The sequence below is a fragment of the Lissotriton helveticus genome, chromosome 5_1, assembly GCF_964261635.1.
Source record: "Lissotriton helveticus chromosome 5_1, aLisHel1.1, whole genome shotgun sequence".
Taxonomy (NCBI): Eukaryota; Metazoa; Chordata; class Amphibia; order Caudata; family Salamandridae; genus Lissotriton; species Lissotriton helveticus.
In genome coordinates, this window is record NC_136065.1 from 1814872503 (window position 1) to 1815016681 (window position 144179).

Consider the following 144179-nt stretch of genomic DNA (forward strand, 5'->3'; position numbering starts at 1 on the left):
ATGCTTTTAAAAGCATTTTTCTAAGTTTTTGCTATTTACCGAGAGGTCTGACCTCTCGGTAAATAGCGGCCCAAATTTGCAAAATCGCAATTTTTGAAAGTGTCATGAATAGCATTTAAGGAATCTCTAATAGAGATTCCTTAAATGCTAATCCTCGCATATTAGCTAATTCTTCATTAGCGATTTTTGCATTTGGGATTGTGAATCCCAAATGCCAAAATTGCACTCGCAAAAGGCAAGATTCTGAGAATCTTGCCCTTTGCGAGTGCAATTTAGCTTCATGAATCAGGCTGCATGTGATTTGCCCAGAATCACAGGATGTTCCGCGTCATTGCAGAGACTTGAACCCAGTTCCCCAGATTCGAGGTCGACCGCCCTGGCCGTTAGGCCAACTCCTCTCCCCAAATATCATGAAACCTCTATTAGTTCATGCTCTGACCAATCCATTAACATGACAGACCGTCCTAGGCACTGGCACCCACATGTGCAGACTGCACATGCATCCCTATGCAACGGTGACTGTGCAGGTTTTGCTGCAGAGTTCTGATGCTAGCCACCAGCATCCATCTTGCAGGACACTGAACTCCACCAGAGACAAACTGTCAAAAGAGCCGGGCCAGCCCTCGATTACTTGGGGTAGAGTTGGAGGCTGTGAGATGCATGTACACAGGGTCTCTGATGAAGGAGTTTCTGGTCACCGCATGTGAAAGGGGAAATGAAACAGCTCTTTATCCGCAGGGGCCTGTCCTGGAGGCTTTGAAGCCACCTAGTAGTGACACTGAACTAGTGACAATGTGGGGTTATGACCCTGAGATCCCCTGAAAATCATTTCTGTAGTCAGAATAAAAAATAATGTGGATGGGGGAGTGCAAGCATCGAGAGGGGTTTTGGGCTGGGCTTGAGGTTCAGGGGCAGCAAGCAATAAGGGGGAGGACAACAGTCTAAACATTTGTAATGTACCTCTAACGTACCCAAGCATTCAGGGCTCTTTGCCTAAAGATAGCTTGAGAAAATCTGATCGCATCAAAGGCAAACTGTGACACTTTCTGATAACAGCCTCCATTCCCGATAGGAGGGCAGCTAAGGAGGTTGAGAGTCTGCTGCAGTGATTGGTTTATAACCTACGTGCCATAGATAGATATGAATATGGTAATTTGGTGGGCTTTTGAACCTGCTATCACATACAAGGTAAAGAGACACCTGCAGTTCCCATTCTCCGACCCCAGTGGGTTAGATCATCAGGGTCGGTGTTTTCTTCAGTGATCTGTTTGCAATGTGCCTGTCTCGGGCTCCAAAGCCAGTACGCTAGTTTGAAGGGTTGATGCACCTGCTGCAGAGGGAGAAGGGGAGGGGGAGAATGTGAGCAATAGACTGCATGTGAGCCTGGATTAGTGCAAGGAAGTGTGGAGTGGTTGGAATCTTTATTGCATGTTTAGTAGTTGATATAGTCTAACTCCCTGGGTCAACAGGGGGGATTAGAGAACATTTATATAACATCAAGAGCACCCTACGTTGAGGTGCTTTAGCAAGAACCGAATTGTGTGCATGGAGTCTGTGAAAACGGTGCAAGGACTAGTAGTTAGTGGGGTATTACTGGGTTGTGCACTCATGTACAGTTCATTTTTATATTTTTAATTTTTGTTATGACGCACACAGTCTGAGACCAGGGAGAGAGTCGTTTTAGAGCAGAATTGCACCTGCTAAAACCAGAATATAACCAAGGTTTGCGGGTTCCAAGACTGAAAGGAGTACATTTCACTATGCTACTCCAGAGTGCAGGGTGTCTCTTGCAGATTCTGCATGCCTTCTGTGCGGCCCACAGAAAGAACATTCTGTGTCAGGTGAGTGTTAGGGGAAATTACCCGATTTTCAATGCAATAACATGAATTACACCAATTCCGTTTTAGCTCGTAAATAGACACAATTATCACAAATGACTTTAGAGCACTAGTTGGAAACATTTTTTTTGTAGCCTTCTGGAAGAAAGCAGACAGTGTTCCTCCGAACACGCAACAGGTAATGTGTACAAGGGGGAGGGTGCCAGGCGTCCTCTGATCGGACTGATGTGGTTTGAACAATACAAGTCAAAGAGGCAGCACTCTCGATCCTCACGAACCTAGCAATTATTTCAAAATGTAGTTGGACAGACACATGTTCTGAAAAATAGCAGGAAAGAGAGAATGAAACCTCAGCCCGTGAGAGAAAAATAAGGCGAGGGAGAGTGAATGAGACCGATAGTGTTAACTCATGTCACAGTGTGTGCAATGTGAGGTGCACACTCTATTAGCTCACCAATTAACGAGTTTCTGAGATATGGGACTGATTCAGGACAATGGAATTTCAAAAGCTTTTCGTCTTTACATATATTATGTAACAGAATACAGCGGCTCACTGTTCGCCACCTCAATTCTCATCCAGGCAAAAAGTAGCAGACTTCGATCAGGCACTTTACAGGTAACAGATAGCAGCTTCTGTCCCTAAAGGAAATTAATATAAATCACCCATCTGCCCTTTCACTTTTAAAATCCACCAGCTGTTACGGGCAGTACGAGATAAAACAAACATCTTGCTCATTTGCTTTAATGCTACTGTGTGGTGTAGCTGAGATACTGATCACGGGAATGTGAAATGTTTACAACCCGGTACAATTCTTTAACGTCACATTTAGTATAAATGAGTCGTTGCATAGCAGAGCTCCACTTGCAGAACAGTCCGCTCCAAACCCCAAGTTAGCGCGCTCTGTTTTCTCTCGTGGAATCTGAACTGAGCACTAGCATAATGCATTATTTTAACTGCAATCTGTTGAGCTCTCAGGAGAATCTTTGCATTTCTTCGCGAGCAGAGAGGAACAAGCATTTACAATGCAATGGTTTTGCCTTTGTTAAAGTTAGAGCTATTGGCATTGCTCTTGACATTATTTTTATTTATGTTTTTTTAACATAAATAAATGGCATTGTCATTTACAATGCCAATAGCTTAATCTCTCGCAAATGCCACACACAAACACCCACACAGAGCCCTCCACACACACACCCACAGAGCCCCCCACACACACAGCCACACAGAGCCCCCCCAGACACACTGCGAGCCCCCTCCACACACTGCGAGCCCCCCCCCGCACACTGCGAGCCCCCCCGCACACTGCGAGCCCCCCCGCACACTGCGAGCCCCCCCCGCACACTGCGAGCCCCCCTCCCCGCACACTGCGAGCCCCCCCCCCCCCACAGGAATGACTGGAGAAGGCCAGGCGGTGCGGCAAGTAAGGATGGTGGGGAGGGGCTTTTCTGCGTGGCCAGAGTCCAGTGGCAGTACATTTCTGGTCATGGGCCATTGAGCACAGCTCCCAGGGATCCAGCGACCGGACAGTCTCCACTGTGTAGGTAGGCAACAAGGCGCAGAGCAGGCACCAGGAAGGGCAGTCGGAAATAGCCAGTGCCCGCTTTGTCTGAGAAGGCCGCCTAGGAGCAAGATAGCAACGCAGCCCACGGCCAGCAGAGCAGGTAGGCCCCAGCAGAGCTGTAGGGGTCTCCCCCTAGACTACAGGGTTTCACTAGGATCACATCAGAAAAAAAATATTTAGGTGGTATTTCTTTCTGTTAAAATTGCTGAACTCTGGGACGTGCTTTCTGCAAAAAATCATTGAAAAGAATAGTGCTGGTGGGCCCCATCTGTAAGCACAGGGTACGAGTAGTGCAGCACCAGGCCACCCAAACTCAGCTGAAAGAAAAATAGGCATAGCATATTGTACGAAAACTGCACGATCACGGGTCAAAATGAAATTCTCCAAATATCTTTCCTGGAATGTTTGAAGTAGCCTGAACAAAACAAAAAGATCTTTGCACTTAATGTGGACCATCTGGAATACGTCACTACACTAAATCAAAACCCAAAACATCCCCTCAATACTTCAGCCTGCATTTTCGGGAAGCGACGTTCTGAACAAAACGCAACTTACAAGGCCGAGGAAGTCTATGGCGCCAGGTAAACTAGACATTTTACGACCCGCTTTGCTGATTGTTGCATGACGTTATAGTTTAAGGTACAGGCGAGTTCCTTCATTACGTTATTAACCCACTTCTGTATGAACGGAGAGACCTGTTCCTGGCTCAGTGCAAAGACCCCCGCTCATTCCTAATCATTGAAAAGAATAGTGCTGGTGGGGGCCGGAACAGGCCGCAGCCGGGGCCTCGAGTAGAGCAGGCAAAACCTAAAAAGGAGGGCGTGCTCTCCCTCTTGCAGGAACCTGAGTGCAATCTGCACGTCAATAGTTATAATTTATGCAAGCCAGTTGGTGATTTAGTGAATATACAGGCTGCAGAGTTCTGCCCGTAGGTCGCAGGCTCTCATTTACAGAAAACCTTAAATCAGTGCACATACTGGAGATGGACATTCGTGCTAAACATCACAGGCCACACTGTCTTGGTGAGGTCGCTAGCTCCCTACTAGAAGGAAAAAGCTATGGTAAAAAAACAATTTTCAAGCATTTACTCGTAAAAATACATTAAAGTCGAACCCAAATGCCTCAACTTACAAATCAATGTAAAGTCTCGATTTCTATTCCACATAAGGCCCACAAACCAATCCCTCTATCAATCGTGCCTCCAGCCTTCGGCCTTGTTAGTGACCGATTCCCGCGCATCCCGTACCTCGTCCCTTCTTATGGGGAAACTCACCCTTGGTGGTGAAGGGATGGCTCTCCGAGTCGCTGGAGAGAGTTGTTGAGATCTTTTTGCAGGCGATGGTGAACATTTTGGAGAAAGCTGTTGGGATTTTGGAGAAATTGGGCACTTTCGAGAAAGTTGCTGGGATCTTCTGGAAGGTGTAGGGGGGTAGCTAGAAGCGAGCGGCTGGGGTCTTGCGGAAGGCGGAGGAGTGGACTTTCGAGTGAGAGCTTGGGGTTTTGGAGAGGGGGCTTGGGGTTTTGGAGAACGGCACTGTGGAGAGAGGGCGTGAAACTTTGGAGAACGGCACTGTGGAGACTGGGGTAGGGATTTTGGAGAACGGCACTGTAGAGAAAGTGTTTTAGATTTTGGAGAAGTGCACTGTGTAGAGAGGGCGTGAAACTTTGGAGAACGGCACTGTGGAGACTGGGGTAGGGGTTTTGGAGAACGGCACTGTAGAGACTGGGGTAGGGGTTTTGGAAAAAGCCACTGTAGAGCTAGAGTTTGGGATTTTGGAGAAGGGCACTGTGGAGAGAGGGCGTGAAACTTTGGAGAACGGCGCTGTAGAGACAGCGCTTGGGATTTTGGAGAAGGGCACTGTAGAGAGGTGGCTTGGGATTTTGGAGAAGGGCACTGTAGCGAGAAGGCTTGGGATTTTGGAGAAGGGCACTTTGGAGAGCTTTGTTGGGATCGTTTGGAAGGAAGGGACTTCCAAGAGAGTTGTTGGCATCTCCTTGAACTTGAAGGAAGGCATTTAGGGGGGCTCGTGGAAGGCGGAGGGAAACACTTAGCAGCGAGTTGTTGGGATGCCATGGAGAAGGACACGGAACGTTTAAGCGGAAGTAACTGCACTCCATTGGAAGGTGGAGGTGGGCACCTTAGAGAGGGGCTTCGTTGTATATTGGAAGGCATGGCCGGTCCTTAAGAGAGGAATCCGAGTTAGTATAATTTCCCCGGAGAACACTGCTGTGGGAGCTTCCTTTACGAGGCGCCGGGACGCGATCTCTGTTTTTGTTTCTATAATAAGCTACTTGCGAAAGCGGGACGCCTACTACAGCGAGGACTACACTAGAGTTTGTCACTACGCATCAGTTTGGCGGGTCCTCGAGTAGGCCACTCTGCCGCTTCCCCGCCTCCCTCCCGGGGTGCCGTTCTTACCTGCTGGACGGGGGTGTTGGGCCCCGGAAACCTGCTGGAGCCGTTTCGGTAGGGTGAGGGGGCCAGGAGCCGGAGCCGGAGCCGGAGCCGGGTCCGGGTGGAGTGCGGCCGCCGCGCTGTGTCTGTGTCCGGGCTCCGGGGGCGGGGAAGGAGTGGGGAGGAGCCGTAGGAGGAGTGGAAGGCGGGCACCCCCGACAGAGCCACCCCCAGCCGCGCCACCCACGGGGCGGGAAGGGGTAGAATCGGCAGGGGCGGGAGGGGGCGGGAAGGGGTAGAATCGGCTGCGTGGAGGAGGGGGCGGCAGGGGAATTCGGAGGAGGGGAGTGAGTGGGTGTGAAGAGGAGTGGAGGGGAGGGATAATTATTCCCGTCCGAGCCTGAGGGAAGAAACTGAGAAGGTCAGAAAGGCGGGTGCCGGCTCAATGCCGGACCAGATTCGGGGGCGTTCCCGGCTTTCGGCTGACGTCGCGTGACGTCGGCAAAAGCCAAAGAATCTCGGGAACGCCCCCGAATCTGGTCCGGCATTGAAGGACAGGCCCCTCGTCCAATGGCTAGGCTCCATTTATGGAGCCAGCCAAGGAATGACGAGGGCCGACCCAAAGCCACACTACAGAACTCATCAGGATTTCGCCTGCGCGAAAAAGATGCGCAGAGCGCATCTTTTCGCCAGGCAAAACCTAAAAAGTTAACTGTACTCTTACGCCCCGCCCCCTGGTGCCGCAAGCTCACTTGGCAAGTGATAACATTAATGCCACCCTTTCTCCTCACCTCGGTCTCGGGTCGCGCCACCAGCACCAAGATATTTTTGCTACCCTCGTGTGTTAAAATTGAGACAGCTTCCTCGTGGTTCTGCACGCCCACCCCATTGAGCCTGAGAAAGCGAGACACCCGATTGCTGAGACTACCGCTTTCTGTAACTGACGTTTCGGTCCCCCAGCCATGGGCTGCTAGCCAATCACAGGCCTTAAAATCGTCTCGGCTTTCTGGCAGCCTTTCTGATTGGCTGCGAGTCCCAGAGTGCCCACAGCCTGTATTATGTATGCGGTTTAATGTCTACTTGTCCATCGGACAAAATTGACATTAAATCTTCTTGCCCGTGGTAAAAATCAACATGGCTTGGGCGTCGGGCGATATGATTCCCCCACCCCTGCGTGTTGCTTCGTACCCATCAAACCTATTGGCCAGGCGCTGCCGGATGGGAGCGTCATCCCTGTGCCTACGTTCTTTTTTTTTTTTTTTTTTTTTTTTTTTAAAACCTTTATTGTGCACAAAAAAGAGAACAAATACGGGCCTACAACCAGCAGGCCGGCCACGAAACGTCAAGCACAGGTGCAAGCAATGCGGCTCCACAGCGGTATCAGACAAGATAGCAGCAATTAGTAGCAGTTACACTGAATGGAGTCATGTCGCCAAGGAGAAGGAATATTAAAGGTTACATTTTTTAAAGTTTTGAAGAAATATAAATCAGCGAAGAATAAAATCAAGAAGAACTGAGTCCGGACATTAGCTTCACAACATGAGCAGGCAGCATCAATTAGAACAACATTAGTAAGAACTCCCCGTTAATATGGCAGTACCATACAAAACAATAAGAGCTGCAGTCCACATTTACGTACTACCCTCAGCGCCACCCACTCCCTACTAACCCCTAATGCAGACCCAGAACTGAAACCAGAACAAGAAAGCGCAGAAATCAGAAAAATAAGGCCCATAGAAACTAAAAAGGAAAAATAAATCTACCCCCCCACCCTACAACAATCCGGAGGCTACGGCCTACCCCCCCCCGGCAAAGTGCCTGTCGCCCAGTAAAGAAACCCGAAATACAGAGGAAGAATAGAAAAGAGAGAAGAAAAGAGAAGAAAAGAAAGTTGTCACACTTGAAGCATCGGGAGGAAGAAAAGAACAAGCTAGTCTACCACTCCCGAAAAAGAAAGGAAACGGGGGAGGAGCCCTAACACTAACAAAACTCCCGGTCCCCCAGCCATGTATAGCCCCCTGCACCGAGTGAAGCAATAATATCAAAAGTACACCACCAAATGAAGAGTCGAATCAGATGCACCCGGGACCCCGAGCCAATACTTGAATGATCACCCCGTCCATATGGGCAATAGGAGGATACACCCAGTTCTACCCCACGTGCGAAATCGCCAGGATGAGCAACAGTAGCAGAACAGATGTGGGGAGCTACGACCACTACATTCTCCAGAGAGGCGGCACAGTCCAAAACATAACAGCTAGTCCAACAAGAGTGAAGCCCCGGAGACCTCCAGCTCTAATCAGGTCGCGAGCGACCACTATACCATGACACCCAGCAAAAGCCCTCCCCGGTCAGGACAAAGGGACAAGATGGCCGCCGTAATGAGAATGCAGACAAAGGAGAGCAAGATGGACGCTACCCTAAACAAATAACCCCCATGTCACAGTAAGTTTCCAGGACCAGCAAAAAGGAACCAAAGAGAACGTGGCGGAGCCGATAGCCAGCAATTAATCAGGGTAGCCAGTGTATGAAGCCGACTGTGCCATTGACAAAGGTCGCAACACCCGAAGGATGCCTTGATTGGAAAGCAAAACAACCATTAGCTATAATAGGGACAGACGGGTGAAAACAATCTACATCGTAAATATGAGCCATGCAGCCAGTACGTACCACATTCTAACCCCAATCCCCACCCGGCAAGACAGTGACACAACCAGGAACCCGCCCAACCCTGTCCCGATCACAGGAGCCCACCCGATCCCAGCCCTCGATCAACTAGCAGCGGTCGATGAAACTGGACATAAAAAGAATCCCAAACCCGGCCCAACCAGCCAAGAAGCAAATACTAAGGAAATCTGCCTAGCCCTGACCCAAACGTGGATAAACCCTCGGACATGCTCCCCGAAAGAAGCCCGCCCACTGTAGAACAAAGAAGCAACATGGCGAGAGAAAAAACGAAAATGAAGTGAGACCACAAAATGGCCGTCGAAAGTCACCAGGAATTTCGTCGACTGTAGCATGGAGATCCGCCACGGCATCAGGAGAGTATGAGTTTTCAGGCAACAGAGTCAAAAAACACAACACAGGGGCAATCGATAATGTCGTAGATAGGTCCCGGAGCGCCCCTGATCGTAAGTCCAACAACAATGTAGCGCTCTCCATGAAAGGGGGAAACAAAGTATCCCGGGCGGAGTCGTCAGGCGGGTGGTATTGAACACCAAGAAGGTCGGAAGCGGGCACAGGTGACCAGCAGGCAGGTGGGAGCGCTGTATCTTCGTGGGACGTGGGTGGAAACAAGTGGCAACCCCGCGGGATCCGCGCGGCATACTCCCGCCGTAGCGCAGACGCCATGTCGTCCAGTTTGTCTCCCAATCTTCCGTAGCTATGGCACATCTCCGCACGGAGATCACACAGGGCGGACAGAACGGTGTCAAGGGAAAGCGCGGGCTGCAGCCCCTGCCTCTCGCCGCCCTGGGTCCCCGGAAACTCGGATCCCACCCCAGGCGGGGCAGCACGGGTCACAGGCGGGATCGGGCGCTCACCTCCACCACACAAAGCACCAAACAAAGCCATTATAGCGGGGCTCCGGAGTAATACCAGGGTAGTCGAGATACCAAAGTTTGTCCAGTCAATGGTGGAGGAACACTGTATACCGCGCCAGTGAGGCACACAACACAGGTCAGGCGCTCCGCGGCAGACCCGGGCGGAGAGGCATAGGGCAGGCAATCCTGGTCAAACAAATATGGCCGAGCAAGCCTCTCCCCGCACCGTCCGCCGCCAACAAAGGAGCCGGTCCGGAGGGGTGCTGCAGCGTAGGAAACGCTCTCTCCTCCCCGCCCGTTTCAAGTCGCGTCAGGTGGCCTGTAGCTGGGGGCGCATCGCGGGGACCTCACCAATGGTCCAGCAGCCGGCGCTGACCGGGTACTCCGGCCGTCAGCGGCTCTCCAGGGCACGGCAGGAAGGGATCGCACAGGCGGGGTCCAGGGCTACAGGCTGCTCCGCGGCTATCTCCGGTCGCCGGGCAGGTCGGGAGTCCGGGGAAACATCGCCGAGGTCAGCGCGGTGCCGTACGCAATCTGCCACCCATCTCCGTCAGGATCCGTTTCAGGATGTCGGTGCGGCGCTAAAAGGCTGGCGGAGCCGGGAGCCTACAGGTCTGCTCCGGTCGCCATCTTGGCTCCTCCCCCTACGTTCTTTATCCTGTGGATGGGGCAGGCCAAGGTCCCTAGTCGGCCTCCCCTCCATGGGAGCGTGAGGCCAAATCTTCCCCGTTCGGATGTTTTCAGGTAACACAGGACCCTCATCTATCCAATGGCCGTACCCTTTACAGTACTGATCTGTTTGGAGGGCTCCCGTACGTTGAGGGCTGGAGGGGGTAGACTGGTGTGCCCTCGGAGGGGGTTGGGGTTGAGGTCTGAAAATCCTGCGGGCATCGGGACCTCAGGGAGGGTAAGCCTGCTGCAGAAGTGCCTTAGTCTTAAGATCCCTAACCTTCTTACTTTCCTGGTCTCTATCTTCATTTTCCCTATTTTCGTGATATTGTGCCATAGCCAAGATACCAGTCATAGTTTGGGCAGACCACGTACTTTCAACTTTCTTAAGCCTGGCGAAAATCTCAGGGAGCAAGTTGCTGACAAATTTATCGACAAACACTGGGCCTGAACCTGGGGTTCGGGGATCCAAACCACTATGTCCCTTGTATTCTGTCTCAAAACGGGTAAAGAAGTCAGACACATTCTCATCTTTTCGCTGCCTACAGGCGTTTATTTTATCCCAGTTAATGACAGTTTTCGGGCAAAAGTGTTTTCATAAACGTCATTATTTTACAGGGCAAGGTCAGGATGGCAGCTTCTGGTTTAGTCCCTCCTACCCTTGCTTCTTCCATAACCTCTAGATCAGCCCATTTACCTCCCAACGCTACTTCATGGTCAGTATGTCGAATTTAGTCCCAAATTTCAGTGGGGACAACTGTACCAAAAAGTAAATCTATATTCTCAAGAACGAGAGTACCTGCAGATATGATCTGACCTAATTCTCTCTAAAAGGCCGCCGGATTCTTCCGGGGATCTGGTAATTGTCCTTTTAACTGCATTACTTCTGACCTTTTCCAAGGAACATGAATCCAAAGCCTGCACCAGTGTGTCTCAACAGCCCCTCTGCCATTATTTTGGGCATCGGTAAGTGCGTTAACAAAGACAGGGGCCGCATCTCTCATTGGCATATCTGTTTCTAGAGGGGTGTTGGGAAAAGCGGTCATATCACGGTAAGCCATTAAAGCAGACATAGTGACAAACATCCCCTCTCCCTGAACATCGCCTCTTTTTATTTGCGACCTAAGGTCCATTATTCAAGTGGGTTTCTGCATAAGTGCATTTTTAAATATTTGCATGACCAGTAGACACAAGTATTCAGCCCAGGTGGTCTGTTCCATAATCGTCCACTGGGAAAAGGTGAACCATATTTCTTTAAAGGCTTAAATATTCCCGTTATTTATCCAACATTCACACTGTTGCCTATGTAGGTCATTTTCTCCAAGGGACGAAAAGCTGACTGCAATCAATCAATCAATCATAGCACTTGTATAGCGCACTACTCACCCGGGAGGGTCTCAAGGCGCTTGGGGGGAGGGAGGTGCTACTGCTCGAACAGCCAGGTCTTGAGTTGTCTCCTGAAGGCGAGGTGGTCCTGGGTCAGCCGAAGGTGGATGGGGAGGGAGTTCCATGTCTTGGCAGCTAGGTAGGAGAAGGATCTTCCTCCGGCGGTGGCTCTTTGGATGCGTGGTACGGTGGCGAGGGCGAGGCTGGTGGACTGTAGTTGGCGGGTGGGCGTGTAGAAGGTCAGGCGGTCGTTGAGGTACTTGGGGCCCAGGTCGTGGAGAGATTTGTGTGCGTGGGTGAGGAGGCGGAACGTGATCCTCTTGTTGACGGGGAGCCAGTGCAGGTCTTTCAGGTGGCCGGAGATGGCCTGCAGAGCGCAAGGAGGCCAGTCGGGGGGAATTCAACAATTTATATAAATCCTGCTTAACTGTAGACCACGGGGAAGTAGGAAAAGGGCGTGTAGGGGTAAAGCCGCAGGGGTTGGGCGGATGGAGACTTGTTGTCATTCCCGTCAGAGGGGCAGTGGGGGCAGGAGTGGGCTGTGGCGGGGGACATGCAGGGTGTGAGGTGTCAGGGAAGGGTACATTGGGACATATGCAGGAGGACTTTCTAGCATGGTATCAAGCAAGGAATCACCTTTTTCTCCCCCTTCCATATGGCCCTTTCCTTTCTCCTCACGAGCTGGATAACATTTTTGTACCCGGGCCCTATGCTCCCTATCAGCTATTTCTACTGATTTTGTCATTTGATTTTCTTAATTTTCTTTGGCGTGGTCGGCCATTGACATACGTTCTTGTTTTCTTTCTTGAGCCTTCTGCTTTCTAGCTCTCTGCTCTATCTCTTTCCTCCAAAATCGGACAGATTCAAACATAGACGGGAGCGTTTTTCTTTTCATCAATTGTTTCTCTAAGTTGGCGATAACTTGGGAATTAAAGGAGCCATAAAGTGGCCACTGTAATTCCTCGTTACTTTGTTTCGTATATTTTACCCAGAATGAGGAAAACATTATGGCAGAAGGGACATGTTTAACATACATCGTATGGCCAGGGGTCCCTTCTGGAGGAAGCGGACAAGCCGCCTCCAGCTGGGAGCCTTGCGTACACATACAACAACATAATCTCTTGAACTTACTACTGACTGGCATGCCTTATAACAGATAACAGACACCAGCGGGTTTTTAAAACTCACCTCGCTTGCTTGGCTTTTGCAAAAGTCAATAACAGCAGAATCATACAGAACAGCCACCAGCGGGTTTTAAAAACTCACCTCGCTTGCTTGGCTTTGGCAAAAGTCAATAACCGCTTGGCTTTTGCGAAAGTCAATAACAGAATTATACAGACTTGGTGGGTGATCAGTCCACCCTTACCTTACAGGGGTAGTTCTCTTCTGCAGACGTAGGGCTGTGTCCTGCTCCAGAAATTATTTGCTAGCGTACTCCAGCAAGAACGCGGTCATGTCGCCCAGGTGGGGAGGAACAGCGGGTGAGTCGTTCGGCTTACCGGATTGCAAGAATCCCTCGGGTAGGGTACCTCCATCGGAGTCTCTCCGTGCACCTCCTCACATCCACCAGGCCTGACCTTCGTGCTCATGGAGTCCCTGTTCAGGCACCATTTGAAGAACCGGTTTAACCCACTTACTGGGTCTCGGAGGCGGGGGAACCGCCCAAGCCTTCCATACCCTTCATACGTAGTAAAAGGTGACACAGGAGTTATGTCTGCAGGAGGAACCCAGATTTATTCAAACAAGACAGAGGAGGCTGCTGCTTTACTCCGCAGCATACAAGCCTTTTATACTTTTTCATCTCAGTCTTTTGGCTGTTAGTTCATTGTTCAATCAGGGCAGTGTTTGCAGTTGATAACCAGATCCAGACGACTTTTGTAGATGGTGACCTGGTCAAGGCTTGGTACACAAATCATTGTTCACTCTGCTTGATCAAGGCTCAGCCTTTCAGGTCATTGTTTAATCACCTTAATCAAAGCCCGGTCTTTCAGGTCATTGTTTAATCATCCTGAACAAGGCCCAGCAGTCAGACCATTGTCCAGATAACCTGATCACGGTGTCAAGGATGTTTACCAGGCTGGGAGCAGGAGATGAAAAACAAATCATTTACCCAGGGTGTGAGTGTCTCATGGCTTTCTGTTGAACTGCAAGAACAGGGGGGGTTGGGTGTGCGACAGTTCCTGGGCTGAAATGCAGGCTGCAAAATTACTGTTGTCGTGTTGGTTAGATTTTCCTCAGGCATCAGCAGAAACGACCAGGTGGGTCGTGTGGAAGTGTTTGACACGAGATGACAATGAAAAAGCAATGGAGTCTCGGTACAAATGATGCAGATCAGAAGAACACTTTTCCTCAAGAGAGATCAGTATTCAGACATATCCCTAAAGTCTCTGCCTGGCTTTGGGAGGGAGGTGACCAGTGCTTGCATTGTGGTGGGGGGGAGAGAACCTGTGTCTAGTGCTGCCTTATATAATCGTTCTAGGTGGGAGAGTAGTGCTGACACATAGGTGTCCTAAAACTCCACTGGGAAACCGTCCAGTCCCGGGGTTTTGTCAAGAGGGAGCTCTCTAATTGCTGCTATAATTTCATGCTTTGAGATAGGGTCTACTAGTTCTTTTTGGTGAGCTTTCAGTAATTGGGGGAATTCAAGATGGTCTAAGAATTCTTCAGGCGCGTCCTCTCCTAGTTCTCCAGGTGTTGCATAAAGTATTTCGTAATTATCCCTAAATGTTCTATTTATATCAGATTGAGTTTTTGCTATTGGGCCCTTAATCGTGGTTTCTTCCTGTATAGGTGTGGGGAAGAGTTCATCCTTCAGGATCCTGGCTAAAAGAGTGCCTGGCTTATCCGGCAGCTTTGTATTGTTTGTGCGTATATTTTTGGTAGTCTATGCAGTTCTAAGAGCTCGGCGTACATTATACGTGCTTCTTGCAAGCCCGCCTCTTTAGTGGAATCGGTAACTGCTGATTGCTCTAACCTACTCAATTTATCTTCTATTGCTTGTAACTCTATTAATTGTCTGTCGGGCCCCCACTATTGTGCTAATGGACACCCCCCTCATCACTGTTGTGAATGCCTCCCACTCCGTTTGATGTGAGGATGTGGTGTCAGCATTTTCAGCAAAGTAATTGGAAATAGTCGTGGCCAGAGTATCCCGAAATACAGAATATTCAAGTAATTATGGTTGCAACCTCCATGTTGGAATTGGGGTAGGGATTTTCCCCAGGAGAGCGTGACCTCCAAGGAGTTATGGTCAGACAATGTTTTCCCCAGATATGTGGTATGAACTATTTGTGCTACAAGGGAAGGGGAACAGAATATCCTGTCTATACGTGTATGCAGTTTGTAAGGGGGAGAGTATAACGAATATTAACGGCAACCCAGGTTCTTAGTGCGCCAACCATTAATTAGTGCCCAGCCAGTTTCCAACCCTGGAGCTTGGCCGCCTGCTTCCTGGCACCCGCTCCCTGCAGCGGTGGATGTGAGCGATCGAGGTCTATATTCCGGACTGTGTTGTAGTCTCCACCTAGGAGCCAGGGATAGTCTGCCCAGTCAGCCAACACTGTGTTAAGGGTAACCAAGAATTTATCCTGTTCCGAGTTGGCGGAATAGATACTACCAATTACTATAAGCGTGCCGTGGATGAGTACATATCTATCTACCGTTAACATATTTTTTTTTATCTTAAGCCACGAAATGCGTCCTGTTTCGAACCCATATGTCCGCCCCCCATCGTAGATGCGGAGTATGATATGTGAAATATTTGTCCCCTCCATTTTTTGCGCAGCTTTGCAGCTTTTGACGTGGTGAGGTGGTTCTCCTGCATTAATACAATGTGGGACTTTCTTCTATTCAATTGAGTGTATATCCTATGCTGCTTGTGCACTGATCCCATGCCCCTAACATTCCAGGTTGTTATTATGTATTTGCCTGTCATGGCCATACCTTTGTGTAACGTGTCTTATGTCCTGCCCTGATGTGATAGCCAGGATCTCTGGAGGATATATCTAGGAGTGAGTCAAATGGATAACTTCCCTCTATACAACCCAATACGAGGTTCACCCAAAAAACTATGGTAGACCAAACCATTAAACAATGTTTGCAACAATTTAACTTAAACCTTGGTGCAGTCGCTATGGGGGAGTTAGGTAGTGTGCATGGCATTACTTAGGATTACCAAAGTTGTATACATCTGCCCGGGCCATATATCCAATAATGGCCTAAGATTCATATAGATTATGCTTGATCTACTACAGGGTAACTTAAATTCTGTGTTAATCTCAACCCATAGTTCTTAGCCCAAGTAGACGTTTACAAGTTGCGGGGTGATGGAGGGAAAGAGAGCAAGACTGTTCTCTGAGTCCGAGTGGAAGTTGGTATCTTCAGAGGAGTCCGATGAGGACAGTGGATCTCGATCTTCAAGAGCCGCCACTGCCATGAGCGCAGATTGTTGGCTTTCCTTAACTGGTTCTGGAGATGGGCTTGTTCTCTATGCTATTTGTTTTTCTTCTGCACGTTTTCTCTTTTCGAAGCTTTTGCGACTTTTGCTTAGTGGTTTGTGTAGATATTTACGAGGTGTCAGGAGAGAGCGTGACTTCAATCCATTCCGCGGCCTCCTCCGGGTCCTCAAAGAAGTGCGACTTCTGTTCATGTATAACTTTTAATCGGGCTGGAAATAACAACCGGCTGCTTAAATGAACTTCAGCTGTTCGTTGCTGAATGGAGTCAGGAAAGAGGTGCTGTTTCTGGGATCCACCCACAGAGTTTGCTATATTGACGCCATTCTTCAACTTCCCGACTTGTTTGTCAATATCACTGTATTTATCATCAAAGCGAAACATTTGGCAGTAATTTGGGACAGCAAACTTACCTTTGGGAGACATACCAGGAGCATTGTATGTTCTGCTTTCTTTTGCCTGAGGCAGTTGAAGCAACTTCTTGGATCACACCTCTTAGAAAGGAATTGTTAGAGCTAAGATTTATAGGAAATTTGACTCTGCAAAAGCAGTGGTGGGAACAGGGGGCTTCTCAAGTTCTAAATCAAATGTTTTCAACAGATACAAAATTCTGTGGTGTGTCTGTTTCTTAAACTCAGAAAGTATGATAGGGTCCTTGGGCAGGGCTGGCAGACATCACTGCCCTGGCTGCCAGGAGGCGAATGGATTATCTTCAAATCCCTGTGCTTTTTGTAATACGTGGCTGGAAGGGCCCCATCATATCTTCGGGAAACAATCACCTTTTATAATTCCAAAAAGGGGTCATCGATTAGTCTGCAGTATTCGGCTCTTGTCTGTACAATCCCATATTCTTTGATTTTAGATAACTCTTCAGTTTCCAGACTAAAATTAAAACTTTATTTTGGAAGGGATCCCGTCCTGCTACCCAAGCTTTTGCATAGTTTGAAATATTTTCCCTTTCAATATGCTTCTAGTTATTTTTTAGTACAGCACCAAGAGATATTTTTATTTGATAGAACTGTACATAAATAATATATCTATATATATATATATATGTATATATATATATATATATATATATATATATATATATATATATATATATGGAGCTTCGCCACCAACAGTTGCCTTCCAAAGACAAAAACAAATGACGATGAGCGTACCCAAGGTTCCTGGTGCCAATCAAAGTGCTTTTATTATGCCCAGCAAATCCGCCATAACGCGTTTCACTTCTCAACGAAGTTTGATCACATGACCATATATATATATATATATATATATATATATAAATGTTCCATAGTTATCATAGCTGATATGTAGAGTTATAGGGACCTGGGGATGAAAAATGCAACAGTAGTTTCAAATCTGAAGTCATCTATATTTGATTTAGCACCTCTGGAGTGGGAGAGTGGCTTTTATTTTCGATAGGTCAGGATTTACAATGTAGTAAAGGCAAGTTGGAAATAGATTATTAACAGGCTAGGGTATATTCAGTTACTGCAAAAACAACAATGATGGACAGAATGTGGATCAATGTCACACATTCACCCCAGTCAAAAGATCTGGGCCCAAATCCATCGTTTTTCCACTCCACACCACCCTGGGTTAGACAATGGCGATATGCAAATCAGCGCTGACCCTGTGCCCCATGGGAACAGTCCAGTCCGAACTACAAAAGCCATGTCCTTCCCAGAACGGAAACAAGCATCCGAGGACCGGCCCGGTTTCGAGGTAACACCTCTCATCAGCCCGGCTAGCTTGCTTCCAGTGGTGTGGAGTGCCTGGGACTCACGTCTGAGCATCCCCAGTACACTTAGAGCGGTTACTGCAAAAACAACAATGATGGACAGAATGTGGATCAATGTCACACATTCACCCCAGTCAAAAGATCTGGGCCCAAATCCATCGTTTTTCCACTCCACACCACCCTAGGTTAGACAATGGCGATATGCAAATCAGCGCTGACCCTGTGCCCCATGGGAACAGTCCAGTCCGAACTACAAAAGCCATGTCCTTCCCAGAACGGAAACAAGCATCCGAGGACCGGCCCGGTTTCGAGGTAACACCTCTCATCAGCCCGGCTAGCTTGCTTCCAGTGGTGTGGAGTGCCTGGGACTCACGTCTGAGCATCCCCAGTACACTTAGAGCGGTTACTGCAAAAACAACAATGATGGACAGAATGTGGATCAATGTCACACATTCACCCCAGTCAAAAGATCTGGGCCCAAATCCATCGTTTTTCCACTCCACACCACCCTGGGTTAGACAATGGCGATATGCAAATCAGCGCTGACCCTGTGCCCCATGGGAACAGTCCAGTCCGAACTACAAAAGCCATGTCCTTCCCAGAACGGAAACAAGCATCCGAGGACCGGCCCGGTTTCGAGGTAACACCTCTCATCAGCCCGGCTAGCTTGCTTCCAGTGGTGTGGAGTGCCTGGGACTCACGTCTGAGCATCCCCAGTACACTTAGAGCGGTTACTGCAAAAACAACAATGATGGACAGAATGTGGATCAATGTCACACATTCACCCCAGTCAAAAGATCTGGGCCCAAATCCATCGTTTTTCCACTCCACACCACCCTGGGTTAGACAATGGCGATATGCAAATCAGCGCTGACCCTGTGCCCCATGGGAACAGTCCAGTCCGAACTACAAAAGCCATGTCCTTCCCAGAACGGAAACAAGCATCCGAGGACCGGCCCGGTTTCGAGGTAACACCTCTCATCAGCCCGGCTAGCTTGCTTCCAGTGGTGTGGAGTGCCTGGGACTCACGTCTGAGCATCCCCAGTACACTTAGAGCGGTTACTGCAAAAACAACAATGATGGACAGAATGTGGATCAATGTCACACATTCACCCCAGTCAAAAGATCTGGGCCCAAATCCATCGTTTTTCCACTCCACACCACCCTGGGTTAGACAATGGCGATATGCAAATCAGCGCTGACCCTGTGCCCCATGGGAACAGTCCAGTCCGAACTACAAAAGCCATGTCCTTCCCAGAACGGAAACAAGCATCCGAGGACCGGCCCGGTTTCGAGGTAACACCTCTCATCAGCCCGGCTAGCTTGCTTCCAGTGGTGTGGAGTGCCTGGGACTCACGTCTGAGCATCCCCAGTACACTTAGAGCGGTTACTGCAAAAACAACAATGATGGACAGAATGTGGATCAATGTCACACATTCACCCCAGTCAAAAGATCTGGGCCCAAATCCATCGTTTTTCCACTCCACACCACCCTGGGTTAGACAATGGCGATATGCAAATCAGCGCTGACCCTGTGCCCCATGGGAACAGTCCAGTCCGAACTACAAAAGCCATGTCCTTCCCAGAATGGAAACAAGCATCCGAGGACCGGCCCGGTTTCGAGGTAACACCTCTCATCAGCCCGGCTAGCTTGCTTCCAGTGGTGTGGAGTGCCTGGGACTCACGTCTGAGCATCCCCAGTACACTTAGAGCGGTTACTGCAAAAACAACAATGATGGACAGAATGTGGATCAATGTCACACATTCACCCCAGTCAAAAGATCTGGGCCCAAATCCATCGTTTTTCCACTCCACACCACCCTGGGTTAGACAATGGCGATATGCAAATCAGCGCTGACCCTGTGCCCCATGGGAACAGTCCAGTCCGAACTACAAAAGCCATGTCCTTCCCAGAACGGAAACAAGCATCCGAGGACCGGCCCGGTTTCGAGGTAACACCTCTCATCAGCCCGGCTAGCTTGCTTCCAGTGGTGTGGAGTGCCTGGGACTCACGTCTGAGCATCCCCAGTACACTTAGAGCGGTTACTGCAAAAACAACAATGATGGACAGAATGTGGATCAATGTCACACATTCACCCCAGTCAAAAGATCTGGGCCCAAATCCATCGTTTTTCCACTCCACACCACTCTGGGTTAGACAATGGCGATATGCAAATCAGCGCTGACCCTGTGCCCCATGGGAACAGTCCAGTCCGAACTACAAAAGCCATGTCCTTCCCAGAATGGAAACAAGCATCCGAGGACCGGCCCGGTTTCGAGGTAACACCTCTCATCAGCCCGGCTAGCTTGCTTCCAGTGGTGTGGAGTGCCTGGGACTCACGTCTGAGCATCCCCAGTACACTTAGAGCGGTTACTGCAAAAACAACAATGATGGACAGAATGTGGATCAATGTCACACATTCACCCCAGTCAAAAGATCTGGGCCCAAATCCATCGTTTTTCCACTCCACACCACCCTGGGTTAGACAATGGCGATATGCAAATCAGCGCTGACCCTGTGCCCCATGGGAACAGTCCAGTCCGAACTACAAAAGCCATGTCCTTCCCAGAACGGAAACAAGCATCCGAGGACCGGCCCGGTTTCGAGGTAACACCTCTCATCAGCCCGGCTAGCTTGCTTCCAGTGGTGTGGAGTGCCTGGGACTCACGTCTGAGCATCCCCAGTACACTTAGAGCGGTTACTGCAAAAACAACAATGATGGACAGAATGTGGATCAATGTCACACATTCACCCCAGTCAAAAGATCTGGGCCCAAATCCATCGTTTTTCCACTCCACACCACCCTGGGTTAGACAATGGCGATATGCAAATCAGCGCTGACCCTGTGCCCCATGGGAACAGTCCAGTCCGAACTACAAAAGCCATGTCCTTCCCAGAACGGAAACAAGCATCCGAGGACCGGCCCGGTTTCGAGGTAACACCTCTCATCAGCCCGGCTAGCTTGCTTCCAGTGGTGTGGAGTGCCTGGGACTCACGTCTGAGCATCCCCAGTACACTTAGAGCGGTTACTGCAAAAACAACAATGATGGACAGAATGTGGATCAATGTCACACATTCACCCCAGTCAAAAGATCTGGGCCCAAATCCATCGTTTTTCCACTCCACACCACCCTGGGTTAGACAATGGCGATATGCAAATCAGCGCTGACCCTGTGCCCCATGGGAACAGTCCAGTCCGAACTACAAAAGCCATGTCCTTCCCAGAACGGAAACAAGCATCCGAGGACCGGCCCGGTTTCGAGGTAACACCTCTCATCAGCCCGGCTAGCTTGCTTCCAGTGGTGTGGAGTGCCTGGGACTCACGTCTGAGCATCCCCAGTACACTTAGAGCGGTTACTGCAAAAACAACAATGATGGACAGAATGTGGATCAATGTCACACATTCACCCCAGTCAAAAGATCTGGGCCCAAATCCATCGTTTTTCCACTCCACACCACCCTGGGTTAGACAATGGCGATATGCAAATCAGCGCTGACCCTGTGCCCCATGGGAACAGTTCAGTCCGAACTACAAAAGCCATGTCCTTCCCAGAACGGAAACAAGCATCCGAGGACCGGCCCGGTTTCGAGGTAACACCTCTCATCAGCCCGGCTAGCTTACTTCCAGTGGTGTGGAGTGCCTGGGACTCACGTCTGAGCATCCCCAGTACACTTAGAGCGGTTACTGCAAAAACAACAATGATGGACAGAATGTGGATCAATGTCACACATTCACCCCAGTCAAAATATCTGGGCCCAAATCCATCGTTTTTCCACTCCACACCACCCTGGGTTAGACAATGGCGATATGCAAATCAGCGCTGACCCTGTGCCCCATGGGAACAGTCCAGTCCGAACTACAAAAGCCATGTCCTTCCCAGAACGGGAGTGGAAAAACGATGGATTTGGGCCCAGATCTTTGGACTGGGGTGAATGTGTGACATTGATCCACATTCTGTCCATCATTGTTGTGTTGAGTGGAAAAACGATGGATTTGGGCCCAGATCTTTGGACTGGGGTGAATGTGTGACATTGATCCACATTCTGTCCATCATTGTTGTGTTTGCAGGGTATATTCAGTGGCATACCTGCTAGCACAATAATAACCCTGGCTGAAGCTCTGCAGTTCAGAACCAACTAGAAACAAGAGAAGGAAGGTGAGTTGCCTTCTGCAGTTAGGCAAGGTACTACAAACAATGGTAGCGTGGCAGGCACCTTGGATATGCTTGTGGAGCGGCAGCCAGCTATCTCCAGGCAACTGACTTCGCCCATCTTTGCTAAAAAGAAATTACAATATTAATAGTTCCCAAAGGTGAGATCCAGGCGCGGTGCGTCCATAGGGGCGTGGGGGCGTAGCCCCCCCCGCCCGCAGACGCCCGCAGCCGCCCGCAGGAGACACCGAGGGAGAACTGACAATGCATGCCAGTCAGCATGACGTCGGGAGGCGTCATGTTGATTGGCATGATTGTCACCAGGCAGGCAGCAACACGAGTGCGCATGCGTGGGGACGGAGAGTGAATTTTTTACCCGTGCCCACGCATGCGCACTTGTGTTCGTGCTTTTTTGCGCATGCCCATTAGGAGCCCTTCCGTCTCCTAATGGGCGTGCTCTGGGCGTAGAGTAACCTGTGCCCCTGCAGCGCCAGGATTGTCTGAAATATGGAAACAATTAGTGCGGACATGGCAGCCTGTTGACACGAGCTGTGCAAAATAGTGACTACACGCAAGTAAGGAGGAAAAAAGTGTTTTGACGTGTTTTATTTGTTTAAGATGCCCGACAGCACTGCAGTGCTGAAAGAAGAAAAGCGTGCAGTCTTAAGTAAAGAGTGCACCCTGTACGGATGTGTGCAATGTGGCTATTAATCAACCGTAGACAGTGTGAAAAAAGTTCAGTGGAGATGTAAATCACAAATTTATAGCCAGTTTCTCGCAGACTCCTGTGAGGTCAGTTTTCCTCCAAAGAGACCACGGATGTTTACAGTAAGGGTAAAATGAATGTGAATATATTAGATGGTGGAGTTGGGGGACCCAGCTTAAACGTGATTGGCCAGTTTCTAAGAGCCGCCGCAAAGGAAATTGAACAGGGAGAGTGGGTGCATGGATGGATGCATGCATGATGGGTGGATGGATGCATGAATGATGGATGCAGGTTGGATGGGTGGGTGGATGGATGGATGGGTGGATGCATGAATGAATGATGTATGGATGCAGGATGGGTGGGTGGATGGATGGGTGGATGCATGAATGATGTATGGATCGATGCATGGATGCATGCATGATGGGTGGATGCATGATGGATGGATGGGTGGATGCATGAATGAATGATGTATGGATGCAGGATGGATGGATGGGTGGATGCATGAATGAATGATGTATGGATACAGGATGGGTGGGTGGATGGATGGGTGGATCCATGAATGATGTATGGATGGATGCATGGATGCATGCATGATGGGTGGGTGCATGATGGATGGATGGGTGGATGCATGAATGAATGATGTATGGATGCAGGATGGATGGATGGGTGGATGCATGAATGAATGATGTATGGATGCAGGATGGGTGGGTGGGTGGATGGGTGAATGCATGAATGATGTATGGATGGATGCATGGATGCATGCATGATGGGTGGATGCATGATGGATGGATGGGTGGATGCATGAATGAATGATGTATGGATGCAGGATGGATGGATGGGTGGATGCATGAATGAATGATGTATGGATGCAGGATGGGTGGGTGGGTGGGTGGATGCATGAATGATGTATGGATGGATGCGTGGATGCATGCATGATGGGTGGATGCATGATGGATGTATGGGTGGATGCATGAATGAATGATGTATGGATGAAGGATGGATGGATGAGTGGATGCATGAATGAATGATGTATGGATGCAGGATGGGTGGGTGGGTGGATGGGTGGATGCATGAATGCATGCATGATGGGTGGATGCATGATGGATGGATGGGTGGATGCATGAATGAATTATGTATGGATGCAGGATGGATGGATGGGTGGATGCATTAATGAATGATGTATGGATACAGGATGGATGGTTGGGTGGATGCATGAATGAATGATGTATGGATGCAGGATGCAGGATGGGTGGGTGGGTGGATGCATGAATGATGTATGGATGGATGCAAGGTGGTTCGGGCTCGCTCGCTGCGCTCGCTCGCTGCGGTGCAATATGCAAATTGGTTTACGCCCCACCACTTTCAAATGTCACCAGCCACCCCTGGTGAGATCACTGGCCGTAGGCAATGCGCCTGCATGGGCACAGCTGACATCCACATTGTGATCGTTGTCTGCATACACATTTCTTGACAATAATGCCAAGCAATGGATAACAACGGTAATTGAAGTAAGAGGTACAATTCCCACCAAGCCTGCATTTTTTCCATTAATGAAGTAAACATGGACTACCTTCTCTGGCCTAAAGACCTCAGCTTAGAACGAGCTGCGGAAGGACGTTTATGGCTGCCTCGTTAAGAGGACAAATTTGGATGCAGACATCAGACCACTCCTCTATTTAGAGCGGATGGTCTTTTATATTTTCTGTTTGGGACCGCCAGGGTACATCTGGTCATTAGTATTTTTTTTAAAACAAACTCCCACTCTGAGTTTGTGTTTGAAAAACAAAAATGTTTGGTGAGGGCCCCCTGAAACATGGCGGCTGCTGACCTAACTTTCTGTGCCTTCACAGGAGCCGTCGCGGCAGTGGCTGTTGTGAAGGTACAGGGATCACCACAGCCAAAAAATTGACAATAATCTGTCAGGATTGCAGATTTAATGTCCTCCACCAATCTGACAGACAGCGGACTACCCACCCAACCTTATATCAGTTCCATGGTCTTCGTATCAACCAGCTTAAGCATTGCTGTGAGTAGACTGCTGATGGTGATTGATGGTGGAGAGGAAAAGGGAAGTAACTCTTTCCCTCACTTTCTACTTTACCAGGAAAAAGATGCCTCAGTGAAAGAGTAAAACTCACTTCCAGCCTGGCAAGAACAACAGAAGGGTTGCAAGTGAGTGTTGGTAAGTTTCCTGAATTGTTTCCCCTCCAATTTGGACTCGCACACTGGGGTATCCAGAGCAGTGGCGCTGCAGACATCATGCCTGTCAAAAGTAAAATATGCAGGCTTTAGTATAAAGTGAATGTTACCCGAGCACCTACCCTAGACTGTGTTTTTGCCCACAGTATAAGCCACGTTTCGTACTTTCTATTCAAGAATTATCGTATGTCGTTGTTGCACTTGTATTGTTCCCTTGACTTAGTAATATGGTCTCTAAGTGAGTCCAAGGGACCACTTTACAGTTTTGACATGTAGGTAGAGGGAGAGGATGTGATGTAACGGCCAGAGCAGGCAACTTTAGAACAGGGGAACCAGGTTCGAGTCTCGGCGTCGGCTCAAACATCTTGTGATTCTGGGCAAATCATTTAATCTCCCTGTACATTCCAAAAAAATGAATGTGTCCTTGTGCAATATAACTGGTGCTCATATAAAGCGCTCCAATACCTATGGGTCGAGTTTGTGCTATATCAAACTGCAGAACAGAAAAGTAAAATCAGGTATTAAAGTGTAGTTGTCCTAATTGCTGGACCTGGAGAAGCTTGAGCCCATTAGTAGCACCTCGGTTTCATAACCGTCAAAGATACAAAACAACCAATTAATTCATTTAGCAAATTTCACTACATTTAGTATCCTTTATACTAAAATATAATATTATAAAAGCATTAAAAAAATACAAATGTCATAAAACTTAATCCCGGCAGACTTCATGCAATTTGAAATTTCATTGCAGTTGTTGTTGTCGGTATATATCAAGATACTCCCCCAAATTGATAATCCTAACTCAGCAATGCCTACGTTATCAGTTAAAATCGGCCCAAGTTAATAGATGCATGAAACTCATGCTGTCCTATAAAGTGCAATGATTGCTAAAGTGCTGTTAGGAAGGATTGGCCAATAAATGACAACTATATATACACATTCTTGTAAATAAGTAAATAATGCATAAATACTTAAAATAGTTTCCATAGGACAACCCACACACTAAATGCTCAAAAATGTACAATAATTTCAGAAACTTCTCTCGCTTTGTCCAGATGTTGACCAAGAACCTACTCACAGAGAAAACAACCGGGCCAGTTGTGTCAGTCATCAATATTCGTTTCACCTCTCTACAATGAGGTACCCCCATAGGCAAACAGATCCGGCGCAACCATTTCATATACCTTTCAAAGACAGGGGTAGGTTTGAATGCTCGGTAAGATGACCCAGAATGCCCTTAGTTATTATCTCTTGTCTCACTAGTGACCAGTAGGTCGATTTTAAGACCTGCTTGTTCGCCTTACAAAGTAATTTAGGTGAGTCCCACAGTTCGGTCAAGTCCAATTTTTTGCACCAGTCTTGAACAAACCTAAATCAGGATACCTCCAAGCATGCTCCATATCTCTTACATCTCTCAAGGAATCTCTATGTTCAACTAATTCCGAAGTTTTCCAGATACAAATTCAAAATAATAGTGGTTTTAAGTGCCTCAGATTAGATACTCTTTTTATCTTTTTATCTTTTGATCATAAATCATATTAAGCAGGAAACATATATTGGTGATGTAATTTCTTTGCAGCCAGATGGCACTCGCTTCATGACGTATATGGAAGCTAGTGATCGTGCATACTGATAACTTTTATGACATTACTGTCTCCACTGTTGACTGAGGCCTGAATCTCAAAGACTGCTGTAGCCAGAGGGATATGCCTCCCTGCTGAACTTGTAATGTTTGTGTATCCTAGTTTTTATGTTCATGTTCAAACTATTGATATCACGGGTCTACATATAATCAACAATTGGTGACCATGATTAAGCAGCAAATTGTTTCTTACATCTGAGCCTGAAAAAGTACCTAACCTGTCTGGGTGAGATCTTTTTACTATCCGATCTGCTTCCCGTTAGATTCTTAGTCAAATAATAATAGAATCAGCTTTGAAGGTGCATAATTAGAAACTGAAAGGCTGGAAGGGTAAAAGTGAAGGAAGGAAAATGGCTAACAAGTTTTTCTGACCTCCCTATAAAACCTATGACATTTTAGCAGAGCCACTAGAATTATGCAGCAAAAGAAGGCCAAAATATTTAGCACGGTTGAGTAAATTATGTGGCAAGAAAAAGCAAATTATGCAGCATACATTGGCATAGTATTACTTACTTATTTTGTACTTTTTACACTTATTAACACTGTCTGGGCATTGGGTGTACCTCATTGGCACCAGTTTAATACCCAAATATAGCAATATGCAGCAGAAAGGTGACCAGTCAACCTTTGTAAAAAGGAATTCCACTGCGCAGCAACAGGGGGCAAAACTGAACTGAAATTTCGGGGCCACACTGTGCAGCTATACCAAGATCTGTCCCCAACAACAAGAATGTAAGCCAGTCACTGAAAAACGTTGTGAGTTGGGGGTTCGATATCAGTGGGGTCACCCCTTTGCCCTCCGGAATTTTATGGGAGGGTAGACACCGATCACTGATATCGCTTACGGAGGTGAAACACCTGGTGGGTCTCCCTGATGCCAGTTGCAACCGTGCTGACCCTCCGAACCGAGACCCTCCTGAAACTGATCTCCGACCGGCTTGGGCCATGGTTAAACCACACCGCCCTGATAAACACCAAGCAGCGGCATCCACGCAGGAAAGAAAACAGGATATCATCCACCACCTCCAAAGCCTGGGGGGGATCTCCCCCTACACAATCTACTACAAGCTCCCTTTAAACCAAGCCCCTCTCTCCACTTGTCTTGGCTGTTATGCATTGACTGACCCAGTCTAGTGGACTCATTTGATTCTTCCTGGCGGCGCTGAGCCGTGGGCCCCGAGAGAGATGCATCACCCAGGCTTCGCAGGGACATCTGCCCCCTCCCTTGGAGGGCCACCCTCGACGACCATTCCTCCAGGAGGGTGACTCCTCCAGTGGAACCAGAGTACTTCGTGCTGGCTACCACAATGAGTAGAGGTCACTCTTTGGCCCTGTTGGCCCGTTGTTAATTGTGGTTGCAATATGTTTTACTTTCCAGGTCTGCCCACATCACGGGTGGGCTTTCCCCAGACTGGATAGGGTTCTGCTCAATAACAGGAGAGACAGGAGGCATAGGTGCATGCCTACTGCTTCCCCCCTATACTGCCCTCCCCCAGGGGACCCTTTTTGTTTGTGGTTAGGCGGGAGTTCCCTTAGGTTTGCTCTTCTCTGGGGGTGGGAGGGTTAGCATCGCCCTCTCCTTCCTTATAGACACAGTGCGCTCCCTAGAGCTATCCCCCTTCTTGATGTAGTACCCTTTCCATGCACCACCGGCAATCATGCCAATGGCGGGTAGTATTAAATTGATATCTCTAAATGTGCGGGGTCTAAACTCTCCCAATAAGCGCAAACAAATCTGATGATACATATGGCACCACGATCCCAACGTTATCCTCCTACAGGAGACCTACCTGCTGAAAGCGGAATGTCATTGCATGGCTCACCGAAGGTACCCGAGACATCACTGGGCGTACATGAGCACGAAAAAACTCAGAGTATTCAGCCTTAGCGCGCCCATACCGCCAAGGTACACGCTACACGGTCCTGACAAATGCCCACGTAATGCTTACACTTAGATAGGGCAGAAACATGTTGACCCCACTTTAAGTGGAAACTCCCATCATAATTTGTGGTAGTTATTCCACACATACTCTTTTTTAACCATGTCTAAACTGACCAGTAAATAAATCATTGTGATTGGTACAGCTTTAGACTTTTTTAACATCACTTTTCACACCACTGTCACAAAATCCAGCTCCGCAGTAATCTGGCGTTGTAGCACACCAGGGAGGCACTCGGCTTCTCCTGGTGGGCCCGATGATGAAGCATGTCACCAACCAGGTTGGTGAGTGAGGGCTTCCTATAAAACCCTTCAAGGTTTCCAATGTGTCAATAAGAGGGTATCTTTCTATAGTCCTTTTCACAGTCTTTGCCGCTGTGTCTCTACATAGACACTTTTGCATATGACACTCTTCTTTTATTTTGCATACGTAACCGGGGGAACAAGAGTGCCTTACACCCTCTCTCTCTCTGATTGTTTCATACTACTCTACTCTATGCCAGTGCATTCTATACCACTCTGCCACAGTATGCCACTGAACTATATGCCAATGCACTCTACTCTGTACCACTGAATTCTATGCCACTGCTTTCTACACCAATCCACAGTATGCCACTCTAATCTGCTCTGCACCACTGCACTGTATGCTACTGCACTCTATACCACTTTACTTCATTAGAATCTACGCCACTGCAGTCTACCCTGCACCACTCCACTCTATGCCACTTCACTCTACTCTGAAAACAATATACTCTATGCCACTGCAGTATATGCCGCTACATTTTACGCAACTCTACTCCATTCTGCGCCACTCCACTCTAGGCCACTGCACTCTATGCCACTCTACTCTAAACCACTGCACTCTACGCCATTGCACTCTATGAAACTGCACTCTATGCCACTGCACTCTACACCATTGCACTCTACTGTGCACCACTGCTCTCTATGCCACTGCACTCTATGCCAATGCACTCTATGCCACTGAACTCTACTCTGCATTCTATGCCACTCTAGTCTGCATCACTGCACTCTACACCACTGCATTCTGCATGACTCCACTTTATGCCATTCCACTTTGCAGCACTCTACTCTGCGCCACTGTGCTCTGCGCCACTGCACTCTGCGCCACTGCACTCTATGCCACTCTACTCTGCACCACTCTAAGCCACTCTACTCTGCACCACTGCACTCTGTGCCGCTGCGCTCTACTATGCACCACACTAATCTATGTCGCTGCATTCTATGTTGCTGCATTGTACACTGCTGAATTCTATGCCACTGCACTTGGCACCATTATACTCTGCAACACTGTACGCCAATGCACTCTACAGCAGTCTACTCTACGCTACTCCATGCCACTGTTCGCCACTCTATGCCACTGCACTCTACTCTGCTCCTCTCTACTCTACACCACTGCACTCTACTCAGCAACAGTGCACACTACGCCACTGCACTCCATGCCACTCTACTCAACAACACTCTACTCTGCGACACTGCATTCTATGGCAATGCACTCAACACCACTTTACACCACTGCACTGTATGCCACTCTACTCTGCACTACTGCATTCTGTGTGCATTCTGTGCCAGTGCACTTTACGCCACTCTACTCTACACCACTTCACTCTGCGCCATTGCAGTCCATGCCATTGCACTCTATGGCACTATACTCTACTCTTCAGCACTGTATGCCACTTCACTATGCCACTCTATGCCACTGCACTCTACACCACTCTACTCTGTACCACTCCACTCTGCAACAATTTGCACGGCAATGTAATACTCTAATCTACACCACTGCATTCTACGAGACTGCATTGTACGTCGCTGAATTAAATGCTGCTGTGCTCTACACCACCTCACTCTATGCCACTTTACTCTGTAACACGCTGCATCAATGCTGTACACACTAGTCCACTCTACTCTACACCACTCCACTGTACCCCTCCATGCGACTCTACTCTATGCCTTTCCAATACATGACACTCTATGCCACTCTAATCTACAACACTTTACTCCACTCTTTCTCATTTCACTATGACACTCCATGCCTCTCTCTTCTACGCCACTAACTTTTAGCCAAGTTGAACAGCAGGCACGCTGGTCTACAACATGGCAAAAAACATATTGGCAAATCCAATATCTCTTGCATAAGAGAGACCTATTGACTTTACCAATGCTTGTTACTACATGAAAGCTAATACAGGGTTTTAATATGTACATTTATATTTGTCCAAGCAAATGTGTCTCTGGTGGCTGCATTGGCAGGCTCTGCTTCTGAATTTCACTAAAGTTCCATTCGCGAATTCATCCATTTTGAGTATCGTTTTGGGCCTCTGATTGATTCTGATTCGGTCTTTCGGGCATGAAGGCAGCACGTTCTGTTCATTCTAAATGCACATCTATCAATGAGATGGGACAATGGCCACACATCCAAATTCTCTTCTACAAAGTTGCACTCAACAGTGGGTGGGATGTGGGACGTTTGGTTCACCATTCTTGAAGGGCTAATGTCTTTTTTTAACTGTTATTTTGAGTTTCATTTTTAACAAAGTGGCATTTTAAGGCATGGGCAAAGTGGGCTCTGGCCCAGGGCCCCAGCCTTTCCGGGGGCCCTCTGATAGAGTCAGCTCTGTTCTGCAGAGCCTTGCCCTGGTGACCTTGAATCATTCTTAAAAAGATTGTTTTAAATACCATTTTGCTTTACTTTATGTTCAATGTGGTAGATGTGTGAAAGTATAGATCAAAACAGTACCTCACGTATGAAAAGGGGAGGGTGTCAAAGAGGTTATTTGCAGTAATAGTTGCGAGCTGCTGCTGTGTTACAGTATTTAAAACACACATCGTTATGCCTGAATATTAGATTTAAACATATTTAGAATTTGGGCGAGTGTGCCTGTGCATTGTCAGTGACCTTGCCAAAGAGGGCATGAAAGAGCTGAAATTGGATCATAAATCAAAACTGTTAAGAAAAGGGGCCACCAAAATCCTTTTGGCCCAGGGCCCCCAAAATTCTTAAGATGTCCCAGTGTAGGACAAATATGGTATTCACAAGACATTTAGCATCTTATTGTATACAAGTCAGGTGATGTACAACATGCAGCCCAAAGGTAAAGCACCATCATGAGTATTATTCAGTGTAATACTTACTTAAATAACACAGCTGGCACAGAGGTTTACAATTGGCCTTATTGAGGTTAGTTTAGCATATTATTATGTTACAAGTCTAGCAAGGTACCCAGGTACGCATTGGTACCCATATGTCACGCGGGCAGGCGTGTCATTTGGAGCACTACACCTCCAGGAGGCAGCCAGACTGTGACGCAGCATGCTGGCAGGCGTGTAGCAGGCTCTGTTTATGAACTTTAATAGTATAAGCCAGGATTTCCCATTAGGCGAGACATCTTTAATTTGCTGACACAGTACAGCCTTTGCGAGTCCAATGTTGTTTGCCCCAAGCCCAGTTTCCGCGTACCCCTTATAAATAGCTCATTGCAGTGTGCAATTGTGCATTCGTGTGTGTTATCAGACGAGCTGAGCTCGGGTTCGTGATGAGTGAGTGAGTAAGGCCTACTCTGGACGCCCATCAGGCAGAGAAGGGAATATCTCCCTCGTAGAGCGGCGCAGCTGCTGATAGATTAGCGTGTCCATCAGTGTGGAGGGGGTTCCGCCTAGGAATTCTGGGTATGATGTGAATTTGCTTTCCAAAAATAAACTCCCCAGTGTTAATAGCCCACCTTTCCGCAAACATTCGATCATTCCAGGCTTGGGTGTTAGTGGCAGTTTGGGAAGATGCAGCAGAGGGATGTGTTGTGCTTATAGTTCCTTGATGTTTGCTAATGACGCTAGTTGAGCCCCTGCCCCCTTGGTGCACTCCACTGTATGTATTTCAGCAGTTGGGCTCTGCGCGTGGGCTAGCAGAGCAGGGGAGTAAATCCCCACCTTTAGATCTAGATGTGGGGGCCGTCTTGTGGAATGAAGTGATGTGCGAATTCAAGTAGCTTCAGCTGAAAGACAGGTTAGTCCAATTGACTTGAGGAACTCGCCAATGGAATCTTCAGGGGTATCTATTGGTGAATGATACAACATACTACAATATACGAGAAATGCATATTTAAATCAGATTGGGTAGAAGCCTTCTTGCCAGAAGGTAAATGTATATGGAAATGAATAGCAAGTCATTTGGACTAGCCAAGTGTGCAAGCAGACGACCAGATTTATCCCTTTGTTATGTGTCCTAGCTCAATAGGAGAAATAGATATGGAATCTCGATGTTTCTAATCTGTCAAAATAAGTAAATCTCAAGGAACGTATGCTTTCGGCCATGTCTGGGTTCATAGAAGGGAGCTGTTCAGCGTCATGCATAACAGATTCAAGTCTTACAAGGTCTTAAGTGAGCATCTATTTAACACCCACTGTGGTCTTGAAACATAAAAACCCTGGAATCCATCTTAAAAGCTTCCCATTCCATTACGGCTGAGGAAAGGGCCCGCTCATCCTCATGAAATAACACATCTATATGTTCTTTAAGCGTTTGACATGACGGAATAAAGGTTAACACTGATCACATGTTCATGACCATATGTAATGAGCTATAGTCACATATTGTTCTAGAGTACTAGGAAATAGAAGCCATTTGTGTGTGGATCCCAGAAGTGTAGACAAATCTCTCCCTGGCCCAAATCAAGCAGAGGTGCATGAAGAGGGGCGTGGGTAACCGTGCAGAGAAGGAGGACCAGCATGCTTGAATATAAATGTAATGGGGATTGGGCCCAGTAGTGGTGAGGAAATGGAGAGAAACAGTGACAACATCTATGTGGTAACTAAGTCCTACTAATACAACAAACAATTGGGGACACCCTACAGATGGAAAACTTAGTGAATGAGGAACTACAGACCTGTATAGTAGAACCTTTGAGCTATATGGTTTGCACAACGTTGCAAGCACATCAATCATATTGACATCTAGAAAATATTAAGGCACAGATTACGTTAAAAAAAGGGAAAGCTTAAAAGTAAATCATCAAAAAAATTGTGCTGTTATCATGGGGTTCTTAGTGGTATCTAAGACTGCCAAGTCAGAAGACAATTTGTTGTCAGAAACGCTGGATTCGGTGGAAGCAAATTTGGAGTGGGGGAGTACTGTCACCACCTCACGTATCTCCTGCCAGACACGAAAGTTGTAGGGCCTCTATGCCGAGGTCCCTGACAATGTACTCTCAGGACTGTTGCTGAGACATGATCAATTTGTGGGGCAGAAGAGGAGTGAGTAGGGGAGGCAATGCAAGTGTTACCATCAAATGCCTCCACCCAGTCCCAGACTTGTTCAGATTCTGTAGAAAAATGTGAGCAATGACTGTCTATGGTTTGCAGTCTTGTCTGGAAGAGTTGTGCATATTTAAGACCCATGGATCGTAGTCTCTCTTTTTTTTTTTTTTTAAATTTGTTTTTATTGCAGATTTAAGAACAACACATCAATGCAGTACAACCTCTATCCCCCCTCAGTATAAGGTATTATGTTGTCTCCAGATCGTACACGGCCCTTCAGCCCACATCCCGGAGGCCAAGCGGCGCAGCAGCGAATTTCTGCATAAAATCGTCAAGAGTGTTACAGAAGGGTTTCCGGCCATCAGTACAACGAAGTATCTGCTTTTTTATTCACCCCCCAACAACTCCCTATCTCCTCCCCAACCATCCCCAAATGGGATCGTCCCCCCCCTGATGGCCACTCTCGGACCCAATGAATCTATGCAGAATGTCTTCGCTAGTATCCTCCCAGGATGGCCACCCATCAGCCCTCATCACTCAGTTCCCCCAGGAAGTCCCCACTCAGTGACCTCGTCCCTCTCTTGCGGGCGCCAACTACGTCCCTCGTCGACGGGTCCTAGACCATCCCTATCAGGGAGATATAAGAACACCCTTATGTTCCTCCCCCCTCCGCCCGCTGTTGCTGATGTGGGTTGCAACTGTGGTTCACGACAGGATGGCCCGCCATCAGTAAGTATGAAGCCTACATGTTCCTGATTTCATGGACCCCCTTGTGCAAGAAGTCTTTCATCCTCATCTTCCGTCAAACAGTCACGCAACGCCTGTACAATCATCTCCCATGCTCTAGCACTCTCTAGGCTCTTCACATTACCCGTTCTGGTGGCTTGTCGCATTCTCAGCACACTTTCGCACGTAGACCATTTCAACAACTCGTTCGTCCATCTCCTGAGAGAAGGGCCCTCCTTGGATTTCCAGCGCCATGTAATCTCTCTCTGGGCCAGCATGAGCCCCAGATCGATAAACTTGCTCGTGATTTTCGTTTTCGCCGTGTGGGGAAACCAAAGCAGCAGGCATGCCGCCATATCAAACTCCACTTCTCTATCCGTGATCTCATTCAGAAGCTCACCCACCTCCGGCCAGTATGTGCCCAGCCGTGAGCAATCCCACAACATATGGTCCAGCTCAACTCCAGGCGTCGAGCACCTTGGACATGCCGCATCCTGCACCTGAAAATGTCGTCGGATTTTCCCCGGGGTCAGATAGGCTCTATGCAGTATGAAAAAGTGCACCTGCTGGAACCTGGCGTTTCTACTACCCTTCCACGTCCGCTCCAGTATGTGGCCCGAGTCCGTATCTGGAATGGGCCTGCCTACACTGTCCTCCCATTTTGCCTTCAGCAGCGAGAGTGGTTCTAGCCCCTCATTCAGCATCCGCGATTGGAGACAAGTGACCGCCTTAATCGTGCCCGCCGCCATCACCACATACTGGCACGCCATAGCCGTGGCCGGCTCCGTTAGTCCAACCTTCCAGTGTTTTTGCATTGCAGCAGAGATCGCCGCGTGCAGGAGATAGCCCCCGTCCGAGAGACCAAAGTTTTCCTGCAACACCCCAAATGGGACCATCTGCCCTTCCGCATAAAGATCTCCTACCACCTGCAAACCCAACTCCTCCCACTCCAACAGCGGTGACCAGTCGCCTCCATGAGGCAGGGCTGTCAGCATCCCCAGGGGGATCTCCGGAGCGTAAGGTCGCGTCACCCGCGCCCTCTTCAGGCTCCTATGCCAGCACGACCGGAGGGTTCTCTCCTCCAAGGTGAGCTCTCGCAAGCCCAGTTTCTGTTGCATAATGATATATGACAAGACGTGTCTTCGGATACCCCTCCCCCGGTCCTGGTCTGGGCCTCTGAATTCACGCGCGACGTTTTGAGTCAGAACCTGGAGCTGGGCCGCCAGGTAATACAATTCGAAGTCGGGCACCGCCATCCCCCCCTCGGGTTTGGGCCTGGTCATATTATGCAACGCCACCCTGCGTCTGCCATGTCCCCAAAGAAAATCAATGATCATTGATCTCAGGTCTCTAAAGGTCCGCTGAGGGATCCAGATCGGCAACGTTCTAAAATAATATAGCAGTCGCGGTAGAGCGACCATTTTTAACAAGGCCACCCGACCCTGGACCGATAGAGGGAGGGAGGCCCAAAAGGACATGCATCCCCTCAATCCCCTGATGCAGCGACCTATGTTACCTTCCAGGAGACTCGCGGCATCATGATAAATTCTGACTCCTAGGTACGTAAAACACCTGTCTTCCCAGGCCACTTCTACCGTCAGAGGGGGGTAAAGCACATCTGTTCGTAGTGGAAAAACACATGTCTTAGCCAGGTTCACCTTAAGTCCCGACAGGCCGCCGAAAGCTGATAACATCTCCATGGCTCCACTAAGAGCCGCCCCTGTGTCCTCCAGATACAACAGCACATCATCCGCATATAACGAGATGTGGTGAATATCCTCATTACAACTAATCCCTTTAAATGAAGCTCCCACTCTAGCCCGAGCCGCCAGTGGTTCCATCGCAAGAGCGAACAGAAGAGGGGACAGCGAGCATCCCTGCCTCGTACCCCTGCGTACCGGGTAAGCAGGCGATATGACCGACCCCAATCTTACCCTAGCGGTGGCAGCCGAGTACAGAACTTTCGTCCAGCGCCCAAAGCCTCCACCGCGCCCGAACTTCTCTAAAACCCCATCTAGATAACACCATTCAAGGCTGTCGAAAGCTTTCTCAATATCCACCGAGAGTACGGCCGAAGCATGGTCCGTACTCAAGGCGCCATCCAGAACGCGGATCAGCCGGCGGGTGTTAATGGTCGTGTTCCTGGTAGGAATGAACCCCGCTTGATCTTCATGCACCAGCACGGTCATGTGTGGCAGCAGCCTGGTGGCCAGGATACGGCTCAAGATCTTATAATCAACAGTCAGCATTGAGAGGGGTCTATACGACGTCACATCCAGCGCATCCCTACCAGGCTTCAACAGTGGCACCATCAGTGCCTCCCTCATGGAGCCAGGAAGGCGCCCCAGAGTCTCAGCCTCCGAATACACCGCCAACAGCCTGGGTGCCAACACATCCATATACTTCACATAAAACTCAATGGGGAGGCCGTCCACCCCCGGCGTCTTATTCCTAGCCATCCTTGTGATAGCCCCTCGAATCTCCGTTATAGTGACCGGACCGCCCAAGGCCTTCGCCGTTTCGTCATCTAGCACCGGTAGCTGCACAGTGCGTAAATATTCGCCTATTAATGCAGACTCCGCTTCCAACTGGGTATCATAAAGGCCCATATAGTATCTCTGAAAGCGCGTCAATATGGCCGCTTGTGAGTGGACCACCTCCCCGTCTCAGTTCTGATACCCATAATTGGGTGCGCCCTAGGTTCCGGGTTAGCTAGTTTCGCAAGCAGCGTGCCCACTTTATCTCTCTCCGCATGCGCCTTAGTGATGTACAGCTTGTAGTCATAGCATCTCAAGCGCTCTGTTTCTCTCGCCACCAGTTCTTTCGCTTTCAGCAGCTGACCCTGTAGGTCCGGCCTTTCAGGCCTACGTCGTTCAAGTTCTCTCAGCACACACTCCGCCTTCTCCAGATCCGCCAGGACCGTTGTCCTCACATTCGAGAAGCTACCCATACAGACCCCCCTCACCACCACTTTCATCGCATCCCATTCTACCGATCTCGTGGCTGCTGACCCCCCATTCTCATCGAAGTAAAGCGTCACGCCCTGGAGGATCCCGTCACTAAACACTGGGTCTTCGAGCGTATCAGGCCTGAGCCTCCAAGTCGGGATCGCCGACCTCGTCTCCTGCCACCGCATCGCTATCAATAAGGGGTTGTGGTCTGAGATGGTCCTAGCAAGGTACTCAGTGCGCGAGACCATGGTAGCCAGGGAGCCGCTACACAAGACGGAGTCAATTCTGACGTGCAGAGCGTGCAGTGCTGAGAAAAAGGAGTAATCCCTAACATTAGGATGCTGTGCCCTCCATACATCTATCAGGCCCCACCTCTCCTGCCAGTCCTTCCTGTGCGCTGCTAGCCTACGCACCGGGGAGTCTGCCAAAGGCGGGTGCGATCTATCCCACGCCACATCAGTGATCGAGTTAAAATCCCCTCCCAGTACAATGGGGCCTGTCAGGAAGTGGGCCAGCGAGCCTGTAAGAGCATCAAAAAATCGGGCCTGGTCGACATTGGGGGCATAAACACTACATAGGACCACCTCCCTACCATAGAGCCTCCCTTCCACCACCACAAACCTACCCTCTGGGTCCACCAATTGACTCGTGACTTGGAATGGGATCCCCGCTCTGACCCATATCAGCACCCCTCTCGCAAACGCCGAGTAGGAGGTGCCAAACACTTGTCCCCTCCATCTCCTTTGCAGTGCACCACATTCCAGTTTGGTCAAATGAGTTTCCTGCAGCAGTGCTATTTGGATGCCCCTCCTCACCAGATAAGCTTGCACCTTGTACCTCTTTGACATTGTCCTGAGTTCATGAACATTCCATGTGAGGCACTTCAGATCAGGTAACGACCCCATCGCAGCCACCCCCTCCCCACTTCAATAGCATAACATTACTCCCCACACCAGCACAGCAGTACCCCAACCCCAAAACACCCCAACAAACGAACCCAACCCCACTCCCCAGGACAGGACCTAACAACACTGCTGTCGCCCCCATCCAAACCTTTAACTTATCGCACTACGCACTAACCTGTGGTAGTCACCACAGAAAGCCTTAAGGGCAATGGGGGTGTGTCCCCGAGCCGACCTGGGGCACGCCCAGCCCTCACTCCACGCCCTTGATCCCACATAACAGTTACAACAGAGTACCTGCTAGTCGCCAAGCCTCAGGAATTGCCTGCCCCAATAGAGAGCCAGTACAACGTCCCAAAACTATTCATTGAACAAGCCATCCGCTGTCTGTGGTGTGGCCGCCGGCCCCGCAGAGCTGTCAACCTCCGAAAGTTCTCCCCCGGACCTCTTCTCTCCATCCTCCGAGCCCGACCCCTCCGACAACGTCTCCTGTTGCGACCCCGTGATAATTGCCGTTGCCGCCAGAGCTCCCTTGCGGTCAGCAGCCATCAGGTCCGCTTCCAGTGTCCTCTTCAGTTGGTTGCATTTGCGGATGCGTTGAGACTTTCGAACCCGGACTGGTCTCTGCTTCTCCTTTCCTCCCCTTGTCTGGCGGTCCGTGCCCGCTCGGTATAGCTCCAGCCAGGACCATGCTTCATCCGGGGAGTGGAAAAATTGGGTCGTGCCATCAATGATCACCCTTAGTCGAGCCGGAAAGAGCAGTGAATACTGTATCCCCTCTTCTCGGAGCTCCTTCTTCACCGCCAGGAAGGTTGCTCTGCTCCTTTGGACTTCCTGGGTGTAATCCGGGAAAATCGTCACCGAGCTATTATCCACCTTGAAGGGCCCCGTAGCCCGTGCTCTTTGTATCAACAGGTCACGGTCTTTGAAATGCAGGAGCCTAACTACCATCGGTCTGGGGGGTCGGCCCTGCATGGGCGGGCGGGCCGGGACCCTATGTGCCCTTTCAATCGAAAAGAACTGAGATAGCCCGTCCGGGGCAACCACCGATTTGAACCATCTTATCTTATCTTATGCTGTATTTATAGAGCGCACTGACACCAAAGGTTTCCTGGCGCTATTGTTCCATATATGCCACTGCATCGTCCCCTTCGACTTTTTCCGGCAGGCCTACCACCCGTACGTTGTTCCGGCGGTTCCGGCCTTCGGAATCTTCCGCCCGTTTCTCCAGCGTCGCCAGTCGGGCGAGTATATCGGACAATGTATGCTCCGCAGTGACCACCGCTGGTTTTAACTCTTGGAGCAGCTGTTCGTTCTCCTTCACCCTATCAGAAAGTTTGGCATGGTCTGCCTTCAGGAGGCCCAGTCCCGTAGCCACCTGAGCGATATCCTGATGCAGAGTTTCTTTGGTCGCGGTAATCGCTTCCAATATGCTGTCCAGGCGTGTGTTCAGTCTACGTTCCTGTGCAGATGTATCTGGGCTCTCCTGGGGCGTGCCATCCACGGCCGACACCGTCGACCGGTCCTGTTGCCGCTCTGCTCCCGCTGCGCCCCCGATGGCGGCCATCTCGGACACCAGGCGTGGCGTCCTAGTAGGTCTCCAGGCGTGTTAATCGATTGTAACACCCAATCGCCAGGTAGAGACAGTTTCTGGGCCCTCTGGATCACCAACACGGGTTCCCCGGGCCGCTGCCCCTTACTCCGGCGTGCTGTCTGCTCACAGCTGGGGGGCTCAGCGCCAGAGTCCAAAATGGCCGGCCTCCTTCTATTCCCGTCGATAATGGCCCACCCAGCTCCGCCTGTTCCCGGGGGCCCCCCCCTGGCGTCCCGCACCGCTCCGTCCCAGGGTCGGTCTGCCCGTCTCCCCGCGGTAGGCGCCTGGCTGTCTCCTCCTCGGTGTGTGTTCGGCAGTAGGGCAAGGAGCGGGGAGAACAAGCTCGGGGTCCCCTTGAGACCGGTGAGAAGCCGCCTCCAACCAATCCCCTACGCCGTGCAGAGGTCCTCAATCACCCATTGCTGCGGTCGCTAATGCCAGCCGGGTTTTCCCATCCCGTGCGCAGCGCTATGGCATCCTCGCTCCGGCACAGCCTGCAATCGCCGGTTGTCGTAGGGACTGGTGGCGCCCGCCGGGGCTCCCCCTGCGCCACTGCTTCTAAGCTCTCCTGGTCCCTGGGGCTCCACACCGGTCCGCGCCAGTCCCCAGCGCAGCCCCTCCAGGAGCGTAGTCGCGGCCACCAGCGCCCAGGCGCCGCCTCCAACCCCGCATGCAAAGCCGCCGGGCAGCTCCACTCACAGAGAGCCTCTGTAGTCTGCGGTAGGGGGGGATAGGCTTCCCGGTCTCCGATCCACAGCACGGACGAGAGCCCTCACTTCCTCCTCCGCCGTCGGCCGCTTCCAGGGATCCGGCTCGTTCACCGCGGGTACCGTCAAGCAGCCGTCCCTGCCTCACAGCAGCCTTCCATCGCCGCGCTCTTCCGAGCCGCCTCCACCAGTCCGGGTAGCCGCCATCTTTGCTCTTTGTCCTCGGCTCCACGGGACCACTGCGTCGGCTCCCTGTTTAACCGCGGGCCATCTGCTCGCCCCCCGGAGTGCTCCGAGGTCGGACCGGTGATCTGTCAAGTTTTCGCCGACCCTGGAGCGAGGAATCACAGGAGAAATACGGGATCCGGCACGGAGCTACAGGCTCACGTCGCCATCCCTGTCGGCGCCCAAGCCACGCCCCCCCCATGGATCGTAGTCTCTTCCTCACCTGCATAAAAGAGGAACGTTTCCACTGCACTGCCGAGGTATAATCAGGAAAAAATATCACTGTAAGATTGTCCAGTTTAATTAGCCCTTCTTCTGGGCTTCCAGCAGGATAGTGTCTCGATGTTAGTAGTTGAGAATTTTAGCTAGCATGAGTCGGGACTGTGAACCTGGGGATAGGAGGGAGAGCTGTGCTGGAACTCTGTGTGCTCATTCCACGACAAAGTACACAGTCAAAGACTCCAGAGCAATCTCATTCTTCAGCCGGGCCTCAAAAAAACAGATGCAGTCAGTACCCTCGAACAAGTCAACAATGCGAATATTATTACAGCATGAGCGGAACTCCACCTCCTCAAGCCTGTTCTCCACACTACGTAGACATTCGGTGAGCAGCTGGATGCACTGGGAGAGATCCATTGTACGAGGGCTCAACTCTTTGATTGCAGTAGCATTTGCAGTGGCCTTCTCTGTTATTTGAGGTTGGTTCTCCCACAGTAAGGCAAAGTCGATAGTTAAGGCATCAACTTTAGCCTCCAAAACTGAACGAGTCTCTGCTATTGTGCAAAAATCATCTCAAGCTTATTGGGAGTGCCCCCCCACTCCCTGAGTCGTCATTTGGGCGAGCCACAATCAGTGAATCGGGAGGAGGGGGGTCCATAGCAATAGGTTATGTGTGACAGACCACCTGAGCTTTTTTTTAGATGGGCAAACTTGCAGGCACAAAATAGTTCAGCTAAAATGTACAGGAGTGGGGTAGTAGATGTTAGGCCCACTTCACTCAGAGTGGTATAATGACCAGGGACAGTCACACCAGTCAGACCTCCTAGGGGCAGCTGCTGTATATGAGAATTGAACTATAGAAATATCATGGAGGCAGCAGCAAAAGTCAGTCCCTTTGGGGTAATATCACAGGCATGAGAGCGTTATAGGTGGTCATCCCTATCTTATGGCAGAGATGAGGGAGCAGATCTAGATGGGGCCCAGTGGAAATACCAGTGTCTGGCACCAAAATGTTCTCTTATGCTTGCCTACAGCATTGCAATACGTTGTATCCTTAAGGGCCAAAACCAACTGATGCAATAGGACCAGGACCCCAATGAGGACCGGCAATTGTCTCATGGCAAGTGAACCCCAATAGACAGAAGCATTATACAGCTGCTAAAGATTATTAGCAGCTTGTGGCCCAGGTAGGCCAAGTCTGTCCTCTTCGGACTGCACCAAATCCCCCAACAACCTGAGCTGGCATGGTGCGAATATGGCACGTTAGTCTGCATGCGTTTACAATGAATGCCATGACAATGCAGTTGTTACAACGACCGCGTTGTTACATTGCATTACTTTACAATGCCAGTCGGAACAACGACTTGCTGTATGAGGCGCTGGATATTGGAATAGTATAATTTACTATTCCAACTCCAATCTGTGCAACAGTAGGGAAGGTGCTGGATTTGAAATCCAACACCTTCTGGTCCCTACAACGCAAGTCGTTGTTCAGACTTGCGTTGTAATGGTATGCGATGTAACGACCGCGTTGTAATGGCATGCTTTGTCTCGCATGCGTGGTGAATGCTGTTTACCACATGGTGCAATCTCTCTGTCTCAGGGGCTCCAAATCCAGTCTGCAGATTTGAGTCCCCACAAAGATCAGGAAACCAAAACACAGTGGGGCTTATTTATGAGCCCTTAAAAGTGACGCACCAGCTGAGTAAAATATTTACCTTGTTGCACCATATTTACAAAGTGACGCATCTAGGTAGATGCGTCACTTTGTAAACCCCTGCGCCACATTATACATGCGCCAGGTCTAATGTATGCAGAGGGGGCGTTCACCCGCAAAAAGCCTCGTAATAGTGACGCAGTGAAATCTATGAGATTTCACTGCGTCACTTTTAGGACTCTGTTGCGTCAAAATCTTGTGCCTGCCTCACAGCAGGCGTAAGACTGACGCAGGCCCTTTCACATTGGGCTTTCCCCATGTGAAAGGACGAATTGGTGGAGTTGCGTCACTTTTATGACACACTCCAGCAATGCGTCACTTTTGCGCTTACAGATACGTCAGAAATACTGACGTATCTGTAACTCCTTGCGCAATGATGCGTCATACTGTAAATAGGACGCATCATTGGTGGTGCAAGGAGGGCGCAGTGAAAAGTGGCGCATCGCTGTTTTCACGCAGCGATGCATCACTTTTCATAAATGAGGCCCTGTATCTGAGGGCGTGCCAGAGGAACTCATGGGCAGCAGTCCACTTCAAGAGAAGGCAACAGTCGGGAGCAAGCATTTATATAGTACGTCTCCAGCCCCAGTCGGACCCTCGCTGAGATGCATAAACAGGATCACAGGGCTCGAGTGCACCCTATAAATATCCCCCTGGGCCACAGGCCTCCAAGCTGCTACCCCGACCTAGAGAAGATGACCGATGGAAGGATCGGCTCAGCCCGGTCCTAGTACAAGTGCGGGCAACTTCAGGCCTGATTTCTTTTGATCACCGTGTCTCCCCAAAAGGCACCGGAATGAGACATGGCAAATGGGCTCCAGTGCAGATGTTGAGGGATGGCGCGGGCCAAGCAGAGCCTCTCTAGGTCACAGCTACACTGTCAGGTGGTCAAGCCACGCCCCCCTCCACTTCATACAAGTAACAAGACGAGTAATGGAATTACCAATAAGTAATTGTAACATTTCTTGGCATACAAAACAAAGTGTTCTTTTTCTTGCTTTCCCATTCCGCATGCCTCTCTCCAGACTGGATAAAAGTGACTGTAAAATTATTTATCTCTACATTAACACATCGAAAAATGATAAAATTGTCCTCTTTAATTCTAGTTACCACGCACATCGAAATTATCATTTTTTTGTAGTCGTTGCTTCCCCTCCCCGACCCCCGGCAAATGTTCACAGATACATTTCTAAATATGTATACATATAAAAATGCAATATATGAACCGCACCCTCAGGGTCGGTATTTTCTGGGTAGAGTGAATACCCCTGCTGTCAGTGTTTACAAGATGCAGTGCTACCCGACCCGCTTCCGGTGCATTCCTAATGGAGGCCCGAGTCTCCCCCTCCGTGGCCACTGAAAGGGCTGAGAGGTGTGACATATGCTCTTCCGTTATTTTTCTCTGCATCACGCTCAGCCGAAGGCCCAGGGCCGTAACACATGCCCACGTGCTGGGGGCCTCTAGCTCCAAGGGGCCCCCTCAGCACTGCACTGTGGCCGGAGAGCTCCTGATTGAGCCTGGAGGGGGCCCCTCTAAGTACCGTGCAGGGAGGCCCCCTCACTTTTCGTTACGCCAGTGCGAATGCCCTCATTGAAAGTGGCCTGGTAATTGATGTGACATTTATTGCACCTAAGTAAAACGCGGATTAATAAATCAAGTGCGATATAGACAGCCCATCATATGAGTTTTTAGTTAATAACATGCGGATGTTGGTGCTTTCCATGCCAAAATCCGGGGCTCCCTTAAATATGGACATTTGTCCCGTTATAAATGCTGACAGGCTTGACCTGCCGATATTTATAAAAACTCATAATTGCGATGTAGGAGGAAATATGAGTTACCGCACATATCCCAGGCACCCGGGCTGCCCCTAATTTTGCCGGTCTCATCCGCTGATACCTGCGCTGTGCAGCCCTCTACCATCAACACCGCGCTTGGCGCCGTTGCTGTCTCTGTTTACTAAACGACTTAAAGATCACCTATTATCAAGAGCATTTCCTTTACTTTGATCTGTTGCATGTTCGCTTCGCGTCATTTTTTGACTGTAATTATCGTGGACTTTGAACAGTTTTTGAACTATATTCAACGCTTTGAGTATTCTCTTTGAAAAAAAAAAAATGTATTCAAACATGAATAAAAAGACCAAGGGGCGCTTGGCAGCACAGCGCGCTCCGTTGTACTTTTTGGGGCCCTTTTTTCAGCAACAAAGTACTCTCTTGTCTCCCGAAAGTGATTGAAACGGGACCATAAGCTTAGTTTTCATTCAAGGCAGCGACAACCAATCCGAAAGGCTTGTTTTGGGTTCCAGAAATCAGCGAGCAGCTCGAAACGTCCCTTGCCTCTACTCAAGTATGAGGCAAGGAAAATCACTTTCATCTCCTCATTTACTAGAAGGCTCAAGTGAGTGTTCCAATAAGATTTATTGCCGTTTTAACATCCAAGTATGAACTATAATTTTCTATACCATAAGTTTTTGAGGTGGATTACTTGCCCGTTTGAGAAATATGTCATGGATTTTCAGTTTCTTCAATTCTGTGCATACTCAGGTTCTCTTCTGCTCAGCCTGGAAAAAGCCCTGTTGAAGACTCCGAGGGCCCGATTTAGGGTTTGGAAGAGTGGGTACTCTTCGCGCATGTGAGGGAGTATCCTCTCCGCCAATCTTATAGTAAGGGGCCTCAGAGCACTGGCTATGTGTCCGCCCGCATGATTTAGAGTGGCCCAAAACTTGGCCAGTTTTCCCTTTTACAAACTGCTATTAACCCCTTCCGTGCTCGTGACGAAGTGGTTCCGTCATGAACCACGGACGCGCTGTGCTGGTGACGGAGAGGGTTCCATCATGGCGCGGCCGCCCCGTCCACGCTGCAGGAATTCCGCGCCTGCACGGCCGTTCTAATGAGCAGGCGGGGCCGTGACGGAACCACTCCATCACAAGCACAGCGCCCCCGTGGCTCGTGACAGAGTGGTTCCGTCACGAGCTTGGCGGCGCGGCCCCCTCTCCCCCCCAGCACCACGGCGGAATTACCGCCGCGGCCAAGTGGTTAAAAATGTGACAGTATGTAAAAGTAAAACTTTCAATGACCTCCTCACCATTGGAGAAAACTCTCATGGCGGAGGGGTCAATTGCTTTTTTTATTTAAAAAAAAAAAAAAAAATCCCCCCAAAATCCCGCTTTGGGATTCTTTTTTTGAAAATAGAAGAAGAAAATGAAAGAGTGCAGTGCTGCTTCGTCATGTTGACGGAGCCGTAAGGCACAATTTCAATGCATTTACAGGAACCGCTGTGACTGTGGTTGCTGTAAATGCAAGAGATGTTTGCTGGGCCATCTCTAAATTTGGTAGGCACCATGGCGCCAGTACTAACACCATCCACCAAAGTAAAAATCAAAGCCCAATGGCCTGATTTAAAGTCTGGCGGGCGGGTTAATTCTTCACAAACATGACAGATATCCTGTCAGGCATATTACAAGTCTATTATATCCAATGGCACTTGTAATACGGTGGATGTGATATCCACCACATTTGTGACAGAGTAATCCGCCCGCTAAACTCTAAACCAGGCCCCAAGGCTTTATCCTCAAAAGAATTACTTAATTTGATAAAACCTGTTCATTTGCGTTTTGTTGTTCTTGAACAGTTTTCTGCATTACATCAACTGGAGCTCCACCATGTCTAACCACTCTCCCAAAGCAACCCCATAAGTCAATCAAACGCCCATTTTTACAAGTATTTGATTTTATAATAAATCAAGTTTGAATATATGTGTGTAAATTATATCTTTTATATTAAATGTACTTGTATTTTAAAGTCATAGTACATTTAACCATTTTCTTCTACTCTTTCGAAGAAAGCCTTCTACCCTACCTGGCTACCAGACAAAGCCATCTTTGCAAGTTCATATTTCTTTTAATTATGCTATTTTAGAGGGTTTCTTGATACTGACTTGATTGGTCCTTGATCCTTGAGTTACAACAAAGTCTTCGGAAGAGCCTTGACCAGGCCACATCATTTGACCTGGACTTTGTCTATCCACCAGCACAATATACTAGGCTCCATCTTAAAAATTACATTTATCAAACAGTTCCATCTCCACAACAGTTACTGATAATCGTTCTTCAATTGATTAATACTCCAAGACTTACCATATACAAACGCGATTGGCCCGACCTTCCTGTGCCTTTCTACAGGAGGCTCTTTTTTGGGGGTCAACCATTCTGTTGGTATGTTCATGCCCTCTAACACTGGTGGTCTAGTCTATCTGGTACTATTTTCTTGATTGTATTTTTAGGTCTTGCATACATACAGCTTTCAACGGTCTGTTGTCAAAGACTTATTGTGTACAACACCAATTCTTAAAGTGGATTTTGGGTCAGTCAACCTATTGCTTACCATTGAATGGCTTTCTTGTTAATCTAATTGTATTGCTCCTGATTTTATGGCTTTCCATTCCTCTTATTGTATTTGTCCCTTCCCTGCATCATAGCCCTTTTGAATGAATGACTTGAATCTTTCCACAGTTTACAACGGGGAACAACTTTTTTCTTTTGCTTTGAGGACTTCATACAAGTGCTATTTTTAAGCCGCAACATGCTTTTTTTCTTGCTCTCTCCTCCATGTGCTATTTCCAAATTACAAGTCTACCTCTACGCTCTCTGTTCTGACCCCCACCCCTCTCAGCTCTTTTATAGAAGCACAGCAACAGGTATATTTACTCTAGGTTGGACTAAAGAGCAGACTTTATTCGGTTGGTTTTCTTCTATCTCCTGTATGTTGCATTTTGCATAAATACCCAGGCCGGGGCACGCAAAGGCAGCATTTATAACCCTGTGGGAGGCGTTGTGGCAGAAGTTGGACTTAGTGTGATCTTCTCCAGTGAGTAGTTTGCGAGTTACTGATAGCTATCCAGCAACCTGTAAGTAGCTCTCCTGTGTGCAATCCTGCCTACTAGATTAGAAGCTTTCACTTGGCTGAATTATTATATGTATACCAAAATTTAGAGTGTGTGTTAAGATGAAAAAGTGTGCCTTTTCAAAAACTCATAAGCTGATGCTTGGAGAAAACTGGCTCAGCTTCCAACATATAGTTAAATATGATATGTGAGTTATAAATCATGTGGAGTTAGGATGACGTATTACTAGTATCATAACCTTGGTCCCAGGGGGAATGCGGCTATGGCTGTTTTGTATCACCCAGGTAGAGGTATTTGAAATTGATAACGCCTTTTTAATTGCTGGTAACCATGCCTGGTACACTGAGGTGATCACTGCTGACAATTTTGCTTAGGGGGCCACTAATTGTGTCTGATATGTCACTCTAACAACAAATTTATTAGTAGTAGCTCGGAATGGTTTTCTTTGAACATAAGTAGCTCTTATTACATAAAAGTGCCAAGACCCCTTACTTACAGTGACTGAAAGGATGCTTCTTCTTCACTAGCTCATTAATCTGCTCCATGAATTGCTGCAGAGCACTGAATAGACCATGTTACAACGCATGCAATACATCGCTTGCCATTACAACACGATCATTTCAGCGACTGCGTTGTTACATCGCATACCATTACAACGCAAGTTGTTACAACAACTTGGTGTAGAGGGGATGCTGGATTTTTTATTTACTATTCCAACTCCAGTCTGTGCAACAGTAGGAAAGGTGTTGGATTTTAGATCCAACACCTTCTGCCCCCTACAGCAAGTCGTTGTAACGACTTACGTTGTAATGGTATGCGATGTAACGTATGCATTGTAAACAATGTTTCCCCAGAGCACCTGATGGCGGAGCATTTGTTCCAGTTCTGAATCATATGGAAAATAAATGGCAGGCATTTTCCTTTAAATTATGTCACTGCATCAGACAACTGTTAGGTTCTTTTAAGTACATGCAACTATTCATTTATGGTATTTTTAGGCAGCAACAGGCTGTTTAAATTGTTTATGATCAGAGTTTCCTGCGTGAAATTTGAAAAATAAACCATGCTGGTTATAAATCCTGAGTTCAGTGTATATTTTTTAGACATCTTAAAATATGTGTTTGCTTTTCGTCCAGAATTTTGAAATGTTTTGCTTTTACTTCTTTGAACCATGCTGTAAGAAAAACAATAGCTTAGCACCTGCGTTATAAGAGTGAGATCTATTAGCTTTGCCAGTGTTTGTTGGAGAATGCTAATCAGGTTTTTTTTAGCTACAGTATCACAAAGTGATTCTGCTGGGGGTCTAGTTACACAAAATATTTTTTCTTTTTTGGTCACGAGGACCCAGAAGACCGTGAAAATGACCAAGCGCATGTCGGAAACTACCGAGCACTGAACGAGCGAGGAGAGGACAACTAGCGAGGAAGGGGCGATGAAATAGGGAACAAGACAACAACCCAACGGCAGAGACCCGACGAGCCAAGATGGCGACCGCCAAATGAACAAAGAGGTCTCAGAGCCACCAGAGTCATCGAAGACTGAAAAAAAGCACCCGAGAGGGGTCTTGAACCGAGCCAAAGCAGCCAAAAACAGGCAGACCCGCCACACCTCCTAAATCCGTGAGCAAGCACTACTTGTACCTCAGGAGGGGACCGAGCCCAAGCGCGATATCGAAACCGATACCATAATGGGGGCCGCCGTCTTGGATTAGGCGGGGCCCCAAAGTAAACATTCATGTCGGAAAGAGGCGCATCGAGGGAGGCACGGAGTTTACAAACGGAGCAAGGTCTGCATGCTTCTTAGGGGGAAGACGCAGTAAACCGTAAATATACCCCCAACCGACAACCTCAAATCAAGACTGCGACTCCTCACTGACGGAGGTCAGTCACAGGCACCTCGAAACCAAGGAACACGACGGCTTGAAGGCAAGGGCAGCAGGGCGCTCACACTGGTGAATGCACCCGCGAAACAGCGCGCTGCCCACAAACTAGTGCATATCAACAAAGCCAACACAGCGGCCAGTGCAAGGTCCACAGACACCGAGCAAGATGCCGAAAACGAAACCAACAGCGGGGGCCGCCATCTTGGAAGCAGAACAGAGGACCACAACAGCTTAAAGGCAAGGGAGGCAGGGAGCTCCCACTGGTGAGTGCCTCAGCGAACAGCGCTCTGACCGCAAACTAGTGCTCACCAACAAGGCCAACATAACGGCCAGTGCGAGGTCCACGCACACCGAGCAAATTACCGAAAACGAAACCAACCGCGGGGGCGCCATTTTGAAATCAGAACGAGGAACACAGCGCCTTGAAGGAAAGGGCGGCAAGGCGCCCACACTAGTGTATGCACTAATGAACAGCGATCTGCCCGCAAAACTAGTGCACATCAACAAACCCAACACAGCGGCCAGGGCGAGGTCCACGCACACCGAGCAAGAAGCCGAAAACGAAACCAACCATGGGACCGCCATTTTGAAATCAGAACAAGGAACACAGCGCCTTGAAGGAAAGGGCGGCAAGGCGCCCACACTAGTGTATGCACTAACGAACAGCGATCTGCCCGCAAAACTAGTGCACATCAACAAACCCAACACAGCGGCCAGGGCAAGGTCCACGCACACCGAGCAAGAAGCCGAAAACGATGGGGGGGGCGCCATTTGAAACCAGGTTACCAGCATTACGAGGGGGAGGAACAAAATACAGGAAGAACGGGCAACGCCGGAGGAGTCACGAGTGTACTAGCGAGCGAGGCACCGATAATAGGTACACCGAGAAATAAACGCCTGATCTCCAGCGAAACCCCGGGGGGAAGAGAGGAGGGTAAAGTGCACCAATTAAACCCCTAGGAAGACCAAAAAGGAAGAAAGCCACAAACGAGCAACACAAGGGGGAACAATCGTGCCAACAAAAGAGACCAATGGTCACTCAGCTCTCCATCCCCAGCAACTAAGATCACCGTACAAAAAATCAACAACGCGAAAGCAAACAGCAACGCAAGTGCATAGGTAAAGAGGGAACCATCGGGGGTAAACAACCGCCACAGAACAATACCTCAGAACGACAAGGGCAACGCAACAAGTGGACACATGGCCATATGATAAATACCACAGGTGAGAGAGTGGCACCAAAAACAGTGGCGAACATAAGGGCACCAGAGCTGACCTGACCTGGTCAGATCCGGTCGCTCCACCCGCCGCGTGGCTCCTCCTGAGTGCGCCGGTTCCCCCTGCTGCTGACGCCTGTTCGCCGCTGCCCCCTGGTCTCAGGTGCCCCTTGGCTGTGTTTTTTTCTGCTTTTGTGCCCAATCTTGTGTTCATTGTCTGATCGTCGTGCCCCAGTTTTTATCCGGTTCTGTGCCTCTCTGCCGCCTGTTGTGTTGTATTTTTCTCTGCTGTTGTGCCCAATCTTGTGTTCATTGTCCGATCGTCGTGCCCCAGTTTTTATCCGGTTTTGTGCCTCTCTGCCGCCTGTTTTCCGCTGTTTCCCCCGCTCCCTGCCGCTGCTCCCCCGCGGCCCCGCCCCCTTCTTTTTCTGTACCCTCGCCCCCTCCTAGCCGCCACCCTGCTCCCGCCTCCCAGCTGCTCCTCCCTCCCACTGGCTATTTAGGCGGTGGCACACGCGACGGGGAGCTGTGACCTGACCTGACCTGGTCAGAGCCGGTCGCTCCACCCGCCGCGTGGCTCCTCCTGAGTGAGCGGGTTCCCCCTGCTGCTGATGCCTGTTCGCCGCTGCCCCCTGGGCTCAGGTGCCCCTTGGCTGTGTTTTTTTCTGCTTTTGTGCTCAAACTTGTGTTCATTGTCTGATCGTCGTGCCCCAGTTTTTATCCGGTTCTGTACCTCTCTGCCGCCTGTTGTGTTGTGTTTTTCTCTGCTTTTGTGCCCAATCTTGTGTTCATTGTCTGATCGTCGTGCCCCAGTTTTTATCCGGTTTTGTGCCTCTCTGCCGCCTGTTTTCCGCTGTTTCCCCCGCTCCCCGCTCCCTGCCGCTGCTCCCCCGCGGCCCTGCCCCCCTTCTTTTTCTGTACCCTCGCCCCCTCCTAGCCGCCACCCCGTTCCCGCCTCCCAGCTGCTCCTCCCTCCCACTGGCTATTTAGGCGGTGGCACTCGCGACGGGGAGCTGTGACCTGACCTGACCTGGTCAGAGCCGGTCGCTCCACCCGCCGCGTGGCTCCTCCTGAGTGCGCCGGTTCCCCCTGCTGCTGACGACTGTTCGCCGATGCCTCCTGGGCTCAGGTGCCCCTTGGCTGTGTTTTTTTCTGCTTTTGTGCCCAAACTTGTGTTCATTGTCTGATCGTCGTGCCCCAGTTTTTATCCGGTTCTGTGCCTCTCTGCCGCCTGTTGTGTTGTGTTTTTCTCTGCTTTTGTGCCCAATCTTGTGTTCATTGTCTGATCGTCGTGCCCCAGTTTTTATCCGGTTCTGTGCCTCTCTGCCACCTGTTGTGTTGTGTTTTTCTCTGCTTTTGTGCCAAATCTTGTGTTCATTGTCTGATCGTCGTGCCCCAGTTTTTATCCGGTTTTGTGCTTCTCTGCCGCCTGTTTTCCGCTGTTTCCCCCGCTCCTCGCTCCCTGCCGCTGCTCCCCGCGGCCCGGCTCCCCTTATTTTTCTGAACCCTCACCCCCTCATAGCCGCCACCCCGCTCCCGCCTCCCAGCTGCTCCTCCCTCCCACTCCCCTTTTATGGCAGAGTCCGCGCGCACGTGCAGCGTTCATGCGCATCGAGTGCGCCGATTGTGTCGCCGAAGGCGTGCCAAAGGCAAGCCGGTATGCGCCCGTCCGCGCCTGGCCCACGCCCAGCGCCAGGACCCTTGGCCCCCGAGGAGGCCAGCCCACGCGACGGACCTACGACGCCTCCACCCTCAACGCACTCAACCATGGCCGGAACCCCGCCTGCTACCAAGCCACCCCGAAACGCACCCACGGACCCTTCACCTGCCAAGCCTGCAAGTTCACCTGCATCCGGACCTGCACCGCACCCGACAAGCCGAGCACCAACAGCAACCACCTCAAGTGCATCCTGCTTAACACCCGCTCAGTCCACAGACATGCCGTCGAACTCGGGAACCTGCTCGACACAACATCACCAGACGTCGCCTTCCTTACAGAAACCTGGATGAACGCCTCCTCAGCGCCTGACATCGCCATAGCCATCCCGGACGGATACAAGATCACCCAGAAGGACCGCGTCAACCAGACCGAAGGAGGCATCGCCATCGTCCACAGGAACACCATCCGCATCACGACCAACTCCGACGACACCCTCACCGCCGCCGAACACCTCCACTTCCAGATACACACCGATCCCAAGACCACCCTCAGAGGCACCCTCATCTACAGACCCCCGGGACCACGCACACAATTCAGCGAAGACATCGCAGACTTCATCAGCCCGTACGCCCTCCCCTATCTGACTACATCCTCTTAGGGGAACTCAACTTCCACCTGGAGAACAACAAGGACAGCAACACCACCACCCTGCTGGACAACCTCGCCAACCTCGGACTCAAGCAACTGGTGAACACCCCCACCCACTACGCCGGCCACACGCTTGACCCCGTCTTCTCCTCCAGCAAGTACATCTCCTTCAGCCACTCCACCGGACTCCACTGGACTGACCACAGCTGCATCCACTTCAGCTTCAGAAGAACAACGACCCACCACCACCCGCAACAAATTCCTCGCAGGAGCTGGAGCAAGATCACCACCGAGCAGCTCACCACCTCCCTCCGCCAGAACCCTCCCACCAGCACAACGGACCCCAGCGAAGCAGCCAGCAACCTCACACAGTGGCTGACCAACTGCGCAAATGATCTCGCACCACTGAAGAACCCACCCAACAGACCTGGCAGCAAGAAAGCCTCCTGGTTCACCGACGAACTCAAGAACTCCAAGAAGAACTGCCGCACCCTCGAGAAAGCCTGGCACCACGACCAGACCACAGACAACATGACTGCCCTCAAGCACGCCACCCGCAAACACCATCAGCTGATCTGCACCACCAAGTAGACAGCATTCACTGAACGACTGGACAACAACGCCCACAACAGCAAGGAACTCTTCAGCATCGTCAAAGAGTTCTCCAACCCTAGCGCCGGAAACAACGACATCACTCCCTTGCAAGACCTCTGCGACTCTCTCACCTCATTCTTCCACCGCAAGATCGCTGATATACACAACAGCTTCGGCGCACCTACCATGCACCCTACCACTGAACCAGGGCCCCCCACCACCACCCTCTGCGCCTGGACCCCGGTCAGCACCGAAGACACCACCCGCACGATGAACACCATCCACTCCGGATCACCAACCGACCACTGCCCTCACCACGTCTTCAACAAGGGTCGACTTCATCATCGCACCCCAACTCCGGGACATCATCAACACCTCCTTCAACACCGCCACCCTCCCGGAGATCTGGAAACACGCCGAGCTCAGCGCCCTCCTGAAGAAACCAACAGCAGACCCCACCGACCTCAAGAACTACCGCCCCATCTCGCTCCTCCCTTTTCCTGCCAAAGTCATCGAGAAGACCGTCAACAGACAGCTTGCCGCCTTCCTCGAGACGAACGGATCCCTCGACCCCTCGCAGTCCGGTTTCCGAGCCAACCACAGCACCGAGACCGCCCTTATCGCAGCCACTGACGACATCAGATCCCTGCTCGACAACGGGGAAACAGCGGCCCTCATCCTCCTGGACCTCTCTGCAGCGTTCAACACTGTCTGCCACCGCACCCTAGTGCAGTGCCTCAGCAACATCGGAGTCCAAGAGAAGGCACTGGAGTGGATCATCTCGTTCCTCACCGGAAGAACCCAGAGAGTCCGCCTCCCCCCGTTCAGATCCGAAGCCACCGAAGTCATCTGCGGCGTCCCTTCAACGTCTACATGAGCCCTCTCGCAGCCATCGCACGCAAACACAACCTCAACATCATCTCCTACGCCGACGACACCCAGCTGATCCTCTCCCTCACCAACAACCCCGCCACCGCCAGAACCAGCCTGCACGGAGGGATGAAAGACGTCGCCGAGTGGATGAAGAACAGCCGCCTGAAACTGAACTCAGACAAGACGGAAGTCCTCATCCTAGGATCATCGCCCTCCGCCTGGGACGACTCCTGGTGGCCCCCTGCCCTGGGCACCACTCCCAAGCCAACGGACCACGCACGCAAACTGGGCTTCATCCTGGACTCCTCCCTCTCGATGACCAGACAAGTCAACGCCGTCTCATCATCATGCTTCAACACCCTGCGCATGCTCCGTAAGATCTTCCGATGGATCCCGACCGAAACCAGGAAGACGGTCACCCAGGCACTCGTCACCAGCTGACTGGACTACGGAAACACCCTCTACGCCGAAACCACAGCCAAACTTCAGAAAAGACTCCAGCGCATCCAGAACACCTCCGCACGACTCGTGTTGGATGTCCCCCGACACAGCCACATCTCCGGCCACCTGAGAGACCTGCACTGGCTCCCCGTCAGCAAGAGGATCACGTTCAGGCTCCTCACCCACGCACACAAGGCCCTCCACGAACTGGGCCCCAAGTACCTCAACAACCGCCTGACCTTCTACGCACCCACCCGCCAGCTACGATCGACCAGCCTCGCCCTCGCCGCCGTACCACGCATTCGCAAAGCCACAGCGGGGGGAAGATCCTTCTCCTACCTGGCAGCCAAGACATGGAACTCCCTCCCCATCCACCTCCGGCTGACCCAGGATCACCTTTCCTCAAGGAAGCTCCTCAAGACCTGGCTCTTCGAGCAGTAGCGGACCCCTCCCCCCCAGCGCCTTGAGACCCTACCGGGTGAGTAGCGCGCTATACAAATGTCCATGATTGATTGATTGATAGAGCCACCCACGAAAAGAATAGTTAAGGGGAGGTCGCTATATGATCCCAGAACTGCGGCAAGAAAAGCAAAAAGCCCCACTAGCCCCGTAGACAGAGCCCCAGATCAAAAGATAGCGGAACCCAAAGGGACAAGAGCGACAACCAAAGACCAAGGCGGTCACGCTACGGGACAAAAAAAGGCCAAAGATTCCAACTAATTCAAGCAAAAAGGGGCCTCCTCACAATGGAAGGCCAACAATCAAGGAAAAATAGAGGAGACTCCCTCACAGACTCCTCCATAAAACAAAGAGCAGACCTGAACGCCGCGCTGGACATGATACTGAAAAAACTAGCCGAAGTGAACGAGCTGGCAAAGTCCACCAAACACACCACGGACGCCATCCAGCTGGAGCTGGCAGTGGCCAGGGCACACAACCAAGCGGCGAACAACAGGATCACAGCGGTAGAACAGAGAGTCAGCGACATAGAGGACGTGGACCAAAACACAAGCAAAATCATCGCCGCCCCGTCTAAATCCAAGGCGACGGTGCTAAAACTCACAACGGAAATGGACAACCGCAACAGAAAAGGCCACATAAGGATCCTAGGGGTTCCAGAAGGAGAAGAAGATAAGGCCGGCTCATGCATGGCCCTCATCGAAGACCTGACCCCAAAAATCACTAACGTTAAACTGGACCACCCCTTTGAACTAGAAAAAGCATACAGAGTACCAGCGTTTAAATCACCAAACAGACCGGGCCCGCGACCAATTATATGCAAACCCCTTCGTTCGCATCATACGGAGGCCATCTTCATGATAGCATGGAGGAACCAAGTCACACCTTGGAATGGTCACAAAATAGTCATAACCCAAGACTACTCAAAGAGAACAGTGGACATAAGAAAAGGCTTCCTGGCCCAGCGAGACAAACTAAGAAAAGAAAATATCCCATTCTCTTTTGTGGGCCCAACTAGATTTGAAATAACCAACAAGGGGAGATCAATAGTCTTTGAGGAGCCCAACGAACTGTACAGATACCTGCAAGACCCGATACAACAAGAAATGGAAACATCACTCCCAGGGTCAAGTAAAAGAAGGGCCTCACCAGAACCAAGAGTGGAGGAAATCGACGACTGCAGCGAACAAAGGAAATGGAAACGCCACTACAGTCACCGAACCACATCTACCTTAGAAAAACCAGACGACCCAGAACTTTTCGCCAGCACAACAAAGCTACCTCAGACCTGCGCCTTTATATCCTTTGCACATAAATCTTGTGTAATGGGGGGTATTCATGCAAGTGAACCCTGGTACACTTAAGTGCCAGGACTGAAGGTCAGCCTTATAAAGCAGCGCTACCAGACCGGACTGTTATGATAGGGTAACCAATGACAATCTCTCAGGGAGGCGGATCAGGGGATCTTGCCGTCACACGCTCAGCGTACAAAGTGGAGGGAGGGGGGAGGAGTGAGGGGAGGGGAGAGGGGAGGGGGCAGGGGATGTTTGTCTTGTCCGTCATTGTTGTCCAGTTAGTCCCGTCTGTCCAGTCTTCTATCAAGTAAAACCTATGTATCTCGGCTACTCTACAAACACCACTACACTTTTCCCTTTTCCTTTCCACAGCATATGCACAAGCTACCTACACACTCCCAGGTACATAAGGGGGGAGGCCTAAGAAGTGATAGTCCAGGTTAAAGAGAGGCTACACGCAGCCCACACAGGAAAGCGGAGAGGTTAAAACCTGCGCACGCAGCCTAGCCCATGATACACAACAACCTCCCCTCTCTAGCATCTGACCTCAAGATAGTCTCTCAAAATGTCAAGGGCCTCAACCATCCAGTCAAGAGAAAGAAAATCCTAGATTACCTAGCCAAAAGCAAAGGGGACATCATATTGCTACAGGAAACCAAACTGTCTTTGGAAGACACGTCCAGAATCAAAGCAAAATGGATAGGTGAGGTCGCTTGCTCTCCTGCAACAGGGGGAAAAAAGGAATCATCACACTCACAAATAAGAAGGCCGGAATAACAATAATGGACCAACAGCAAGACCCAGAGGGCAGGATACTAATAACACAGCTGAAAAGTGACAGCGAGAAAATTCAGGTAGTGAACCTATACGCCCCAAACACAGACAACACAAAATACTGGGAGGATGTGGCCAAGAGACTGAAAATGAGCCCCCCAGCCGACATGACAGTAGTGGCAGGGGACTTCAATCTAGCACTCAATCACATTCCAGACAGACAATCACAGACACACAGCCAACCCCCTGCTTCACACGTCACCTTAAAAAATATATGCAAAAGATTCGACCTCAGAGACTCCTGGAGACTCCAACACCCAGACACAAGAGATTACAAATTTTACTCCAACCCACACAATTCCTACAGTAGGATCGACTACATACTAATATCAGGCTCCCACACCCACCTAATAGACCATACAGAGATAGCGGCTAGGACAGTCTTGGATCACTCCTGCATCATCAGATAAATCTATGTGAGGCCAACAAAGCAAGGAAATCCCTTGAGGCTTACCTTAAATACAGACAAAGACAGCATAGCCTACCCTCAATCACGGACGGAAACAACATCACGCACACGAAACAAAAGACATCCTGCACACATTCAGCGAGTTTTACCAAAACCTATATAGGAAGGACAACACACTAAACCAGGAGGGGATCCCCGAATACCTAAACAGCCTAAACCTACCCAAGGTAACCAACGACGAGGCATCCGCACTAGGTAGAGACATAAGCGCACCAGAAATTGAGATGGCAGTCAAGTCTCTCAAAGACAACAAGGCCCCTGGCCCCGACGGATACACAGCCTCCTTCTATAAAACCTTCAGGCCCCAACTACTCCCAACAATGAAAAAAGTCTTCAACCACTGCGAAGAGGTGGGCAGAGTTACAAACACTATGAGTGAAGCAAACATTATAGTTATCCCTAAGGAAGGCAAAGACCCGTAACGACCACAAAATTATAGGCCCATCTCCCTTATCAACTTGGACTGCAAGATCTATGCCAAGTCCTTGCCATGAGAATCAACGCGGTACTCCCAAAACTAATAAGACACACACAAGTAGGCTTCATGAAGACTCGCATGTCGCACGACAACACAAGACTACTATGCCATGTCCTAGAACAGGCAGCCACACTCACCAGGCCTGCGGTAGCCATCACCCTAGACGCTGAGAAAGCATTTGACAGAGTGTCCTGGCACTTCCTAGAACAATGCTTAAGGTCTTAGAACCTGAGAAATGAATTCACACGGAAAGTTATGGCACTATACGCGGACCCAAGGGCGCAAATAGCAATCAACGGGGGAGTTTCAGAGCAGTTCAGTCTACAACGTGGGACAAAACAGGACTGCCCCCTGTCCCCAGCGCTTTTCCTTCTGGCTCTCGAGCCTCTAATCAGGGACATCTTAGCCAATGAAGACATTAAGGGTGTCAACATAAACGGGACTACCGCAAAACTAGCCGCATATGCAGATGACATACTCATTACCACAGAAGACCCCATTTCATCCATTCTAGCCCTCATGGACCCCATAGGTACATACTCTACCCACTCAGGGTACAAACTCAACAGAGACAAATCAGACTGCATGCCACTTAACATCCACACCATAAGAGAGGTGGTTGACAACTCTGGGCTCGTGTGGCAACCAGGGTTCATTAAATACCTAGGAATCCAATTCAGGAAAAAACTCATACTCACACTTGAACAAAACGAGAAAACCACCCTAGAGAAGATAAAAAAGCTTCTTGAGACTTGGTCCCCCAAGTTCGTATCCTGGTGGGGGAGAATAGACATCATTAAGATGATGATCAACCCGGTGATCAACTACCTCACAGGAATGATCCCACTCACACTAACAGAGGACTTCCACCGCAAAACAGATAAGCTTATAAACAAATTTCTCTGGCAGGATAAAAAACCTAGAATAAGCCTAAAAAAAACGAGATTAAGTAAGAATTTGGGGGGCCTAAACTTGACTGATTACAGAACGTTCCAGACCGCGGCTATAGCAAGGCAGGGTATATACTGGATCACAACCAACCCAATGTACACGCCAACATGGTTCAAAATAGAGAAAGCCATACTTAACAACCGTGACTCACTATCACTCCTCACCACAAACAAACAAGCACAAAATGGGAGCCTTATACTCAAGAACACCAAACTTGCCCACCTCAGAGTGGACAGGGTACTAAAGCATAGTATCAAAAATTTGAAGTGGGAATCTCTGTGGGAAAACTCCAAGATAAAATACAAAGGGAAAACCCTAAAGCTAGACGCCTGGACAAAATTAGGACTCTCCTTCCCCGCCCAGCTGCAAGAGGGGGGTACACCCCTTACATTCAGCACTCTACAAGCCAGACACAACCTTGCGAACATAGAACTGTACAATTTCCTCAAAATCAGAAAGGCCTTAAGCAAAGCAATCCTAACCAAGCAAACTCCATCAATCTTCCAATATTTGTCAAATCTGAACATTGTGGGCCATCAGATCTCCCACATCTACAAACTTCTCCGACCCAACATGTCCTCACTTAATAACAAAGCAACCAAATTCTGGGAGACTGGCCTAGATGTCGCTCTAACAGAGCAACAAAGCCACGCCCTATGGTCAGCCCCCACTAAGAATATGGTAACACCGATCTTTGCCCATACAAAATTCTGGCTATTACACAAACTCTACTGGACCCCAGCCCGCCTAGCGGCCCTGGGCCTAAGAGAACACAATCGCTGCTGGAACTGTGACTTAGAAAAAGGAGACCTGGCACACCTCATATTCCACTGCACAAAAGTCAAGAAATACTGGAACAAAGTCTTCTCGTTCATAAACAATACGCTAGGATGCACTCTTAGAGAAGAGTTCTCCTCTCTCACGACCGCATTCATAACAGCTGACCTAGACTCACAACATGACAGAGAACTGCTAGACCTCTTATTAACAGCAGCACCAAAAATAGTACTCACTAACTGGAAGGGCACCTACAAGGCCACATTCAAGGGTTGGCTGAACTGGGTGACGTTCTTGAGAGGGGCAGACATCACAACCCTTCTGCAGCTTGTGCTGCAGCCCAGGAAAAGGCCACAGTACAAACCGCAGTAGAAAAAGGCACTTTGTGTACATCCATGCACCGTGTGCCAGGCACCCTGTGGTTCCTAGCACACGGTGCATGGATGTGTGTCAGGCCCCCCAGGCGACGATTGGACCGCCATGAAAAAGCAGTTGGAAAGGGACATCCTAATCCCTAAGGCGGTGCATGCGCAGGCACCACCTTCATTGTAGGGATAGGAGTCCGACCACTGCCCCAACAGGATCTTGGATCCTGTCGGACACGGTGGTCCTACCCCTGACCACTGCAGTCTGACCGGCTACATCAAAATGCGGCAGTCCGACTGATGCCCTGGATGTCGGGCGGACTGCCACCGACTGCCTGTCAGTGGATGTCCGCCCACCATCATAATTAGGGCTTTAGTATTTAGGTGGGACTGGTATTTTGACAGAGAGGAAAGGATTCAGAGGAGAATGGGTATGAAAGGCGATTGGTATCCCTTATCTGTAATCCTCATCTAGTTGCATTTATACACTGCTTCAAATCCCTGATGTTAATTTACAGACAGTACCCCGCTTTGTGGGTGTCCTTGACTGGAAGGATGCTGCAGTGCTGCGTCAATTCTGAGTGAAGTGTTTGGTGCAGGGTGCAGTGACCAGAGTGTTCCCTTGTCCTCCTTTCTGTCACTGTGTGTCCATGTGGTGGAGCAGAGAGGAGTGTGGAAGACACTTGAGCTTTGTTACTGTGTCTGGTTCGAAAGTTGTGAGATATGAGTGTGGTCTATGTAGTATTTTTTGTATGTCATGTGTGGTGAGGAGTGGAAGGCACGTCTTGTGTTATTGCACCGTGCAGCTGTGCTTATGCCTGGAGTGGCATGAGCAGAGTGAGAGATGCTTGTGCATGTTCTCTTGTCTACCAGGCTTTTTAGGTCGAGCCTGGGCAGCGCATGCGCTGCTCTAAAAGGCATACTGAATTTGGGTATAGACTTGAAGCAAGGCCCACATTTTTTATTGGTGCAAAAGGGGGTGGTGATGGACGGAGCATCGGAACCAATCAAACACTCACAGGCAGTCAAAAGATCTGGGTTTGATCCATCACCGTTCTTTAGCCCACTCTGCCACCCCAGTTCAGACATGGCTATATGCAAATCAGTCTGACCCTGTGCCTCATGGGAACAGTCCAGCCCAAACTGCCAAGCCATGCCTTCCCTGGACCGGAAACAAGCTTCCGAGGACCGGTTTCTGGCATTCCAGCCGTCTTCAGCCCGGCTTGCTTGAATCCAGTGGCAAAGTGAGCAAGGGACTCACGACTGAGCATACCCTGCCACACTCATGGCGGCCAAAGAGGTGCAAAAGGGGGTGGTGATGAACGGAGCATCGTAACCAATCAAATACTCACACCCAGTCAAAAGATCTGGGTTTGATCCATCACCGTTCTTTAGCCCACTCTGCCACCCCAGTTCAGACATGGCTATATGCAAATCAGTCTGACCCTGTGCCTCATGGGAACAGTCCAGCCCGAACTGCCAAGCCATGCCTTCCCCGGACCGGAAACAAGCTTCCGAGGACCGGTTTCTGGCATTCCAGCCGTCCATCACCACCCCTTTTTGTACCGCTTTGGACGCCATAAGTATGCTCAGACGTGAGTCCCTTGCTCACTTTGCCACTGGATTCAAGCAAGCCGGGCTGAAGACGGCTGGAATGGCAGAAACCGGTCCTCAGAAGCTTGTTTTCGGTCCAGGGAAGGCATGGCTTGGCAGTTCGGGCTGGACTGTTCCCATGAGGCACAGGGTCAGACTGATTTGCATACAGCCATGTCTGAACTGGGGTGGCAGAGTGGGCTAAAGAACGGTGATGGACCAAACCCAGATCTTTTGACTGGGTGTGAGTGTTTGATTGGTTCAGATGCTCCGTACATCACCACCCCTTTTTGTACCGCTTTGGCCGCCATAAGTGTGGCAGGGTATGCTCAGACGTGAGTCCCTTGCTCACTTTGCCACTGGATTCAAGCAAGCCGGGCTGAAGACGGCTGGAATGCTAGAAACCGGTCCTCGGAAGCTTGTTTTCGGTCCAGGGAAGGCATGGCTTGGCAGTTCGGGCTGGACTGTTCCCATGAGGCACAGGGTCAGACTGATTTGCATATAGCCATGTCTGAACTGGGGTGGCAGAGTGGGCTAAAGAACGGTGATGAATCAAACCCAGATCGTTTGACTGGGTGTGAGTGTTTGATTGGTTCAGATGCTCCGTCCATCACCACCCCTTTTTGTACCGCTTTGGCCGCCATAAGTGTGGCAGGGTATGCTCAGACGTGAGTCCCTTGCTCACTTTGCCACTGGATTCAAGCAAGCCGGGCTGAAGACGGCTGGAATGCCAGAAACCGGTCCTCGGAAGCTTGTTTTCGGTCCAGGGAAGGCATGGCTTGGCAGTTCGGGCTGGACTGTTCCCATGAGGCACAGGGTCAGACTGATTTGCATATAGCCATGTCTGAACTGGGGTGGCAGAGTGGGCTAAAGAATGGTGATGGATCAAACCCAGATCTTTTGACGGGGTGTGAGTGTTTGATTGGTTCAGATGCTCCGTCCATCACCACCCCTTTTTGTACCGCTTTGGCCGCCATAAGTGTGGCACGGTATGCTCAGACGTGAGTCCCTTGCTCACTTTGCCACTGGATTCAAGCAAGCCGGGCTGAAGACGGCTGGAATGCCAGAAACCGGTCCTCGGAAGCTTGTTATCGGTCCAGGGAAGGCATGGCTTGGCAGTTCGGGCTGGACTGTTCCCATGAGGCACAGGGTCAGACTGATTTGCATATAGCCATGTCTGAACTGGGGTGACAGAGTGGGCTAAAGAACGGTGATGGATCAAACCCAGATCTTTTGACTGGGTGTGAGTATTTGATTGGTTCAGATGCTTCGTCAATCACCACCCCTTTTTGTACCGCTTTGGCCGCCATAAGTGTGGCAGGGTATGCTCAGACGTGAGTCCCTTGCTCACTTTGCCACTGGATTCAAGCAAGCGGGGCTGAAGACGGCTGGAATGCCAGAAACCGGTCCTCGGAAGCTTGTTTTCGGTCCAGGGAAGGCATGGCTTGGCAGTTCGGGCTGGACTGTTCCCATGAGGCACAGGGTCAGACTGATTTGCATATAGCCATGTCTGAACTGGGGTGGCAGAGTGGGCTAAAGAATGGTGATGGATCAAACCCAGATCTTTTGACGGGGTGTGAGTGTTTGATTGGTTCAGATGCTCCGTCCATCACCACCCCTTTTTGTACCGCTTTGGCCGCCATAAGTGTGGCAGGGTATGCTCAGACGTGAGTCCCTTGCTCACTTTGCCACTGGATTCAAGCAAGCCGGGCTGAAGACGGCTGGAATGCCAGAAACCGGTCCTCTGAAGCTTGTTTTCGGTCCAGGGAAGGCATGGCTTGGCAGTTCGGGCTGGACTGTTCCCATGAGGCACAGGGTCAGACTGATTTGCATATAGCCATGTCTGAACTGGGGTGGCAGAGTGGGCTAAAGAACGGTGATGGATCAAACCCAGATCTTTTGACTGGGTGTGAGTGTTTGATTGGTTCAGATGCTCCGTCCATCACCACCCCTTTTTGTACCGCTTTGGCCGCCATAAGTGTGGCAGGGTATGCTCAGACGTGAGTTCTTGCTCACTTTGCCACTGGATTCAAGCAAGCCGGGCTGAAGACGGCTGGAATGCCAGAAACCGGTCCTCGGAAGCTTGTTTTCGGTCCAGGGAAGGCATGGCTTGGCAGTTCGGGCTGGACTGTTCCCATGAGGCATAGGGTCAGACTGATTTGCATATAGCCATGTCTGAACTGGGGTGGCAGAGTGGGCTAAAGAACGGTGATGGATCAAACCCAGATCTTTTGACTGGGTGTGAGTGTTTGATTGGTTCAGAGGCTCCGTCCATCACCACCCCTTTTTGTACCGCTTTGGCCGCCATAAGTGTGGCAGGGTATGCTCAGATGTGAGTCCCTTGCTCACTTTGCCACTGAATTCAAGCAAGCCGGGCTGAAGACAGCTGGAATGCCAGAAACCGGTCCTCGGAAGCTTGTTTTCGGTCCAGGGAAGGCATGGCTTGGCAGTTCGGGCTGGACTGTTCCCATGAGGCACAGGGTCAGACTGATTTGCATATAGCCATGTCTGAACTGGGGTGGCAGAGTGGGCTAAAGAACGGTGATGGATCACACCCAGATCTATTGACTGGGTGTGAGTGTTTGATTGGTTCAGATGCTCCGTCCATCACCACCCCTTTTTGTACCGCTTTGGCCGCCATAAGTGTGGCAGGGTATGCTCAGACGTGAGTCCCTTGCTCGCTTTGCCACTGGATTCAAGCAAGCCGGGCTGAAGACGGCTGGAATGCCAGAAACCGGTCCTCGGAAGCTTGATTTCGGTCCAGGGAAGGCATGGCTTGGCAGTTCGGCTGGACTGTTCCCATGAGGCACAGGGTCAGACTGATTTGCATATAGCCATGTCTGAACTTGGGTTGCAGAGTGGGCTAAAGAATGGTGATGGATCAAACCCAGATCTTTTGACAGGGTGTGAGTGTTTGATTGGTTCAGATGCTCCGTCCATCACCACCCCTTTTTGTACCGCTTTGGCCGCCATAAGTGTGGCAGGGTATGCTCAGACGTGAGTCCCTTGCTCACTTTGCCACTGGATTCAAGCAAGCCAGGCTGAAGACGGCTGGAATGCCAGAAACCGGTCCTCTGAAGCTTGTTTTCGGTCCAGGGAGGGCATGGCTTGGCAGTTCGGGCTGGACTGTTCCCATGAGGCACAGGGTCAGACTGATTTGCATATAGCCATGTCTGAACTGGGGTGGCAGAGTGGGCTAAAGAACGGTGATGGATCAAACCCAGATCTTTTGACTGGGTGTGAGTGTTTGATTGGTTCAGATGCTCCGTCCATCACCACCCCTTTTTGTACCGCTTTGGCCGCCATAAGTGTAGCAGGGTATGCTCAGACGTGAGTTCTTACTCACTTTGCCACTGGATTCAAGCAAGCCGGGCTGAAGACGGCTGGAATGCCAGAAACCGGTCCTCGGAAGCTTGTTTTCGGTCCAGGGAAGGCATGGCTTGGCAGTTCGGGCTGGACTGTTCCCATGAGGCACAGGGTCAGACTGATTTGCATATAGCCATGTCTGAACTGGGGTGGCAGAGTGGGCTAAAGAACGGTGATGGATCAAACCCAGATCTTTCAACTGTGTGTGAGTGTTTGATTGGTTCAGATGCTCCGTCCATCACCACCCCTTTTTGTACCGCTTTGGCCGACGTAAGTGTGGCAGGGTATGCTCAGACGTGAGTCCCTTGCTCACTTTGCCACTGGATTCAAGCAAGCCGGGCTGAAGACGGCTGGAATGCCAGAAACCGGTCCTCGGAAGCTTGTTTTCGGTCCAGGGAAGGCATGGCTTGGCAGTTCGGGCTAGACTGTTCCCATGAGGCACAGGGTCAGACTGATTTGCATATAGCCATGTCTGAACTGGGGTGGCAGAGTGGGCTAAAGAACGGTGATGGATCACACCCAGATCTTTTGACTGGGTGTGAGTGTTTGATTGGTTCAGATGCTCCGTCCATCACCACCCCTTTTTGTACCGCTTTGGCCGCCATAAGTGTGGCAGGGTATGCTCAGACGTGAGTCCCTTGCTCGCTTTGCCACTGGATTCAAGCAAGCCGGGCTGAAGACGGCTGGAATGCCAGAAACCAGTCCTCGGAAGCTTGTTTTCGGTCCAGGGAAGGCATGGCTTGGCAGTTCGGCTGGACTGTTCCCATGAGGCACAGGGTCAGACTGATTTGCATATAGCCATGTCTGAACTAGGGTGGCAGAGTGGGCTAAAGAATGGTGATGGATCAAACCCAGATCTTTTGATGGGGTGTGAGTGTTTGATTGGTTCAGATGCTCCGTCCATCACCACCCCTTTTTGTACCGCTTTGGCCGCCATAAGTGTGGCAGGGTATGCTCCGACGTGAGTCCCTTGCTCACTTTGCCACTGGATTCAAGCAAGCCAGGCTGAAGACGGCTGGAATGCCAGAAACCGGTCCTCTGAAGCTTGTTTTCGGTCCAGGGAAGGCATGGCTTGGCAGTTCGGGCTGGACTGTTCCCATGAGGCACAGGGTCAGACTGATTTGCATATAGCCATGTCTGAACTGGGGTGGCAGAGTGGGCTAAAGAACGGTGATGGATCAAACCCAGATCTTTTGACTGGGTGTGAGTGTTTGATTGGTTCAGATGCTTCGTCCATCACCACCCCTTTTTGTACCGCTTTGGCCGCCATAAGTGTGGCAGGGTATGCTCAGACGTGAGTTCTTACTCACTTTGCCACTGGATTCAAGCAAGCCGGGCTGAAGACGGCTGGAATGCCAGAAACCGGTCCTCGGAAGCTTGTTTTCGGTCCAGGGAAGGCATGGCTTGGCAGTTCGGGCTGGACTGTTCCCATGAGGCACAGGGTCAGACTGATTTGCATATAGCCATGTCTGAACTGGGGTGGCAGAGTGGGCTAAAGAACGGTGATGGATCAAACCCAGATCTTTTGACTGTGTGTGAGTGTTTGATTGGTTCAGATGCTCCGTCCATCACCACCCCTTTTTGTACCGCTTTGGCCGCCATAAGTGTGGCAGGGTATGCTCAGACGTGAGTCCCTTGCTCACTTTGCCACTGGATTCAAGCAAGCCGGGCTGAAGACGGCTGGAATGCCAGAAACCGGTCCTCGGAAGCTTGTTTTCGGTCCAGGGAAGGCATGGCTTGGCAGTTCGGGCTGGACTGTTCCCATGAGGCACAGGGTCAGACTGATTTGCATATAGCCATGTCTGAACTGGGGTGGCAGAGTGGGCTAAAGAACGGTGATGGATCACACCCAGATCTTTTGACTGGGTGTGAGTGTTTGATTGGTTCAGATGCTCCGTCCATCACCACCCCTTTTTGTACTGCTTTGGCCGCCATAAGTGTGGCGGGGTATGCTCAGACGTGAGTCCCTTGCTCACTTTGCCACTGGATTCAAGCAAGCCGGGCTGAAGACGGCTGGAATGCCAGAAACCGGTCCTCGGAAGCTTGTTTTCGGTCCAGGGAAGGCATGGCTTGGCAGTTCGGGCTGGACTGTTCCCATGAGGCACAGGGTCAGACTGATTTGCATATAGCCATGTTGTGGAAAATTAGTACGGTTTGGAAAACATTATCTGCGCCATCTTGCCTTTTCCCCTGATGCCACACTTTTTGTCGTGCGCACCCGCCATTTTAGGTGCCTCGATCAGAACCACCCTCTGCACGCCACTGGCCTCCAGCACAGCCCTTCACCCTCACAAGCCCCCCACGCACTGGCCACCCCCGCTCTCACATGCCTTGGGTCATAAACCCCTCTTCAGCGCAGCTCTGCCTCCGAACCCCATCCTGTTCCCAGCGCGACACCTCCCTTCGTTCCTTTCATGGTCCCAGACCCTTCGATACAAACCCCCTTTTCCTGTGTGCCCGTTTGTCTTCCCCGTTCCCAGGCCGCCACCTGGCCCTGCGGATACTGTTTATTACCCCCCCGTACAGTAGGAAGCTTCCCCCATTAAAGGACCCTCGAATTGATCAAAGCCCCCACCCTATGATAACCGATCAACCCCACACATTCCGTGAATCGGCGGAATGTCCAGCTGCACGATAATCATCACCTATTGTGACCGGGGTGGGGACTTCAACTGTAAATGTGTGTGGGAACGGGCCTGAAGGGGAGATTCCGAGGATGTCCTTTCATACTTCAAAGCATTGCAAGAATGTGTTACCTGCAATAAAGATCATAAAACTGTGTATAAGAGGCCAGGCCTCAGAGATGCGTTTAGAGCACCTCGTGACGATACTGGCTGTCCGAACTGATGTGTTCTCCTCCGGAGAGAATAAACCTTGTTTCCTGCCTTCCAGTCTCCAGCGCCTGCCTCTTCATTGATTAAGATTTTGTGGGTTAAAGAGGCGATACCGCCGGGCAAATATTGGTTGTCCTTGACCTGTTTTTACAATTGGCGTCCCAAGCGTGGGGCCCATCAGCGACACGTGGATCCAGTGGGAGAGGTCCTGACGACAGAGTGAACGACTGCAACGATCGGGAGAGCTCTTGCCCAATAGACCCTCGTCTGGCAGCCGATCATCCGAACTTCACTGGTTCCGAACAGACCTCTATCGAGTGATCTACGGTCCTGACTGGGAACCATCAGGAGTGCCGCGAGGAATACGAGAAAAAGAGGACGATCGGGCGCTGGATTCGGAAGATAAGAAACTGTCCATACGGTCCGGGTAAGGTCGTGTAAACACGACGAATCGCGAAATGATTGTTTAATTGATCGGAAAATACTAGTATTACTCTTTGTTGATTTGTTTGGAGATTCACTGTCTGCAAACGGAGAAACAATAGGCTCTCTCTCTTTGCAAACAGTGAAGGATAGGTAACGCAGCCATCGTGCCTATCTTTCTCCCCCACTGATTGATTGTTTTGAACTCTCGGGAGATTTCCCTCTCCCACACTGATTAATTATTTTTGACCCCGAACTACTGTTCGCGGATTGTTTTCTGGAGATTCTCTGTCTGCAAACAGGAAAGAACAGGTTCCTCTTTGCAGATAGTGAAAGGGTGGAGGACGCAGACCTTTTTGCGGGCCTACTTATTCTCCCCACTGATTGTTTATTGACTTTTTGATATTGGTTCATGAGGTATTCACTGCCTGCAAACAACGTAGAATAGAAATATTCTGTCTAGTCTTTGCACGCAGTGATAAGATAGGCAGTGCTGACTTTTTGTCCTCGTTGTGAGCCGTCATGTCTGTCTTCTCCCCACTGATTGGTAGTTGGTTCAGCCCAGACCGTTTATTAGAGGTGGACCATCTAGCTCCGCTGGAAGGCACCCCTAATAAAGACATGTTCACAAAGTATGGATTAGTTACCATAGCCTATAGTAAGCTGTGGCACAGGTATACCAAAGAAAATCAAGAGAAACAGTGGCCACTGATAGGATCCTTCGATCTTGATAAAATAGAAACGTTAGAAATAGCCCTTTGTAGTAATAAGACAACGCCTATTATGCTCGACAGTCTCGGTATGTGGCGCAAAGAAGCAATGCAACGAAAGAAAAGAGACGAAGTCAGAGTAGGTAAAGGAATATATCGACAGGACAACCCCAAGACACAACGACCCGAAAGTAATCCCCCGACACTACGCACAGGACGACCAGACTTAGGGCAAAACCAATGTGCTTTTTGTAAATTTTCCGGACACTGGAAAGCCCAATGCCCGACTCTACTGAATGTGGGTAAGAGCAGAGGGCCGACAGAAATAACAGGCCGGCAGAAAGGGAAAAGGCGCGAGACAAAGATAAATCAGACTGACGCGGACAGGCCAGATAGAACCACCACGTTTGATTATGCCCGATGGCACAGATTTCGCCAGACCGATTTCAGCGACATGTTTGAGTCCTCATAGATCGAACAACGCTAAGACGGGAAACCCAGTCTAGCTCTAAGTTACCCGGTGACGAACCCCGTACTACCGCTACTGTTCCCTAACACAAAAAAAAGCCACCCTTTTCGGATAACCTACAGAAACAATACACAGAGTAGTCTCGGACAGATTAGTATACATTCCATTAATGAACTCAAACTTCGAGTGCAATGGGATTGATTACTCTCTGCTGCCCCCCCCCACTCTGTAAAAAAAGGAGCAATTACGGGCCTGCATAGACAACCCCCATTACCCAGACATGCCTGTCCAAACAAAATACCTACCCCCACTCCGGAAGTTCCCGAAATGCCGCAGGTCACCGGTCACGCCCATCCGGAAGGTGAACCACACAGCACGTGTGGGGCGGAGCCTGCTGACAGCCATCGATCGAAAAGATCGCCAGTGGGATGTCCAGGGGGCACCACGGGCCCAGCATGAAATGGCCGTCCCTTCCTCATCTTCGTGGGGTGGCGTCCCCCGGACCACGAGTAGGGAGGGGGCGGGTGCAGATGACCCCCTCCCTCGTATCTCCCGGTCCGGCCATCACAAATACCTCTGCTGAAAATTGGTACAGGGTGGGCTGGGAGGGAGAGGCGACGCGGACGAGCCTCTCCCACCTCCCCGGATAGGAGGTTTCCCAGCCCCCGGCCCGGCGCCGAAATCCTCCAGCCGGGCGGTGCCCATACTTGCACAGCACCGAACATGCAGCGGTGCCCATACTTGCGCAGCACCGAACATGCAACGGTGCCCATACTTGCACAGCACCGAACATGCAGCGGTGCCCATACTTGCGCAGCACCGAACATGCAACGGTGCCCATACTTGCGCAGCACCGAACATGCAACGGCGCCCATACTTGCGCAGCACCGGACATGCAACGGCGGCCATACTTGCGCAGCACAAGACATACGATGGCCCTCAAGAGTACTTGTGGAGCACGGGATGTGGAGTGGCCATCATGTATGCCCGTGAGAAGGGGCGGCGTGGGGTGCACTGGGAGAGGGAGACGGCGCGAACGAGTCTCCCTCGCCCCCCAGGTGGGGGCACCACAGCTGCACCCTAGCCGAATGTCCTGCTCCTACGGCACGGTGTTCCATTTCTTTCACCCCAAAGGGCCTCTTCCACTCTTGCAGACTCGACGAAGGGCGGCTGCTGCGGGGCCTCAAAATGGCGTCTGGGCCCCCTGGAAGGCGGGTCTAGGCCACTAAAGTAACTCTGACCAGCAGTGTAACCCGGACGCTTGCCCACCGGGGCACGAGCCCCCACCTCCGACAGCATCCCCACAGCCTTGAAGATTCTACAAAAGTCCCAGGAGCCCTTGGCCCCTACAGGCTTCCGATGAGGAACAACTGCCTTGATCGCTAACGAAATAACCACGACATAGCCACCCCTTCTGTTAGCACGAGTTTTTTGAACTGCCGAAAAGGACTCTGGTCCAACCGCCGGTTGTGGGAAACATTTTGTCCCTGATGCTACTTCCGGACTAACCCGGCCCCGCCCAAAATGGCGCCGGTGTCAATAAGAACTTACGAACACCTCGTGGTGTTTTTAACTAATAAGACTTGATGTTCTGAGATATGTATATGATCTTTTGTACACTTGACAACAAAGAGGGAGGGTTCACTCGACGAACATGTAAAAGGACCCTGTTAAAAAAATGTTGGTTTCAATGTACGATTTATTATGATATTATTGTAACTGATACATAACCTCGCTTGTGACACACGCCCACGGTATGCATTTAGGAAATTTGATTACAACTAGTCTGACTGTGCTTCCAATTATGAAATGAATGCCCCTTGATCCCTCACCTATTGATAGACCTTTTTAGTTTCCTGCAAATGAATAAATAAACCCTTTTAAATGTTTTTAATGCTGCAAAATACCCCCCTTACTGTACGTGCTTCAGCCATCGCCGTGTCCGGCCAAATACGATTGCACTCTCATATCTACATGCTGAACGATTGTGCAAATAAAGGTTTTCCAAACTATGAACAGGTATTGCATGCTTTTCTTTAAATATGGGAACAGCGGGAGAGTTTTTCTGTGCACCCTGCTTTGCTCTCTTTTTAAGGTTATTAGAAAATGGTTGCTCAGCCCCGGATGGAGGATCGAATCTAAGACACGATACTCTGCCTCCAAGTATGCGACTGGCTCAGGAACTAACGCATGGAGAAGGACCTCGACTTCTGAGGACGGGTAAAGTGAAGCGGTGTAAATGATAGAATGTTATAAAGGTACGGCACTCAAAGGTACTAGGGAACAGAGTTGGCCGAAGAGCTGATATGCCTTAGAACATCACAGCGTTGAAAAAGATTTAAGGACCCCGACAGCTAGATACATCTACCAACTAGATACCTCGCACTAAGTGCCTCTGATTTTTTTAACGTTTCCCTACACACGGCCTATAAGGACACACTGCCCCCCCCCTGGCTTCAGAAACCAAGACCCCAGGGATTCTATCCCGAGGAGATAAGACGAGTATGTGGTAAGTAAAGGACTTTCGTGCCCATGCATTTGATATGCTCGAGTGTTGTCCCCCTCCTTTCCCCTCTTTTCCTCCCTCTACAGGTTACATTGGAATCACGACTGAGGTATGGTGAAGATCTGAAGCCTCGCCATGTCTGATACATGAAGCGGACTAACGCTGCAAGGTGGCACCTAAACACGCCCACAAACTGCTCTTGTAACGAAAGAGCCAATAAGTTGTATGATATGATGAAACACGATCACCCCTAATCCGTGTTGCGTGAATGGGCACATGTCACGTATGTCTGAGACTATGAGAAAACGTTTTTATGCGACTGAGGCGTTGACTTAACTAGTCAAAGGACCGAGAGTGCGAGAAGTGCGACACAATGGTGCCTTTTACTCAATGCATGTCCCCTGTACCCGGCCTAATGCTCGTCCGTCCCAAACTGCATGCTTTCAAAATTCTAACACAGACCCGTAATGTCTCATGTTGTGTAATGCGCTGAATAGCCTATCTTAATACACGGCCACTCCCCATGTCGCACGTGTACTATTTAGCCTATTGTTGCACATCTCTCTCTCTCTCTCTCTCTCTCTCTCTCTCTCTCTCTCTCTCTCTCTCTCTCTCTCTCTCTCTCTCTCTCTCTCTCTCTCTCTCCCACCCTCTCACTCTCCTGAACGACTAGCACCTAATTGGCAAAACCGCCACCCCTGGTGCACCACCCAATTGGCTCCAGCTACCGCAAGTATTTGCGAAAATTTGTCTTAAATAAAAATCACCTTGATGCCGTGTCACTACCTCTCCTTTCTGCTAAATATTGATGAAACCTAGAATTGGCCAAAAAGGAAAGGACAGGTAAGACGACTGAGGTTCCCTAATCTGACCCGTAATAAGGGAACTACATGTCAGTGGCTTCTATGATAAACAAAAATGCCTCAGATAACGCGACCTTCCCCGTCCCGAATTGTCTCAATACCCAAGCAGTAAAAGTGACCGAAACATCCCCATCTTCCCAGAACGCCCTCGGTTTTGTATCAGCTGCCCCGGACGAGAGTTTTTAAAATGTCCCTCACCCCCGGTTGTAAGAGATGGGTCGACTTACGACTAACACAGGCCAGCCGTTGTTCCTAGAAATTATTTGTTGATGAGCAAGCTACAGAGTTTAGAATTCGAGAAATGTCACTGAACGCTTACCAACTGAACTGTGGCCTTCTGCTAGATAACGCCCTCATGACACAAAGCAAGACGATAGTCCCTCACCACAGTTTGCTATGTTCCTAGTTGTTTTCCATAAGACCTCGGTTTTTTAATGAAGTAGTCAGGTTGTAAGAGACCATGTAGGAATTAGAATGATGTTTGCAAAGTTAAGATTAGACCAAAATGAAGAAATTGTTGCAATAAACCCTGTTAGAAGTAAAATGTTTAGCTGAGAGGTAGGATGCATTGATCGAATGGAAAATTGTTTAGCCTATGTTCGTTCCTCAGAAAGATACCTATCAGACCATGGTGGTAGCACGTTGCACTTTTTCGTAAAATATAAAGCCCTGAAGAACGGTATAGCTTCGTAAGGCTCGTACTAGGAAAGTGGGTCTCTGCCAGAAGAACTGATGTGACTGTAATAAACAAAATGCAATGAATAGGTACCAGATCTCGTACCACGACAATGAATGTAACACCAACAAACACCACAGAAATAGTTACGAAAGAAAGTTATAGGAAATCCAGCAAGCCCATCATCAATTATTTATATGTTGGTTGTGAACCCCAATGTAACGGATGTTTCTCATTTGCTTGGAGCTGGGAGAGAAATAGACTTATGTGATTACCTTCCTCTGCCAATTCTCTAAAGACTGTCTTTTCAAACTCATTTAAGGGTACCACTGTCGGAGGAAAGAGAGAGACCGGATGTGGGAGCACGCGGCCTGACTACAGATCGTGGAACATCTGCGATATTGGCCAAGACGAGACCGCAACAGTAAGGAGTCGCAGGACGAGGCACTGTTTCCGACAAAATGAGAGGAAAGGGCTGACCTGATGCCCCTGCTCGATGATCAACGTGTGCCGAAAAGTCCCCACTCTCTGAACTCGGTCATGGGCCCACCTACCTAAACTTTTCCGTCCCCCTGGCCTGTTCCCGATCTGGCCCTGCTCCATCCCCCTTTTCCTCCGACCTACCCTAAGGACTACTCACACACCCCCCCTTCTTCCACATGAACTCTTTGACAATCGACTCAAAAGGACACAGGGCGAAAAGGACCTTTTTGACCAGGAAAGCGAGGAAAAGGTCATGCCCTGCAACGCGGGACCTAGAATAGAGCTGGACACGTAGCTCCACCGCCGGTGCTCCACAGTGCCAACAGAAGACGACAAAGAATGCTGAGAACTCACTAATAATGGTCCATGACAATAGGACTTCCCCTTCGAACAATGACACCCCTGATTATCGTTTTTACTACGTCTCATTTCTCTCCCAGCCACCATTGTATTGATTACGCTCCAACCGAATACGAAAAGAACTTACATATGTAATAACCTATCAGTTCATATTCCGAATGACTATAAGCATCTATGAAATGTACTCAACACTCTCGCTACAGAATCGTTTTTGTCCGATATTGCATTACTATGACTTTCCTGCAAACGAGCTTATCGATAGGCCCGCCTCCTAAGACGAAAGATTTTAAATGTAATGTTTATAGCTCCTTCACCTGGGTTCCTACTTCTTTACTTATGACCGCCACAGTAGACATGGATAGGAAATAGGCCAGCAAGATGTCTTGGGAATGTTAAAGGGGGGACTGTGGAAAATTAGTACGGTTTGGTAAACATTATCTGCGCCATCTTGCCTTTTCCCCTGATGCCACACTTTTTGTCGTGCGCACCCGCCATTTTAGGTGCCTCGATCAGAACCACCCTCTGCACGCCACTGGCCCCCAGCACAGCCCTTCACCCTCACAAGCCCCCCACGCACTGGCCACCCCCCCGCTCTCACATGCCTTTGGTCATAAACCCCTCTTCAGCGCAGCTCTGCCTCCGAACCCCATCCTGTTCCCAGCGCGACACCTCCCTTCGTTCCTTTCATGGTCCCAGACCCTTTGATACAAACCCCCTTTTCCTGTGTGCCCGTTTGTCTTCCCCGTTCCCAGGCCGCCACCTGGCCCTGCGGATACTGTTTATTACCCCCCCCCGTACAGTAGGAAGCTTCCCCCATTAAAGGACCCTCGAATTGATCAAAGCCCCCACCCTATGATATCCGATCAACCCCACACATTCCGTGAATCGGCGGAATGTCCAGCTGCGCGATAATCATCACCTATTGTGACCGGGGTGGGGACTTCAACTGTAAATGTGTGTGGGAACGGGCCTGAAGGGGAGATTCCGAGGATGTCCTTTCATACTTCAAAGCATTGCAAGAATGTGTTACCTGCAATAAAGATCATAAAACTGTGTATAAGAGGCCAGGCCTCAGAGATGCGTTTAGAGCACCTCGTGACGATACTGGCTGTCCGAACTGATGTGTTCTCCTCCGGAGAGAATAAACCTTGTTTCCTGCCTTCCAGTCTCCAGCGCCTGCCTCTTCATTGATTAAGATTTTGTGGGTTAAAGAGGCGATACCGCCGGGCAAATATTGGTTGTCCTTGACCTGTTTTTACAATGTCTGAACTGGGGTGGCAGAGTGGGCTAAAGAACGGTGATGGATCACACCCAGATCTTTTGACTGGGTGTGAGTGTTTGATTGGTTCAGATGCTCCGTCCATCACCACCCCTTTTTGTACCGCTTTGGCCGCCATAAGTGTGGCAGGGTATGCTCAGACGTGAGTCCCTTGCTCGCTTTGCCACTGGATTCAAGCAAGCCGGGCTGAAGACGGCTGGAATGCCAGAAACCGGTCCTCGGAAGCTTGTTTTCGGTCCAGGGAAGGCATGGCTTGGCAGTTCGGCTGGACTGTTCCCATGAGGCACAGGGTCAGACTGATTTGCATATAGCCATGTCTGAACTGGGGTGGCAGAGTGGGCTAAAGAATGGTGATGGATCAAACCCAGATCTTTTGATGGGGTGTGAGTGTTTGATTGGTTCAGATGCTCCGTCCATCACCACCCCTTTTTGTACCGCTTTGGCCGCCATAAGTGTGGCAGGGTATGCTCAGACGTGAGTCCCTTGCTCACTTTGCCACTGGATTCAAGCAAGCCAGGCTGAAGACGGCTGGAATGCCAGAAACCGGTCCTCTGAAGCTTGTTTTCGGTCCAGGGAAGGCATGGCTTGGCAGTTCGGGCTGGACTGTTCCCATGAGGCACAGGGTCAGACTGATTTGCATATAGCCATGTCTGAACTGGGGTGGCAGAGTGGGCTAAAGAACGGTGATGGATCAAACCCAGATCTTTTGACTGGGTGTGAGTGTTTGATTGGTTCAGATGCTCCGTCCATCACCACCCCTTTTTGTACTGCTTTGGCCGCCATAAGTGTGGCAGGGTATGCTCAGACGTGAGTTCTTGCTCACTTTGCCACTGGATTCAAGCAAGCCGGGCTGAAGACGGCTGGAATGCCAGAAACCTGTCCTCGGAAGCTTGTTTTCGGTCCAGGGAAGGCATGGCTTGGCAGTTCGGGCTGGACTGTTCCCATGAGGCACAGGGTCAGACTGATTTGCATATAGCCATGTCTGAACTGGGGTGGCAGAGAGGGCTAAAGAACGGTGATGGATCAAACCCAGATCTTTTGACTGTGTGTGAGTGTTTGATTGGTTCAGATGCTCCGTCCATCACCACCCCTTTTTGTACCGCTTTGGCCGCCATAAGTGTGGCAGGGTATGCTCAGACGTGAGTCCCTTGCTCACTTTGCCACTGGATTCAAGCAAGCCGGGCTGAAGACGGCTGGAATGCTAGAAACCGGTCCTCGGAAGCTTGTTTTCGGTCCAGGGAAGGCATGGCTTGGCAGTTCGGGCTGGACTGTTCCCATGAGGCACAGGGTCAGACTGATTTGCATATAGCCATGTCTGAACTGGGGTGGCAGAGTGGGCTAAAGAAAGGTGACGGATCACACCCAGATCTTTTGACTGGGTGTGAGTGTTTGATTGGTTCAGATGCTCCGTCCATCACCACCCCTTTTTGTACTGCTTTGGCCGCCATAAGTGTGGCAGGGTATGCTCAGACGTGAGTCCCTTGCTCACTTTGCCACTGGATTCAAGCAAGCCGGGCTGAAGACGGCTGGAATGCCAGAAACCGGTCCTCGGAAGCTTGTTTTCGGTCCAGGGAAGGCATGGCTTGGCAGTTCGGGCTGGACTGTTCCCATGAGGCACAGGGTCAGACTGATTTGCATATAGCCATGTCTGAACTGGGGTGGCAGAGTGGGCTAAAGAACGGAGATGGATCACACCCAGATCTTTTGACTGGGTGTGAGTGTTTGATTGGTTCAGATGCTCCGTCCATCACCACCCCTTTTTGTACTGCTTTGGCCGCCATAAGTGTGGCAGGGTATGCTCAGACGTGAGTCCCTTGCTCACTTTGCCACTGGATTCAAGCAAGCCGGGCTGAAGACGGCTGGAATGCCAGAAACCGGTCCTCGGAAGCTTGTTTTCGGTCCAGGGAAGGCATGGCTTGGCAGTTCGGCTGGACTGTTCCCATGAGGCACAGGGTCAGACTGATTTGCATATAGCCATGTCTGAACTGGGGTGGCAGAGTGGGCTAAAGAATGGTGATGGATCAAACCCAGATCTTTTGATGGGGTGTGAGTGTTTGATTGGTTCAGATGCTCCGTCCATCACCACCCCTTTTTGTACCGCTTTGGCCGCCATAAGTGTGGCAGGGTATGCTCAGACGTGAGTCCCTTGCTCACTTTGCCACTGGATTCAAGCAAGCCAGGCTGAAGACGGCTGGAATGCCAGAAACCGGTCCTCTGAAGCTTGTTTTCGGTCCAGGGAAGGCATGGCTTGGCAGTTCGGGCTGGACTGTTCCCATGAGGCACAGGGTCAGACTGATTTGCATATAGCCATGTCTGAACTGGGGTGGCAGAGTGGGCTAAAGAACGGTGATGGATCAAACCCAGATCTTTTGACTGGGTGTGAGTGTTTGATTGGTTCAGATGCTCCGTCCATCACCACCCCTTTTTGTACCGCTTTGGCCGCCATAAGTGTGGCAGGGTATGCTCAGACGTGAGTTCTTGCTCACTTTGCCACTGGATTCAAGCAAGCCGGGCTGAAGACGGCTGGAATGCCAGAAACCTGTCCTCGGAAGCTTGTTTTCGGTCCAGGGAAGGCATGGCTTGGCAGTTCGGGCTGGACTGTTCCCATGAGGCACAGGGTCAGACTGATTTGCATATAGCCATGTCTGAACTGGGGTGGCAGAGTGGGCTAAAGAACGGTGATGGATCAAACCCAGATCTTTTGACTGTGTGGGAGTGTTTGATTGGTTCAGATGCTCCGTCCATCACCACCCCTTTTTGTACCGCTTTGGCCGCCATAAGTGTGGCAGGGTATGCTCAGACGTGAGTCCCTTGCTCACTTTGCCACTGGATTCAAGCAAGCCGGGCTGAAGACGGCTGGAATGCTAGAAACCGGTCCTCGGAAGCTTGTTTTCGGTCCAGGGAAGGCATGGCTTGGCAGTTCGGGCTGGACTGTTCCCATGAGGCACAGGGTCAGACTGATTTGCATATAGCCATGTCTGAACTGGGGTGGGAGAGTGGGCTAAAGAACGGTGACGGATCACACCCAGATCTTTTGACTGGGTGTGAGTGTTTGATTGGTTCAGATGCTCCGTCCATCACCACCCCTTTTTGTACTGCTTTGGCCGCCATAAGTGTGGCAGGGTATGCTCAGACGTGAGTCCCTTGCTCACTTTGCCACTGGATTCAAGCAAGCCGGGCTGAAGACGGCTGGAATGCCAGAAACCGGTCCTCGGAAGCTTGTTTTCGGTCCAGGGAAGGCATGGCTTGGCAGTTCGGGCTGGACTGTTCCCATGAGGCACAGGGTCAGACTGATTTGCATATAGCCATGTCTGAACTGGGGTGGCAGAGTGGGCTAAAGAACGGTGATGGATCACACCCAGATCTTTTGACTGGGTGTGAGTGTTTGATTGGTTCAGATGCTCCGTCCATCACCACCCCTTTTTGTACCGCTTTGGCCGCCATAAGTGTGGCAGGGTATGCTCAGACGTGAGTCCCTTGCTCACTTTGCCACTGGATTCAAGCAAGCCGGGCTGAAGACGGCTGGAATGCCAGAAACCGGTCCTCGGAAGCTTGTTTTCGGTCCAGGGAAGGCATGGCTTGGCAGTTCGGGCCTGACTGTTCCCATGAGGCACAGGGTCAGACTGATTTGCATATAGCCATGTCTGAACTGGGGTGGCAGAGTGGGCTAAAGAACGGTGATGGATCAAACCCAGATCTTTTGACTGGGTGTGAGTGTTTGATTGGTTCAGATGCTCCGTCCATCACCACCCCTTTTTGTACCACATTTTTTTTTGGCATATATCATTGTCCACTGTAAACTATGGCTCTTCATTGGTCAGTAGGCTTAGTAGCCCCTCCTTAGTACCACTTTGTCTCCTCCCATGAGGACATCCCCTGTTACGTGTGTTGTTACTCGCTAGGCTTTTTAAATTCAGCCTCCGAGCAGGGCACGCTCTATCCTATCACTTTGTTTTTTTATATCTTTATAGCGCGGGTGCCGAACGCAGATGCAATGCAAAAGGTATCGCATTTGAGAGTGTTTAAGCTATTGGCATTGTAAATGACAATGCTTTTTATTTATCTGTTTTAAAAACAACACATAAATAAAGGGCATTATCATTTACAATGTCAATAGCTCAAACTCTCGTAAATGCGAGACCTATTGCATTGCAAATGCTTGTTGGAGGAAGAGGCTGACATTGTCCCGAGTCACCTGATGTCCATATTCTTATGTGCCTGAATGGGTCGGTTTCTAAGTTCAGCGTAATACAAATTACCAGTGAGGATAGTAACCAGAGCATCATATCTTCCAATACTCAGGTTAGAAGCGGGAATCTTTATTTTCCAAAAGCCTTGCCTGGCAGGCCTCTGTCAGCGGCGGCCTCTCCTTCCTGCGGCTTAGCGGGAATGTGTTGTGTAGGGGAGCCCTGGCAGCTCTACAAAGGAACAGCCCTGTTTCGCAAACGGCCCTTGTTTTGTGCCTGCAAAGACCGAGGCGGTGTTTGCTTATGACAATGGATGGCTTGTCTGGAGTGTCTTATTTCGGTTTCATCCTGGGAGAACACAGCCTGCTGCGGACCCGGTGATAGCAGGATGTTGGTTGCAACTAAGAAGACATTGGTGAAAAAATGCTGCAGACGACAAAATACGTGTTAAACCCCTACATACCTTAACAGCAAACGGCAGGCAGCCCTTCCCATATGACTATCCTTCCAAAAAAGCACAGAAAACAAAGCGTTTGAAGAAATGTACGATCCCTAAAGGGACTCTAATGTGAGACCCTCTCGCGCCCCCTTTACCACCCCCACCTGTGGGACCGGGCTCCTTGCCTTGTGTAAACTCCCTCTTAAGCTCCCAGCAGTGACTATCTTGAATTCGAGCTTCCGCCCTAAGCTCTGTTTCCATCATCGCTTCCCTGCACGTGCTGCAAAAAGAACTTGGTACCATGTTCGCATGGTGTGAATTAAGTACTAAATTCATTAGGAAATAAATATAGCACCCACCTTAGAATGAGTGATTAATCTTTTGACTAATGTTTTTTATGTTTATATCAAGTTTAATACGTGTTGTAATACAAATTGTGACCTTCTCTCTGATACCCTAGGATTACGTTGATGTAAAACTATCCTGGGAAATAAAAGAGTAACGCTTAGTATGCGTCTAACTCCCTGCGTTAGTCTGAAGGATCCACGCGATGTGCCTTAGTGGCTTAACGACTAGAGTGGCCGAATTTGACCCTGAAGCTGGAGAACCAGGTTCGAGTCTGAGGGTGGGGGCTCAAGCAGCTTGTGATTTTGGGCAAATCACTTATTCTCCCTGTCACTGTGCCGAGATAATATGAATGTGTCCGACTGTAATGTAAAGCATACTGATACCGTTGGGTCTAGTTCACGCTATATAAAACTGCAAAAAAAGAGGGTAGCTCCTCACTGAATAACTGACGACCATACTAGCCCCCCGTGACCATTATCTGCCCAAACCTGCCCTCTCTTACCCTGAGCCCATGGGGCGGCTGGAGTGTGGGGAGAGAGCATATGCCGTGATCACGTCACTGCGTACAATGAATACTTATTTTTACAGTATATTCTCCACCTTGAAACGCTGCGGTTTCGAGTGTGCTCTTCGTGATCCGATGCATAGGCAAGATACAGGGGCGTACCACAAACCTTGCAGCTCGGGGAGCCTTCGTCCACCCCCCCCCCCCCATTCAGGCCAAGGTCAATGAATAACTCTGAGGTATGTAAACGGGAGACTCGGTGGCCCACTGCCCCTCCATACATTCCGCAGGGGGCGCCATCATTTTGCGTTACGCCCCTGTGACGGGCCAAATCTCTTCAAAGCTCAGTCTGCCCAAGGGCTGCCCTGTCGCCCTGGTTGATCAGCGGCAGGACACGGTGTGTGTTGGTGCTGCTTTAGAAACTGGCTGGAAAGTGTCCCGGTTTCAGCAGCAGCTCCCCCGCCCCCTCCAGCTGGTGTTGCAACTCTGCGGATCTTCAAAAACTGCTCAGGAAAGCTAGGCAAGGTGTCTAGAACAAGGGATGATTCATCGCATGCCTAGAGCTTTACGAATGATTTACATATAGCGTCACAGGCCCACAAGGGACTTCCAGGCGCATACAGAGATGATCTGAACTTTTTACTCGCATAATATGAGTCTGCAAAGCGCACATTCACCGAAAGGGGCAGTTTCTTGGCACTATTAACAGATGCTCAATAACCAAAATACCAATAACGATGAAAAGTGGTGTAGACCTCAACACGTGTAGAATTTTTTTTTTTTGCAGAGTTTTATATAGCGCGAACTAGTCCCGAACCGAATCAGGTATCAGAGCGCTTTACATATTTTCCAGTTATGTTACATGAGGACACACTTTCATTTTAGGCACAGGGAGATTAAGTGATTTGCCCAGAATCACAGGAGGTTTTGACGTCGTTACCGAGACTCGACCCCAGATCCCCAGGTCCCCCAGGTCCGCGGTCGAGTGCCCTAGCAGTTAGGCCAACTCCTCTCCCCAGACATGGTTCTCTGGATAGATACAATAGGCCTAAAAAAAACTCAAACGGATCCCCACCAGCAAGATGTTTTTTCCTGCTGTACATGAAGTGATGGCTCCATTTAAAAAGAAGAAAAATCTTGGGTGTGGAAACACCTTTGAGCTCTCTTTGTGGTGGCCATACTTGCTACACAGTCTCCCACTCGGAGAAACATTGGTCTGGTGATAAAGCATTTACAGCCTGATTCATCAAAACCCGTTTTGCGAGTCTATAATAGCGATTCATAAGGAATCGCTATTACAGACTCGCAAAACGGGATTCATGTAGGAATTGCAAAAAGAATTGCGATTCCTACACATTCCTTATTTGCGATTAGCAAATTGCTAATCGCAAATAAGGAATACTCCCCATTCATTCCTATGGGCCAAAAGGCCCATAGGAATGAATGGGGAGTATTCCTTATTTGCGATTAGCAATTAGCTAATCGCAAATAAGATAGCGATTTAAAGGGTGCCAGGGGTGTCCAAAGGACACCCTGTAGCACCCCTTAAATGCAAATTGAAACAGGTGTTGCGCACACACATGTCCAAAGGACATGTGTGTGTGCAACATACAACTTAGAAAAATGCTTTTAAAAGCATTTTTCTAAGTTTTCGCTATTTACCACGAGGTTTGACCTCGCAGTAAATAGCGGGCCGAAATTGCGAATTCGCAATTTTTAAATGGATGATGAATTGCATTTAAGGAATCTCAAATAGAGATTCCTTAAATGTAATTCCTCGCAAAATAGCAAAATCGCTATTACCGATTTTTGCATTTGGGATGATGAATCCCAAATGCAACAAGCATTGGAAATGCAATAGGTCTCGCATTAGAAAAGTTGTAGTTATTGGTCTTGTAAATGACATATTTTATTTATTGGTTTTTAAAATTGCTAAATTGATGGCTTTGTCATTTACAATGCCAATAGTTATAACTTTCGCGAATGTGACACCTATAGCATTTGGAATGCAACATGTTTTGTATTTACGTCACTTAGATGGCAGCTCTGGTCGTTAGGCCACATCTCTAGAGAGCAGGAGAGTGCAGCAGGGGAGAGAAGCACAGCAATGCAATAGGTCTCGCATTAGGAAAGTTTGAGCTATTGGTATTGTAAAGGACACATTTTTTATTTATGTGCTTGTTTTGAAAATAGCGAAATTAATAGCTTTGTTATTTACAATGCCAATAGTTTTATCTTTCGCAAATGTGACACCTATTGTAACACAATATGTGTTGTGAGGGTGAGTGAGGGTGAGGGGTTGAGGGTGAGTGAGGGTGAGGGTGAGGGTGAGTGAGGGTGAGGGGTTGAGGGTGAGGGGTTGAGGGTGAGTGAAGGTGAGGGTGAGTGAGGGTGAGGGTGAGTGAGGGTGAGGGTGAGGGGTTGAGGGTGAGTGAGGGTGAGGGTTTGAGGGTGAGTGAGGGTGAGGGTGAGGGGTTGAGGGTGAGTGAGGGTGAGGGTGAGTGAGGGGTTGAGGGTGAGTGAGGGTGAGGGTGAGTGAGGGTGAGTGAGGGTGAGGGGTTGAGGGTGAGTGAGGGTGAGGGTGAGTGAGGGTGAGGGTGAGTGGTTGAGGGTGAGTGAGGGTGAGTGAGAGTGAGGGTGAGTGAGGGGTTGAGGGTGAGTGAGGGGTTGAGGGTGAGTGGGGGTTGAGGGTGAGTGAGGGTGAGGGGTTGAGGGTGAGTGAGGGTGAGGGGTTGAGGGTGAGTGAGGGTGAGGGGTTGAGGGTGAGTGAGGGTGAGTGAGGGTGAGTGAGGGTGAGGGTGAGTGAGGGTGAGGGTGAGTGAGGGTGAGGGTGAGTGAGGGTGAGGGTGAGTGAGGGTGAGTGAGGGTGAGGGGTTGAGGGTGAGTGAGGGTGAGGGTAAGTGAGGGTGAGGGGTTCAGGGTGAGTGAGGGTGAGGGGTTGAGGGTGAGTGAGGGTGAGGGGTTGAGGGTGAGTGTGGGTGAGGGTGGGTGAGGGTGGGGTTGAGGGTGAGTGAGGGTGAGGGGTTGAGGGTGAGTGAGGGTGAGGGTGAGTGAGGGTGAGGGTGAGTGAGGGTGAGGGGTTGAGGGTGAGTGAGGGTGAGGGTGAGTGAGGGTGAGGGGTTGAGGGTGAGGGGTTGAGGGTGAGTGAGGGGTTGAGGGTGAGGGGTTGAGGGTGAGTGAGGGTGAGGGTGAGTGAGGGTGAGGGGTTGAGGGTGAGTGAGGGTGAGGGGTTGAGGGTGAGTGAGGGTGAGGGGTTGAGGGTGAGTGAGGGTGAGGGTGAGTGAGGGTGAGGGGTTGAGGGTGAGTGAGGGTGAGTGAGGGTGAGGGGTTGAGGGTGAGTGAGGGTGTGGGTGAGTGAGGGTGAGGGGTTGAGGGTGAGTGAGGGTGAGGGTGAGTGAGGGTGAAGGTGAGTGAGGGTGAGGGGTTGAGGGTGAGTGAGGGTGAGTGAGAGTGAGGGTGAGTGAGGGGTTGAGGGTGAGTGGTTGAGGGTGAGTGAGGGTGAGGGTGAGTGGTTGAGGGTGAGTGAGGGTGAGGGTGAGGGTGAGGGGTTGAGGGTGAGTGAGGGTGAGAGTGAGGGTGAGTGAGGGGTTGAGGGTGAGTGGTTGAGGGTGAGTGAGGGTGAGGGTGAGGGGTTGAGGGTGAGAGGGTGAGGGGTTGAGGGTGAGTGAGGGTGAGGGTGAGGGGTTGAGGGTGAGTGAGGTTGAGGGTGAGTGAGGGTGAGGGTGAGTGAGGGTGAGTGAGGGTGAGGGTGAGTGAGGGTGAGGGTGAGTGAGGGTGAGGGTGAGTGAGGGTGAGTGAGGGTGAGTGAGGGTGAGTGAGGGTGAGTGAGGGTGAGGGTGAGTGAGGGTGAGTGAGGGTGAGGGTGAGTGAGGGTGAGTGAGGGTGAGTGAGGGTGAGTGAGGGTGAGGGTGAGTGAGGGTGAGTGAGGGTGAGGGGTTGAGGGTGAGTGAGGGTGAGGGTGAGTGAGGGTGAGGGTGAGGGGTTGAGGGTGAGTGAGGGTGAGGGGTTGAGGGTGAGTGAGGGTGAGGGTGAGTGAGGGTGAGGGGTTGAAGGTGAGTGAGGGTGAGGGTGAGTGAGGGTGAGGGTGAGGGTGAGGGGTTGAGGGTGAGTGAGGGTGAGGGTGAGTGAGGGTGAGGGGTTGAGGGTGAGTGAGGGTGAGGGTGAGGGGTTGAGGGTGAGTGAGGGTGAGGGGTTGAGGGTGAGTGAGGGTGAGGGTGAGGGTGAGTGAGGATGAGGGGTTGAGGGTGAGGGGTTGAGAGTGAGTGAGGGTGAGTGAGGGTGAGGGGTTGAGGGTGAGTGAGGGTGAGGGGTTGAGGGTGAGTGAGGTAACCTGGCATGGTAGCCTGAAAAAAATGTGGGTGTGAGCCATGTGAAGGGGTCTGCGGTGAGTGTGAGACCCGAAAAGGCAGAAGTCGGGAAGGAGAGGCTGCGGGTAAGGGTGTGCACGAAAGTGAATGTGCACAAATGGGGCCATGCGGTGGGCGACCAAAGCAGAAGCGGCTGGCAGAATAAGCGGGCCAAGGCCGAGAGTCCACTGGGTGCACGCGTCCTACCCGGAAATGACTGGGGGATAGGTGGGGAATGGCATGGTAACCTGAAAAAAAGGTGGGTGTGAGCCATGTGAAGGGGTCTGCGGTGAGCGCGAGACCCGAAAAGGCAGAAGTGGGGAAGGAGAGGCTGCGGGTAAGGGTATGCACGAAAGTAAAATGTGCACAAATAGGGCCATGCGGTGGGCGAACAAAGCAGAAGCGTCTGGCAGGATGGTGGTGCCGGAATAAGCTGTGCACATGTCAGGCCATGCTTCGAGTAACTTATAGAGATGCGGCTGACAGGATAGTAGGGTTGAGAGCAAAAGCGCCAAAGGGGCGCCTGTGTATATGCTGCTATCTGGGGATCACTTGGCTGCTTGTTTTCTGCCGACCCTGCACTCCAGAGGAATACTTTGGACATTCTACCTCTACACCTCGCGGAACCCGCTGCGCGGGTCCCGCATCGCAGGGGGGCGCTCCTGTCATTTTCTGAAAGCTGGTTGCTGGGGTTTAACAGGGGCTGAGGGCTGCGAGCGAAAGGGCTGGACTCCATATCCCAGGAGTCCCAGGAAGCCGCGCCCGCTCCACCTGGGCTGCTCTCCCTCACCGCCCCGCCCCCAACGGACTGGGGATTAAATACCGGACTGCCCTGCATCTCGGGGGATCACTTGGCTGCTTGTTTTCTGCCGACCCTGCACTCCAGAGGATACTTTGGACATTCTACCTCTACGCCTCGCGGAACCCGCTGCGCGGGTCCCGCATCGCAGGGGGGCGCTCCTGTCATTTTCTGAAAGCTGGTTGCTGGGGTTTAACAGGGGCTGAGGGCTGCGAGCGAAAGGGCTGTACTCCATATCCCAGGAGTCCCAGGAAGCCGCGCCCGCTCCACCTGGGCTGCTCTCCCTCACCGCCCCGCCCCCAACGGACTGGGGATTAAATACCGGACTGCCCTGCATCTCGGGGGATCACTTGGCTGCTTGTTTTCTGCCGACCCTGCACTCCAGAGGATACTTTGGACATTCTACCTCTACGCCTCGCGGAACCCGCTGCGCGGGTCCCGCATCGCAGGGGGGCGCTCCTGTCATTTTCTGAAAGCTGGTTGCTGGGGTTTAACAGGGGCTGAGGGCTGCGAGCGAAAGGGCTGGACTCCATATCCCAGGAGTCCCAGGAAGCCGCGCCAGCTCCACCTGGGCTGCTCTCCCTCACCGCCCCGCCCCCAACGGACTGGGGACTAAATCACAGTTATAACATAACGTGTGAATACCGCTGCGCGGGAGCGCGCGGGAGCGCGCCGGGAGAAGCCCGGGACAAGGGCGGGACCGTCTGTGGCCGTCAGGGGCCGAAGGAGGCCGGGCTGGGCCACATCCCTAACATTTTACTTGCACATCCCATTCTGTCCAAGGTGATGCCCTCGCCTGCACCATGTGAAACTCCATCAAGGGAGGGGGGCAGCAACACAGGGACGCTGGACAATTATTTTAAATCTGCCAAAGGAGATGGGGCCAAAGAAAACTCCCTAGAGAGACGTAGGGCGGAGCGACGGCGTTCCATTGAATCCATGAAGAGTAGATCCTTGACAGAAATCACCCCGTATCCTATCTCTCAGGAGGAAGGTACGCCCTCCAATAGCTTAAATCCCCCGCCCCTTGAGGATTTCCCCCTTTTACTCCGGGAAATTCCAAGCACCCCCGGTATGGAGCCTACAAAGATTTCAGATACAACTCCTCCCATGACAGGCACTACCCCAGTGAATCTGGTCACTCAAACTCCCGTTTTGAATATAAACAAGAAGAGTAAGCCAAAACCAAGTGTTGTGGTAGAGTTGCATAGGCCTCCACCTAGCAAACGCTGTAGGAAGTCAATGGGGGGCGGGGGAAAACTAAACTTTCTCATTTAGATTTTGGGATAAAACATACTAACGTACTCCAATTTGGGAAGGATAATGAGACCGCGCCTATTGTTGTCCCCTCTAAGGTCCCAAGTCCTAACATAGCTAGTATTAACAGTGATCCAGTGGCCAACACATCCTATACAAATCCACCGCCCATATCAATGGGGAGTATAGAATTCCTATTCCGTTCCCTTCTCCAGTCCATTAGCGATAGCCTGAAAAAAGTAGAGATTAGGCTCACTCTACTAGAGACATCTCTTACTACCTTGAACACCTTAGTTAGTAAGCAATCCAAAAATGTGGGACCTTATCCCCCTGTTGGAAACCCTCCTAAACCAGGAGCCTAACAGGGTGCCAACAAACTCCCCCCTCCGAGCGCATCTATTGCCCCCCCCTTGCAGCCACTAATGGCTATTTCAGTCGAGGCACCGCGCAATATTTTAGCCAGTAGGCCCTCACAACCAACAGTCGCTGCCCCTCAAAGCTCCCAGATAGGGACTAATGATGGCCACCAAGAAGCTGGCAGCGCCCTTGCATCTTCCCCTGGTCGGCCAGTCCCAAGACCACCGAGACCAGATCTTCCGCCAGAAGCTAATAGTTTAACGGTGGTACTAGCAGGCGCCCCCCACCTAAGAACAGGAGAATATGAAGACTACCAATCCCTAAAGAAAAAGGTGATTAAATGGCTGAATTGGAACCGACCCCTACCATCACATTTTAACAATGAGATCATTATGGTTAGAAGGGTCCCTTGGCTAGGGAGGACCAGAAAAACAATAATTGGGGACTGTATTTTGGTAACTTTTAAAGATCCGGGCACTGTCTTGCATATTTGTGAAGGTGTTAATCGTTCACTGGATTCTACCATTCAGACCCTTCCAGTATCCTTTTTCTTCCCTCCAATTCGCATGCACAATGCTCCATCGCATGATGAATGGATAAGGGTGGAACATAGGCGCAGACCCAAGGATTTTGCACAACGCCCTAATCCTCAATTGCCAGACACACCCTATTTCCACTTCAACCGTTTTAATTGCTTGAATAGCTTGGATGGGGTTGATTGACTCTCCGTATATAACCCAGTGCCCCGGGATAACGGCTCCTGCACATTTTCTGAGCCATTTTCCCCGACAGTTGGACAAATTCCTGGACCACCGAAGGGCCCAGTGACTCCGGATAATGGCACCACAGGACTTTTTGATACATCCGGCCATAATGTTGACATTGCATCTGGAATACTGAATGAGCCAGTGCTTGTGGACAACGGCCCCTGTAGACTTCCTGAGCCACCTGCCCTTACTGTTGGTAATGTGTCAGAACCCTTGATTGATATGGTGTCTGAAACCATCCCCTTTAACCCTTCTGGCACGGCAACTAACACCCCCGAACACTTGAGGTTAATTTGCTGGAATGTTGCTGGACTGGCCAATAAACTGGGTGACCCGGACTGGGCAAATTACATCGAGACTGGAGACGTATGTATGTTCCAGGAAACCTGGGCCAGAGAGGATTACGGTCACCAAGGCTACATGTCATTTTTCATTCCAGCTAGGTGGGAAGGCAAAGGTCGTCCATCAGGGGGGCTTACGACCTGGGTTGCATCTCATTTGGGCTGTGTGGCAACACGGCTGTTGGCTAACTCCGAAGACATTCTTGTGGTTTCATTATCCTGGCCTAACCAAGTCAAACTTATTTTAATTAACATTTATTCTAGGCCAGTGGGAATTGCAAAGGAATCACCGACCATAGATGAACTCTCGAATTATATATCTGAATTACCGAGTGATTCATTTTATGTGGTAGGAGGGGATTTTAATTCCCACTTTGAGCCACTACCCGGTCTTCTGGAGGGGTTTTCATCGGAAGAAGAGGTCAGATGGGCAGTGCCCCCAGTGGAAGGTCCCCCCCCGAAGGCTTGGACCCCACTAGCACTACAAATCACAGCCCTTACCCTAAAGTTTGGAATTAGAGCCTGCAACGGGCGATTGAAATCTGACATACCCAGTAAAACCACCTATAATAGACTGGGAAGGGAGTCTCGCCTGGATTATGTCCTGGCCCAAATAGTGAAGTGGCCAATAGTTCAGGACTTTAGGGTGACGGAGAGGTCCGATAGTGACCACAATCCGCTTGAGCTTGATCTTATCCATCCTGGCCCCCAAGCTCTCGGGATCAACGCGGAAGGGAACAAACCTCCTCTTCTCCTGGATAATAGCAGGAGAAGGATCAGGTGGGAGCACTTGGTTACAAGCAAGAACAAACTCCCCATGCTCTATGATGGGATAACTCCCATCTTGGAAACCGTGGGGAGTTTGGTTACCGAGGCAAACAACAAAGATTCCCAGGCCAAATTGTACAAGGCTCACGAGGACCTTATAAAAGCTGCGGCCCCCCATCTCTCCTGCAGTTCACGAAAGCCAAGAGAGGGGCGGCAAGGCAAACTATCATGGTATAACCTAGCATGTAGAAGGGCAAAAGCAGAACTCCTCAGACTAATTAAGGAGGGGCTAGGGGGGGATAGCTTAAAATATAGTAGGCGAGCCTACAAGAAACTTGTTGCCCACGCTAAGGCCGAATGGGAGGAAAATCAGTGGGAAGAACTCACCAAGGCACTAGCGATCCAAAACCATCGTCTGTTTTGGAGGATAGTGAGCGGGGGGTCGGGGAACTTACAATCGGCACTAGAGCCCAACATTGCTCCAGAGGTGTGGCAGGCACACTTCCAGTCTTTATACACCTCTGAGCCGGGAGAATCTCTTGCTGTAACTGAGGCGGGCTGGCCGGGTTACGAGGGGGAGCCAATAACGCTGGGTGAGGTCACTGCTGCCATCTCAGCTCTGGCTTCGGGAAAGGCGCCGAGACTGGATGGCTTACCTGGGGATATGTTTAAGCAAGAGCCCATTGTCTGGGCGCCCTACCTCACTGCCCTTTTCAATGGAGTCCTTGACGGTATGGAAAGCCCTAGTACTTGGCTGGGGGCGGAGGTGGTCCCCATCTTCAAAAAGGGCTCGCCTCTGCTCCCAGCCAACTACAGACCCATCAGTTTAATAGACGTAGCACAGAAGCTGTTTGGTAGGGTTTTGCTGAATCGGCTACAGGATTGGATGGAGGAGGTGGGTGCCCTTAGCCCCTATCAGGCGGGATTTAGGAGGGGGGTATCCACAGTGGACCAGGTTTTTAGATTGAACCTCATCTACTGGAGGGCAGCAAAATTCGAGGGCGGTAGTCTGTACACAATTTTTGTGGACTTACGGGCCGCCTTCGATCTGGTGCCTAGGGGGAAACTCTGGAGCGTCCTGGCAGAGATGGGCGTCCCCCCGGATATCCTATTAATCTTACAGAGGCTCCATCACAATAATTATGCCCGAGTGAGGTGTGGGCGTTCGGGGGAACTGACCGATAGATTCCCCGTTGGCCGGGGGGTAAGACAGGGTTGTGTGTTGGCACCGACCCTGTTTTGCCTCTTCGTCAACGGGGTAATCGCTCACCTAAATGCCACCGATTATACTGACGCCCCCAAATTGAATGGCAGCAGGGTGCCCGCAATTATGTTTGCGGACGACACCCTGCTGCTATCCAAAACCCCAATGGGGATACAGAGGATCCTTGATTCTTTTGTAGCCTTCTGCACCGACAGGGGGCTAGAAATCAATGCGACAAAAACCAAATTCATGGTTTTGAACCCGAGTCAAGCGCATTGACCTAAAAGCCACGGGCACAGCACCAAATCGCCGCAGTTAGGTAAACTTTGTTTAAAGCCCTATAGTCTCGCTCTGCTCAATGCGCATGCGCATTGACAGGCGAGACCTAAAAATAGCGCTCGCAAAGGGCCAGATTCTCAGAATCTGGCCCTTCGCGAGCCGATTTCGGCTTGATGAATCAGGCTGTTAATGACCGGACGTTAGCTTAGACCTTTTGGCTTTACTAAAACTATATGTATAACACGCTCAATTTATAAGTACCTACGGCCAGCCCCCTCCATCCGCAGGTCTGTTATTGTGTCATTCATGATTTTGTTCCACGTACTGCAGCATACAGGATGGGGTACTGGGTCAGCTCACTTCAATGGCATAGCTAGGCCTTTGGCCGCCCATGGCAGCCCCTGCGTTTGCCGCCCCACAGTGGCCCTATGAAAGAGCGGGGGGTCAGGGTGAGGCAACAGCCCCCAAAACTCCTGCCACCTGGTAAACAACAACTTAGAGTGAATAGAAACTAACTATTGGATCGTAGTATAGGGAAAACGTGTTTAAGGATTAGTGTTCCTCCAGTTCAAGCTATTAGTGATAGTGGCGTTTGGATTCAGATTTGGGGGCTGCGTGAAAGGTCGGTGTCATCAGAGCGTGGATTTTGGAAAGTTATTGGAGCTCTCCCAGGGTGTCGGGTCTGATCTGTCAGAGTTCTGTCAGAGTCTTGGCGGCTCCTGAGACACCAGCAACCTGCTTTTCTCCCAGGGGAAGCCAGCCCGCGAGGCGGACGCTGCTCCGTGGGCCTTGCACTCTCTTCGTGACCCAGTGCGCCGCACCGGGGGCCCGCAGCCGCACTCATCCGCAGCACCCTCTGGGGTTAGACGGGGGGCACCTTTCAGTGGGCGAATTAGGCACTCCTCAGTCACCCAGGTCCATGCTGCCTCTGGCGTGTCGAAGAAGTAAGATTTGTTGTGAAAGATCACATTGAGACAGGCCGGAAAAAGGAGTCTATAGGGCAGATTGAGGGCCCACAGTTTCTGTTTTACTTGGATATATAAACTTCTTTGAGCCTACACATCTTTTGTATAGTTGGCAAAGATCATAATTTTGGCTTCTTTTTGAAACAACTCTGGTCGGGAGCAGGCTTCTTGCAGGATTGCATAACAGTCCTTGAAATGTAGGATCCAGCAAGTCCCCTGACCTCGGCCAGGACACTGCTCTCCCTGGCATCCAGCTCCACCGGTAGTGCCAGTGCCTCTGCCTCCTGATCAGCGCCAACCCCGGTTCAATGCCCGCTCATCTCTGCCTGCCTGCTTGTGGCTCTCCCCCGCTGTTCTTCTATCTTCTGTGCCCTATATTTCTTATTTTTATTTACCTGCTCTTTATTGCCTTTGCCCATGTTGGTGCCCCCCGGCCCGTTTCCTCTGCCTGTTTTCCCCGCTTTTTTGCCTCCCCCGCGGCCCCTCCTCTGCCTCTCAGTTGCGTCTCCCTCCTCCCCTATTTAATGGCGCCAGCTGCGCAGCTCGCAGCGTACACACTGCCGGCGCACGGCCAGCGTGCCAAAGGCAAGCTCGTCTGCGCACGTCCACGACCCGACCGCAGCCAGCGCCAGAACCCTTGGCCCTCCGGCCCGCCAACGATACAGCTCCTCGGCTCTCCACCATCTCAACGCCGGCAAAAACTACAACTGCAAACTCTCCTCACCTCTGGACACCCACGGACCTTTCACCTGCCATCACTGCCACCATTCCTTCTCCTTCGGCGAGACCCATGACCCCCCACCTCCCTCCAGTAACAACTTCACCGCACCCCAAATCCTGAGATGCATCCTCCTCAACGTCCGCTCCCTCTGCAAACACGCCATGGAAATCTGGGAACTCCTTGACAGCACCGCCCCGGACATCGCCTTCTTCACAGAAACCTGGATGAACGCCGGCTCCGGCCTAGACATGGCGACGCCATCCCTGAAGGATACAAGTTCACCCGGAAGGATCATCCCAACAGACTCCACGACGCTCAGAACCAACACCAACCACCTGCGGAGTCCCACAAGGATCCTCCTTCAGCCGACCCTGTTCCACATCTAAATGGCCCCGCTCGCAGCCATCGCAAGATCCCATGGATTCAGCATCACATCATACGTAGAAAACACTCAACTCATCCTCTCCATATCCAAGGAACCCAACATCACCAAAGGCAAGATTCAAGACGGAATGGAAGCCGTCGCCAGATGGATGAAGAGCAGCTGCCTTCAACTGAACACGGACAAAACAGAGCTACTCATCATGGGGCCACACCCGACACCTGGAACCACACCTGGTGCCCCCCGCCTTCAAGCACCCCCCCCACCACCATGGACCACGCACATAACTTAGGGATCATCCTGGACTCCGAACTCAAAATGGACCGCCAGGTCAACTCCATCACCTCCTCCTGCTACCGCACCCTCCGCCTACTCCGCAAGACCTTCAAGTGGACCCCCCCCCGGACACAGGAAAATGGTCACACATGCCCTCATCATCAGCAGACTTGACTACGGCAACGCATTCTGCACTGGGATCAACAAGAACTTCACCTGCAAACTTCAGAACGTCCAGAACGCCGCCACCAGACTAGTCCTCAACCTACCACGGTACTACCACATCAGCCAACACCTACGGACCTTGCACTGGCTTCCAGTCGAGAGGAGGATCACCTTTAAGCTTCTCACCCACACACACAAGGCCCTCCACAACGCAGGGCCCGCCAACCTGAACCAGTGCCTCGTGCTCCATGCTCCTCAGTGCTCGCTCCGCTCGGCACAACTCTCCCTCGCAACTGTACCTTGAATCAAGAAAAGCAGAACAGGAGGGTGCTCCTTCTCCTTCCTCATGGCCAAGGCATGGAACTCCCTCCCTCTCCACCTCCGACAAACCGCATCACTCCCCAGATTCCTAAAGGACCTCAAGACCTGTCTCTTCGATGAAACTCAGTGACCCTGCAGGTTCAGCGGAACCACCCCTACCCTCACTCAGCACCCTGGGACCCGTTCCGGGTGTGTAGCCCGCGCTATACAAACCTATGATTTTTTGATTGATTATTGGTCGTGTGGGGTTCGCGGCGGCGACCAGGGCACGTGCGCACGGTGGGCCCACTCCTTGACAAACCATGGCGATAGGGTACTCGGGGCATCCAGGATTTAGTTCTGAAGTTTTGACCTAAAAGTAATTGGTTTCAGATGTATCAGTCTAATTACTTCAAGAAAGGAAAACAAGAATGCAAGACGTAGGATGCATTATGGTATCACTCAAAAGTCAGGAATTGTAAACAGTGTCCGTATTGACCTGGAGAGAGTTAATCACCATGGAGCGCAACCAGTTGATAGGGAGCATCCAGTAGCTCCCAGACACCTTCAGAGTAGCTCAGAGCCTTGAGTTCATTTTTAAATAAGCACAAGATCATATATACCTTTAAAAGGTATGGGAAGGTTGTGCTCATTTTACATTATTATCACCAGGCTGCAGATAGCAGGACCTGATAAAGAGCAGTGCTCAGTTTGAATCATATCCCAGGCTGGGTCACAGAGGTTAACAAGTGAGGCACTGAGGTATTTAACCCTTAAATAAAAGTCTTTGTCAATTCAGTATAGAATCTGTGAACAAAATTATGTTTCTGAATGCTTATAAATGGAAGAAAAGTGAAATGGAAAGTTACCTTAATGATTAAGTTGACTCTTCCTTTCAATTTTCTTCCATTTCAGAGTGTTACATTTACTTTTTGTTTTATTTCAGTAATTTTTTGTTTTTTATTGAAGAAAGAAATTTATATGAACAAGGCACAGCGTACAGGGGTACAGTTATCAAAGACCCCCGGGGGGGAGGTCTGGCCTAGCGAAATACAACAAGAACTCGTGGACCGGTTAGGTTACATGCGGCCTTTCCTGTAAACATGGTGGCTGTTTTCTGTGTCCCCCTCGACGGTGAGAAAGGAAAGATAGAAAGGAGGAAGAAGAGGGTCTTGTGCTGGGATGGTCACACCATTTGCATGAGTTCGGGTCGGTTGGTCAGGTCTAGGTCTTTTCCGCCTGCTGCGTGGGAGGGTGTGGTTGGCCTCGTGCTTGCCCAACTAGGTTGGTTTGTGTGAGGACAGGTAGTTGTCTAGCGTGAGCCACATTTCGCTCTTTGTGTGCGTTCTGAGCGAATGGTTGGACGTTATCGTGTCAGCTCCTCGCAGGAAGGTTACCCAATTAAACCAGGCTTTGAAAGAGGCTTTCCCTGTGTCTTTCCAGTTGTTCAGGACCGTCTTGACCGCCGCAGTGAGTAGGAGGTCTATGAGGTCCCTGTCTTCTCTAGTCTGGATTGTCGGTGTCATGAAGGCCGTGGCTAGGCTGTGGAAGTCTAGTTGTAAGGGGATGTCTAGTGTCCTGTTTATGAAGTCACTTATTCTGTTCCAGAATAACTTAACTCAGGGGCAGTGGAATATTAGGTGGGCTAGGTCTCCTTTCTGTTTATTACAGTTCCAGCATGTGTCGCTTTCCCTTACTCCTATTGACGCCAGTCGTGAGGGGGTCCAGTATGCTTTATGTATGAGTCAGAATTTGGTTTGTGCTAGGGTGGTAGTTACTTTTTTACGTGTTGTTGAGGTCCATAGGTTGCACAGGGAGGGAACATTCTCAAGAACATGTGCACCAGACTCAAGCTAAAAGATCCATGGAGACTCCAAAACCCAGACTGTAGGGACTACACCTTCTACTCGCACCCACACAACTCATACAGCAGGATTGACTACATTCTAATCTCGGAAACACACACCCACCTCATAGACCAGACAGAAATCGCACCCAGATCAATATCAGATCACTCCCACATCAGCCTCACGCTCTCAGGTAGACACAGTGAGAAGATCGAGCGCAGATGGAGGTTTAACGACGACCTCCTCAGGAACAAAGAAATCACAGCCGAAATAGAAGACTCCATAAAAGAATACCTAGATCTAAACAACAAACCAGAAACAGATAGGGGCATCCTATGGGATGCCCTGAAAGCCACTGTCAGGGGGAAAATACTGTCCATCACTGGACGTAACAACAGAGAGAGAAATAAGAAGGTCTCAGAACTAGAAAACGAGATAAAAGACCTAGAGTGTTACATTTACAAACAGCTGGTCCTTTACTCCTGGTGGCCAGAAGACACTGTGCCATAAGTGTAAAGGAAAAATATAGCATTTGTTTTTTAGATGAGAGAAATTTAAAGTGCAGTCAAATGTTCCATATTATAAATGTGTTTGCAGATTATTTTCTGTTGTTTAAATTTCTAACATTTTGCCCAAAAAAGTGGACAGCAATTTGGGACAAATGTAATGTATAGAGAGGAAACATTTGTGTGCCGCCTACCGCTCCTCCTCTGGAAGAACCCCCCACCCCATGAGTTCCCACTTCCCTGCCCTATCGTTTTGCTTTAACAACTGCAATGATGCCTATGTATACCTGAGATTTTATCTGTCCTTTGTAACAAGAAATGCAGTTTTCTCTTTGTTTAATAAAAAGAGTTATAAAAAATAATAATTCTACCATTAATACTAAATTGTATGTTTGTGTTATACATGTAACAGTGTCACATATGGTGAAAGGTATGTCCTGTGATGTGAGTACATACAACCTGTGCAAATATATCCCATTCATGCACATGTTCGTACATACCCAAAGACCGCACCCTCACTGACACAAATGGCAGCCTTTTCATATTGCCTTAGTCATAGTATTTTGTTCAAACCATAGTATCTGGCTGTATGGACATTAGGTTTAAAGTCAGTGAAGCTCGGCGTTGGGGTGTCTGGTAACAATGCACAAGTTACTTGGCCTTCAGTAGCTTACAATGATTTTCACTGATCAGAAGTGGCTCTCACTACAGAAAATGTTGGAGACCCTTGTCCTGGAGGGAGTTTGTTCTATTGAACTTGAGGGGTGAGTAGCTTTATTCTGTGTAACAGAGCAAAGCTTAGGGAAATGCATGTAGGTGTAGTGTGTAGTACCTTACCAAACAACAATCACAGTAAAATAAACAAGGAACTTTACGTTCATGCCAAGTTAAGTAAGACATAATACATTTGATAACAAATATAAACCACAGCAAAGGAGAAAAAATGTTATAATGGAAATCACAAATCTTCATAGTGTCGTGTCTCTATGTCAATGATACTCAGACACTGTTATACTTTTAAGGAGCTTTATTACTGGCTTCCATTCACCAGCTCGTCCCTACTCTATCTGCCCCAGTTCCTGTCCCCTGCTCCTCCCTTTCCTACTCCTCCCATGACTCCACCCTCGAACACTAGACAGCTGTGTACAATATTACATCTCCCCCTTTCTTAACAAAATAAAATGAACTTCAAACATGTTTATAGTTCCTCGATCAGCCGCACAGGTCTGCAGACAGTCTGCTTGGTCGTAGAGACGCATCTCCATTTCCAGGCTCAGACTCAGTCCGCTCCTCAGGCATCAACAATGTAGAGTCTGTTGGAGACACTTCTTTGTCTGGTCTTTCTGTTGTCTTGACAGAGGCATCCTTGACCGCTGGAGTGCACCTTTGAAAGTGCGAGACATTGCGTGTGATCCTCTTATTCTCAGATTCCGCAGTTATCATGGTTCCTTTCGGGTGTGTTAGTACCAAGGGTTCAGCCCGAAACCGACAATCCATTTTCCTTTGTTGTTCCTGTTTGATTAACACCCAGTCCCTTTCGTGGATGGATGGAGATTTGGCTCTCCGCTGGGCGTCTGCGTATGACTTCATCCTGTCCTTGTCCTCGCGATCCGTGGCAGCCAGGTTCTCATGTTCACTGTGTGGCTCGCAGGACTTCATTTGTTTCAATGCTTCACGAGGACTCTGGGATCCATTTACTTGTTCTGTTCGCCTCATCCGTTCCCACTTGCGTTCAGGACTGTTGAAGTCTCTGACCATCCGAGCATCTGCAGGTTCCTCTCTCATCCCCTTCTCCTTTAGAATGACCTCCCTCGATCCACATTTTGCCTTTCTTACAGAGTGTTGAGACAGCCTTTTCTCACCATGTCGGGTAATGTCCCATCCATTCGTTCTCCTTCTGCAAACTCTTTGAGTCAGCCTAGCTGACCCCATCAAAGGTGACGGTATCTTATTCAGGTCTTGATGGGGATATAGCTGGCATGACATGTGGTGTGATGGGGTAACTGAGTGTTCTGAGTCATTAGCATGTGATGTTTTGCTCTGGATGGGGAGAACGTTCTCCGATTCCATTTTGCATTCAGGTGATGGATGCCGTGGGCGTTTTCTTGATCTTGCCTCTGGTGACTTGAGTGATTATGCCGACATGCTTTCTAAATCAGATAAATCTTCTACTGATTTTCTTTGAGGATGTTCTTGTTGGTGTGTCTTGACTGGTAAGTCCCTTGAGCTGGTAGGCTGTGACGAACTGCTTTTGGAGTCAGAGCTATCTTTGGGACATTTCTTTGGGTACGTCTCTCGAATGGTCTTCCGTGCTATTGTAGTGGAGAGATTGTTTGATAGCCATGCGTTAATTTCTTTTGTTTGATCCCAAGACATTTTGTCTCTCTCGTATGGTGTTAGTTGTCTCCTCTCAGTTTCCTCGTTGTCACGGGTGTCTTGAGTGTGTTTGCCTACTCCTTTCCGGTGTCTGAGTGACTCACTCCGTCGTATGTGGTTTGTTTCTTCTTCTCGCCTGTTGGGCGCACTAACATCTGTGCCATGGGTGTGACGTCTCCCACTGCTTGATGCTTCTTCAGACTCGTCTACACAGTTTGATAAACAGCGGGTTGCTCGGGTGTGTGCGGGTACCAGTTTCCAGGGTTGGCATGACTGGTCTAGTCTTCTGTAATTTGTCTTTCCTTCACACTGGTTGAGCAGTCTGTCATCTGTTCCGTTAGTGTGGTCTGTCCCACTTAATGCTTCTTCCGAATAGTTTGTAACGTTTGTTGAATGATTCCTTGAAGTTGACTGACTCTTTGAGGTTGAATGACTCCTTGAAGTTGAATGACTCCTTGAGGTTGAATGACTCCTTGAAGTTGAATGACTCCTTGAGGTTGAATGACTCCTTGAAGTTGAATGACTCCTTGAAGTTGAATGACTCCTTGAGGTTGACTGACTCCTTGAAGTTGAATAACTCCTTGAGGTTGTATCAATGAGGCTGTCATAATCCCGGATCATCCCGGTCTTTCGTTTGCCATCCTCCACTGACTTTTGTATTGTTGACTCAGAGTATTTCACGTCACTTGGTCTCCCCTGCTGTCTTATCTCAAGTCTGCCTTCGCCCTCCCTCTTTCTGGTTTTGTTTGTTTCTTGGGCTTTATGCACAGACAAGAGAGGTATCTCCTTTCTTTTATCTTCCTTTATCGCATTAAGGTGCAATCCTTTTGACGATTCTCTTGCTTTGGCCCGCTCTCCAGCTTCAGCCCTCCTGATGATTTCCTTTAACGAGAACTGCCCTTGAAGGATCTTGCGCTTTGTGTCAGGTTTTGAACAGCCTTCGATTATCCGGAGTCGAATTGCTTCCTCATCTGTGAATGTATTGAAATGGCAGTGATGCACCAGACTTTGTAACCTTGTTATGAAGTTTGGTAATGATTCCCCGGGTTCCTGCCGTGCCGCGTTGAAGACGATGCGTTCATGGTCCACGTCTTCCTTTGTGTTGAAATGAGCACGTAGCATCTTTTTGAGTTTTCCATATGTCTCAGTGTCCTTTGCTGAAAATGTTCTGATTAGGCGTCGGCCTTCGTGACCCACCAGCTGAAGTAGTAGTAGTAGTCGTTTGCCATCTCTTCGCTCACTGGTTGTTGGAAGAAATTCATCTAGTGACTTCAGCCACCGATTCCATTTGGAACCCAAACTCTGGATGTCAGTCTGTGTCACCGGAGGTGGCACTTCAATACAGGGATTGGATCTTTGTGTTTCTTTTCCCACCGACATGTTGGAGGAAAATTGTAGTATGCTGATGTCACAGGTTTGTTCACTTGGCTTTCCGTACTATTGGCTGACCCTCTTCGGTCGAGATATGACTGTCTCAGTAGACTTCAGTGAGTTAGGCTTGGATTTCCTGATTTCACAATGGCTGCCACTCAGCTGCAGCATGCCAGGCTCGTGGCTCAGGGAATTCCCGCTTTCTTTAATGCTGCATGCTAGCTGCAGTTGGGTTGTGCTTCCTTAGCACGGGTACTTGGTGATGTCAACATCTTGTCCTTGTGTTTCTTGTCAAGACTAGTGCAGGTTACCCGTCAGTTAGTTGGTGAGAGAAAGCTTCCTGGATACTTGTTTACTCAGGCTTCTAGATCATTTATTTTCTTAGGTTCCTTTAGTTTCAATTATTTATCTTCACGTGGTGCTGAAAGTTACTTTGGAATTTGCCTTTGCTTGTGCTCGTTACATTCAGGATCTGCATTGGCTCGTGCTTGTCGCATTCGAGATTTGCGTTTGCTTGTGCTCGCTAAATTTGGGACTTGTATTTGTCCGTGCTTGTTGCATCCAGGATTTGTATTTGCTTGTGCTTGTTGTGTTTCTTTACTTTGAAATTTGCATTTGCTTGCGCTTGTTTATTTCAGAATTTACGTTTGCTTGTTTGTTTACATCAATCTGCATTTGCTCGGGCTTGTTTGCATTTGAAACTTGCTTTTGCCTGTGATTGTCTATATTTGACGCTTGCATTTGCTTGTGCTTGTTTGTTTCGGAATTTGCATTTGCTTATGTCTGTTTACATTACCTTGCATTTGCTCTGGCTTGTTTGCATTTGAGACTTGCATTTGCCTGTGACTGTCTATATTTGACGCTTGCATTTGCTTGTGCTTGTTTATTTCTGAATTTTCATTTGCTTATGTTTGTTTACATCACTTTGCATTTGCTCGGGCTTGTTTGCATTTGGAACTTGCATTTACTTGGGCTTGATACATTTAAAGTTGCACTTGCCTGTGCTTGTTGCAGAATTCACAGTTGCCTGACTTTAAAATGGCCGCTCCCTATTCCTGACAGGATAGGTGGAGTTGCCTGACTCCAAAATGGCCGCCAAACTGAAAATCTCGTGTCTCACGAGATTTGGCTCCCTGTATCTTCACTTTCGGTTGGGCACTCACCCGGCCAACGTGCACCATACGTGATTCCGATCCTCCCGGGGGGCTTCCCTGTCAAGGCCACTCAGCCCAGATGTCTTCTCGCTGCAGGTAGGACCGGGGTAGGCTCCCGACGTCCTTTTTCACTCACCGCGCGCGACCATGCGCAATCCCACGCATCGGGGGTGAGCACCTACAATCCAGCGCTCAACAGCGCGTTCAGGCAATGCGCTTGTGATTTTCCGGTCACAGAGCTACGGGGCATGTGTCGCAGGGTTGTCTGCATCAACTCTAGCGGCGATCTTCACTCGGGGCACATTTGTCGCGACGGCGACCTTCTGCCGGTGCCTCACGGGACGAATTATACAGCTCTAGGGATCCGCGCAGTGACACAGAGCAACGACCCCACCCTCGTCGCCAGTTGTCGTGTCTCTATGTCAATAATACTCAGACACTGTTATACTTTTAAGGAGCTTTATTACTGGCTTCCATTCACCAGCTCGTCCCTACTCTATCTGCCCCTGTTCCTGTCCCCTGTTCCTCCATTTCCTAGTCCTCCCACGACTCCACCCCCGAACACTAGACTGCTGTGTACAATATTACATATAGGAAATAACAAGAGTTGTAATAGTTTTTCTCACATAAGCAACATTCTAAAAAGACGTGTTTGTCAAAGTTAAGCCAAAATAGCTGAAAAGAACATCAGCACAAGGAAGTTCGCAGTGTCCAGTAAGCTGCAACTTGGCTCTCTCTGTGGGGCTTTCATAGGTGGTTTAGGGCTGGCGCTAGGCATTGGTAGTGTGGGCAGCTGCCCATGGCCCGCTTCTGCTAATATCTAAGGGGCATCACATTGCCTTAACAAAATATCAGTAATACAAGGCTTATGGAACACCAGTGATGTAGAACTATGTGGCCCAAGGCAATGGGCTGAAAGGGCACCACGAATCTAATCACTGCATCTGCATAACAGTGATTAGATCAGTGCTTGAAGTATGTTAGGTGTGAAGTGAGGTCTGCCCCTGCGTGAATGAAAGGCAGGGTGTCCTCCAGGGCTCCCAACAAAAGAAAGAATCCTCTCCCATCAGGTAGGATGGAGGAAAGGAGACAGGCATCACCAAAATTAAAAAAAAACACATTTCTTTAATACACAGAAGTGTGTTACCTTAGTACATGGGATTATATCCCTGGATTGAGATGTATTTAGTAAAAGTGAGAGTTTAAAAAATGAACTGAGAAACACTGCTGCCCCTGCTCTGATGATCATGGTATTAGTAAACTAAGAGCAGAGCCATTGGAATTATGTGGCAAGAAAGGACCAAATTACAGGTTTACTAATTTATGTAGCAAGAAAAGGCTAATTATGTGGCATAATGCAGCACATTTTGTGATAGTATTACCTCATAATTTTGTCATTCACCCAAATACATCAATATGCGACAGAAAGATGACCAGTTAACAATTGCAAAGTGCTTTCCACTGTGCAGGAACAAATGGTACTGTGTTTTTAGTAATGTTTGATCTGTTCGAGCTAGAAACACAATGATTTTTTTGTTAAAAGCTACACATTATGTAGCAGATAGCTTATGCATCAAAACCATAGTTATGTGGAAAATGCAGCAACCGCAAAATCAAATAACTCCAGTGTCCCTGGCTAAGAGGCATGTCAGGGTTCACGTGTACCCTATATGTGGGCAACAGCCTTGTTAAACATGCAGCAAAACTATAGTCTAATACATCAAACACAAAAAGGTGTTGTACATCATACACCCGGACTGTACACATTTGAATGTGCTCAGATGTGTGATAAAGAACAAAATGGAGGTTTGTGAAATAAAGCATTTGCGTAGGATCACACAAATTGGTCAAGCAGGGAAGCCGGGATTGAGCCTAGATTTTCCAGTTTCTCACTGAGCAATTCAGCCACTGCATGGGCATCTCTTTATGGCATTAAATCTTAACGCTTCATCTTTAAATCTTGGAGCATGAGACTAAAGTCTTCGTGACAGGCAGGGTCCACATAAAATTTTTGGCAGTTTTACATAGCACAAACTTTGACCATGGACATAAGAACGCTCAAACAGAAACAAACTACAGTCATTTTTTTCAAACACGGAGATCTGTCCAAATTCACAGCAAGACTTGACCTTTCTATGAAATCTCACTCCCAGTGGGACCCTTTCCTGCTTATGTCCTGACAAGAGAACTCCCTATGTAATTTCTTGCTTACCTCCTGTTATGTCACTACCAATGTAAAAAATAAACAAGCTGTCGTTGTTTCCTGTCTCAAAAATCCTTCAGCAGGCTCAAACCGTGTCTGCATCTTCTGACATCTCTTTGCTACCTCTTTCTCAAATGCCCCACAATAATGTTCTGCAAAAGGAAACAAGCATTTACAATGCAGTGGTCTCGGCATTATTAAAGGTAGAGCTATTGCATTGCTCATGACATTTGTTTTTTTAAAAATCATAAATAAATGGCATTGTCATTTACATTGCCAATAGCTTAATCGTTAAATAAATGGCATTGTCATTTCCAATGCCAATAGCATAATCGCTCGCAAATGCATGACCTATTGTATTTACACCCACACAGAGCCACACACACAAAGCCACCCACACAGTACAAAAACTGGATCACGGACAGGGGAGCACAGAGGCACAAAAACTGGAACACGGACAGGGGAGCACAGAGGCACAAAAACTGGAACACGGACAGGGGAGCCTAGAGGCACAAAAACTGGAACATGGACAGGGGAGCACAGAGGCACAAAAACTGGAACACGGACAGGGGAGCACAGAGGCACAAAAACTGGAACACGGACAGGGGAGTACAGAGGCACACAAACTGGAACATGGACAGGGGAGCACAGAGGCACAAAAACTGGAACACGGACAGGGGAGCCTAGAGGCACAAAAACGGGAACACGGACAGTTCGTTTTTGGGGGAGAATGAGTATCTGCTGACTTTTTCTTCTTCTTTTTAAGTACATATTTAGGACTAATCTTCCCCCACGGCCGTACCCGATCCTGCCTCATCGAACCCAAAAATTCACCGCATCGCCAGCACTTTTCAGAGATAATAAAAATACTGCAATGACTCGCATGAACACACTCAAATATTGCACGTGTTCACGCACACACTGACAGAAATACTTCAGAGGCTCACGTTCACACACTTGCAGAAATACTACACAGGTCCACGCACAAAACACAGAAATACTGCACAGGCTCACGTACACACACAACTGCACAGGCTCAGGCGCACACACAAATACTGCACAGGCTCACGTGCGCACACACAAATACTGCACAGGGTCACGCACACACACAAATACTGCCCAGGCTCACGCAAACACACAAACACTTCACACAGGCTCACACGCACACTTACAGAAATACTTCAGAGGCTCATGTTCACACACTTGCAGAAGTACTACACAGGCCCATGCACATAACACAGAAATACTGCACAGGCTCAAGCGCACACACAAATACTGCCCAGGCTCACGCACACACATAAACACTTCACACAGACTCATACACACACTTACAGAAATACTTCAGAGGCTCACGTTCATACACTTGCAGAAGTACTACACAGACCCATGCACAAAACACAGAAATACTGCGCAGGCTCAAGCACACACACAAATACTGCACAGGCTCATGCGCACACACAAATACTGCACAGGCTCATGCGCACACGCAAATACTGCGCAGGGCCGACGTTCTGCTATAGAATTATCAAGGCAGCTTAATATTAATTACATTTGGTAGCCGTTGTTCTATACCACAGGCCTGATACAGGGTTTAGCTGTACATGGGGGCTTCATTGCTCCATAACAGCCGGCCAGAACCTTTCACACGGGCACATACAGGTGCGTGCACAGCAATGGGTTGTTAGATGTACCTATCCAGGAAGACGCAAAAATGTTCCAATCGAGGGCCCATTCATTGTACGCCTCTGGCAGAAGGCGCTCCTATTCCACTGGGCCTTTCCCCGCTCCAGATGAAGTGCGCCCGGCCCTCCGCGCTGCCACAGCCTCCATCGCGGCCCCCCTCCCGTCTGTCTTGTTGGCGATATTTCTGTCCCCCTGCCGGCTCCGGGTGGTACAAAGGGTTACACTTTAATTGAGCTGTCAGCATCTGTGGCAATCCTCCAAAATCGGGCTTATGCATGGCGGGTGAGTGACGCATTTGTTATTGCAGGTGCCCTGTTTGCTAAACCCAAAAAGCCCACTGCACAGGCTGCATCACCCTGGTGACTCGGCTGTCATTAGCCGCGTCTCTCCCTACCTCTCCGCTGCAAGAATTACACGAGCTGCTTCTTCATAGGCCTCACCGAGACTGGCTTCCACCAGGAGCTAATCACCCGCAAATCCGCCTGAAATGCCAATAGTTGGCTAAACTGCTCACCTCTCCAGAGCCCAGCAGTAATTTGGGATAATCAAGAGGGTTGCGATTTAGCTAACGGCCCCGAGATGTGGGCCCTATGACCGACACACTTCACATTTTAATAATGATGGACACAAAATCCAATGTAATGCCGTGTCTATCAACTCACAAAAGATGGCGGGAGGGGGGAAAAGCCTGGAAACGTGTGTATGAAGCAGGGGAAAGAGGGGGAAAATTTGCCACATTTAACGTTCGGGAGGTGAATGTGCGCTCCAGGCAGTGGGACGTGTTTTGTGTGGGGTGCGTCTGTGAAATAAGAAAGGGTATTTTACCTCGATTACTCGGCCCCGCTAAAAATAAGCAGCGAGCTCGCCTCAATGCCGCTGGCTGATTTCCAGCTCTCCTCGCGGGCAGCGCGCTCAGCACACGCCGCTGCCCGCTCTTGTCAGCTGACCCGAAGCCTGCACTCCTCCGAGCTCCCGTCTAGGCTCTCTCTTCCCTTATCTGCAACCGCACAGGGACCGGGGGAGTGACGGTGAATCACAACGCCTCTTCTAGCGCTCTCAGCCGCTCACCGAGCCCCAGCGGCGGAGAGCACAACTTGGCGCGCGGGACTGGACCGGTGAATGTGCTTCTAACTGACCGGCCGCAGATTATTCGCTGCACTTGATAATCCTTTATAAACAATCTGTACATTCACTTTAAACTACGCACCATCCGCACCAGTTACATGTAAATGACATAGATACAGTTTGGGTGTGTAGGTGAGTAAAAGTGGTGGCACAAACAACAAGAAGAAAAAAACGGCACAAAAAAAAAAATGGCGGCCGAAAATTTCGGAATCGGGGGCGTGTTTTGGCGTTCTGAGTGACGGATGACGTCACAGGGCGAAAGAACGCAAAAAAACACGCCCCCGAATCCAAAAGAGACGGCGCTTTATTGGAGTGACTCCCCTCTCCTCCAATGGCTGGCCTCCGTTTAGGAAGCCAGCCAATGGAGGAGAATGGAGTAGAGAGGCAGGTTCAAGCCCCCATACTCCAAATCATTAAATCTCCTCCCGGAGACTGCGCAAGCGCAGCCTTCGGTCCTCGACCTAAAAGGGTGAAGTATACTGTGAGACCATTTCTTTGGCCCAGGGGCATTGGGTGATAATTTTATCAGTGCCGGTGGAGGATACCTTTGTTTACGATTGATATTTCAGAACTGACTATTTCATTTAATGTGCTTAAGAGTTATTCCTTTTAGAAACTTATCTCTCCAAGGTACCAATAATGAGCAGTAAAAGCTTACTCCCGGAGGTGATAAAAGTATTGGAAGTAAAATTCAGTATGCCACTTTAATCATACCCGATAAGCACCTTATCCAGCCAGCATAGCTATGTCTTAAAAGTGACTGATTTAGGTCAGGTGGTAATGGAATGAAACAACAAACGGTGTGTTCTGTGACTACTAGTTCCCCAATACCCAACAACCTTCTTACAATATCTCCTTGTGTGAAAAGTGTCCTGCAAAGTGATAATGGACAGTAGTCCACCCTGCAAGACTTAAGAACTGCGAGGCCCAAGGAAGGGGATATATTCAAGTAGGAAAGACAGAGAATTTGCCTTTAACGGACAGGTCTATAGCCCGGACATTTGGTGAGATGGGGCTGTGAGGTGTAGGACAGCTAAGAAGTGAGGGGGCATTCTATAGAGTACATCAAGTCACATGGAAGTATCTGCCAAACACTAAGCCTATGCGAGTAGGTAGCCAATTGATTCAGTGAGGCAGTCTTTGCATTGGAGGTTGGAAGACCAAAAGTGTTTGGTCAGGTACCTGGGGTGTTAATGGAGTGACTTGTAGATGATGGAAATGGTCACATCTTAAAGGGGTCTCGCATGTTCTACTTCTGCCCGGGGACCCACAAACCCTAGGCCCAGCCCTGGGTGTTGTTGTGAGATGTGGGTGAGCACTCCAGCAGTATCTGTACTTCCTAAATTGTTGTTTTCATTGGTTACTTCTGACTGGCCTCTATGACTTCTGTAGGCTTGAAACTAGTTGGTGTGATGGGCCCTCTACTAGGATTCAGTCTCAAAAGTCCTCTGGATGCAGGTGTCTGTGGTCAGTAGCCCTCAGCCTTGTTAGGCTACAAAATACATCTGGCTTCCTAAGAGCTCGCTTCAGTCCCCACCAGAAGTGGCTTAAAAGTCTCTTTAAACCTGCTTACGGTATTTCAATAGCGTTATTGTTCAATCCAGTCCAAAAGAACAGATAGTCCAGCCAGAGGGAGGCTACTCCAAAGCCCTGGTAACATGACACTAGTCATTCTTTCTGTAGCAGTAAGGGAGCCTTCCTTCTCCCTCATGTTCCAAGTTGGTTCTGAAAGGCTTTTTTCATGAGCAAAAGGTTTGAAAAGACCCACTAGAGTGCAATTGGAGAGTCACTTTTCTAAGTCTTTTCAGAATTCCCTTCTATCTTCTCTCTGCCACTTGACTGTAACATAAGTGCTGCCCTTAGGGTGGTCCTGTCCCGAACTCTTAAACATGGTCCTCTACACATCCGTGGCATGTGTTTTGCCAATGACCTCTTGAATGTGGGTTGGGTGTACATCACTTGAGAAGGGAGCTTCTAACCACCTCATGAATGTGAGCTCTTTAATCATTTCATACATATGGGCTTGTGCACATCACTTGAACATGGGTCACACATTCATCCTTTTACTTGGATACAGTTCTCATCTATTGAAAGTGGCTACTTTGGCCTACTCTCTAAACTTAATTTGAATGTAGTCCTGTACTCTCTAATGTGCACCATCTGTCCGTCTCTTGAATTTGGATCTGGAACCATCTCTTGAACATGGGTCCTGTCACTCCCTCTTAAACATGAGTGATGTACTAATATTAGCATTAGGCGAATGTGGACCTGTAAATATCTTAAGAATGTGACTTGTTTTTACCATTTCTCTAATGTGAGCTCTATATCGATCTCTTGAGCATAGACTCTTTGTCCATCAGTCCATAATCATCTCTAGAAGGTGTTCTTTAAATATCTTGCCTGTGTTCTGCAACAATTTATTTGAAGTGTGTACTCTAACCACTTCTCTTGAACATGCCTTCTTTCCCCAACTCAATGTGAAACCTGTTATCATCCATTTAATCTGCTCCTTGTAATCATCCCTTGAAGATGGTCCTTGAGCACATATCTTGAAGTATGGACATGTAACCAATTCAGCATGAGCCCTGCACTCAATTCTTAAATCTAGGTCATGTGCAGTGTTTTCAACATCTCATGTTTTGAATATGTCTCCTGCATTCATCTTTTGAACACTGTACCGACTTCATGGACATGGATGCTCAATCAATCTCTTAATTATGACACATTTTTTTAATGTAGTGCCAGGTGCTTGTCCGTACTGTGCAATCATCGTGAACGTACCTTGCACAAGTGGGCGCTGCTTCCTTTCTACCGCTCGAGTACATTTTTTACTCGAGCGGCAGCTTTCTCAGCGCAAACGGACGATTTCTCAACACAAGCGGGCGCCAACTGAGAAATCTCGCTGGAAGGTTGATTTTCAGGCTCGCGCTTGCTAACTTGATGTTGACGATTGCGAACAAGGAAAAATCTCGGCGGGAGGTGGATTTTCCTCGCTCTTGCTCGCCAACTTGACGTTGACGAACTCGAGTGAGGAAAAAAAGGTTTCAGAACTCCACAAGCTCCGCATTATGCGGAAAATGCTGCAAACTCCGTGAGCGGTGTGGAGTTCCCCGCCCAGACTTATCCTGCAACCATCTATTGAATGTGGCCACTGTACCCATCACTTGTACCAGGTCCTGTAATCATTCATGCAACATAGGTCCTGTACAGTTGTATAATCTCTTGTAGATGGTCCTATAATTGTTTCCTAAATGCTGGTCCTGTAGCTGTCACTTGAACATGGTACCCTGACCAATTGTTGAACATGATGTTCGGGCCATCTCTTGAACGCGGACCTGTAGTCATGTCTAGAACCTGGCCACGTGCCCATTTTTTTAATGCAGGTCCTGTATCCATCTTTGTTACCATGCTCCCCAAAGAATAATGAAATCTTAAACATAAGTCTGCTAACCACCTCTAGCCTATGGCCCTATAACCATGTTCTGAATGTGTTATTTCACCCTTACATTTGACATGGATTAATCTCTTGAATGCATTTATTTATTTTGAGTTTAACTATAGCACTTACTAAATGCAATTTGGCAAAAGAGACTTTCAGAGATACATAGAGAGAAAACAAAAAGAATGCGCGTAGCCAAGCATACATGTAGCTAGTGAACATTTCAGCAAATATTTATCAGACAATCTGGTTGTGAAACATAGCAACAGGTTGAGAGAATATACATATGTACAGAGTGGGTGGGACTACTATAGAACTAACAGAGTCACAGAATGGCGACAGTCCTTTAAGTGTGAGCCCTGTACCCATCTATCTTGCTTAGATGGTGTAAACATTCCTCGACCAAGCACCTATCCTCTGACCATAACTTGGATGTGGAACTTGTGCTCCTCTTTTAAACATGGGTCCTTGAGTCACCACTAAAACTAGATCCCTAAATATGCACTTGACACTTGTCCTGTAACCATCACATAACTTGTGGATGGTTGTGTACGTATTATGCTTTGGAACATAGATCCTATACACATCTTTATGAATATTATCCTGCAACCATCTGTTTAATTAGGTTCTATTACCTGAACATGAATCATTGACTGTGGGTCATGTACCCACCTCCCTACCGTAGGTCTTTTACCAGTATTTTTTGTTATTATGGACACTATAATTAACTATTGAGCAAAGGCCCAGCACCCTCATTCTGAACATGGGCCTGTAACCAACCATTCAATCCAGATCCTGTATCCTTATTTTGAACATGGTCCTCACACCATCTCTTCAGTTCGTCAGGGAAATATTTTCTGAATGTGGGTCCCGCAACCGCCTTTTGAATTGTGACCTTAGACCATATCTTGAATATGTACCAACCTCTAGAACATGGCCATGTACCTATCTCTCTTGAATCTGGGGTCTGAACCAATCTTACTAATGTAGGTTCTGTGGAAATATCTTCAATGAGGTCCTATACCTATCTCTTTAATGTAGCTCTTGTGGTCGTCTCTTAGATGTGTTGGACTGAGAATGCGTCCAGCCGACTCTTTCTAGCATTGTGCAAGCTAAGTTTTTTGTATTCAGCTGCCATATTGTACTATGATCGAAAGTAAGCTTCTGTCCCATACTGTCTGCCTCAAGAGAAAGCAGCCTTGATTGTTTCTCATAATATTCAAGGTTGAACTTCACTGCACTAATGAATTTATCGTTCTGTCTTTGCATGCCTTTCCCAGTAGATAGCCCGGCTACCACTCTCAGAGAGACGGGCACGGGCAGAGTAACCTTGACACTAAGATTGCATATACCCGGTCTCAGGATGGTAGCTCATTTGTCTGTACCTCCTTTGTTCATCAGCTCCCAGATTGGAAAATTCCAGTCTGGGGGGGTCTTTACAGGTGTTGGAAATGCATATCTTGTGTTACCATGTTGACGGGGGTCAGTCACTCTACAGCATTTTAAGGAGGCTCGTCAGATTAGACTCTGTATGACTAATAAATAACTTTGGTTTGTATTCTCTACCGTCTAACGGACTCTTCATTTGTATGGAAGACTGAGAGGTAGTTCGAGTGACCGGAGTGGCCCTAATTGGGTCACTGCCTTCAGATGTAGGAACTCTAATCATCTCTTGAACATAGGTCCTGTACCCATCTACTGGACTTGGTACAATAGATATGTCCTGCAAATCAAAACTATAACCATCATTTGAAGGCAAATCTGTAATCCTCTTTTTCGAGGGAGGAATGTACATAAGGAATGAACTTTGTTTCATGCAAATGTAAATGGATCCTTTAACATGCTTTGAAAATGAGCTCTAATCCCAGCTGTCTAGTAGGGGTTCTGTGCCAAACCTTTGCACATAGGCTACGTTTGAGCACGGGTCCATTACCCTTATTTTGAACATGGTCCTTTAACCAGCTCTTGAATATGGGGTCTGTATCCTTATTTTGAACATCGTCCTGGAACCATCTCTTCAATGTGGTCCTGTAATGTGGGTCTTGGACTACTCACCAGTAAAAGTATCCTGCGACCATCTCTTGAATGTAGGTCATGATCCACCTCATGAATATGGGCATGCATTCATTTTTCAACACATCTCTTGAACATGGTCCTATAAACATCTCTTGAATTTAAATCGTGTACTCCCTTTTGTCACTGTGTGCTGTGTACCCATCTCTAAAACACAAGAGATATGTGTACATCTCTTGAACTTCCTCTGGTGCTCATCACTGGAAGGCGAGTTTTATACCACTCTCTATTGTGTCTCTTGAACTTTGGCCTTCTCTCTATCTCTCTGATGTGGGTTTCCCACATATCTCTTGAATGTAGGTCCTGTACCATCTTTTGCATGTGGCTCTTAACCCATTTTTATGAATGCAGCTTCCCTTGAACATGGGTGCTAAATTCATCTCTGGAATATAGGTCCTGTAACTCTCTTGAACATGGTCTTAATCTTTCTAACATGGGTTCTGCTGCATCAAACTACGGCAGTCTTGCTTGCAGATAATGTATAGTAATAGTAGTGGTAGTAGAAATTCTGTATAACTCGTCAATTAAAGCCATAGCATGAAGAATGGATTGTAAATAATAAGTTAAAGAAGATTCAAAATAAAATCTAATAACACTTGCTATCTGCAATAATTTAATAGATGAGATACGTAACAAATTTAAAACACATTGACTAACAAAAGTTTAAAACATGCTTGTCAAGCCTTAAACACTGAAATTAGAATATTTATTAATCACAGTCTTACAGTTCAGTTTATAACCTTCTGCTAGATTGCGCAAGCACGCACTTTTGCAAATATTTTAATAACTTAATTTCTGCAGCTTTCATAAATGTTGCAAACTCGCTTACAAGTTACGTCACTGCAGTAAAAAACAAGCATTTACAATGCAATGGTCTTGCCTTTGCAAAAGTTAGAGCTATTGGCATTGTAAATGACAACATTTTTATTTATGTGTTGGTTTTGAAAACATATAAATAAATGGCATTGTCATTTACAATGCCAATAGCTTAATCTCTCGCAAATGGGAGACCTATTGCATTTGCACCCACACACACACACACAGAGCCACACACACACACAGAGCCACACACACAGAGATCCACACACACACAGAGCCACACACACACACACAGAGCCACACACACAGAGCCACACACACACATAGCCACACACACACACAGAGCCACACACACACCCACACACAGAGCCCCACACACACACACACAGAGCCACATACACACACACAGAGCCACACATGGACACAGTGGGGTGGGTATAGGGGGACAGAGTACTGTACCACACAATTTAATTGCTATATGCTACATGGTGGCTAAGAGAGACCTGGCTATGCACTGGAGAGGAGAACAGGCCTGCCACTGCAGGAATGGGTTAGGGGCATAGACTAATGTGCTGCAATGGAAAAACTGGTATTTAAAGCACAAGGTGTCCTGGGTGCCCGTGAGGTGAAGTGTAATGGTTGGATTATGAGTCGAGCAGCAGGTAGGCAGGCTGCTCCTGGTGGGGCTGCTGTACATGGATTACAATCCTGCAACTAAGACAGAATATATAAGATAAAATGACACTTCGGCTACCTGAACATCATTTCTACATATCCCACCGAAATATGAGAGGAAATGGGCCCAGACGCGCTATAAAGGACCTACGCTCGGCCCATGACTCATTCACACAAGAGGGACTCGCACTTTTCTACAACGTGTGTATCCAAATGACACTGGAATGGAGATTATATTTTGCTTCTACAGCACTAATTGTTTCTATTCTTATTGTCTGGAAATAGAACGTAATGACCCTGAGGCCGGAGTTACATTTGGTATTGTTGACACTGATGTGCAAAATCAATAACATTTTATTTAACCGCATGCGTGCGGGCAGAATTCCGCCTGTACGCTGGGTTTTTTAAAATCGCACTTTACGTGACGAGCTGGCCTCGTCATGAGCGTGCGAGGAGGCTACGCCATGACGAGCCCAGCTCGTCATGAGCGTCGAAGGGGTTAAAATAAAGGGGGGGGGCAGCATATACGACTGAATGCTTAAATATCCGTCTAGGTGAGTGGCTGATTTGTTCCCCGCCCCTCCCACTTCTGACTGACCACGCCAACATCTAGAAATTCATACGTGTGAAGAGTAGTGCAGTCAAAATTAAAAGGAATATGCAGTAGAATGTTATCTTTATTTAACAAAAATGTCGCTAACACAATGTGTGGGTATGGTGTAATGGGGCAAGAACTCAGCTAGCTGTACACCCTGTATCTGCGATACCGATATGCGTACACTATAACACCAATTCAGGAGGAGAAAGAAAGTGGTCAAGATGACACGTTCAAGCGCACGTACTGATAACACCATATTATTCTTGCCGACTAAAGCGTGGTCCTTCTGAAGTTAGATGCTGGCTGGTTAAACCGTGAAAGTCGCATCCCAAAAAAAACACTTATTCCAAGGAAACCTGGAATAACGCGCTTACACACTGCGGAAGCGCGTACAACAAATACTTGCAATGTCAATGACCCCATTTCCGACCTGTGACCAAAGGCTAAAATTAAGAGATGAAGACGACGGTTTTACGCACTGACCCGGCTGTGGAACCAGACAGTTCTCAGATCATGTTAAATACATACAGAGGGGAATGCTTAACGCATTTGGCAAATCACCACGGCCACTGACCGGGCAAGGCCTGCCGCAGTGTTCAGTCGGAAAGCGTGAACGCTGTTTCTTATTGATCTGACCCGTCGAGGACGCAGGATTCCTGTCCTGGTAGGTACCTGTGCCGCACATCGCCTTTTGTCGATTGAGAGGATTCCGACTCTTACCTTTTCCGGTTAGTGAGCGGCATCCGAGACTGAGGCGGTTTACAAGACCGCTGTCGACAAGGACACTTCCGCCGATGAGAACCACCCGAGCAACAAGAGCACATCGCTTCCTGCGTCCCCTCCAGAGTTTTTTTTCCCTGTGCAGTGGAGTACTCTGCAACAAGAGCACATCGCTTCCTGCGTCCCCTCCAGCGTTTTTTTCCCTGTGCAGTGCAGTCCTCTGCAACAAGAGCACATCGCTTCCTGCGTCCCCTTCAGCATTTTGTTTCTCTGTGCAGTGCGCATCTGGTGGGGGGCTTTCCGCCTACAATAGCCACCCGGGAAGTATTCAACGTCACGCGCTCGCCGTATCGCTGGTTCTCTTCTGCACCAGTCTCCGTGCTTTGCCGGTCTTTGGTTTTCCATGAATTCAGAATGTCGAAGGCCACAATCTGTCGTGCGCGTGCAAAAGCTCATACTTTCACCAAATCTTGAAGAAATGAAATTTGGAATAGTTGTATGTGTCTGATCCAAGGTTCTGCAGCTAGGCGCCAGTCCTAAGAACAAGAGCGTGACTTCCTGCTGGCGTAAAAGCTTTCTTATCTTCTTTATGGGGCCATCTGTTGGCCCCATAAAGTAGATAAGAAAGCTTTTACGCCAGCAGTAAGTCAAGGAGTCCCATCTGAAAAGGACGGGGCTTAGAGAGAAAGGAGAATGTCACTAGGACCTCTTCTCCAATGGCTGGCCACCGTTTAGGTGGCCAGCCAATGGAGAAGAGGGGTGAGGCTTAACCCTCGCTAGTGAAATACTCCTAAAAACATAAAATCTCGCAAGCTCGACTGCGCATGAGCGCAGTACGCCACACGAGACCTAAACAGAGTGACTGCATGCATACTCCAAATTGCCATTAGTTCTTACATAAAACTTCTGTTTTTCAGCGAAATCTGTAGATTAACATAAGACATGGGACAGACTTTCGTAATGATGGCTGACAAAACCTGCAGCCAGCCTATTCAGGTATATATATCTGTGGTAATTTCCAGCTCAAAGTTCCCTCACTGTGCATCGCGTGGAATAATACATCCCTTCTTTGGATGTTCAGGCCTTATAAGTTCCCCAAGTTCCCCTTGCGATCATGCAATACTCTTCCTCTCCATTTATTCTGGGCATGGATCCGGAAACATAAAGATCCTGCGATCAATTATTAAGAAATTTAATTTGCTGTATGCTTTAATCAAAGCATGGTCTTCTTCAAAGGCTAAAATTCGGCTGTACCATATTAAATGATAATCAAGCATTGTTTTACTAATACAAAAATTGAAAGCCAAAAAATAAGCCAAAAGTAACCAAAATAGGACAACAATTAAAGGTTAACATTCCTGTCCAGTTAATGACCGGCCCACCATCTTAACCTGAACCCCAAATGACTAGTAGGGTGCAAATATTAATGGACATTTCCAGTGTCAGACCCCATATCTAGGACTATATTTAGGGGAGTGTGGGAGGCATTGGCACATGGGGAGGCTTTAGTAGACGTAGGGTGTGTCAAATAGAAGGTGTGCTTCGAATTTGAGCCCTTTTCACTCTGGAGAGCTCCAGCAAGACAGTAAACAGAGTTTAACTTCTGCGAAAACCTCCAGAGTTATTTAACATGGCCGCCCAATAGCTGGTCGCAGCAGCGTTACAAGCTAAATCTGTCAAACATCCCGGTTTGAACAACATTCGAGATTCTGGAGGATCAAGGAAGTGAGGCAAGACTTGTGGGTACACAGTTGAGTTTACAAGCCCTCTCAACAAATCTGGAATCTAGAAATCTAATTTTAAACCCGGCGGCACTTATTAGATTGAATTACCTGTTTAGGAACCCCAACCAGCTGGTTATCACCCCCAGTAGTAAGATGAAAAACAGCCATCCGTTCAGTGGCGTAGAGGAGGCCCCGCAGCTCCCCCAATGCGGGGGCCCCCAGGGTTCCTTGGTTTGGAGTGGGCACCCCATTGAGCGCAAAACCAATGAATATCTGTGCGGTCTGGGGGACAATGGGACCCCTCATCACATTTTACAAGGTGGCCCCCATCATTTTGTATTGATAGATTGATTGAGGCCACAGCATCGATTGAAGAGTATTCTCAGGTCAGACAGGACTCTTTTAATTTGCCGGAAACAGCCAAGTGATATCCATCGAGCTGTGCGTCATAAGACACGTGCCCCCATTGAAAGCCAGAGATAAGGCTGTAATCAATCAATCAATCAATCAAGAATTTGTATAGCGCGCTACTCACCCGGAGGGTCTCAAGGCGCTTGGGGGGAGGGGTCCGCTACTGCTCGAACAGCCAGGTCTTGAGTTGCTTCCTGAAGGAGAGGTGGTCTTGGGTACGACGGAGGTGGATGGGGAGGGAGTTCCAAGTCTTGGCTGCCAGGTAGGAGAAGGATCTTCCTCTCATGGTGGCTCTTCGAATGCGTGGAACGGTGGCGAGGGCGTGGCTGGTCGATCGTAGCTGCCGGGTGGGAGTGTAGAAGGTCAGGCGGTTGTTGAGGTACCTGGGGCCCAGGTCGTGGAGGGCCTTGTGTGCGTGAGTGAGGAGTCGGAACGTGATTCTCTTGCTGACGGGGAGCCAGTGCAGGTCTCTCAGGTGTCCGGAGATGTGGCTGTGTTGGGGGATGTCCAGGATGAGTCGTGCGGAGGCGTTCTGGATGCGTTGTAGTCTTTTCTGTAGTTTGGCTGTGGTTCCGGTGTAGAGGGTGTTTCCATAGTCCAGTCGGTTGGTGACGAGAGCCTGGGTGACCGTCTTCCTGGTTTCGGTGGGGATCCATCGGAAGATCTTTCGGAGCATGCGTAGGATGTTGAAACACGATGATGAGAGGGCGTTGACTTGTCTGGTCATCGAGAGGGAGGAGTCCAGGATGAAGCCCAGGTTGCGTGCGTGGTCCGTTGGTTTGGGTGAGCTGCCCAGGGCAGGGGGCCACCAGGAGTCGTCCCAGGCAGAGGGTGATGATCCAAGGATGAGGACTTCCGTCTTGCGGTGTTACATTATGGTCAAGGTCGATCCTTCCATAACTGGGCCACATAGTGAAAGGGCCAATAAAAGTGAAAATAAATCCCAAAATTGCTATTTCATGTGCATGGGAAACATTGAAAAATGTGGCACGTTCTCGATTAACACCTTGCCAAGCTGCAGCGATAATTGCCCAATCGCAACAAAAAGCCTTTCTTTTTCTGCTACGGAAAGGAGACCCCCAATAGCACGATCCAATTTTGCCTTGTGCTCTAAGTTTTTGGTCTAATCTTTGTATCTGAGCTGGCTATAGGAACTCGGGAGGGGCGGTCAAACAGTTCCATGTAACACCAGTATACACCAAAACCTTGACTCCCAGAATGGCAATCAATGAAGTAACAAACGCAGTCAGGCAGAGGCCATCAGGATTCAAGTCCTGTTGACTGGAAATGCTGCACCCTGTAACTATATGTCCCACTGGCTCCATACAAAAATTGAAATCCACTAATGACAGTAAGGGCCCTGAGGCGCCCCTATTTTTCATTGTCAGTGATATGTCTAAACAATTCCAAAGCCTTGGCTTAGAAGAGAGCCTCATTGGCCACTCTGTCGAGCACTGCACAGAGATCCAGCAACAAGAGCAAAGAGACACCCGCCATCGGTAACACAAAGGAGGCGGTCCACCACCTGGAGATTGACAGCCTCAGTCCTGTAAAAAAGGCCAGAATCCAGACTGATATTATGGCAAAAGATCCCAGCAGTCAGTATGTACTTGCGGCTGTAAAGAAACCAGTTCCTCAATAATCTTACCAGGGAATAGTAAACACGTTTCACATTACAGGAATAGACAGGGTCTCACAAGTTTTTCATCTGGTGTGTCCATCTGAACACTGGAATGGAGTTTATTCACCTGCTTAGGAGCCGCATCATGATTGCTTCGTTCATGCCTGTAGATATGTCTCTGCCCAACTAAATGGGGTAAAACTATTTACTGAACATGTGGAACCAAAATAAAAACAAATGGATACCTTCAGTGGGCACCAATAACTGGTAATCTTGCCACAGAGACCATATAGTCCTTCAGATTGGAATGGGGTGCCAGTATGGTTGCTGATGGCATTGTGACCTTGGAGCATGTTGCTCCTTGGTCTCCTATGGCACCAGGAACCTGATGTTCTTTCAGACAACACTAGCATGTAGCAGACACTCTTGCCAATTCAGTCATATTATGTGTTGTGTCTTCACTAGCACTGTGCCAAGCACAGAGGGCAGCTACTGCCTAACACTCTTGAACACTGGGGGATTTGAAGTGACCACCCTTGAAAGACAGCTACCATGTTAACCTGTGAATTCATACCTCAACAAGATTCATAATCTAACAAGGGAAAAGAGATTTTTAACATCGTAAAATCGTTTACGTCCCCCAAGGCCGCTGCTAAGGAGTCTCCAAACTCAGCAGAATTGACTAGCCAGATGGCTTCGGTCCTCCACAACAAGATTGTTACTTTCGAACAATCCTGTTCTCAGGAGGCCTTGGAGGACCCAGTGCAGTGACCTGACCCGGGCAAGGAGTGCGATGCCATGGAACCACTGGTGTTATTGCCGTTTCCTTCTCTACAGCCGGAGTCATCGCTTGAGTTTCTCAAGGGCCTTAAGTCTAGCTCACCTGTGGATGCATGTCCAGCAAAACTATTGGCCTCAGTGGCTTCTGCTATAAATCCTGTAGCTAATAAGGTGACGAATGCATCGCATGCTCGAAGGCTAGACCTCTCCTGGATACCATGGAGGGCTTTGATTTTCTTCAGCGGGTACAGGGCCCTACACATCAAGCGGGCCACACTCTTGACCTCTTATTTACTAATTATTCCGGCCTTACCACCTCACCTCTCCTACCCCTTACCTGGTCTGACCATTACCTGATTCCATTTAAGCTGGCCCTTTCCCTGCCACCTGTTACTTCAACTAAAGCCAGGGACCTTGGCAGGAAATGGTATAAGGTTACTTGTGATGCTCTTGAACCCATTCTTGGCAACTCGATCCGGCAGACTTCTGGTGATTTGAACACCGACGTCTCTAATTTTAATACTCGTCTCTCCTATGCCATTGATGTCATCGTCCCGGTGCGACCCTTATCCTCCTCCAGATCAAAACCCTCAGCGCCTTGGTTCTCCCTGGCCCTACGTACTGAAAGGAGCAATTGTAAAAAGCTTGAGCGCAGCTGGCGACTTACCTATGATCCTGTTGCAAAAGCTACCTATAGAGCCGCGAAAAAAAAATCACAAACTTAAGCGTGCTACTATGAGGGAATATTTTATCAGCAAAATTAGCTCTGCTGAAAACTCTTCAAAAACTTTGTTTAAAATTGTGAAGGAATTTGCTAAACCCTCGGCCCTTGCCTGTTCGATTTGTCCCAGTCAAAACCTTTGTGACAGTCTCTCTAATTTCTTCCATGACAAAATTGTTGATATCTCTACCTCTTTCAACCAGGCCCTTGCTAGCCCTCTCCAGGATCTTAAGGTTCCTCAAGAGGAGGCGTTTGTGGCATTTAAAGCTATTTCTATGGAAACAGCCCTGATGAAAATGCGGCTGTGCAAATTGGGGTCCCCGCTGGACCCGGTTCCTGCCCAGGTGCTTAGCAGTCTCGCCCCCCTCATCTCTGCCCCACTAATTTCAATCTGGAACTCGTCTTTACTCTCAGGTCAGTTCCCCACATCATGGAAGCAGGCCATGTTAATCCCCATTTTTAAAAAAGCTGACGCCGGTCCTTCAGTGTTCAGCAACTATCGTCCAATTTCGCTCCTCCCCAAACCAGCCAAGGTAGTGGAAAAAGTCGTGCAAGAACAACTGGCCGACTATCTGGAGTCCAGACAACTATTCCACGACTCACAATCCGGATTTAGATCCGGTTACAGTACGGAGACCGCGCGGCTGGAGGTAACTGAGACCATTTGTGAATGCGTGGATGCAGGCGAGGAGGCCATGTTGGTGCTACTCGACTTGTCCGCGTCTTTCGATACCGTCTCACATACCATTCTGTTAGACAGACTATATAGTCTCGGGATACCGGATATTCCCTTGGCCTGGATAAGATTGTTTCTGAGTGGCAGAACTCAGCAGGTCTTCCTCCGGCCTTTTGTTTCAGAGGAAAAACCACTCAGCTGTGGAGTACATCAGGGCTCTGCACTGAGCCCCCTCTTCTTTAATGTCTATCGTTCACCTCTGGCTGAGGTAGTTGAATCTTGGGGGGTCAGAGTGATCTCCTATGCTGATGACACTCAGCTTGTGTTTTCATTTAGAGATCACTCTGACGACGGCCTTGCCAACTTTAGACGCTGCCTCACCAATATCTCATCTTGGATGACCCTCAACACCCTCAAGCTTAATACAGATAAAACTGAGCTGCTGTTCTTCAATCAAAGTGCCCCACTTCCTTCCCTACTGTGGTGGCCGTCTGCGCTTAACCCTCCCCCGGTACCTGTAAAATCAGCTCGAAATTTGGGTTTCCAATTTGACAATGAAGTGTCATGTAAGACTCAAATAGGTCACCTCCGCATGTTTTGGCAAACTTCGCATGATTAGTAAAATTCTCTCTTTCCTGCCTCTGGATTCACGTAGGATGGTCATCCATGCCCTTATTACTTCTTACCTGGATTACTCCAATAGCCTTTAAGTGGGAGCCCCAGCCTATCTGATTAATCGGCTGCAGATTGTGCAGAATGCTGCAGCAAGGCTGATATGCAGCATCCCCTACCGCCACTCAATAACCCCTCATCTGATGAAACTTCACTGGTTGCCTGTGCACTATCGCATCCAGTTTAATGCCTTGGTCCTGGCTTTTAGGTCTCTAAATGGCCATGGGCCGGATTATCTCAGATGTAGGCTAAAGCCTGTGCAGTCTGCCCGAGCTCTCAGATCCAATCACCTTCGTCTTCTTCACCCTCCCCGTTTCCGCCGCTCCAGAACGGGGGGCAGAGCTTTTGATGTTGTGACTGCCAAACTCTGGAACAGCCTACCACTGTGTCTGCGGCTGACCAAATCTGAATCTCTGTTCCGGCGCAGCTTAAAAACCTGGCTGTTTTCCAACTTCTAGCCATGGTAAACATCCCTGCTGCTCTTTAGTCCGTAGCACCGGGACACCCCCATTGGGGGTAGCCGCGCGCTTTATAAGCTTCAAAATAAATAAATAAAATAAAAAATCTCTTTCTACGGACCTCATGCCTTCCATCTGGAAGCATGCGAAACTTCTTCCGCTCCTCAAAAAACCTTCTGTGGATCCGAAAGTGCCCACAATCTACAGGCCCATCTCTCTTCTCTCATGCCTCTCTTAGGTACTGGGAAGCATGTGAACAGAGCTATCTCAGACTACGCAGAGAGTAATAACCTCCTGCACATTACTCAATCTGGCTTCAGGGCCAAATAAAGCACAGAGGGAGCTCTGTTGGAAGTCACCGAGCACATTAAGGAACAAATTGACCATTGGGCAGAGCCATGCTTAATTTATTAGACCTGTCGTGGCCTTCGACACGTTCCCACATGACAGGCTCCTGGAGATGTTGGGTGTTATTGGCTTTGGTGGTTCGGCTCTCGCATGGCTAACCTCTTTCCTTGAAGACCGAAGCCAGGAAATTTGGGCGCCCCATTTTGCTTCCCCCATGCCCAGACTGAAAGTGGGAGTCCCCCAGGGCTCCGTCCTCAGCCCTATTCTCTTCAACCTGCACATATCACCCCTTGCATCTCTGGTGGAGGCCAGTGGGGCTAAGACAATTGCATACGCTGACGATACGCAGCTGATCTTCACCTGCGACAGGATCAGATCATGCCTCACCAAGGTGTTTCATTGGCTCAAGGCAAACCAACTCAAATGTAACTCAGAGAAATTGGAAATTGTCTTCTTGGGCTCGCCTTCTGTGTGTGACTGAAGACATTGGTGGCCTGAGGAGATGTCTCCGCCTCTCTCAACCAACTCTACAGTCAAAAACCTTGGAATCCACATTAAGAGTGTGCTCTTTATGAGGTCTCAAGTACAGGCGTTAGTGGACACCTGCTTTGGCATGCTATGCATGTTAAGAAAGTTTCTTTCTCTCAACACCAGGAAAACAGTGGTCCAGGCTCTAGTGACTTCCAGTTTAAATTACGCAAACATTCTGTACCTGGGCCTGCCAGGTTACCTTCTCCGGTACCTTCAAATGGTTCAAATTGTGCAGCCAGATTGGTCTTTAGGCTTAAACCCAGGACATCGTGGCCCCCCATCTTAAAGCATTACACTGGCTCCCGTTGAAGGAGAGGGTCAAGTTTAATGGTAATGTTCTTCAAAGCCTTCCACGGAAAGGGCGCCGGCTATCTAATAATGAGAGTTAGTCATTATATGCCTGCCAGATCCCTGAGGTCCTCTTCTTTAGGATTGGCTTGCATCCCCAGAGTACGCCTGGCCTGTATGGGGGGGGCAGATCTTTTGGTTTCTGGAAGCTCAAGCGTGGAATCAAATACCGGCTACTCTCAGAGCCACTGCTGACCTGACAGCCTTTAAGAAACTTCTTAAAACCTGGCTTTTTCAAGGCTAGGCATACTTGCTGGTCCTGTCTGCGTTAGCCAATCAGCCCCGGGACACTCTTGTTGAGTAGCTGTGCGCTTTACAAATGTGTTCATTCATTCAAGGCTACTGGAAACTGCATGCAGCATGCTGGTCCTTCCCTAACTATTGGTCATCTAGTTGTATGCTGCATTTCCAAATGTCCCATTGCTGGCTAACCTATTCATTCTTCTGTTTCCCCTTGTCCTTCACTTCTGCTAAGCCCAAGATTACAGGAGCCGAGGTGCAGTAGCCTGTGGCATAACCAACAGCCATGCTATCAGCGTGCTACTCGGCCAACATGCTGTGAGGAGGGGAGGCTTTTTCAGTACACCTACAGGAAACAAAATAGTTTTAGGTATTTGTCTATACCTTGTGCCACCATTTTTAAAGTGATTTCTTTATGCTTCACGTAAACTTTTCAACTTTTGCTTTGGATAGTGTTGAATAACCTAATTATTTGAAAATTGTTAGCACTAAGAGTATCTAGGAACTGTTGAACATCACTTACAGCGTTGACTTTGGTCTTTTGAGACATTCCACATGTGGCTAACTCCTTCTCGAACTTGGGAAACACTCTATCACCAACCAAGGGTGAGCGCTTTAGGCTGACCTACAGTGGAGGGAAAAAGCAACCCTGGGGACGAAAAGATACTGCCCATTTGGAGTGGTGCCGAAATCAGCACTGCTTTCTATTGCTTTATAGTTGTGTACTGTGTTCCTTGGTGGTGACTGGTGATTGTTGTTCACTTATTTCCTGCTTTGTTCTTTGTTGCACTTAACTCTGTGTAGCACCGCTCCATGCACTGCTTCTCCTTAGTTGTCTACGGGTTTTAAGCTGTTTGTCGTGTCCAGATGTTAACTAATAATGAGCCACGAGATCACTTTTCTGTGCTTCTTGTGTTCATTTATTCCTTTTCAGGGCTCGGGCCTACGCCTCCACGAAGTGGGGGGCGGAGCTTCCGAGCTCTTATGCGTTAAAAAAAAAAAAGAATTCAGAAAGGGGTCCGGCTGGCACATTCCTTAGTTTTTTATGGCATCTGCCTAGTGATTCGTCTTTGCTGTGCTGTCTATTTAGTAGCGTTGACGTGATAGGCTATATGTAATTTACGCGTGCCCGATTTGGCATATTTTCGGCGGTTTCGCACACGGCAGACTTATTAATCTTAATTAGGAGCTGTCAGAGTGCCCGTGTAATGCAATCCAGATGGTGCGAGCGCATTCACCATTGCATTGCATGTATCATGCACGCGTTTAACATTTACCTTTCGCGCACGGCAGTCCATTCATTTGGCGGTCTGTTCTGTGTGTTTGTATTTGCACGTAGTGCAGAGGCGTAGTGCAGAGTGGTAGTGCGTAGTGCAGAGGCGTAGTGCAGAGTGGTAGTGCGTAGTGCAGAGGCGTAGTGCAGAGTGGTAGTGCGTAGTGCAGAGGCGTAGTGCGTAGTGCAGAGGCGTAGTGCATAGTGCAGAGTGGTAGTGCAGAGGCGTAGTGCAGAGGTGTAGTGCGTAGTGCAGAGTGGTAGTGCAGAGGCGTAGTGCAGAGTGGTAGTGCGTAGTGCAGAGGCGTAGTGCGTAGTGCAGAGGCGTAGTGCAGAGTGGTAGTGCGTAGTGCAGAGTGGTAGTGCATAGTGCAGAGTGGTAGTGCGTAGTGCAGAGGCGTAGTGCGTAGTGCAGAGGCGTAGTGCAGAGTGGTAGTGCGTAGTGCAGAGGCGTAGTGCAGAGGCGTAGTGCATAGTGCAGAGTGGTAGTGCGTAGTGCAGAGGCGTAGTGCAGAGGCATAGTGCGTAGTGCAGAGTGGTAGTGCGTAGTGCAGAGGCGTAGTGCAGAGGCGTAGTGCAGAGTGGTAGTGCGTAGTGCAGAGGCGTAGTGCAGAGGCGTAGTGCAGAGTGATAGTGCGTAGTGCAGAGGCATAGTGCAGAGGCATAGTGCGTAGTGCAGAGGCGTAGTGCAGAGGCGTAGTGCAGAGGCGTAGTGCAGAGGCGTAGTGCGTAGTGCAGAGGCGTAGTGCAGAGGCATAGTGCAGAGGCGTACTGCGTAGTGCAGAGGCGAAGTGCAGAGTGCAGAGGCGTAGTGCAGAGGCGTAGTGCGTAGTGCAGAGGTGTAGTGCAGAGTGCAGAGGCGTAGTGCAGAGTGGTAGTGCATAGTGCAGAGGCGTAGTGCAGAGTGGTAGTGCGTAGTGCAGAGGCATAGTGCAGAGTGCAGAGGCATAGTGCGTAGTGCAGAGGCGTAGTGCAGAGGCGTAGTGCAGAGTGGTAGTGCGTAGTGCAGAGGCGTAGTGCAGAGTGGTAGTGCGTAGTGCAGAGGCGTAGTGCAGAGTGGTAGTGCGTAGTGCAGAGGCGTAGTACAGAGTGGTAGTGCGTAGTGCAGAGGCGTAGTGCGTAGTGGTAGTGCGTAGTGCAGAGTGGTAGTGCGTAGTGCAGAGGCGTAGTGAAGAGTGGTAGTGCGTAGTGCAGAGTGGCAGTGCAGAGTGGTAGTGCGTAGTGCAGAGTGGTAGTGCATAGTGCAGAGTGGTAGTGCATAGTGCAGAGGTGTAGTGCAGAGGCGTAGTGCAGAGTGCAGAGGCGTAGTGCAGAGGCGTAGTGCGTAGTGCAGAGGCGTAGTGCAGAGGCGTAGTGCAGAGTGGTAGTGCGTAGTGCAGAGGCATAGTGCAGAGTGGTAGTGCGTAGTGCAGAGGCATAGTGCAGAGTGGTAGTGCGTAGTGCAGAGGCATAGTGCGTAGTGCAGAGTGGTAGTGCGTAGTGCAGAGGCGTAGTGCAGAGGCGTAGTGCGTAGTGCAGAGGCGTAGTGCAAAGGCGTAGTGCAGAGCGGTAGTGCGTAGTGCAGAGGCGTAGTGCAGAGTGGTAGTGCGTAGTGCAGAGGCGTAGTGCAGAGTGGTAGTGCATAGTGCAGAGGCGTAGTGCAGAGTGGTAGTGCGTAGTGCAGAGGCGTAGTGCAGAGGCGTAGTGCGTAGTGCAGAGTGGTAGTGCGTAGTGCAAAGGCGTAGTGCAGAGGCGTAGTGCAGAGTGCAGAGGCATAGTGCGTAGTGCAGAGGCGTAGTGCAGAGGCATAGTGCGTAGTGCAGAGGCGTAGTGCAGAGTTGTAGTGCGTAGTGCAGAGGCGTAGTGAAGAGTGGTAGTGCGTAGTGCAGAGGCGTAGTGCAGAGTGGTAGTGCGTAGTGCAGAGGCGTAGTGCAGAGGCGTAGTGCAGAGTGGTAGTGCGTAGTGCAGAGTGGTTGTGCGTAGTGGTAGTGCGTAGTGCAGAGTGGTAGTGCGTAGTGCAGAGGCGTAGTGCAGAGTGGTAGTGCGTAGTGCAGAGTGGTAGTGCGTAGTGCAGAGGCGTAGTGCGTAGTGCAGAGGCGTAGTGCAGAGTGCAGAGGCGTAGTGCAGAGGCGTAGTGCAGAGGGCGTAGTGCGTAGTGCAGAGGCGTAGTGCAGAGGCGTAGTGCAGAGTGCAGAGGCGTAGTGCGTAGTGCAGAGGCGTAGTGCAGAGGCATAGTGCAGAGTGGTAGTGCGTAGTGCAGAGGCGTAGTGCGTAGTGCAGAGGCGTAGTGCATAGTGCAGAGTGGTAGTGCAGAGGCGTAGTGCGGAGGAGTAGTGCGTAGTGCAGAGGCGTAGTGCAGAGTGGTAGTGCAGAGGCATAGTGCGTAGTGCAGAGTGGTAGTGCGTAGTGCAGAGGCGTAGTGCAGAGGCATAGTGTGTAGTGCAGAGTGGTAGTGCGTAGTGCAGAGGCGTAGTGCAGAGTGGTAGTGCGTAGTGCAGAGTGGTAGTGCGTAGTGCAGAGGCATAGTGCAGAGGCGTAGTGCGTAGTGCCGAGTGGTAGTGCGTAGTGCAGAGGCGTAGTGCAGAGGCGTAGTGCGTAGTGCAGAGGCGTAGTGCAGAGGCGTAGTGCAGAGGCATAGTGCGTAGTGCAGAGGCGTAGTGCAGAGGCATAGTGCGTAGTGCAGAGTGGTAGTGCGTAGTGCAGAGGCGTAGTGCAGAGGCGTAGTGCAGAGTGGTAGTGCGTCGTGCAGAGGCGTAGTGCAGAGGCGTAGTGCAGAGTGATAGTGCGTAGTGCAGAGGCATAGTGCAGAGGCATAGTGCGTAGTGCAGAGGCGTAGTGCAGAGGCGTAGTGCAGAGGCGTAGTGCGTAGTGCAGAGGCGTAGTGCAGAGGCGTAGTGCAGAGGCGTAGTGCAGAGGCGTACTGCGTAGTGCAGAGGCGAAGTGCAGAGTGCAGAGGCGTAGTGCAGAGGCGTAGTGCGTAGTGCAGAGGTGTAGTGCAGAGTGCAGAGGCGTAGTGCAGAGTGGTAGTGCGTAGTGCAGAGGCGTAGTGCAGAGTGGTAGTGCGTAGTGCAGAGGCATAGTGCAGAGTGCAGAGGCATAGTGCGTAGTGCAGAGGCGTAGTGCAGAGGCATAGTGCAGAGTGGTAGTGCGTAGTGCAGAGGCGTAGTGCAGAGTGGTAGTGCGTAGTGCAGAGGCGTAGTGCAGAGTGGTAGTGCGTAGTGCAGAGGCGTAGTGCAGAGTGGTAGTGCGTAGTGCAGAGGCGTAGTGCATAGTGGTAGTGCGTAGTGCAGAGTGGTAGTGCGTAGTGCAGAGTGGTAGTGCGTAGTGCAGAGTGGTAGTGCGTAGTGCAGAGTGGTAGTGCATAGTGCAGAGGTGTAGTGCAGAGGCGTAGTGCAGAGTGCAGAGGCGTAGTGCAGAGGCGTAGTGCGTAGTGCAGAGGCTGTCAGGAACTGACTTGCGCCTGCCGAACTACAACCCCCATGATGCTATGGCAGAAAACTACAAGTCCCTTGATCCTTTGCGGCGCGGTGTCATAGCGCGGCCAGACCAGGGAATGGGCGTACTTGATTCTTCCTTGTTTGTTTCCCGCGGAAGCGCCGGCGGGTTGTGTTCCTGTGATCTGCTCTGGTTCGTAGGAAGAACTTAGAAGTGGATTCCCGGCTGGAATCAGCGTTGGTGGTAAAGTACCGCGCTTTGTTTGGAAAGCGCTCCGGTGCCTTTGTTTGTGAGCTTTGCTCACAGCTCGATGACTGGGTTAGCGGCATCTTGCGCACATGACATTGTGTCTGGTGGGGACGTGGTGGTTATCGCTTACCTGATGTTCGGCTAAACAGGGTATTCGTCTCGTCTAGTGGCGGAGTCTAGAGGGGGCGTTTCTTTCCCTTCACATTACCGTCACGAAGCAAGGCTTAGTCTCGCACGGTTATCGTGTTTTGGAGTACAAGTACCAAAGCGGAGGGCAGTAGTGCTGCTAACTACGCTCTGCCGTATTTGGGGTGACAGTTATCTAGTGTTTGGATTACAAGTACCAAAGCGGAGGGCAGTAGTGCTGCTAACTACGCTCTGCCGTATTTGGGGTGACAGTTATCTAGTGTTTGGATTACAAGTACCAAAGCGGAGGGCAGTAGTGCTGCTAACTACGCTCTGCCGTATTTGGGGTGGCAATTATCTTGTGTTTGGATTACAAGTACCAAAGCGGAGGGCAGTAGTGCTGCTAACTACGCTCTGCCGTATTTGGGGTATGATTTGACTCTGCTACTTCTATTGTGAATGTATCTGCATCAGTGGATGACGGAATCCATTTTTTGCTGCTCTACAAGTATCTAGGATTTGGATTACAGCGGGTGGTTATTCCCCCCGGGGTATGCTTATTTCCTTTACATGTGTCTTCCCCTTAGTTCCATTGTGTGCACATATACTAATGCTGGTTTTTCCTGTTATATAGGGAAGGTGTGAAGGAGGAATGCTAGTTGGATGGACGCTACCAAAAGGATAGCAAGAGGCAGGTGGTGTTTAGTTTGTTTTTTCAGTGAGAGATGAAAGAGAGTAGGGTTTTGAGCAATATATTAACTTATGTGTTTTTCTTTTCACAGCTTCCTTTTCCCAGCTGCTCCCTCCCTTTCCTTCCCGGGTTTTTTCCCCTTTTAGGGGTTTTTCCCTCGCCGTATCACTTGAACACCCTGTGATCTTGTATTCAGGGTGTTTGGGAGGTCCGGAGGTGGAGCTTATCACGCCGCATCAATCCTGCAGAGTGCAGCCCTTGACAGAGGCGTAGTGCAGAGGCGTAGTGCAGAGTGGTAGTGCGTAGTGCAGAGGCGTAGTGCAGAGTGGTAGTGCGTAGTGCAGAGGCATAGTGCAGAGTGGTAGTGCGTAGTGCAGAGGCGTAGTGCAGAGGCATAGTGCGTAGTGCAGAGTGGTAGTGCGTAGTGCAGAGGCGTAGTGCAGAGGCGTAGTGCGTAGTGCAAAGGCGTAGTGCAAAGGCGTAGTGCAGAGTGGTAGTGCGTAGTGCAGAGGCGTAGTGCAGAGTGGTAGTGCGTAGTGCAGAGGCGTAGTGCAGAGTGGTAGTGCATAGTGCAGAGGCGTAGTGCAGAGTGGTAGTGCGTAGTGCAGAGGCGTAGTGCAGAGGCGTAGTGCGTAGTGCAGAGTGGTAGTGCGTAGTGCAAAGGCGTAGTGCAGAGGCGTAGTGCAGAGTGCAGAGGCATAGTGCGTAGTGCAGAGGCGTAGTGCAGAGGCGTAGTGCGTAGTGCAGAGGCGTAGTGCAGAGTTGTAGTGCGTAGTGCAGAGGCATAGTGAAGAGTGGTAGTGCGTAGTGCAGAGGCGTAGTGCAGAGTGGTAGTGCGTAGTGCAGAGGCGTAGTGCAGAGGCGTAGTGCAGAGTGGTAGTGCGTAGTGCAGAGTGGTTGTGCGTAGTGGTAGTGCGTAGTGCAGAGTGGTAGTGCGTAGTGCAGAGGCATAGTGCAGAGTGGTAGTGCGTAGTGCAGAGTGGTAGTGCGTAGTGCAGAGGCGTAGTGCGTAGTGCAGAGGCGTAGTGCAGAGTGCAGAGGCGTAGTGCAGAGGCGTAGTGCAGAGGGCGTAGTGCGTAGTGCAGAGGCGTAGTGCAGAGGCGTAGTGCAGAGTGCAGAGGCGTAGTGCGTAGTGCAGAGGCGTAGTGCAGAGGCGTAGTGCAGAGTGGTAGTGCGTAGTGCAGAGGCGTAGTGCGTAGTGCAGAGGCGTAGTGCATAGTGCAGAGTGGTAGTGCAGAGGCGTAGTGCAGAGGCGTAGTGCGTAGTGCAGAGGCGTAGTGCAGAGTGGTAGTGCAGAGGCGTAGTGCGTAGTGCAGAGTGGTAGTGCGTAGTGCAGAGGCGTAGTGCAGAGGCGTAGTGCAGAGTGGTAGTGCGTAGTGCAGAGGCATAGTGCAGAGGCGTAGTGCGTAGTGCCGAGTGGTAGTGCGTAGTGCAGAGGTGTAGTGCAGAGGCGTAGTGCGTAGTGCAGAGGCGTAGTGCAGAGGCGTAGTGCAGAGGCATAGTGCGTAGTGCAGAGGCGTAGTGCAGAGGCATAGTGCAGAGGTGTAGTGCGTAGTGCAGAGGCGTAGTGCGTAGTGCAGAGGCGTAGTGCAGAGGCGTAGTGCAGAGGCGTAGTGCGTAGTGCAGAGGCGTAATGCAGAGTGCAGAGGCGTAGTGCAGAGTGCAGAGGCGTAGTGCAGAGGCGTAGTGCAGAGGCGTAGTGCAGAGGCATAGTACAGAGGCGTAGTGCATAGTGCAGAGGCGTAGTGCAGAGTGGTAGTGCGTAGTGCAGAGGCGTAGTGCAGAGTGGTAGTGCCTAGTGCAGAGGCATAGTGCAGAGTGCAGAGGCGTAGTGCGTAGTGCAGAGGCGTAGTGCAGAGGCGTAGTGCAGAGTGGTAGTGCGTAGTGCAGAGGCGTAGTGCAGAGTGGTAGCGCGTAGTGCAGAGGCATAGTGCAGAGGCGTAGTGCAGAGTGGTAGGGCGTAGTGCAGAGGCGTAGTGCAGAGTGGTAGTGCGTAGTGCAGAGGCGTAGTGCGTAGTGGTAGTGCGTAGTGCAGAGTGGTAGTGCGTAGTGCAGAGGCGTAGTGCAGAGTGGTAGTGCGTAGGGCAGAGTGGTAGTGCGTAGTGCAGAGTGGTAGTGCATAGCGCAGAGGCGTAGTGCAGAGTGCAGAGGCATAGTGCAGAGGCGTAGTGCGTAGTGCAGAGGCGTAGTGCAGAGGCATAGTGCAGAGTGGTAGTGCATAGTGCAGAGGCGTAGTGCAGAGTGGTAGTGCGTAGTGCAGAGGCGTAGTGCAGAGTGGTAGTGCGTAGTGCAGAGGCGTAGTGCAGAGGCATAGTGTGTAGTGCAGAGGCATAGTGCAGAGGCATAGTGCAGAGTGGTAGTGCGTAGTGCAGAGGCGTAGTGCAGAGTGGTAGTGCGTAGTGCAGAGGCGTAGTGCAGAGTGGTAGTGCGTAGTGCAGAGGCGTAGTGCAGAGTGGTAGTGCGTAGTGCGGAGGCGTAGTGCAGAGTGGTAGTGCGTAGTGCAGAGGCGTAGTGCAGAGGCATAGTGCGTAGTGCAGAGTGGTAGTGCGTAGTGCAGAGGCGTAGTGCAGAGTGCAGAGGCGTAGTGCAGAGGCGTAGTGCGTAGTGCAGAGGCGTAGTGCAGAGGCGTAGTGCGTAGTGCAGAGGCGTAGTGCAGAGGCGTAGTGCAGAGTGGTAGGGCGTAGTGCAGAGGCGTAGTGCAGAGTGGTAGTGCGTAGTGCAGAGGCGTAGTGCAGAGTGGTAGTGCGTAGTGCAGAGGCGTAGTGCAGAGTGGTAGTGCGTAGTGCAGAGTGGTAGTGCGTAGTGCAGAGGCGTAGTGCAGAGTGGTAGTGCGTAGTGCAAAGTGGTAGTGCGTAGTGCAGAGGCGTAGTGCGTAGTGCAGAGGCGTAGTGCAGAGTGCAGAGGTGTAGTGCAGAGGCGTAGTGCAGAGTGCAGAGGCGTAGTGTGTAGTGCAGAGGCGTAGTGCAGAGGCGTAGTGCAGAGTGCAGAGGCGTAGTGCGTAGTGCAGAGGCGTAGTGCAGAGTGGTAGTACGTAGTGCAGAGGCGTAGTGCGTAGTGCAGAGGGGTAGTGCGTAGTGCAGAGTGGTAGTGCAGAGGTGTAGTGCAGAGGCGTAGTGCGTAGGGCAGAGTGGTAGTGCAGAGGCGTAGTGCAGAGTGGTAGTGCGTAGTGCAGAGGCGTAGTGCGTAGTGCAGAGGCGTAGTGCGTAGTGCAGAGTGGTAGTGCGTAGTGCAGAGTGGTAGTGCGTAGTGCAGAGGCGTAGTGCGTAGTGCAGAGGCGTAGTGCAGAGTGGTAGTGCGTAGTGCAGAGGCGTAGTGCAGAGGCGTAGTGCGTAGTGCAGAGTGGTAGTGTGTAGTGCAGAGGCGTAGTGCAGAGGCGTAGTGCAGAGTGGTAGTGCGTAGTGCAGAGGCGTAGTGCAGAGGCGTAGTGTGTAGTGCAGAGTGGTAGTGCGTAGTGCAGAGGCGTAGTGCAGAGGCGTAGTGCGTAGTGCAGAGGCGTAGTGCAGAGGCGTAGTGCAGAGGCGTAGTGCGTAGTGCAGAGACGTAGTGCAGAGGCGTAGTGCAGAGGTGTAGTGCGTTGTGCAGAGGCGTAGTGCGTAGTGCAGAGGCGTAGTGCAGAGGCGTAGTGCAGAGGCGTAGTGCGTAGTGCAGAGGCGTAGTGCAGAGTGCAGAGGCGTAGTGCAGAGGCGTAGTGCAGAGGCGTAGTGCGTAGTGCAGAGGCGTAGTGCAGAGTGCAGAGGCGTAGTGCAGAGTGGTAGTGCGTAGTGCAGAGGCGTAGTGCAGAGTGGTAGTGCGTAGTGCAGAGGCATAGTGCAGAGTGCAGAGGCGTAGTGCGTAGTGCAGAGGCGTAGTGCAGAGGCGTAGTGCAGAGTGGTAGTGCGTAGTGCAGAGGCGTAGTGCGTAGTGGTAGTGCGTAGTGCAGAGTGGTAGTGCATAGTGCAGAGGCGTAGTGCAGAGTGGTAGTGCGTAGTGCAGAGTGGTAGTGCAGAGTGGTAGTGCATAGTGCAGAGGCGTAGTGCAGAGGCGTAGTGCAGAGTGGTAGTGCATAGTGCAGAGGCGTAGTGCGTAGTGCAGAGGCGTAGTGCAGAGTGGTAGTGTGTAGTGCAGAGGCGTATTGCAGAGTGGTAGTGCGTAGTGCAGAGGCGTAGTGCAGAGTGGTAGTGCGTAGTGCAGAGGCGTAGTGCAAAGGCGTAGTGCAGAGTGGTAGTACGTAGTGCAGAGGCGTAGTGCAGAGGCGTAGTGCAGAGGCGTAGTGCAGAGTGGTAGTGCGTAGTGCAGAGGCGTAGTGCAGAGTGGTAGTGCGTAGTGCAGAGGCGTAGTGCAGAGTGGTAGTGCGTAGTGCACAGGCGTAGTGCAGAGTGGTAGTGCGTAGTGCAGAGGCGTAGTGCAGAGGCGTAGTGCAGAGTGGTAGTGCGTAGTGCAGAGGCGTAGTGCAGAGTGCAGAGGCGTAGTGCAGAGGCATAGTGCATAGTGCAGAGGCGTAGTGCAGAGGTGTAGTGCAGAGGCGTAGTGCAGAGGCATAGTGCAGAGTGGTAGTGCGTAGTGCAGAGGCGTAGTGCAGAGTGGTAGTGCGTAGTGCAGAGGCGTAGTGCAGAGTGGTAGTGCGTAGTGCAGAGGCGTAGTGCAGAGGCGTAGTGCAGAGTGGTAGTGCATAGTGCAGAGTGGTAGTGCGTAGTGGTAGTGCGTAGTGCAGAGTGGTAGTGCGTAGTGCAGAGGCGTAGTGCAGAGTGGTAGTGCAGAGTGGTAGTGCGTAGTGCAGAGGCGTAGTGCGTAGTGCAGAGGCATAGTGCAGAGTGCAGAGGCGTAGTGCAGAGTGCAGAGGCGTAGTGCATAGTGCAGAGGCGTAGTGCAGAGGCGTAGTGCAGAGGCGTAGTGCAGAGGCGTAGTGCAGAGTGCAGAGGCGTAGTGCGTAGTGCAGAGGCGTAGTGCAGAGGCGTAGTGCAGAGTGGTAGTGCGTAGTGCAGAGTGGTAGTGCGTAGTGCAGAGGCGTAGTGCGTAGTGCAGAGGCGTAGTGCAGAGGCGTAGTGCAGAGTGCAGAGGCGTAGTGCAGAGGCGTAGTGCAGAGTGCAGAGGCGTAGTGCAGAGGCGTAGTGCAGAGGCGTAGTACAGAGGCGTAGTGCATAGTGCAGAGGCGTAGTGCAGAGTGGTAGTGCGTAGTGCAGAGGCGTAGTGCAGAGTGGTAGTGCGTAGTGCAGAGGCATAGTGCAGAGTGCAGAGGCGTAGTGCGTAGTGCAGAGGCGTAGTGCAGAGGCGTAGTGCAGAGTGGTAGTGCGTAGTGCAGAGGCGTAGTGCAGAGTGGTAGTGCGTAGTGCAGAGGCATAGTGCAGAGGCGTAGTGCAGAGGCGTAGTGCAGAGTGGTAGTGCGTAGTGCAGAGGCGTAGTGCAGAGTGGTAGTGCGTAGTGCAGAGGCGTAGTGCGTAGTGGTAGTGCGTAGTGCAGAGTGGTAGTGCGTAGTGCAGAGGCGTAGTGCAGAATGGTAGTGCGTAGGGCAGAGTGGTAGTGCGTAGTGCAGAGTGGTAGTGCATAGCGCAGAGGCGTAGTGCAGAGTGCAGAGGCATAGTGCAGAGGCGTAGTGCGTAGTGCAGAGGCGTAGTGCAGAGTGGTAGTGCATAGTGCAGAGGCGTAGTGCAGAGTGGTAGTGCGTAGTGCAGAGGCGTAGTGCAGAGTGGTAGTGCGTAGTGCAGAGGCGTAGTGCAGAGGCATAGTGCGTAGTGCAGAGTGGTAGTGCGTAGTGCAGAGGCGTAGTGCAGAGGCGTAGTGTGTAGTGCAGAGTGGTAGTGCATAGTGCAGAGGCGTGAGTGGTAGTGCGTAGTGCAGAGGCGTAGTGCAGAGTGGTAGTGCGTAGTGCAGAGGCGTAGTGCAGAGTGGTAGTGCGTAGTGCAGAGGCGTAGTGCAGAGGCGTAGTGCGTAGTGCAGAGTGGTAGTGCGTAGTGCAGAGGCGTAGTGCAGAGTGCAGAGGCGTAGTGCAGAGGCGTAGTGCGTAGTGCAGAGGCGTAGTGCAGAGGCGTAGTGCATAGTGCAGAGGCGTAGTGCAGAGGCGTAGTGCAGAGTGGTAGTGTGTAGTGCAGAGGCGTAGTGCAGAGTGGTAGTGCGTAGTGCAGAGTGGTAGTGCGTAGTGCAGAGGCGTAGTGCAGAGTGGTAGTGCGTAGTGCAGAGTGGTAGTGCAGAGGCGTAGTGCAGAGGCGTAGTGCGTAGTGCAGAGTGGTAGTGCAGAGGCGTAGTGCAGAGTGGTAGTGCGTAGTGCAGAGGCGTAGTGCGTAGTGCAGAGGCGTAGTGCGTAGTGCAGAGTGGTAGTACGTAGTGCAGAGTGGTAGTGCGTAGTGCAGAGGCGTAGTGCGTAGTGCAGAGGCGTAGTGCAGAGTGGTAGTGCGTAGTGCAGAGGCGTAGTGCAGAGGCGTAGTGCGTAGTGCAGAGTGGTAGTGCGTAGTGCAGAGGCGTAGTGCAGAGGCGTAGTGCAGAGTGGTAGTGCGTAGTGCAGAGGCGTAGTGCAGAGGCGTAGTGCGTAGTGCAGAGTGGTAGTGCGTAGTGCAGAGGCGTAGTGCAGAGGCATAGTGCGTAGTGCAGAGGCGTAGTGCAGAGGCGTAGTGCAGAGGCATAGTGCGTAGTGCAGAGGCGTAGTGCAGAGGCGTAGTGCAGAGGCGTAGTGCGTTGTGCAGAGGCGTAGTGCGTAGTGCAGAGGCGTAGTGCAGAGGCGTAGTGCAGAGGCGTAGTGTGTAGTGCAGAGGCGGAGTGCAGAGGCGTAGTGCAGAGGCGTAGTGCAGAGGCGTAGTGCGTAGTGCAGAGGCGTAGTGCAGAGTGCAGAGGCGTAGTGCAGAGTGGTAGTGCGTAGTGCAGAGGCGTAGTGCAGAGTGGTAGTGCGTAGTGCAGAGGCATAGTGCAGAGTGCAGAGGCGTAGTGCGTAGTGCAGAGGCGTAGTGCAGAGGCGTAGTGCGTAGTGCAGAGGCGTAGTTCAGAGTGCAGAGGTGTAGTGCAGAGTGGTAGTGCGTAGTGCAGAGGCGTAGTGCAGAGTGGTAGTGCGTAGTGCAGAGGCGTAGTGCAGAGTGGTAGTGCGTAGTGCAGAGGCGTAGTGCAGAGTGGTAGTGCGTAGTGCAGAGGCGTAGTGCGTAGTGGTAGTGCGTAGTGCAGAGTGGTAGTGCATAGTGCAGAGGCGTAGTGCAGAGTGGTAGTGCGTAGTGCAGAGTGGTAGTGCAGAGTGGTAGTGCATAGTGCAGAGGCGTAGTGCAGAGTGCAGACGCGTAGTGCAGAGGCGTAGTGCGTAGTGCAGAGGCGTAGTGCAGAATGGTAGTGTGTAGTGCAGAGGCGTATTGCAGAGTGGTAGTGCGTAGTGCAGAGGCGTAGTGCAGAGTGGTAGTGCGTAGTGCAGAGGCGTAGTGCAAAGGCGTAGTGCAGAGTGGTAGTACGTAGTGCAGAGGCATAGTGCAGAGGCGTAGTGCAGAGTGGTAGTGCGTAGTGCAGAGGCGTAGTGCAGAGTGGTAGTGCGTAGTGCAGAGGCGTAGTGCAGAGTGGTAGTGCGTAGTGCAGAGGCGTAGTGCAGAGTGGTAGTGCGTAGTGCAGAGGCGTAGTGCAGAGGCGTAGTGCGTAGTGCAGAGTGGTAGTGCGTAGTGCAGAGGCATAGTGCAGAGTGCAGAGGCGTAGTGCAGAGGCGTAGTGCATAGTGCAGAGGCGTAGTGCAGAGGCGTAGTGCGTAGTGCAGAGGCGTAGTGCAGAGGCATAGTGCAGAGTGGTAGTGCGTAGTGCAGAGGCGTAGTGCAGAGTGGTAGTGCATAGTGCAGAGGCATAGTGCAGAGTGGTAGTGCGTAGTGCAGAGGCGTAGTGCAGAGGCGTAGTGCAGAGTGGTAGTGCGTAGTGCAGAGTGGTAGTGCGTAGTGGTAGTGCGTAGTGCAGAGTGGTAGTACGTAGTGCAGAGGTGTAGTGCAGACTGGTAGTGCAGAGTGGTAGTGCGTAGTGCAGAGGCGTAGTGCGTAGTGCAGAGGCGTAGTGCAGAGTGCAGAGGCGTAGTGCAGAGGCGTAGTGCAGAGTGCAGAGGCGTAGTGCATAGTGCAGAGGCATAGTGCAGAGGCGTAGTGCAGAGGCGTAGTGCAGAGGCGTAGTGCAGAGTGCAGAGGCGTAGTGCGTAGTGCAGAGGCGTAGTGCAGAGGCATAGTGCAGAGTGGTAGTGCGTAGTGCAGAGTGGTAGTGCGTAGTGCAGAGGCGTAGTGCGTAGTGCAGAGGCATAGTGCAGAGGCGTAGTGCAGAGTGGTAGTGCGTAGTGCAGAGTGGCAGTGCAGAGTGGTAGTGCGTAGTGCAGAGTGGCAGTGCAGAGTGCAGAGGCATAGTGCAGAGGCGTAGTGCAGAGTGCAGAGGCGTAGTGCAGAGGCGTAGTGCGTAGTGCAGAGGTGTAGTGCAGAGGCGTAGTGCAGAGTGCAGAGGCATAGTGCGTAGTGCAGAGGCGTAGTGCAGAGGCGTAGTGCAGAGTGGTAGTGCGTAGTGCAGAGTTGTAGTGCGTAATGCAGAGGCGTAGTGCAGAGTGCAGAGGCGTAGTGCGTAGTGCAGAGGCGTAGTGCGTAGTGCAGAGGCGTAGTGCAGAGTGCAGAGGCGTAGTGCAGAGGCGTAGTGCGTAGTGCAGAGGCGTAGTGCAGAGGCGTAGTGCAGAGTGGTAGTGCGTAGTGCAGAGGCGTGGTGCGTAGTGCACAGGCGTAGTGCGTAGTGCAGAGGCGTAGTGCTGAGTGCAGAGGCGTAGTGCAGAGGCGTAGTGCAGAGGCGTAGTGCAGAGTGCAGAGGCGTAGTGCAGAGTGCAGAGGCGTAGTGCAGAGGCGTAGTGCAGAGTGGTAGTGCGTAGTGCAGAGTGGCAGTGCAGAGTGGTAGTGCGTAGTGCAGAGTGGCAGTGCAGAGTGCAGAGGCGTAGTGCAGAGGCGTAGAGCAGAGTGCAGAGGCGTAATGCAGAGGCAGAGTGCAGAGTGCAGAGGCGTAGTACAGAGTGCAGAGGCGTAGTGCAGAGTGCAGAGGCGTAGTGCAGAGGCGTAGTGCAGAGTGCAGAGGCGTAGTGCAGAGGCGTAGTGCAGAGTGGTAGTGCGTAGTGCAGAGTGGCAGTGCAGAGTGGTAGTGCGTAGTGCAGAGTGGCAGTGCAGAGTGGTAGTGCGTAGTGCAGAGTGGCAGTGCAGAGTGGTAGTGCGTAGTGCAGAGTGGTAGTGCAGAGTGGTAGTGCGTAGTGCAGAGTGGTAGTGCGTAGTGGTAGTGCGTAGTGCAGAGTGGTAGTGCGTAGTGCAGAGTGGTAGTGCGTAGTGCAGAGTGGCAGTGCAGAGTGCAGAGTGGCAGTGCAGAGTGCAGAGTGGCAGTGCAGAGTGCAGAGTGTCAGTGCGTAGTGCAGAGTGGCAGTGCGTAGTGCAGAGTGGCAGTGCGTAGTGCAGAGTGGCAGTGCGTAGTGCAGAGTGGCAGTACGTAGTGCAGAGTGGCAGTGCAGAGTGGTAGTGCATAGTGCAGAGTGCAGAGTGGTAGTGCGTAGTGCAGAGTGGCAGTGCAGAGTGGTAGTGCGTAGTGCAGAGTGGCAGTGCAGAGTGGTAGTGCGTAGTGCAGAGTGGCAGTGCAGAGTGGTAGTGCGTAGTGCAGAGTGGTAGTGCATAGTGGTAGTGCGTAGTGCAGAGTGGTAGTGCGTAGTGCAGAGTGGTAGTGCGTAGTGCAGAGTGCAGAGTGGTAGTGCGTAGTGCAGAGTGGCAGTGCAGAGTTGTAGTGGTAGTGCAGAGTGGCAGTGCAGAGTGGTAGTGCGTAGTGCAGAGTGGCAGTGCAGAGTGGCAGTGCAAAGTGGTAGTGCGTAGTGCAGAGTAGTAGTGCAGAGTGGTAGTGCGTAGTGCAGAGTGGTAGTGCGTAGTGGTAGTGCGTAGTGCAGAGTGGTAGTGCGTAGTGCAGAGTGGTAGTGCGTAGTGCAGAGTGCAGAGTGGTAGTGCGTAGTGCAGAGTGGCAGTGCAGAGTGGTAGTGCATAGTGCAGAGTGGCAGTGCAGAGTGGTAGTGCGTAGTGCAGAGTGGCAGTGCAGAGTGGTAGTGCGTAGTGCAGAGTGGCAGTGCAGAGTGGTAGTGCGTAGTGCAGAGTGGTAGTGCGTAGTGGTAGTGCGTAGTGCAGAGTGGTAGTGCGTAGTGCAGAGTGGTAGTGCGTAGTGCAGAGTGGCAGTGCAGAGTGGCAGTGCAGAGTGGCAGTGCAGAGTGGCAGTGCAGAGTGGTAGTGCGTAGTGCAGAGTGGCAGTGCAGAGTGGCAGTGCAGAGTGGTAGTGCAGAGTGGCAGTGCGTAGTGCAGAGTGGCAGTGCGTAGTGCAGAGTGGCAGTGCAGAGTGGTAGTGCAGGGTGCAGAGTGGCAGTGCAGAGTGGCAGTGCAGAGTGGCAGTGCGTAGTGCAGAGTGGCAGTGCAGAGTGGCAGTGCAGAGTGGCCGTGCAGAGTGGCAGTGCAGAGTGGCCGTGCAGAGTGGCAGTGCAGAGTGGCCGTGCAGAGTGGTAGTGCAGAGGGCAGAGTGGCAGTGCAGAGTGGTAGTGCAAGTGGTAGTGCAGAGGGCAGAGTGGCAGTGCAGAGTGGCAGTGCAGAGAGCAGAGTGGTAGTGCAGAGGGCAGAGTGGTAGTGCAGAGTGGTAGTGCAGAGGGCAGAGTGGTAGTGCAGAGTGGCAGTGCAGAGTGGTAGTGCAGAGGGCAGAGTGGTAGTGCAGAGTGGCAGTGCAGAGTGGTAGTGCAGAGTGCAGAGTGGTAGTGCAGAGTGCAGAGTGGTAGTGCAGAGTGGCAGTGCAGAGTGGTAGTGCAGAGGGCAGAGTTGTAGTGCAGAGTGGCAGTGCAGAGTGGTAGTGCAGTGTGGCAGTGCAGAGGGCAGAGTGGTAGTGCAGAGTGGCAGTGCAGAGGGCAGAGTGGCAGTGCAGAGTGGCAGTGCAGAGTGGTAGTGCAGAGTGGCAGTGCAGAGTGGCAGTGCAGAGTGGCAGTGCAGAGTGCAGAGTGGTAGTGCAGAGTGGTAGTGCAGAGTGCAGAGTGGTAGTGCAGAGTGCAGAGTGGTAGTGCAAAGTGGTAGTGCAGAGTGCCTAAAACACATTGCCATTTACAATGCCATTATCTCTAACTTAAAACAAACCCGAGCCCTAATGCATTCCTAATGCTTGTTGTAAGTAGTGCATGACATTTTGCAATGAAATCTCATTAAATGTATTCCTGCAACTTAGAGGAAATTTATGTCCACATACAATCACAATCCTCTATGCATTTCGAGCCATCACGCAAATTTGATAAATGTGTGATATGTAGGTACAAGCCCACAACATAAACACCGCTGTGACCATTACTCTTCAAAGTGACATTGTTCCTTCTTTTTTCCTCTTCACCGTTTAGGGAGGGTAGCAGAGCCTCCTCCGCCTGATAGACCCGCATGTGCATGACACTCTCGATATGCTATTAACTGTGCACAGTTCATATTGGGCTATGCATCTATGGGCAAACTCTTTGCATTCACTTCATGGCGAGCTTTTGTGACCCAGTAGCAAGCAGATATGTGTCTGTAGTAGTACGATACACAAGTGGCCACTCATCTGCTCTCATTTCAGTCTTCTTTGGTGCCTTGCTTTTTGCAGATGTTCCTGCCATAGCATCCTCTATTTACAAAAACCTGCCATGGAAGCGTTCAGTGACCTTCTTAGGTCCAGCTCCCCTTTCATTGACATGCTGGGCTCATACAGGGTAAGGGACAGTAGTTTGGCTGAACAGTATTCCTATATGAAATGATATGACCCCATAGCTTGTCTTCTGGCTTTACAAACTTGTCATCGCTTCCCTGAGTTGCAGCTAAAATATGCCAGGCTCATTGCTACACCTGGTGCAAGGAGGAAGTGGTCATGGCGTTTTATACGGGTCCGTTGTTCATCCAGAGCCACCAACACAACATTCTATACGTCTTCCCCTTTCATGGCCTGAATCTAAAAAATCTTGTGAGCCTCCTCAACTGTGAGATTGGGTAGAAGGAGTAGGTTGAGCACCGTTTTCCTGGTCCGCGGGTTATAGCAGATGGCATGGCATGTGGGTGCAGGCAGCGGCACAGGGTAGCTGCACAAGCGATGGAACCTCCTTTTATTTACCCGCTCGCGAAGCACATCATGGTTAGTGCGTGGTGCATACCTGCAAGTATTGCAGGGCCCATTTGGACAAGCCAATTTCACTAGGAAAATAATGTTTTGTGAATGACAGTAGCGAGAATGCCACTGCATCCTGCTATAAAATTCCCCTTAAGTGAAGTGATATTGTACATCAGGGAATCGTGAAGTTACACCGCAAAGTCCTGCTGACGTGCAGGCAGGTAAGGATATCCATTCATCTCAACTGTAGGGTGATATGCGGCTTAGTGGCTAAGATGTCAATTGTAGAAACAAGATTGTTGTTCTAATCCTGGTTCCCAACACCACCAAATCGCGTGACACTGATGAAATGGCTCTATCTCCTTGGACCTCAATTTCCTTTACTGCTATCACTGCGAGTGCTTGCAACCCGGGCAAACACAGCTCTTAACTGATATGTAAATAATCTATATAAAAAAGTGGACGCTTAAAATCAATATGTAACTGTCCCAGCCAACCAGGAGGGAGCCAGATGGCAGCCGTTTTTTTGTTATCTTTGGTCCTGAGGGTCATTCCTGACCTCTTAATAGATAATCTTTCCACCCCAAGGAGCCAGCTTTCGGACGTCCAGACAGTATTGATTTCGATTGTTCATTTTACAGACCACATGGCATCTTAGCCTACCACCCTGGGAATGTCTGATAAATTGAACGTACCACCGTTTCTATCCTCGCTTATCTCTCCACATGACAAACAAAGCCAAGCTCTCTTCCCCATTAGAGTATCAATGCAATGCAAAGGAAGATTAACCCTGGAATGAGGTATCACTACAAGCTTCATGAAATGCCAAGAGCCTTTTGGGTGTAACTCACAAGGGGTAGGGAGAGTTACACTCAGTTAGAGCTTCATTCTGACCGGTGATGTGGGTTTAGAGATTGAAATATAAATAAGACATGCATGGCACGTGATAACATGGATGTCCAGGCAGCTAGAACATTTATAAGTGAAATACTTTCATTCACTGTAAGAGCCAATAGCTTGGAAAAATTAATGCAGCCATACAGTTGTGACTTCCTACCCAACTTAGATGCAAGGGCAATATGACTGACAGTGGGTGCAGGTGAGCAACATGCAAACTATCAAAAGGACACAGCAGGGAGTCGGCTGAGTGCCAGGAGGCTTAGTGGAGCGTCTGTTCTGTGTAACCTAGGCCAAGGAGAGCAATTTGGTGTTTTGCAGTCCTAGTGTTAGTGATGCATACATCACAGTCAGATCACTCCAGTTAAACAATGTTTGCAGCACCTTAACGCCAGACGCAGGTGGTATGGATCAGGCATGTGGCAGGCTCTAAGGTATGTGGTCTTTTGGGAAACATACAGTCGCTGTCCTGGAATACAAAGCGGACCGGGGTCTTATAGTTGGGAGTTGAGCCCTTGCATACAGTCATGTGGGGAACATACCCCAAAGTGGGAGCGCTGAGGTTCCACCAATGCAGAGTCACACACAAAAGTGAAGAAAGAGTATCTCAGACACCGCCTCAGACAATCTGTGATTTGCAAGTTCATCACCCCTCCCTCTCACTCATGGTAGCTCAGTCCCAAGATTGATTCTTTTTTCTTGGAGAGACATAAGAATGGCAAGAGTCCCGTTCTTGTCACTGTTGATATGGAGACAGGGTTGGATTGGGATCGAAAATCGGCCCGGGCATGCCACTAAAAGTGGCCCATATTTGTGTATTACCTTTCTGCAAAACACTGCTTCAGCGAAGTTTTATGAAAAGAAAGAGGGAGGGGGGCATGTTTTACTAAATTCCCTTAGATAAAAAAATGCACAGATTAGTTCATACTGCTGAGCCACACATGAATGCAAGTGAGACAACTTCTGCTCAGGCCCCCTGCCCCGCTCAATCAACATACATTAATGGGCCGCCCAGCGAGAGAAAGGGACTGACATCTCCACCCATCTGCCTCTAGAAAGGCCACTCAGACGCCCACTGGGCCGCTGGCGGCATCCTAACAGCACAGACAGCCCCCAGGCTGCCCAAAAAAGCAGCCCACAGCAGGAACTCGGCTACCGGCCCTTCGGCCATTTCCGGAGTGCCCGTGTTACCAATCCGAACCTGGATGGAGAAGAGAAGAGGAGCATGGGGACATCCCTGTTTTAATCCATTCCCAGTACAGATTTTTGGAGCGAGCCCTTCATCTCCCCATCAGCACTCTATACCATGATGAGGAGTGGAGCGCTATTATCACTCTTAGTAGGTACGGCGTAACTCCCAGCCCCAGTAGTTTTTTCCAGAGAGCAGGCCTTTCTACTTTTATCGAAGGTTGTGGAGGAGTCTATAAATGCAGTATAGAGAATCTGTGACTTTCCAATTACGTACTTATCGACTAAAAGTTTAAACATTCACAATATTGCATGTAACAGATTGTTTAGGAACAATCCTTAGGTAAAAACCCAATCCTGCAATTGTTCTAAGATGCTTCCTGCAAAGACTTTCCCTGCTGCATCAATTAGAGCAATCTGACGGAAGTTACGGGATAGGGATTGTGAGCCTTTCTTATGAAGGGTAATTATAATACTACCTTTCCAAGAATTTGGAACTTGACCAGTTAAAAACAGTTCTTAAAAAGAGGAGTTAACAATTCCCCCATGCCTCAGGATCACTTTCTATCACCAGTACCGGGATTCCGTGAGGGTCATAGCTGAAGAAACTCTTGCTTTTTTAGGGCTCGGACTCCTTCCCAGTGAAACTGGGAGGAGTTTCGAGAACTAATGTTAAAGGAGAAAAAAAAGAAGAAGTATCTCCTAGGGCCTTGGAGAGAGAAATTCCAGACATTCCTTAGCGTTTTCTGTCATCTGGTCAGTGATTCGTCTTCCTTGTGTTTTCGTTTTAATAGGCTTGAAG